The sequence below is a fragment of the Neovison vison genome, chromosome 7 (genome assembly GCF_020171115.1).
Source record: "Neovison vison isolate M4711 chromosome 7, ASM_NN_V1, whole genome shotgun sequence".
Lineage (NCBI taxonomy): Eukaryota > Metazoa > Chordata > Mammalia > Carnivora > Mustelidae > Neogale > Neogale vison.
This window is the reverse complement of record NC_058097.1, coordinates 172,801,615-172,945,793: the sequence shown is the minus strand read 5'-3', so window position 1 is coordinate 172,945,793 and position 144,179 is coordinate 172,801,615. Positions and strand designations below refer to the sequence as shown.

At 38.9% G+C, this 144,179-nt stretch overlaps 1 protein-coding gene and 1 pseudogene across 2 annotated transcripts; both read right to left on the bottom strand.

Moving 5' to 3' along the window:
• Positions 1-69,666: 69,666 nt before the first annotated feature.
• Positions 69,667-129,631, bottom strand: BBOX1 (gamma-butyrobetaine hydroxylase 1). Of its 2 annotated transcripts, none has more exons than XM_044258987.1 (8): positions 129,321-129,631; positions 121,119-121,546; positions 119,759-119,873; positions 103,286-103,484; positions 83,062-83,167; positions 78,782-78,978; positions 71,785-71,951; positions 69,667-70,180 (listed from the first exon to the last, which is right to left on the bottom strand). In XM_044258987.1, the coding sequence occupies exons 2-8, from the start codon at positions 121,335-121,337 to the stop codon at positions 70,020-70,022; spliced, it is 1,164 nt and encodes a 387-aa protein (XP_044114922.1). In that variant the 5' UTR covers positions 121,338-121,546; positions 129,321-129,631; the 3' UTR covers positions 69,667-70,019. The 2 variants fall into 2 exon arrangements, with proteins under 2 accessions (XP_044114922.1, XP_044114921.1); XM_044258986.1 differs by lacking the exon at positions 129,321-129,631 and adding an exon at positions 128,826-129,013.
• On the bottom strand, positions 105,309-105,435 carry LOC122914679 (annotated as a pseudogene).
• Positions 129,632-144,179: the final 14,548 nt, after the last annotated feature.

The following is a 144,179-nucleotide window of genomic DNA, read 5'->3' as shown; positions in this document are numbered from 1 at the left end:
AATGTCTGCCACAAATATCTTCAGTATGTGGGCACATGGTCCAGCTTCCAGTGACAGCAAGCGTACAAATAAGTTATAAAGCTTGAATGGGGAAATCCTTTGCATAGTGCCTGGCACAGGACTGCTTCTCCGTCAGTGTTGCTTCTTTTCTCCCTTCTCCCTCTTTTCTTTCTGTGTTGCCCCCACCTCTGGGTTTGATTACTTCAAGTGCCACAGCACCTCCAGAGTTAAACACCCTACTGAGCAGACAAGTCTGCATTTGGAGCTCCAAGGAAAACCGATGAGGGAGGAATGTAATAGCCCCAGCTGGAACTCTGCCAGGGTACTAGCAACTGCAACACCCTTATTTGCTCCAGGGAGGAGCAGCTTGGAAACTTTTTATGAGATTCCAGAAGCAGCAAGGTCATCAGTTTTATGGCCATTCCGCTCCATTTGTAAATACAGCCTTTGAATGAGAATGTTTGGGCTCCTTGACAAGAACAAGGCTGATGTTAGCTCCTTTGGAAGAGGGGACAATAAAATAAATAGAAGATTTTTTTTTTTCCACGTGACTGCAAGGCATTCTGAGTGACTGTGGACCCCCAGCAAACACCAGCACTGAACTAGCATACACTCAGAGAGCTGGGTTTCCAGGTGGCCTCACAGTAGAGTCCCTGGGTGTGTGTGCGAGACAGGTAATCTGATTTGTCAGGTCATGGGCGAAGCAACATGTGTTTACTATCACACTCATTTTCCAGGCCAGAGGAAAGCTCTAGGTTGGGCCTGTTTGCTGGGATAAAGTCAAAGCCGAGGAAGAAGGCTGTGTCCTAGCCAGCCTCTGTAGGTTCTTGTAAATGGGAACCTGCTCCTCCAGGGACACCTGGGCCTCTTTCTCTAATTGCTCACTGGACTGTGCATTTATTGCGGCTGAATATTTACTAGGCTGGGCCCAGGAAACACTAGGCCCCTATTGTCTGGCCAGCTGCCAGGGCCAGCACTGATTGCAGTTGGCCATGGGGACAGGGTCACCCTATCTTTGGGTTTCTTTTCTTTGGGCTGCAAAGCACAAAGGCAGAGCCAGCCCATGTGTGTGTCTTTTTGTGGGGGTCGAGGGAGAGTATGGCAGAAAGTAGTAGAGAAACAAGGAGACATTTTTCATAAATGGATCCAATTCTCCTTTACAGGCACAACTTCTGGCCACTAACTCACTTTTATTTTATTTATTTATTTTTTGAAGATTTTATTTATTTATTTGAGAGTGAGAGTGAGAGAGAGAGCATGAGCGGGATGGAGGGCAGAGGGAGCCGGATGCAGGACTCAATCCCAGGACTCCAGCATCATAACCTGAGCCAAAGTCAATTCCTTAACGGACTGAGCCACCCTGACATGCTTTTAATGAACATTTGCTGTGCAAAGAAACGAGTGATTTTATTCATTTAACTGATATTTTCTGAATGCCAATTGTTTGCCAGGGACCTAAAATCTGATGACACAATTCAAAATTTAACAGGCAAGATAGGAGTTCTCCTGGAATTGAATTCTGGTGAGGGATAAAGACAGCAATAAATAAATGAGCAAGGTAATTATAGAGAGTGATAAATGCTATATGAAGACTAGAAGGCAGCGAGACAAGGAGGGGCTGGGGTTGGAGAGCTACCTGAGACAGGGGGCTTTCCTTCCCCAGGAGGTGATATCTGAGCTAAGAGCTGATTGCTGAGAGCACACTAGTCATGAAATCATCTGGAAAGGTGCATTCCTGGTGAGGCGGAACATGTGTCTGGAAGGTGGAAGACAGACTGAAGACACAAAAGAAAGGGAACTGTAGTTCAGGCACCTCAGCTGAGGAAGGCGGCTCATCTATCTTCTAGAACCTGGACAAAGATGAGGAAGTAAACAAGAAGTTTAAGGAGAAGGAGTAGGAGGTTGTGTTGGATAACAAGACATTTAATGGCAAGTCTGATTGTATTCAGAATGGGCAGCTCTTCATGCTTACACCAGGATCCTTGGCGGTCCATCCCTAAGGCCAGTAAGTTCAAGTGGTGTTCTCTGAAGACTTTGGGTGGCCCTAGAAAATTGACTTTCCTCTTGATGAATTTAGGGGATCCCTCATCATGACGGTAGGCTCCCTGCTTGATGACCACAGAGGGAAGCCTGCTAGCTGGTCCCAGACTCACTAGGGTATGCAGAGCTCCCAAGGTTGATCACCTTCTTTTAGAATATGGAAGCCAACTAAGCTTCGCTAAACGCATGAACAATGCTTGTAACATATGCACATTAAATAACATTTCTGCTTATTAAATTCCTGGGCTGTGAAGGTTTTGCTTAGGGTTTATCAGAGTTGGGGGGGTGTCCTTGGAAGCTAGGGAGGTCATTTAGCTTTAAGCGACATGGAACCTGGAAGCTTTCAAAGTTGGGTATTTTACACTATCTAGAAATGCCCACATAGGATTGAAAGAGGAAGATGTTCCATATATATCTTTAAACTTACGTTTACTTATGTTAGACTGAACCACAGTAATTGTATACTATGAATTAATAGATGAATCCTAGAATTAATGTTGGAAGAACATAGTGATATCATATATTTTTAAAAGATTTTATTTATTTGACACAGAGAGCAAGAGAGAGAACAGGCAGAGGGAAAAACAGACACCCTGCTGAGCAGGGAACCCAATGTAGGGCTTGATCCCAGAATCCTGAGTCAAAGGCTGAGGCTTAACCAACTGAGCCACCCAGGTGCCCCATGATATCATATTTGATTTAATTTGTATTTTTAATTATTTTTTAACTAACTCTAGGCCAAACATGGGGCTTGAATTCACAACCCTAAGAGCAAGCATCACATGCTCCACTGACTGAGCACTAAAAGCCCAACTTTGTTAAGTATAAATATTTTATGCATAGAATAATTTTTAAAAACTGTTTTGGCATTTCTTTTTTAAAATTGACTATGAGCCTCAAGACATGGAAAGGGCCTGGATACTTAAATCATCTGGATGGGAGTTTGAGTGTTCCCAAAAGCATCATTACACATTTACAGCAGTTGCTTGGAGGATTTGCACATTGACTAGTTCTACTTGCATATGAATTTTATCAGTTTATTACCCAAAAGAAGTCCTTATATCTGAGGTCATGGGAAACCCTCATGTTGGCCAGAGCTAATGATTTGGACATTATCAGCCTACTCAGGAGAGAGCACTGGGCCTCCCTCAGCATTCTCCTGGAGCATGTTCGACATGGTTAGAGCAGTTTTAAGTAATCAAGACATGGAATTAAAATTGCATTCAAGTGTAGAAAATGAGAAGTCTAGGAGGATCAGAGCTGGAAGAATATTGCAGGCCAAGAGAAGCCTTGACTCTTTCCTGAAACTCAGTGCTAGCTTTATGCTATTCAACATAATCTTTATCTTTTGTAAAGATTGCCAAAAGGACTTTGCAGGCTTCCCCATCATTATGCCAGTCAGTTAAAATCCTATCCATTTGGGGGCACCTGGGTGGCTCCGTTAGTTAAATGTCTGCCTTCTGCTCAGGTCAAGACCTCAGGGTCCTGGGATGGAGCCCTTCATGGAGCCTTGCATCAGGCTTCCCACTGAGTGGGGAGCCAGCCTGTTTCTCTCTCTCCCCACCCTCCGCTCATGCTCTCTCTTGCTGTCTCTCTCTCTGTCAAATGAATAAATAAAATCTTTAAAAAAAAAATCCTCTCTATTTGTTAAGGTCCATCTCAATTCTTCATTGAGAGCTGTGAAGCTCTCCTTGAATGTCTGGTTGGGAGTATTACTCCTTTCTCCATATACTCATGTTACACTTAATTCATTCTCTCTCTCTCTCCATCATTTATCTATCATTTATCCATCTATCTATCTAGCATCATCATCATCATTATCTATCCTGTGCTTTGATCTCTCCTGGGCACTAATATTTCTTCAGTGCTTTATGGATCACAAAGTGACATTCATGAGCATTTAGTTCTAATTCTTTGCAACTCTATGATACCAAGAACAGAAACACAGAGGTCAGAGACATGAGGGCATTAGTAGATTAGCTTCATAAATTATGACTGCAAGTCAGAGAAAATCTTGTGAGATCTTCGAAATTCAGTAGCCAAAAAATGCAGCATTCTGTTAAGAGTTAGAAAAAGACATTCACTTAACTTTGGATTCTATTACATTCAAAAGTCCATAACATTCAGTGGAAGAGACATGCAGGGAGGTTAAGAGCCAAAGAAAATGCCTAGTGTAACTCTTGAGTCAGGGTGAGTTGAGTTGGAGACATTTGTGAGGTCTAATCACTGTGTGCATATCATTTAAGTCCCAGGATGTGACCATGCTCCACTTTGAAGTTCCAGAATCATTGACATAACCTTTAAAAATGGAGTTCAGGATGTCACATCAAGGTTACCAAAATCTCTGATCACTAGTAATCCCAGGAATGCTAAGAAGGCAACTCTCCCTACTTCTTGAGATGATTTAATAGTTTTTTTAGTTTTTGTAAAAAGCGCCACCCAGGAAGCCTGAATTTCCAGATCATATTTCCAGCCAAATAGCTCTGTGTAAGGTAATTTCAGTTAGCAGGGATGATTGTCTTTTTTACTGGGTAAGCATCTTTCATTTCCTGGAAGTTTTAGATTACATATATGCACATCTAAAATAATCAAAACCATAATATAAATATTTTTGTATTAAGAAAGAGGCCATATTTCATTTATCTATATGCTCATAATGTTTAAAAAAATTTGGCCTATTTAAATGATACTCATAATTCTAATTTAAAATGCATAACTAACAAATTATTGAGACTCACAACTTTAAGTGGAAATTCATGTCAGTCACATTTAGAAGCAGATTTCATTAGATTAGTGTTTGGGAACGTTTGTTGATCAGACAGTTGATGTGCTTAAAAATGAAAATTGAATTTATAAATGTAATTTAAACTGTTTGAAAAGATTCAGTGACTTATGTTTGCAATCTTAACCAAACATTGGTCAAAGTTTCTTTAGAAGTGACTAAAGAAAGGCAGCTTTTCCTACTCCTAGGCCCTGTGCCTGTGCTTTAATAAAATCACCTTTATGAAAAGACTAAAAAAAGTAGGAGAAAATTTGCTCCACTTCCAAATAGAAAAATTAAATTTGTAAGTGGAATGTAAACCAAGAAGAAGATTTATGAATAACTTTAATGACTTAATTAACTTAAAAATCCGAGATAACTTTCTCAATAGCCTTCTCACTACACAGAACTCACTCACAGGGTCTCAAAATAACTTAGATTTATAGAAGTGACCTGTCTGGGGTCACCGGGCTAATAAATGGCACACTCACAACTTGGACCCAGGTTCTAGATCCTACATATTTTGGTTCAACTCTACTTTCCTTATTGACTCCATTTCAATACCCCTTTATAATACCTGTACTATTTTGCCTTGGATTTGGGATATTTGTCTGTGCCTTAATTTGACTACTTGCCTCTCCCCAGCTGCCAACACAGGAAGGTCAGGGGAAATTCAGTAAGGGTGTCAGATTCAAATGATCGTAGGCCACAAATGGCCTTGGAGAAATGGTGGCTGCCATGGGGAATTCAAATAGAATGTTATCTCTCTGTGACACTTGTTAGCTTTCAGGGCTAGCTCTACAGCCTTGGACTCCAGAGGTCTAAACTGTGATGAAGTGGATACAATTGGTCATATGCTCACTGCCTTATTTTAAGATATAATTCCATGGATATCCTTCAGTGTTTTCCCCCTGCTCAGTATAAGGACCAATCCTATGTATTTGAGAGAGAGAAAACACAGGAGGAGGTAGGGGCAGAGAGAAAAGCAGACTCCCTGTTGACCGGGGCTTGATCCTGAGACTCTGGGGTCATGAACTGAATCAAATGCAGGTGCTTTGCTGACTGAGACCCCCAGGTGTCCTAAGACCAATCCGTTCTATGCTTCATGAGGCCAATATGGTCAACCCCCTGCCCCCTCTCTGGACTCTTGATCCACTTGCTCTGAGTATACAACCAGTTCCCCGAACAAACCAAGGTATTCTACAGATGAAGTTCATTCTCTACCTTGGGCACTCTTAGAACTCTTTGAACCTTTCCTTCACAGCTCTTGCTAGAGGTTGTAATTACAAAGTTTTACTTGTAGTTATTTATTTAATATCATCCTCCTATGGAAGGCCTCTAGCTTTGTGCACTTTGCCTGTTTTTCTCACCATTATCCTTGATGCATAGTAAGGGCTTAACAAATGTAGGCTTTTATGATTATTATTAGCCTTTAATATAGTTCTATTGTTGGGAAAGAATGAATGTGAGAGGATCGAGTTTATGGTGATCTTTTAGACTAGCCTGATCTCCATTCAGCCAGGAAGGATTTGAGATGAAATCTTATCAGACAGATACGGGACATGATGTCTGAGATTCCTTCCAGGCCAGTGAGCCTTTTGCTCCAGGAAGGCTATTTGTCACTTTACTTTAGCCATTGCTTTTATCATTCTCATTGAGAACTCTCTCTCTCTCTCTCTCTCTCTGTGTATGAGACAGACAGAGACAGAGCTAGAGAGACAGAGTGACAGAAAGAGGGAGAGACAGAGACAGTAAGAGATAGAGGGAGAGAGACACAGAGACAGATGGACAGACAGAAAGAGATTGTGCTGGCATGCAAAGTGATGGGAATGATCCAGGGAGGCTCCTGGCAATGACCTTGGACTCTCTTCTTGCCTCACTCAAACAAGTGAGACCTCATTTGGCAGAGAGTAGGCAAGCTGCAAAATGTCAGGCCCCTGAACATCAATGAGTTTTGCATTTCCAAATGATGGGTTTATGATTAAACTCCAATAACTCAAATGCACCATCCGTGAAGAATGCCATTTGCAACTGGTAGTTCTTGTTCTGTTGAATCCCTTCCCCCCGCTTTGTTTTTTTAAACTGTGCCTCAAAATCCCTCAAAGCACAGCCACGGGTTGGAGGTTTGATTAATTTTCTGATGACATGGAGACACTTATTGATGATGGTGAACCCATCCTGAAAATTGTAGGAAAAGACATCAAGGAGCGTGAGGCTGGAAAGGCAGACAGATTCTCTAAACAAGCTGTAGTGTCCTTGCTTTTTTCCTCAGAGAGACTGGAGTAACACTGACCTCTAGCTGAATGGAAGTGAGTGAGTTCAGCTAGTGCCTTCTACTCTATATAGGCTGATCTGAAATTAAAAGAGAATATTTGGAAATCTTCTCTTCCTCCCAAATGTTTCCTGTATCTTTCTTGGCTTCTCTTCCCCTTCTCAAGCAATAATATCAGCCATTTATTTAGTATTCACTACATGCCTGGTATTAGGAATTCCTATATTAGCTCTATATTCCCAAAAGCCCCATGAGGGGTTTTGCACCCATTTTCCTGGCAGGAAAACTGAGGCTCTGAGAGTTTTGTGACTTGCCCAGCACATACAATTGTGAGGTGGCTGAACCAGGATTCTGAATTGGTTTTGTCAACTCCAAAGCCTGTCCTCCTTTCCCTAACTCTGAGTCTGACAGAAACCTTAGGGTAAGTTTGGGTGTCTGGTCCTCTTCCCTCCCTCACAGGGGCCTGCTCTTTGGAAAAGGTCTCTCAATCACTGTGCTTATTTGTTCTGCTTCTACCTTACTAATTCCTGTTTACATTCAGAAGCCAGGCTGAGTCTCCTTCCAGATACGTCAGTTCCTGTAAAGGCAACCAGCTGTCTCCTAAGCCCTTCACTTTCTTGGTGATAACATCTTCATTCTTGCAGACGGAGAGCTCTGTTTTAAGCCATCAGGGTGACTGGTCAGTAGTGAATCAATGCAGCTACCCAATAATGACCTAGAATGGAATTTGAAAACCCACTAGAGGGTTGAAATGTCCAGGAAAGTATAATTGGGTTTTCTGTTTATCTTTCTCTGTGTGTTTTTAGGATGTTCTGGCTGAGATTTTTCAGGGTGATGAATGGGATTCAAGCTAACCCGATTAAGATGGGACTGGCAGGTAGTGGGATGTAGGAAAACTGTTTCATTCCTGCTTTGATGAAGTAGATTGAGATGAGTGTGTGGGCGGTGAAATGGATGCAACAATAAAAGGAGGAGTTGTGGGGGGAAAAGGCAATAAAATTCTTAGTTCTTTTAAATGCATGAGCCTATAGAAAGACTTATTGCTTCTGTGATGGGGGTGTCATTGCTTTCCCCGGTGGGGAGTCTTCTAGCACATATCCATGCTGTCCCACTGACATGGCTAAGACTTTTCCGTGGCTTGCAAGCTGGCAGATGTTATGCTAATGGCCTTTTTCTGTGTTGCTTCATTGGGATGGAAGCTTGCGTGGAGCACTTTGACATGTTCCTATTAAGGTGCAGGGTTTACCTAACGTCACCGTATCTTTATTTTTTCATTTAATATGCTCATAGCTACCGAACTAATTAAAAATAATCCCGTGTTGTTCTTTTAAACATTTTCCGTGGATAAAGTCTATTTCTTTGTTTAAAAAATTTGAGTACAACATGCAGACTACATTTTTTAAATTTCTTAATATAACATTGCCATCGATTCAAAGCTGCAAATGCTTCCTTTCTGTTCACCTTTCGCTGCCCCAACCTCATTGTACATACAGTCTTCCTGATGCTAGATTCGGTTCCATTCCACAGTCTGAGTGAGCCATGGCTCAGTTCATGAATCTCTCATTGCTGGACATTTTGATTTTTCATGACATTTTGATCTTAATGCACATTCCTGTGATAGACTTGCTTGTAGGTATACAGGATGACTCCCGAGAATACAAATTCAGAAGTGGCGTTGCAAGGCCAGGAGTGACAGCTCCACTTCTGAAAATATATGCTTCAATTCCTCTTCTGAAGAGTCATACTAACTTGCATTTCATCCTTGACTGTGCATTTCCCCAAGGCTTCAGCCCATACAGCATGACTTCTCAACCCACTAACAAGTAGTGTGAAGAAAAAAAAACACAAAAAACCTGACAAATTTGGAGATTTCAATTTAGTAAGTCCTCACGGACAATAACATGAGTGAGGCATTCTGCAAGCTGGCAAGAATACAGATACTACGAGACTGGCCATTGTCTCTGGGACCCCACGGTATGGTGGGGGGATTGGCATGAAAGAGCGAAGTGTGCATGGAGAAATGCCGGCAGCCTGGAGTGGCCGCAGCCAAGCATGGAATGGGAGAGGAGACAGGGAAGGGATGAGAGCGGGGCTCTTGAAGTTTCTCTAAGGGGCTGGGCTCTTCTGTTGGCTGTAGGTAGACATTCAGGCTTTTGAGAAAGGGAAAGTTCTGGGTAGAATTGATTTTTTTGAAAGCCATACTGATTCTCTCTCCTCTTCGCTCCTCTGGCCTTGATCAACCTTGTGCCCCTGCTTTCTTTAGGAAGCAAGAAGAGAGAGATGAGATAGTACATGGATGTTTGTGTCTGTATGCATTATTTACTTGTTAAAATTAAAAGCTATAGGTAGAGAGGGACTTTCTTGTTGTGCTGGTGTTCATATAGAAGGGAGCTTGAGGATAAAACAGAGGGCCAGCCAGAAGTGTTGTTGACCTCATCATGCAAACTTAAATGCTAATTCCATCTTTCTTTCTTTCTTTTTTTTTTTTTCCTCCCTGCTCTGGTCCATTAAAAAAAAATGGAGACTGATTCTGGAAAAAAATTTACTCATTTAGATTTTTTAAAATAAAAACACATTTTTCTATTTTCATTTTAAATTCATCAGTTTAAAATATTAAATAATAATATTCTGACTTTGTTTTAGGAAATTAAATATTATGCATTGCATTCTGGTTAAAGATAAATTAACATGTCAGTTGAGTTCTGCAAAGCATGCTATATTTGAAAATCTAACAAGTTAAAGATATGGATATTCATGGAGAAAGGACAAATGAAGGGAAGGAAAGAAGGGGAAGTGGTGATGGGAGAAAGAAGGGAAATCAAAAGCTTGAGTGTGGTTTTTCAAGGCTGTCTCTGAAGCAAAGGCTGCTTTGAGTATTTTCTTCACCTTTCTGCATTAACTGTTAGAAACAAAATGATAATTACAGCAATCCCAGAATTATCTTAAATTCTGGCCTCTGTATCTTTGTATTGCATTCTTTGGCATCATGTAGAAGGCAACTCAAGGAGCCTTAAAACTCTGACCTCCGACATGACATGTGACCAGAGTGGGTCCTCTAAAACCTGGAGTCTTACTCTTTCAGCTCAAAGGCAGGTCTCTGCCTAGACCCTAGAAGGAAGGGAACAGAAAATAACATTTATGGAAGTTTTCTGGAAGGGAAAAAGAAAATTCCTTATAAACACAAACCTTTTAAAAAATTGTTGTTCTATTTTAGATCACTTTACCATAACAAAATGAGACACACACACAAGACCCAGGGTCCTAGTAATCTCTTGTCAGGACAGAAATCTCCCAATGACATATCACATCACTTTCACATTGCCACCAATTCAAAGTGAACCGCAGAGTGGTATGTATCATAGAAGTGTTGCTACACAGTCGACAACTGGTTTTCCTTAAATATCTCTGTTTCCATTCTTCTAGGGCTACAGACTATACTTTTTTTTTTTTGTTTCACATGGGTGCATTCTCTCCCTTAATACTGAAACCGAGTACAACCCTTCTGGTACATACAGTTTTTACTAATTGATCTTATAATGTCTTACACATTGACCAGGAGTTTTGTTGACTTTTTTGTTTAAAAATGAATACTGATAAAAACAAGAGTGTCATAGTCGTTATATTCAAGAATTTCTGAAGTTGTCAGCATTGTGTTTTGTCAGTGACCTCTAATTTGGTAGCATATATCTTTCATTTGAAGGAATAGAAGGACCATTTTTTACATTTTGTGGTTTTATAACCAAATTGTTTACAAAGATTTGCAGTATAGCTTCATTATGGAGCTTAAAGGAATGTCCATATGATCTTTTCCTCCTCTATTAGACATTTGAATCCCTCTACCCTCACTCCTTAAAAATGTTCAGTAAGGACTCCTGAGTCTCCTGAGTGGCTCAGCTGATTAAGTGTCCAACTCTTGATTTTGACTCAGGTCATGATCTCAGGTTGTGAGATTGAGCCCCATATCGGGCTCCACACTCAGTGGGGTCCACTTGAGATTCTCTCTCTTCTTCTCCCTCTGCCCCTCCTGCCAGCACTCTTTCTCTCTCTTGAATAAATAAATAAATAAATAAATAAAGATGTTCAGTAAGTTTTCTCAAAGAGATCTACCTCTCCTCTGCATTTTTATCTCCCATACTGTGATGGTGTTGTTTTTTATGCGCAGCTGGAAACTCCCCAACTTGCTTTAAATTTTGCTGGCTTTGGATAGGCCCATGATGTTCTGTTTCTAGTAATCTAGTAAGTGGAAAAGTGTTAGATTATACAGGGCCATTAGCTCAGCCTCCAGTGGAGTGATCATAGGTCTTGGTTGAGATGAATAGAATTGATGATCCTGTCCTGGCTGGAATTATTGATGGAGGACTTAAGTTGCCCAAGCTGACCCTTTGGCCTTCAAATCTGGTGCAACATAGAAAACCACTCCCAGAGCCATCGTTCTTCATGGCAGTGTCAGGAGCCTTCTGTTTGAACATCTGACTTGTTTGGAGCCCTACAAGAGAGACAAGGCATACTTTGAGAGAGTTGATGTTTACCATGAGCAAGAAAGAAGATTGATGGAAAGTCCCAGCTTATCTAAAACACAGGGGCAAGGCCTTGAGATAACAACAGACCGTTTCAAAAGCATCTATGTCCAGAAAGAGGAATTTGCAAGGCGCCAAAGCATGGCCATTGTGGCACAAATAGGGTCTTCCTAACCACTGCCTAACCCTGGAGTGTCTATTTTAAAAAGTATAAAGATATTGTTGGGAAGCGAAATTATATAGTACTTATGAGCCTAACATCTTAACAACTCATAATAGCAAAGTGATATAGTCTTGGCTTGGGAGAAAATGAGGTAAAATATAAAAAGGGAGATTTACTTATGCATATTCCCCCTCCACACTTGCCAATAATTGCCTTCAGCTTAGGGGTTATGGTTCAAAATGCTTTTATATAGACTTATCAACAGCCATGATTGTATCATCCCCTTTCACAAATAAGGAAACTGAGGGTTGGAAAATTTAAATAACTTTCCTATGACCCAGAGCTGCACATGCAAGCGCTCATACATACACAGATGAAGGTGCTTTTGACCGAGTGGGATTGATAAACAATGTATGTTAACTGAGAATCTCTCTCTCTACTGTTAAGAGCAAGAGGCCAATTAGTAGACTGCTAGGTAAGTAGCATAATTTCCCTCAAAAATGCAATATCACTAATAGCAGGGAGCCAATCCTGCTGATTTTGTGAAAACAGTAAAGATTCATTTCTATAAATTTTTCATCTTCACCCACTCCCCTGAAGGGTAACTGGGGGAGTTATTACTGGTGAAAAACATGCCAATGCTCTCTCAGATTTTCAGTTTACAAAGAACATTACTGTCATTTTGGCCAACTTTGACTTCCAGACAGAGCACCACAGTAGATTCATATTTTCTGGAAGGACTCTCTTTCTTTTTCTTTTTCTTTTCTTTCCTTTCCTTTTCTTTCTTTCTTTCTTTCTTTCTTTCAGATTTTATTTATTTATTTGACAGAGAGACACAGTGAGAGAGGGAACACAAGCAGGGGAAGTGGGAAAGGGAGAAGCAGGCTTCTCGCCGATCAGGGAGCCAGATGCAGGCCTTGGGATCACGACCTGAGCTGAAGGCCGATGCTCAATGACTGAGCCACCCAGGGGCCCCTTGGAAAGATCTTCAACCTAAAATAGAAGAAACACAAAACTGGTTTTTCTTATTCCTCAATTAACCCAGGGCACTCCAGTTCATTAAGTTTTCTCTGTATTGATTTCATACATTTCAAGGAATAGAAAGGACAATGTGGCGGGCAAAGTGAGGTCAGGAGAGGAGTCATGACCAGATCATACTGTGCTTTGTGAGACCTGCAAAGGATCTGGGGTTTTATTACAGTCCAAAGAGATTAGAGCCAGAGAGTGACAAGAACCGATGTATAATTTTAAGGGATAATCCTGGCTGCTTTTTGTAATTAATATTTGTGTAGTTAATGCATTGGGAGGAGACAGAAGAGGCCATGGCATCTTAGACTTGGGTGGGTGACAATGGTGATGGAGAGAAGTGAATAGATTTTAGAAATATTTTAGAAGTAGGACTTATGGGATCTGGCAATGGATTGGATGTGGGATGGTGAGGGAAAAAGAAGAGTCAAGGATGACTCAGGTTTCCTGGCTTGAGCAATTGGATAGATAATGGCGATGTTTGTTGAAATGGAGAAGACTACCACAGTAAAAGCCTGAAGGAGATAATCAAGTGTTTAATATGGATACATTTAGTGGATATCCAAGCACAGGCATGCAATAAACAAGGAATGGATTGGGAGGTCAAAGGAGCTATCTGACATGGAGAGATAAATATGAGAATCGTTGGCAAATGGATGGTCTTTGAAGTCTTGGAAATGAATAAAACCCCTTATTTTTCATTTTTATTTTTTTATATTTTAGTGAGGGAGAGAGTGGGGGTTGCAGAGGGAGAGGGAATCCTAAGCAGGCTCCACACCCAGCACAGAGCCCAAGTCAGGGCTCAATTTGAAGACCCTGAGATAACGACCTGAGCCGAAATCAAGAGTCAGGCACTTACTGACTAAGCCACCCAGGCACCCCAAATAAAAAACCCTTGTGATTAAAATGTCAAATGAGAAGAAAAAAACCTCAACCCTGTGCTTTGTGGACTCCAATACTACCTGTTGGTGAAGGAGTTAGAACCAGTAAAGAAGCTGAAAAACTACCAGAATGGAAACTAAAGGAAGAATATTTCAAAACGGATGGAGTGATCAGTTGTATCAATTGGGATCAAGTAAGATGAGTATTGCATTATGAGGTTAAATATACATTTACCAGGGAAAATCACATGCCATGTGTAATCATAATCTCAAAATTAGAGATTTGTAAAGGTCTCAGGACATATGTTGGGCAAATTATTAAGAGCTTACTGTTAGCCCATAGAGTATAAAAGTTGTTTTATTTTTATTTTTATAAAGATTTTATGTATTTATTTGACACAGAGAGAGAGAGATATCGTAAGTAAGCAGAGGGGCAGGCAGAGAGAGAGGGAAGCCCACTGAGCAGGAAGCCCAATGCAGGGCTCGATCCCAGGACCCTGAGATCATGACCTGAGCCAAAGGCAGAGGCTCCACCCACTGAGCCAAGAGCCCCTAAAAGTTGTTTAAAATTATTTTCAAAATAGCTAGGTTTTTAATAAGGTGGGGGCAGGACTTGAGGAAAAGTCAGAACTTCTTAACCAATTGAAACCTCCTAATGAACAACTTGTATAGCAACATGTGTCATAATTAAGGAAGGGAGTGAATTCAGGGAACGTTCTTTGCAAAACCTAGAGCAATGTCACAGGGCAGAGTATATTTTCTTTATGGTCCTAACAGAATTGTTAGTCACTTTTTTCATCTTCAGTTAATAGGCTCTTTTGAAAGCACATACAACAGGGGGAGTCTTGAGAAAACCAGAAGTTGTATTAAGCTTTAAAGGCCAGATCTTGCTTTTGGGGTCCAGACTAGGGGCTGGGATTCTCTTTAGAACAAGAATAATGTCATCTTCTTATGTGACTGGTACCAAGATTTCCCTTCAGGCAAATTTGAAGATAAGCTGGGCAAAGCTGCTTTGCCCAATTTAGGCTTCCTTTGAGTTTGGAAAAAAAAAAAAAAGGAAAACAAAACCCTGAAGACTAAAATAACAAAGAGATATTTGGCAATCACTGCAGAGAATCAGAGGACACATACGCATAGTTGGAGAGACAGAATCGAGTACAGTTCACAGAGAGAGAGCATATGTAGCAGGGGAGTGGTAGAATGAGACCATATGCTGGAATTCTCCCTGTAGAGTAGCTTTATTTTGGAGAACCAAATAGTTCTCTCATTAGTCCAGACCTTCTCCCAGTATCCTTCAAGTCAAGAAAATATGTATGTGGGAAGGAAAAGAGTTGAGTTAAGAACATGGCTGGTTTTATTTGTAGTGCAGAGCACTGAAGTTTCATTGAATTTCTGGTCAGTTCAGGGGGAAGTTAATATCTCCCTCGGGATAGGAATATAAGTACAAAGCAGAACCCTCCCATTGGATCATAAGAACAATGACAAATGTAGCTTTTATGAGCATCCAAGACAGGTCTGGTTGAATTCTGTTGCCACCACTTACATCAAGATACTGAACAAGATTAAATTAATTCATTTGTTCAACAAGTATTTATTGATCATCTACCATGTGCCATGTACCCTTACGCTGGATTCTAGAGTCACAAGTTAGAGTGAAGCAGTCAGGGCGACCTCATGGTGCTTACATCCTGGAAGAAAACACAAAAAAAGGGAACAAGCAAACAGTAAACAACATAACTTTACTTAGTGATAAGGGATGGGAAGAGAACAAAACAGAATGTTGTGAGGGAGAATGCCTTGTTGGGGGAGGATAACTGTGTGTGGAACGGATGGAATTTTACTGTGTGATCAAGGAAGACCTGAAAAGATGACATTCGTATTGAGATAAGAAGGAGGCAGCAGCTACATACAGATCTGGCGAGGGAACATACCAGGCTCATAAAGCTGCAACTGCAAAGACCTCAATAAGTTTGAAGAAGGAAAAGACAGTCCATGTGGCTGGAGCTTAGTGAGGGGGAGGGGAATGGTAGACAACACATTTGGAGAAAAAGACAGGGGATACATTGATCAGGGACTTGAGGACCAATGATAAGGGTTTTGGATTTTGTTCCAAGTACGATGGGAAGCCCTTGAAGGGTTTGAGCGAGGGAGTATTATGGTTTAGCTTAAAAGAACATAATGAGGAGAATGAGGAAAATGTACTGAGATACACAGAGCGTGGAGATGGAGATCTGTTAGGAAATTATTGCTGCAGAAGTCCAGGCAAGAAAGAAGCTATGGTAGCTTGAACTAGAGAGGAACTCAAGTAGAGCACGTGAGCTGGGGAAGACTTAGAGTCCAGTCTTTTCAACATAGCATGTGTAAAACCATGGGCTTCAGATGGAGGACAGAATGGCTGGTCAGGGCCAGCAGAGGACTGGAAAGGTGGAGGTCCATACCTCTCTGGCCTTCCTTTCAACCAGGGCTTGATCAACGTCTGAGGCATCCTAGATAGACTGATAATGTTGCATTCCTTTAAAGAGAGTATTTTTACATTTTTGTTTTGACCATTTAGAGATGAGAGAGAGCCTTGCCTTTTGGGTGATATAGGAGGTTACAATGTTTAGCTCCTCTGCTGTTATCAAAAGCAATTCACTCTGGCCCCAAACTTACAAAGTGGTTCAGTCAAAGAAAGCTATATCTCACAGGCCCTTTACAGTTTAGGAAATAGTTTGACAACTTTAAACCCTTAATTTAAAGGAAGTACACCTAGTGGTGGGGGAGGGAGATCTCACTCCTATCTCATGCGTTTACCATACTGATTTTTCCAATAAGATGCTATATTGCCAGAAAGCATTCTGGAAAACAGTTTTTGCATCTTGTTACATTTGCAGTGTTCACAATCATCCTTTTAGATTCCCTGTATTCTCCCAAGTGGAACACCCTTTAACTCAATTTTACCTTTAGCCATGGCATCCCCCACTCATCTCTCTTATATATTGCAATCAGGCCCAAGGTTGCATTTCATAAAAAGGTCCAATGCCAAAAATCATTGGGAAACCATTAATCTAATCTAATCTAAACACACTTGACAGCTAAAAAAAATTGAGGCTCAATGACAGAAAGAGACTTCCTCAAGGTTGTAAAGGGAGCAACAGGCTAAGCCAGAGAACCTTCTTTGTCCTAGATATTTTTTCTGCCAATATACAGAAATTTGAATAAGGTCCCTTCAAAGCAAGCAAGGAAACAAACAAATATACCCCTGCTGGAGTACGGCCCAGATTTATTTTGGGACGAGTACAGGAATTTCACAGGTAACCACTTCCTCTTCTGAGGCAATAATTCCAAGCTCCTAGGCGTAATTCTTTATGGTATCCAAGAGCTAAAGGAGGCAAGGCCCAGGGCAGGATTCCATTTAAGGCCCCTCCCTGCAAGTAGAAACACACACATAAAAAACACAAAGCTTGAGAGCTGGGTGCTACTTGCTCAAGAGAAAAATATAATTCTACTTTATTCCCTGAAGGGACTAAGTTTGAACAGAGACTCACAAACTAACTTGGACTTGGGGTTGTCCCAGGGACAGAGATAATCACTGGAGATTTGGTAACCTAGGGCCACAACTGGTTGCAGCACTTTCAGTGTTGTCCTGGTAAATCATTAACACTTGGTGTTGGGTGGGAGGGAGAAGCCTAGAGTTTAATGTTCACCAATTGTATGCTGCAAATTCTCCTACAGTTGTCAATTTCAAGCTGCTGAATTTAATGTCTCTGAATGCAAATGGGGAAAAGTTGTGTTCAGTTGGCTCTTTGAGTCTGTGCTACAAACTCCAGCATGCCACTGAGCATTTTCCTCACTTCCATCTCTGCTTCTGGCTAACTACTAAGAACTGGGCAGCTGGAGCCATTGGTTCAGTTGTCACAGCCTCTTCTTCAGTCATGAGAAGTGTGGAAAGAAACATCTCCCTCCTTACAAATAGGCAGCTGCCTCTACTCGTTCTGGAGTAGGCCTGTGTGACCCCTCCTGGAAACATCTCCAGTGTGTCCTTCCATGCCTGGGGTTCTGCCATTTATAAATAATTTTTTCCCTTTTCTTCCTGGAGTCCTCCAAGAAAGCAGGATTTCTTGGGTTAGGAGTGGTGAGTCTCTAGCACTTTGATATGAGCACATTTGCCAGAATGGAGAGAAGGGCCCTGAACTTGAAGGGTATAGAGAGGAACCAAAGCATTAAAAAGGCCATGGGAAGGGGCACCTGGGTGGCTCAGTGGGTTAAATCCTTCGGCTCAGGTCATGATCCCAGGGTCCTAGGATCGAGTCCTGCGTTGGGCTTTCTACTCAGCAGGGAGCCTGCTTCCTCCCTCTCTCTCTCTGCCTGCCTCTCTGCCTACTTGTGATCTCTGTCTGTCAAATAAATAAAATCTTTAAAAAAAAAAAAAGGGCCATGGGAAGATTGCAGAGATGGTCTCATTCCTCACAGTCTGCTGATTTGGTGAGGCCACCAACTGAGTAGGGAGGGCTTTTATTCTTACCCTGAAGTCCTTAGGTAAAGCCCACAGTGCTTTTCCTAAGGGAAAGCACTTTTGATTGGCCTGAAAAAAAGGAAGTTCTAGGACGTTCTAAAAGATTCCATACTACTTTATATCAGAGCTCAAATAAATTCCAGATGACATTAAATGTATAAAGCAAAATCTTCAAATGTTTGGAAGAAAACATAGGAGAACATCCATATGACCTAGGGGAGAAAAGGATTTATTAAATAAATAAGACTCAAAAAGTACTGTAAGTAATAGACAAGAGGTAAATTCAACCACATTAAAATTAACTTACATTCCTCAGAGACCCCAGTTAAAAAAGACAGACTTCTAAGTGGGAGAAGATATTGGGGATGTAGTAAACTACCAAAGAATTGATATAAAAAATAGCCCCCTGAAAAGTTATATGGCAGATGTGAATAAATAGTTAAGGGAGATATGGGCAAATTACATGAACAGGAAATTCACCGGAGAGGAAACATAAATGGCCAACATCATACTCAGTCTTATTTGTAGTCAATACTGTATGCTATCCATTGTATTCCAACCAGACTGGACAATATTTAAAAAATCTAACCACCAAGTGTTGCATAAGATGTAGAGTAATGATGCACAGAAACTGCTGATTGGTGTAGAGACTGGTACAATTGCTTTAGCAAAGAATATGATATTATCTTGAAAATTTGAAGATGAGTACAGTTATAATTCAGCAATTTCACTCTAAGTATATCCACTAGTACAGGGTTTTTCAACCTCGATACTATTGACATTTGGGACTAGGTAATTCTTTTTTGTGCAGAGCTGTACTATGCATTTTAGGCTATTTATAATCAGTCTTAGTTCCTATCCACTAGGCAGTACCAGCTTTCTGCCACCACTTCCTCCACCCATTCCCCTGGTTATGACAACATAAAATGTATCCAGACATTGCCAAATGTCCTGTGAGAGGCAAACCTGCCCTGATTGAGAATAACTGCTCTAAAGAAATTGTTGTATGCTTGTATCAGGAAACATCCAAAACATGTTCATGATAGAATTATTCTCAACAACAATAACAATGAAAATCTGGAAATTATTCAAGTATTAATCAACAGTAGAATGGGTAAATAAATTGTGGTACATTTATATAATGGAATAATATATAGTAGTGAAAATGAATGGACTACACCTTTGGAAATCCTTAAAATATAATTTGGAGTAAAAATTCAAACTGTAGAATAATGCAAACTGGACAATTCCATTTGCATAGCATTTAAAAACAAGTGAAGCAACAAAAAAAAATTGCAATGTCTAAGAATATATACATACATAGTAAAGCCCTGAAGATAAACTAAGGGAATGAATGGAAAAAAGCGAAGTTGAAGATCATAGATTTCTCTCGACAAGGAGGGAGAGAGGCATCATGAGAGAGGGGCACATAAGTAACCCCTATTTCTTAAATTAAGTGGTAGCTTATGGATGTTTATTATATTTTATGCTTTATTAATTGTATGTGTTAAATATCTTATTTTATAGGTACCAAAATTTTACAAGAAAAAAACTGAGAAAGGAAGAAGAAGTCCTGGGATATTTTTAGAGGAAGAAACCAGGTTTTCTAGGAATAGCTAGATGAGGGAGGAGACCCAACCAGGGCTTTCAGAACACAAAGCATGTGAATATTTCTCTTCCATCCACTCTCCACTCCTGAACTGATCTGACTTACGGTTTTTATGATTTGAAAACTTACTCCTTGTCACTTAGCTGAATGACCTTGGCCATCTTTCTTTCTTTCTCCAGGTGTTAGTCTCCCCAAGTGGAGGAAAAAAAAGTGAGCCCTGGATTGTAAATCAGAGTTGGTGATTACGAGCATATCCTACTCTATTCTGTGCCCATGGCAGATATGAATAATTGATCACAAGTCTCATTTTAAGTCAGGAAGAGACCTCCCAATTGTTTTCAGTATAACTTCAGTCTATTGGTCACATGTAGCAATAGAGAAGAAAACGCTACTTCTAATATTTTATTCTGAGAGTTCCTTCAAGTTTTGTCATTCTTCATGTCTCTTCCTTCCCATTCCATATATTATCCTGGTTAGTTTGGGAGCTTTTTAAAGGATGGGACTATGTCTCATTTTCCTGGTACTTCCCATGCCTTGTGTTTAGTGGACACTAGGGTTTTAGTAAAAACTGGCTGGCTGGACAGCACCCTTCTTCCATCTTTTGCACCATTAGTATCCCAGATCAAGAACGAAGTGAAGCAAATCATTTAGAGCCCATTGAATGGATTCTGACTGTCTTTCAACTAAATCCATTTAACATACTACCCCGTGTATTCAAATGGACCAGGATCTAGTTTCTATTGGAGATTTGGGAAAAAGACAAGAGAAGTTGGAGAAGCCTTGTGCAGGGATAAGGAGCTGAAGGGATAGGCTCAAAACTGAGCTGAGAGGTGTGGTATGAGGTTCTGTTGGGGCTAATATTAAAGGGGGAAAAAGGAAATAGAAATGGCACCAGGCTGATTAAGTAAAGTTTTCTCTCTGTTGACTTTGAGAATTCACATAATCTCTTCGAGCTGCCCTTCATCTGTTAACTCTGTCAAATGAAGGAGGCAATTTCTTTGATTCTCTGATTCCTATTTGATTGAAATTGAAGTTGTGAGCCAGAGAGCTAAAAACCCGGGAGGACATTTTACAAACAAGCCCTGCACGCCCTCCAGTGGTAGAAAACCAGTAACTCAGTGAAAGTGGAGAATGGACGTTTTGCCTAAAATAGATTTTGGGAGTATTCTATAATGCTGTTCTTTTTGCTCTCAACTGGATACTTAGGATTCTTTACAGGTTTTTAAAATGCTACAGTGCTGTGAAGGAATGTGACTGTAATGTTATCAATATTCGGAATGTCAGAGCTGAAATCAATCAAAAAAAGTAATGTATCCAATTTTCATTATACCCAAGAAACGAAGTTCAAGAGGTAAAGGGACAGGTGTGTATTGTGGCCTCTTACGTTCTGGCTCCCAGTTCAGAGCTCCTGTCACTCTCCATCTTGGGTTCCCTATAGCGGTCGTTTTTGAACATTTGCCTTGGTCATGATCCTGTGTTGGGCATTTTTGGGGAAAATGATAACAGTTTTCAATTACCAAGCCTTGCTCTTTGCAGAGCACTATTCTAAGTGCTTCACATCTTTTTCTTATTAATTCTCACAGCACCCTCATGAGATCGCATAATTATCCTTATTTTGTAGATGAAGAAACTGCGGCTCAAAGGATATTAAGGGCGTTACTAAAAGAAGTAAATGATTTGTCTCTGCCCTCAGGTCATTCACAGCCTAGGTGGAAAGACAGGCTTGCTTATCTCGGCTGGAAGGAAAGATACATCTATAATTAACTGTGGCTAATTTGTCCAGGACACAGATTTTGGAGCGAGGGCACTAAGGCCCGAGACAGGAGGTGGGTTTTCTAAGCGGATTTCTTTGTAATGTTGATGGATGGGACTCGAGTCAGCACTTTTAAGCTCCAGGGTGGCCGGTAGGCTTCTCTCACATAATTATTCCTATGGAGTAGCATCTGTATTGAGTGGTCAGACCTAGGCTCAGCAGGAAAATGCGTTTGAACAGTTAGTGATCTTCACTATGGGTAAAGGACGGGGGTGGTTGGTGTGATGACACATAATTGCCATAATTGCTCCAACTGAGCTGAATTCTCCAAAGTGTACGCGCTCGACAGTGCTGTCTGCAGACGAAGAAGCAAGGGCATTCCTCGGGAGCTTCATAGAAATGCAGAAACTCAGGCCCCATTCCAGACCTACGGAAGGAGAATCTTCATCGTAATTAAAGTCTGAAGTGATTTGTGTGCCCTCTAATGTTAGAAGGGTGCTGCTATAAAGCTTATTTACAAATACATTTCCAAATGTGACATTTCAGAGGACAGGGCCTGCATTCTGCTGCATTGATTAGATGATGTGACTTTTTTTTTCCCTTTTCTTTCCTTTTAAACATTTTATTTTCAAATGATACAGTAAAATTAACTTATTTTTGCTGTACAGTTCTATGAATTTTAATGCATGTACAGATTGATGAACCACCATCACAGTCAGGCTTCAATACCATTCAATCATCATGAAAAACTTGCTCCTGCTAGTTCTCTACAAGCCTACTTTGCCCCCATACTGAATCCCTGGTGACCACTGATCTATCATCACCATACAGATTGGTCCCCAACTTACGTGGCTTCGACTTGGGATTCTTTTTGACTTTATGATAGTGGGAAAGCAAGACATTCGTAGAAACTATACTTCCAGTTTTGAATTTGGATCTTTTCCTGGACTAGTGATTCACATGTGGTCTTCTCTTGTGATACTGGCCAGGGCAGGGAGTCTCAGCTTCCAGTCAGCCACGTGATCAAGAGGGTAAACTATCAATGCGCTTAAATCCATCCTGTACTCAGGCAACCATTCTGTTTTCCATTTTCAGTAGGGTATCCAATCAATTACCTGAGATCATTCACACTTTGTTACAAACTGGGCTTAGTATTAGATGACTGCGCTCAACTGTAGGCTAATGTAAGTGTTCTGAGCACATTAAATTTAGGCTAGTCGAAGCTCTGGTGGTGTGGTAGGTTAGGTGCCTTAGGTGAGCATTTTTGACCTATGATATCTTCAACTTACAATGGATTTATTGGGAAGTAACCGCATCCTAAGTTGAGGAAGATGTGTAGTTTTTCTTTTTGAGAATGTTACATAAATGGAACCATACTATCTGTAACCTTTTTAAAAAAAGATTTTGTTTATTTGTTTGAGAGAGAGTAAACGAGCAGGGGGAGGAGCAGAGGGACAAGCAGACTCCATGCTGAGCACAGAGCCTGATGTGGGGCTCGATCTCATGACCCTGAGATCATGACCTGGGTTGAAACCGAGAGTCAGACGATGAACCGACTGAGCCCCCCGGGTTCCCCCATGTGTAACTTTTGAGACTGGTTTCTTGCACTCACCATGCCTTTACTAACTGGGTTTTAGTAGCTTTTTTCTTTCTTTGTTTCCCAGCTATATAGACATTATGAAACTCTGTGACTCCATAGTGAAAGATGATTTCTCATTATAAAGATTAAGATTCTTAATTATTCTAGGAATGTATAAATATATCAATGTATATGCTTTTTCAAGTGTGACATGGTGTGCTGAGTTTACTTCCTAGACCCTTAGCTTGATGGTCTTGAGTTAAATTATCATTTGGTATTTGTTCTACTTCATAAAATGCTTATTCATTTTCCTTTTATTAGGCTAATATTTCCTTTATTTTTCTTCTTAAAATAATATTTTTAAAAGATGGCATTCCTTAACTATCTTTATAAATCATGTTTTGGATGGCGCCCTTAATTTCGTATCTGCTCCATCCCACCAAACATTACAAAGTAGAACAAAATCCAACAATTTCTTAAAAAAAAAAAAGTGTTTTGAAACAAAAAAAATATGTTTTGAAACAAGAAGCTCTAAAGGCTCCTTAAAAGGAGGAAAACACAATAACAACAACAATGAAACTTTTGAAACTCTGGCCTAGAGCAGAATGTTCCACCACCACATTCATGCTTTGTGTTTGCAAACGAGTTTTCCACCCACCTCCTGTTAGAAATCACCGGCCTTGGGAGACGAAGGAGTCAGTCTGGGTGTTGTTATCTTTTTGTGGATGAAGAGGGTAAAGACTGGACAGAGAGAGGAGAAGTTCAAGGGTACACAGCTGGGTGAGCTAGTGCCAGGGCCAGAATGCAAAACTTTGGGTTCTACTATGCACATTAGGCATCTAGGATGGCGGGGTTTTGTTCTATTAGGTACTCACAAGGACTTCTTTAGTTCCAAACAACAGGAACAATCTCTTTTCTTATGAAAATCAAGGTTTTTTTTTTCTGTTTATGTAATCCTTTATAAACTTGATGAAATTATATATATTCATTTAAGCCAGTTAATTTTTTTTAATTAAAATTTTTTTTTGTTTGTTTCTTGTAGAAAATTTATTTTGTCTGTGTGTGGAATCTATTTATTTATTTATTATTTTGCTCAGTTAGCCAGCATATAGCAATAGTACATTATTAGTTTCTGATGTAGTGTTCAACGATTCATTAGTTGCGTATAACACCAAGTACTTGTTTTCCTCCATCTGTTTTTGACTCTAATCACACAGAGCAACCTGGTTTGAGGATGTTATTCATTTGCCACCACAATCACACAAATAGATATTCAGAGAGTAAAGCTATGAAGACTGGGGTCATTTTCTAGTTCAGTTCTCCTGCTTCCCATTTTAGTGTTTTCCAAGGATGGTCTGTTATGAAACAAGACATTTAGAAAATGAGATAACCTTCTTTTCTCCCTTGGAATGGCTATGGGATCTGGTAGTTGCTTCTTTACACTGTTCTAATCAGGTTTATTGGGACATCATACAATCCAGGGAAGATATGTTATTTCAGTGGAAGTAGGACATTTTGTATGGCATTTGATCTGAAATGTGCTGCACATTTATAATGTGGGAGCCAATGTTTTCCAAGTCATGGAAACGGAAGCTGAGGGCCTCTTTGAACTTGATGAGCACATACAGAATGGGAGAAGCCAATGGTTAGCCCTCATGCATAGAACTTGCTTTCCATTTTCTCAGCCCCCTTTTTACCCATCCCCACAACACTGCCCCCAATAACAGTGCCCAAATGCTGTGTGGCATTCCTGCAGAGATAACCTGCCACCATCTCATGCCACAGAAATCTATTTGAGGTGAGCAATAGACTCAGAATTCCTTAATTAATGAAGCTGATGTGAGGTTGTAAACACAGCTGTGGGCTATTGGCTCCACAGACCTGCCTGCAGATAACAAGTGAGGAAATGTTAGGTGGTAACACAGCTTCATTGTCCTGGGCCTCCTTAACTGAACTTGATGGAAGATCCTTGGCAGTGGAGCCAAAGGCAACATGCCAGTCTTTCCAGAGGTGCCCAGGCGCAGGGCTCCTTTTTCCTGGGAGTCTTTATCCTTAGAGTCAATCTAATGATGGGAGAGAGTCTTGGAGAAGAGGGGGAAGGAAACAGCAGCTTATTTGCAAAAGGGTATATTTTCCAGTCTCTAAGCACTTGTGTTTTTGTTGAGTTCCCTAAGGAGACTTAGTATCCAACCTCTTCTTCCCAGCTGTCTTTTTGTGGTGATTACTTACCCTTCATCCCAAACTGGGCTCTGACAACTTTCTCTGTGGGGGAGACACATTCATCACTTCAGTAGACACAGTTGTTTGGCACGTGAGAAAGAGAGCACCTTGTTTTCCAGAGAGCCAGTCTACAAAACATTTCCGTCCTTGGCTTTGCAGAAAAACTCATTTAAGTCTCACCAGTCTCAGCTTACATATGAAAAAACCAAGTTTCGGGGTTGGCTGGGTGGCTCAGTCAGTTAAGCGTCTGAGTTCTACTCAGGTCATGATCTCTGGCTCCTGAGATGGAGCTAGCCCCATATCAGGCTTCCTGCTCAGTGGGGAGTCTGCTTCTCTCTCTCTCTCTCTCTCTTCCTCTGCCTCTCTCCCTGCTCATTCTCTTATTTATAAATAAATAAATAAATAGAATCTTTAAAAGAAAGAAAGAATGAAAGAAAGAAAGAAAGAAAGAAAGAGAAAGGGGAAGAAAAGAGAAGAGAAGAGAGAAAAGGTAAAGAAAGGGAAGGGAAGGGAGGGGAGGGACGAAGAGGGGAGGGACGAGGAGGAGAGGGAAGGGTAGAAAAGATTGAGGTTTGGAGAAGTTAAACAACTTGCACAAGGTTGTGTAAAAAGCTGGGGACCCAGATAAGACTGGATTGGAAACTTCAGTCTCCACACTCTCTGCTCTTTCCCCTGCCCTCAGAGAAGCAGGAACTCATAATGAGATTTGACTGTTGGCCCAAGGGGTCAGAATCCTTCAGCATGCCTGGGGAACCAAGGCCCAGACTTGATGGCTAGCACTGCCTGTGTCAGCGTTCTGACTGACGCACAAAGCTCGCGGACAGCACATTCTGGTAGCAGAAGAGGGAAACACGTGAAGCAGCTTGTTCACAATTAAAAATGAGAAAAAACAGGAAAACAAGTGAATGCACAAGTAGGCCAAAGATGAGTTCCTTCCCGATGAATTCCTTCCTGCTCCTGGCAAAGTGGTTTCCATTCATGCTTCAGAGGACCACAAGATGTCCAATGCCCCTGGAATTTCTAACACTGGGTTCTTTAACAATTCAACCTGATCACCAACATACGTACTGGTCAAGCAGTATACACACACACACACACACACAATTGTTCTTTACAACAACAGCAACAGATGCATTATATATAATATGTATTATTATATTATATATATAGTAATATAAATAAAGGTTCCGATTGTGGGTTTATTGGGATGTTATTGGGCTCCTACATTGCGATGTGTTATTGTGCAGTAGTGGTTTGCAAAGCACAGTGGTAGAGGCTGACTGGTATCAGGAATGACTAAACCAGGCTCCATGCTTTTGAATTGCTTCCAGTCTCGTGGGAAAGACTGAACTGCTGTAAACAATTTTTTGGAATATGAGGCCAAATGAAGTAAGTGCTATAGCCAAATGAAAAATTAAGTGTTGTGTGAGCCAGAGGAGGGAGAACTTTTTCCATCAGGATAATGGAAGACTTCAGGTAGAGGAGGATTTGTGGTTAGCCTTGAAGGATAGTAAGATTTAGACAGAAAAAAGCCAGGAAAGGCATTCTGGGTTCAGGGCAGGAGGAGGATAGGCTGGGATGTCTAAAATGTTCTGTTTCACCAGATGATGGCTATATGGTGAGGGACCTGTGAATGGCTGAGAGCAGAGCAAAGGGGCCAGGCATAAACAACGAAGGTCATGGGGAGCCTAGGTGGCTTAGTGGGTTAAAGTCTCTGCCTTCAGCTTAGGTCATGGTCTCAGGGTCCTGGGATTGAGCCCTGCTCGGCAGGGAGCCTGCTTCCCCTTCTCTCTCTGCCTTCCTTTCTGCCTACTTGTGATCTGTCTGTCAAATAAATAAATAAAATATATATATATATATATATTTTTTTTTTTTAAAAGAAAAGGATGGTCATAGAAGTGTTAGGAATTAAGGTGGGCTTTTTAATAGTTTCATGTCCAGGGAGCTGGAAAAGTTTAGATCTGCTCTACCTGTCACTTCTCCCAATCGATTTTCCAGTGGAGACAGAGTCAAGAAATAACAGTTAAGTAGGAATCTAATTAGTCCTGGGAGTACCCAGTAACTTTCAATGTGGAAGTCTTAGAAGAGTACCGACTTTAGCCTGAAGACTAAGTTTTAGTCTCATAGAGTTGAGTCTGGATCCTTCTGACCAGCTCAATTATATAGAGAGGCAAGGGCCAGCATGCTTGGGCATGCATATGGAGATACAGTTGATCTGCCTGGATCTATGCTTCCAACCACATGGAGGAGGTAATGGGTTTGTACCTTTAACATACAGTAATCTGATCTCAAAAAAACATGTGACATGAAAAAATGATCTAGAATTTTGATCAGATTAGTAACTCTTCCTCTCTTGAAAGGTGAGAGAAGGAGCTAGAACGGGATGGCAGAAGTTTGCATGGCATGAGGAGAGGGACAGAAACATTCCCCCTTTTATAGGCAGAGAGGAGGATGAATCTCCATGACAGGCAGACACAAATTCTGGTTGGCAGAACATAATGGGAAGGAGTCTGGTCCTAGCAAACAGTCGGAACTGGAAGAATGAGCCAGAAAAAGGTGATGGTCAAAGGACCAAGGGAAATAGGAAATGAGGAGCAGGGCAAGACCAATAGGAAGAGGCAAAAATGATACTAACAAGGCAAATGGAAACATTATTGTCCAAATGCCCTTTTCACTCTTTGAGATCAAGTCCCTGGTGAACTCAGGGGATGATGACTGCAAGCAGCCCACTTGGTAGTAATGGAGAAATCTCTGTGTGGCAGGCAGTAGAGACTTCAGCCCTTGTCCCCCTCCAACTCCCAAAAGAGTTGTTCTGCTATACTACACACTCACATGCCTATTTTCCGAAAGGGATATTTCCATGCTTTGCTATGTTGGAAACTATTGTACAGCATAAATATTAGATTGGAATTCAGCAAACAAGGGTTTTAGACCTAATTCTGCTATTTCAGCTACATGGATTTGAGGAACAACAACAACAACAAAAAACAAAACTATAATAAGACCATGATGATCTCTAACGGACAGTGTGTTAAGCTAGTGTTAGGGACTGTATGTAATAAATTCCTGACCATGTTCTACTTCACTGAATCCTCACGGCAATTCTATGAGGTAGGTATATTATTCCCATTTCACAGAGGAGGAAATGAGATGCAAAAAGATAACTTGCTCAAGGAGATACACAGCTGGTAACAGACCCAGGCCTCAAACCCAGGTCTGCCTGATACTCAAGTCTCTGATCTTATAGGACTCCTGCTTGTGTTCTCTATGGTTTTCACTCCCACCTATAAGAGGTAAACAAGGATCCCCATCTACTCCCACAGAATATGATCAAGGATCAAACGAAAGAATCTTGGTGGAAAAAAAAAAAGTTAAAAGTGCTTTGAAAAGAAGTAATTATTACCCCACTCAAAGACTGGTGCCTTTAAATGTTTATTGAATGAATACATCCTTAACTGGGAATGTAATTTCTCTGTATCTTTATCCCACTATTGAAAAATTTTTGGTTCTAATTGTGTCAACATGAGGTATTTCCTAAGCCACAAGAAAATAATCTTTTAGAAAATCTTTTAGTAGAAGAGCTTCCTTTCTCCCAAAATTTGATTGGTTTTGGAGGATCAAAAACCGATTGACCTGAGGGTGCTCTTTCATGAAAGGAATCACAAGAGAGCTCATCTTCTTGAGTGCACTACATGCTAGGTGTACTTGCTATCTCATGGAATCTTCGAATGTGGACACTATTATTTTCATCTTATAGGTGAGGGAACTCAACTTTTAAGAAGTTGAGAGATTCAACCAAATTGATCTAGCTCGAAGTGAGATCATGAAGCCTGAAAACACTGGATGCCTTGGAATAGAAATATGGCCTTGGAGCCATAGCTTTAAAAGGACTTTCACTCCCTACAAAGCCAAAGGAAAAAAAGAAAACAAGAGAAAGAAAATGGGTACAAGTGCCTGTTAGAAAAGCACTTCCCAAAGGTTTGGACGACTATGAATATGGCTTCAGCAGCCCTGTGACCCTGAAGAGGGTGGATTGGTTCCTCCCCGGAGCCCTGGCAAGTGTCTCCAGGTCTTCTCAGTAGCCTTGGCGAACACCCATCTGGCAAGGATCTTGTTTTCCTCCCCAGTATAGCTGGGCTGGAGTGTTTCTGATAGTGTTTAACTTCAGCAAGTCTCTGCCTGTGCCTCTGATCTAGTGTTGGAACAAAGCAACGGTGAGGGAGGCCTCTTTTAGAATGAGTCAGTCTGATGCCCTGTTTCTTGTTAAGCACTATTCCCCCTCCAGGTATGTACTTTTCCCCACCAGTCGAACTCTGTCCACACAAGTCTGGGCTTCCCTCTCCCCACGAAGGCAAACACTGTCAATAACAGGAAAGGAAAAGAAGTCCGTGGCTGGAATTAAAGAACCGTGCTTTTAGGAGGAGGATCAAGAGCCCTTCACCTTGCCAAACATTATTTGAATTTTGTAGAGCAAACACTGGAGTTTAAGTTACATCCTCGAATTCAATATTTGGCGTAGGGTACTAATCACTCCTGATTGTTTCCACTTGGTGTACCAGTTAATTGCTTTGAGATAAAGTGACAGACCCTATCAGAGGATTTTAAGCATTTATTTTCATTGAATCACCTTTTTTTTTAACTAGTGAAAAGAAACTATTTAATTTCTTCATCCAGGACTTCATAGCTACTTGAAGAGTTGGCTCTGTCAAACTGAGGGCACCTTTTCAATTATGTTAGACTTAATTGTTTTTGTTGGTATCAATATCCACTGAAATAAAGCTATTTGTTTTGGACCAGCTTGAAAACACATTCTTAAGAACTGATCTGCTAGTAACTAATAGTGTTTACTATTGCTACATATTCTGATTCCATTTACCAGCACCTCTAATGCTGTGGAAAGTCCTCTGGAGTCGGCTTGGGTTTATATCTGGGTTGTGCCATTTTTAGCTCTATTATTGGAGGAAATTTCACTGATGACTTTGCACCTTAGTTTCCCTCTCCATAAAATAAGGATACTAATCACTCCCACCTAACAGTTTTTGAGACAGTCAGGTGAGACTGCACATACACAGAGGTCAGAACAGTGCCAGGCACATAGTAAAGGCCAAGTAAACATCAGGTGTCGCTATAACATGGGGCTTTAGGAAATTTTAGTTTTGGCTCCATCATTAGCCTCTTACTCTCTGTGCCTCAGTTTCCTTATCTGTGAGGTAAAACCTTTGTAGCTTCACCGTTCAAGATTGAATGAATTGACTTGTGTGCTATGGAAGGGGGGTACTTATTCATTTGCTAATTTATTCCCTGATTAATGAATATTCATCGAGTGCCAACTATGCCGGGCAAAGTGAGCCAAGACAGAGGAGTTCCCTGTTTCCAAGGACTTTTTAGCCTGTGGGGGAGACAGAAAATTATATGAGCCGTGAAAGTAAGGGCGATAATTGCTGGGAGAGTTGCAGTATCAACGCTGGAGACCCCTGTGTAGCAGGGGGTAGTGCAATCGATGGAGGATGGGGGGTGGGGAGGTTAAGGAAGACTTCATGGAAATGATAAACTAAAACCCAGAGGATGAATAGGAGTTAACCAGGAAAAGAGAGAGTGTTCTAGAAAGTAAAAGCAGAACACATGAGAGTCCAGAGAACAGAGAAAGCAACAGAATAAAGTGGTTCCACTGCATCTCATCTACTTTGAGACACCATTGATTTTAAGATGTGCCCTTATTTTATATATCCCCGAGAAAGAGAAAAATACTGCCAATTAACTATGGCATAAAGTATTCTTTTTTTTTTTTTTTTTTAAAGTTCAGGTTAGAAAGGTATTATGGAATTTTTTTTTAAAGATTTTATTCATTTAATTGATAGACAGAGATGACAAGTAGGCAGAGAGGCAGACAGAGAGACAGGCAGAGAGACAGGAGGAAGCAGGCTCTCCACGGAGCAGAGAGCACGATGCGGAGCTTGATCCCAGAACCCTGGGATCATGACCTGAGCCGAAGGCAGAGGCTTTAACCCACTGAGCCACCCAGGCGCCCCTGCATAAAGTATTCTTATAACTTAGGTTTTAAATACTATTTGAAAGAGCATTTTTTTTTTTTTTTAATTTTTAGGACCCTCCTAGTCCACCATCTTTCCAGGCTTCACATTTTTAAAGTTCTTAAGTGGATATACATTTTATCAAATAACATTCTATCAAATATAGCAAAATAATATATATGTAAAATACTTTGCTCTCAGTATTCCTAAAACTTCACTTTTAGAGTCAGATTCTTTTGCAAGGTGTTTTTCTTTTTTTTTTTTTTAAATTTAATTTTATTTTTTCAGTGTTCCAAGGTTCACTGTTTATGTACCACATCCAGGGCTCCATGAATGGTGTTTTGCATTCCAAAGCATTAACTGCAAGCTTTTGCGCACAATATGGTGAAGAGCATTGGTGATAACAGCATTTCTTGAAAGAATTCATAGAAGAACTGAGCCATTGGGGCTGAGCCAGTAAGCTGGGTTTGCATATTTGAAAGTGCCTCCTTTTAATTCCTCCTTGGATAATGTTGCTAAATGTGTCTGATTCATACCTCCCCCACAACCTCCTCATAACAGTTAGTACTTATGTGTTAAAAGTGTGGTCCACTGTTGTTTCTGGGATTTTCTTCCAAGCTAACACCCATTCTGACGGTTTTGAAACTGGTGCTATTCATGCTTGTCCATGCAAAGCCAGAACTATGAACTTTTCCTGCTTTACAATGATTTTCAGATGCGTCCCAACCTCAGGGGTATTATGATGTGAGAAAAAAATGTGCATCTCCAAGGATGATGAAATAGGGCTGAGGCAGTCTCGTGTGTGTGCACGCGCGTGTGCGCATGTGCTTGGGTGCGCGCATGTACGTGTTGCAGGGAGCAGAGTGAGATGAGCAAGTGGTAGCCTGTGGTCAGACCAAGGCATTTTGACTTAGTCTTGAAAGTCATAGTTCATAAGGATGTCAAGCAGAAGAATGATAACCCTTGCTGCCAAGTGTAGAGCACAATGGACAGGAGCAGATCCAGGGAAAAGCCTGGCTATAGAGGACTCCTTTGTAGCTTACTGTAATAAAAAGAGTAAGAATGAACCTCATCCTCTTGGATGAGAGTCTCCAGTTCTCAGAACTGGAGAAAACATCCTCGTGCTTCTGGTGGGGGCTTCAGATTACTAATTTATCATAGCCAGCAAGTCCCCAATTCCCCAGAAAAGGAGGCATCCCAGGGAAAGGATCAAACACAGAAAGACTCTTAGCTTTTGACCTTGAATGAATAGCCCAGATAACAGAAACTTATCTGCTTAAGAAATAAATTCTCTTTTAGATGAGACTCTCTTTCAATTCAATACAAATTTAGGTGCTTTCTTACATGGGGATTATTTAATCTAATCTTTTTAAGCTGAGTGCTATCACTAAGAATATCAATATTCTTTGAACAACAACAAAAAGAATATCAATATTAATAAGTGAATGAAGCAGTGATGCAATGAGTTCTAAAATGCTATTGAGTTGTATAAAGAAATTTGCCCCTGAATTTTTTTTTTTTAAGTGATAATACCTAATACTTAGTCTTCTTGCTATGGTTTTCAAAGGCTATTTGCATCCATGATCTCACTGATCCTCACAATCTTCTGTGTGTCAAGGCAGGTCCTTCTGGGAGCAGAGGGAAAGATGAAATTAGAAGTGTAAAGAATTTACTGAGGGGAATGCCTGCAAACAATGAAGGCGAGAGAGAACAGGGGTAGAGCCTTCAAGTGCAGTGCAGGTCTGACAGCCCTGGAAGGACCAGAGGAGGAAGGAGATAAGTAGGAAGAGGTTCAGACTGTAATGTACCTTTGGGTATGTCTCTACTGGGCTGATGGGGAGCTCTTGAACATAATGCTTGCTAGAGAATCCTGTGACAAAGCAGAAATCGTCTGTTTCTAGCTCTACTGCCATACTCAGTCATTGGCTAGGAAGAGCCAGGGGAGGGTGTGGTCCCAGAATGAATACAATCACAGATGACCAAAATGCAGCATCTGGAAGTTGCTAGCTAACTGTACTCTCCCTGGCCGTTTTTCCTCTTTAATAAGGGAGATCTTCCCAGCAATCATCCATGGCTACCACACCCTGTGAAGTACACAAAGCAGCTGCCAGTAATCCTATTTTGAAGAAATTTCAGATAATTAGAAATGTTCAGTATGAGAGTGACAGATTCCCAGGATTCATGGTGTCTATGGTTGTCTTGTTAAGTAGATTTTTATAAAGTATTTCTGAAAACCCAGTTGTGGTAGATGGTCTTCAAAATAGCCACCATCTGTTACTTTCGTTCCGTAGGTCAGTCCTGCTCCTCACATTCAGAGGTGGACTCCCTTGCCCCTCCCCTCGAACCTCACTGGCTCTCTATCTTGCCTTGACCAATAGAAGCTTTGATGTGGCTCTGCAGGTTTTCAGAGGACAAGCAGTTTCCTCTTTTCCCTCCTTGAAGCCAGACACCATGTAAGTAGTTTGACCACAGCCTCATTCCAGTTACAGAACTGGAGAAAACACCATACAGAACAAAACTGAGAAGTGTTTTTATCAAATAACTGATGAGTACTTGTCAAAAGTGTCAAGACTGGGGCACCTGGGTGGTTCAGTGGGTTAAACCTCCGCCTTCGGCTCAGGTCATGGTCCCAGGGTCCTGGGATCGAGCCCCACATCAGGCTCTCTGCTCAGCAGGAAGCCTGTTTCCTCCCTCTCTCTCTGCCTGCTTCTCTGCCTACTTGTGATCTCTGTGTGTCAAAAAAATAAATAAAATCTTAAAAAAAAAAAGTGTCAAGACCATGAAAGACAAGGCTGATGAAGTGTTACAGATTAGAAGAGAGTAAGGGGAAACAAGTAAATACAATACAGGATCCTGGATAAGATCTTGGGTAGAAAAAGATCATTAGTAGATCACCCAGTAAAGTTTAGTAGTGTCTGTAATTTAGTTAAGAGTATAATACCATGTTAACTTGGCTTTGATGATGTATTAAGGTTATGTAGGAATTAAATATTGGTGGAACCTGGGTAATAAGTATATAGGAATTCTCCATACTGTTTGTGTAGCACAGTTTCAGGATGATTCGCGGTGTATCTGTAGATACCTGGAACATCAGAACAGAGGCAGCAGCTTGGATATTCCCAACAGGATATTCCCAGATATTTCCTGTTGGAAAAAAGGTCTGATCTCAAGACTGAGGAGCTGGCGTCTTTCTCTGTGATGTGATCTGAAGGGGCCAAAGGAGCTTCGGTTTCCAAAAAACCTCTTCCTTCACCTATCTTGAAGCTGAAATTCCCATTCTTCTGGTAATTCATTAATTTAAGGCAAGTACAATAAAAGGTGTCTTGTGTAACAGTGATTCTTAGAGAGCAACCACAAAAGAAGAACATTTGGCTAAATATTTGGGAAATAATTGCACAGTTTATCCACTTCTTGAAGATTATCTATGAACCTTAGTAAATGAAAGACTCAGAAATTATCCAGGAAAGAAATCTGTGTACTTTATTTAACCTAGCATTTATTCTCCACATTTATTCAACCACAGAATCCTAAATGCATGCATGCACAAATTTCCAGCAAAAGACCCTTTAGGGGGGCGCCTGGGTGGCTCAGTGGGTTAAGCTGCTGCCTTCGGCTCGGGTCATGATCTCAGGGTCCTGGGATCGAGTCCCGCATCGGGCTCTCTGCTCAGTGGGGAGCCTGCTTCCCTCTCTCTCTCTCTCTCTCTCTGCCAGCCTCTCTGCTTACCTGTGATCTCTCTCTGTCAAATAAATAAATAAAATATTAAAAAAAAAAAAAGACCCTTTAGGGAATGCCAGATGAAGTCATCATTAACTGCAAAGGATTTTAAGTGGTAAAGATAAATCCCCTTTCCCTAGATGGAAAAAAAAAATGGAGGCTCAATGTCAAAATTACTGTTAAAAGTTCTCTCACATTAGGAGGTAGTTCAAACTCAAGAACCTCTATTCTCTCCCACTTCGAAAGTCTGTCAGGTAGTGGAAGGCTGTGTATTAGCCAAGATTCTTAATGATAAATAACAGAATCCACTTTAGGAAAGGGATTTATTATACGGCATTAATAAGTTTATTAAATTTAAATGAGGACCAGGGAGCTTGTATTGATGCTTCACAGCTAGAAGAACATAGCGAGTGGAAACACCCAGCTACTATAGAAAGTCATCTAGAAGATATTTTATTGCCAGAGATGCCAGAAACTTAATCATAGATACCCAGAAGAGCCAAGTACCCCAGAAGATCCTGTCTTGTGGAGTGTGACCACTATGTTATGTTGTGTCTTGTGTCATCTCATCATCTGTGTCACTTCTGCTTCCCAAGGATTGAGAGAAGCTATTTCTTCATGGACTGTAAATAATGAGTATCCCAGCCACAGAAGATTCTGGGAAATGAAGTTTCCCCTCATTTCCTAGCCCTTATGGTACAGGAAGGCACACAAAAAAAGGTTTTGAACAGGTGATGGGTAAATCAATTTGCAGCATTAACCACAAGGTGCTGCATTTTCTCATTTTTTTCACTTGACATATGAAACCATGAGATTGTTTTAATATCATGATTTACATTTATTCCGTCTCTAACCAGACCATTAAACTATTACTAAAACACTAAACATGGCAGCAATGATAAAATCTACAACTGTAATAATGATTAGATCATCATCGTAAAACCCAGTACTAAAATAATACACGCAATATAGTATTAATGACCAGCCAACTATTATAGTTAAACTAAACTTTAAAACTACAGTAATTAAATTCAATGCTAATAATATTCATTATCAAAGTAAAGTAAAATTCAGTATTATAAAGGCAATAATACTTAATATTCCAAATAGATTAATTAATATGGGTAGAACTTCAGTATTTGAACTTTGTTCTTTTCCTTTTAGTGGTTAAGAAAGTGGTTCTAGAATCAGAGTGTCTGGCTCTACCTTGACTTTCTGACATTAGTTTAGTTGGTTAAATAATTTAATTTTCAGTTTCTCATTATGATTTAGAAGTAATGATGGTATCTCCCTTATAGAGATGATGTGAGAATTAAATGAGAAAAAACAGGACAGTATCCTGCCCAGCAATCTATAAATGTTAGGTTGTAGTCAGGGAGAATGTGGGGAATGTCAGTGAAACTCATTCTCTGCTTTCCCAGAGATAGGAAGCCTGCCTCTGTAATCTAGTCTTCTATGACAGATTCCCTGACATTTCCCTGTTTAGCTATTTCCTGACGAGTTATCCATCACTACCATACTAGTGGGAGGGCCACCCACTTCCAGTTGTGGATTGATCCCTACTTGCAAACATGGAGTTTGGGACCTACATTCTGTCTAGAGCTATGAGGCACTTTCTGTGTCTCTAGCTTTAGGGAGTAGCCTTCCCTAGAGCTCAGGGTTCTGCATATATAAGGGCTTTGGAGCAGGTCATAGTTGGACTCAAATACTATATTCATCTTTTATTAATTGTGCGACCTTAAGCAAATTATTTCACCTCTCTGAACCTTGTGAAAACATGCGAAATGATATTAATAATACTTTCCTCCAAGGTTTGCTATGAAAAACCAATTAAGGGATGGTGCCTGGTATAGTTCTTAGCACATAGCAGGTGCTTTGTAGTAAATATTCCACTCCCTGTGCACTGTATTGTCTGCTCTGTCCCACAGTGCCATTATTCTTTGTTTTAATAATGCGTGTGTGGTGGTAGGGGCTGGATGCTGGACCTTGAATTTGTTATGACCCCAGAAAACACCTAGATGTTGTTGTGATTTTTCTTCTAGTTCAAGAAAAAAATTCAGCTTGTTCCGTTGTGCATTTCTTTCCCCAGAAGTGGAACTCAGCTGAAATTCTGGGAACAGAGAGTTCAGGTTGACTGGGTTCTGCTTGAGAGGTTTTGCTGTGTCTTTCCATTGAGCAGGTTATTCCAGATCTCTTGCTTGGTTGGGCAAGTACTTTCCTTACTTTTTACTTAATAGGTTAATGACTACATTTTCCTTAGGGCCCACAGAGACTTTGTACAACTTCTGAGACTATAGGATGAAGTTTGGTATAATGGTACGATCTTGGTATAATTTCAGTATAATTATTATTACAGTGCTGACATTTACTATTTTGATTGTGAGGCAGAGAACATAGATCGTAGAGTATTAGATCTAGGCTTAAGTCCTAGGCTGTAGGACACAGAGCACATTATAGCCGAGCCTCTTGGTATGCCTTGGAGAAGAGTGCCCCCAGCTTTTGGGTGGCTGGACAGGGCCTATGATGGCCATGTCTCCCAAAGATAATTTCTTATGGTTGACAAAGCCTGCAATGTGCTATACAAATGGTATCCTTTTCTATTTGTGGCTTGACATGAAAAACTTTGAGTTCTTCATTTGTAAAATGGTTTCAATGACACAATCTATCTCAGAGGATGCTATGAGGATTAAAATAATATTTACAAAATGTTTTGAACAGGACCCATGACATAGTAAGTAATATATGTAAATAATTATTATATATGTTATAGATAATGTAACTATTATCTGTAAAAGGGGATTCATAAATATTTATTTTGTACTTCAGATAATGATTAGATACATTTGAGATACAGGCGTATCTCAAACTTATTGAGGGTTTGATTCCAGACCATCACAATAAAGCAAATATTGCAATAAAACAAGTCAAAGGAACCTTTGGTTTCTCAGTGCATGTAAAAGTTATGTTTATGCTATATTGTAGTTTATTAAGTATGTATAGCATTATGTCTTTAAAAACTATGTATATACCTCAATTTAAAAATTTTATTTCTAAAAAATGATAACCATCATCTGAGCTTTTAGGCAATCCTAATCACCAATCACAGATCACCATAACAAATATAATAAAAATGAAAAAACTTGAAATATTGCAAGAATTACCAAAATGTGACCCAGAGACACAAAGTGAGCATTTTGTTGGAAAAATGGCACAGAGGGGCCACATACCTTCAATATGTGAAAAAGACAATATACTGTCAAACACAAAAGTGAAGGGCAGTAAAATGAGGTATGCCTGTACTATGTTACTTTGTTACTCAAATTTTTCTGGCTCCACTGGGAACTTTTTCAAGTTGACTTCTCTTTACCTTTGGTGTGCCTCCATTCTTTTGTTTGAGCCCTTCTTTACTTTTTGGCTTTGCAAGATTCTCCAGACCTAACTTTGTATTTACCCTATACTAGCTCTTGAATTGTCCCTTCCACCAAGGAATGCTAGTTCCTTTTATTGAAGAATGGAATTAGAAACCAACAAACATTCACAATTGCACCCCAAACCATAACATAACAAAGAATAAATCTAACCAAAGAAGCAAAGAATCTGTACTCAGAAAACTATAGAACAATCATAAAAGAAATTGAGGAAGATGCAAAGAAATGGAAAAACTTTCCATGCTCGTGGATTGGAAGAACAAGTACTGTGAAAATGTCTGTGCTACCTAGAACCATCTACACATTTAATGCAATACCTATCAAAGTACCATCAACTTTTTTCAAAGAAATGGAACAAATAATCCTGAAATTTGTATGGAACCAGAAAAGACCCTAAATAGCCAGAGGAATGTTGAAAAAGAAAATCAAAGTTGGTGGCATAATAATTCTGGACTTCACCTATTACAAAAGAATAATCATCAAGACAGTATGGTACTGGCACAAAAACACACAGATCAATGGAACAGAATAGAGAGCCGAGAAATGGACCCTCAACTCTATGGTCAACTAATCTTTGACAAAGCAGGTAAGAAAGAATAAAAGGAAAAAAGACAGTCTCTTCAATGAATGGTGTTGGGAAAAGTGCACAGCCACATGCAGAAGAATGAAATTGGATCATTTCCTTATATCACACACACAAATAGACTCCAAATGGATGAAAGACCTCAATGTGAGAAAGGAATCCATCAAAATCCTTGAGAACACAGGCAGCAACCTCTTCAACCTCAGCCACAGCAACTTCTTCCTAGAAACATTGCCAGAGGCAAGGGAAGCAAGGGCAAAAATGAACTACTGGGACTTCATCAAGATAAAAGCTTTTGCACAACAAAGGAAACAGTCAACAAAACCAAAAGACAACCAACAAAATGGGAGAAGATACTTGCAAATGACATATCAGATAAAGGGCTAGTATCCAAAATCTATAAAGAACTTATTGAAAAAAAAAAAAAAAGAACTTATTGAACTCAACACCCAAAGAAGAAATAATCCAATCAAGAAATGGACAGAAGATATAAACAGACATTTCTGCAAAGAAGACATCCAAATGGTCAACAGACACATGAAAAAGTGCTCGACATCACTTGGCATGAGGGAAATACAAATCAAAACCTCAATGAGATACCACCACACACCAGTCAGAATGGCTAAAATTAACAAGTCAGGAAATGACAGATGTTGGTGAGGATGCAGAGAAAGGGGAACCTTCCTACACTGTCAGTGGGAACGCAAGTTGGTGCAGCCACTCTGGAAAACAGTATAGAGATTTCTCAAAAAGTTGAAAATAGAGCTACCTTATGACTCAGCAATTGTGCTACTGGGTATTTACCCCAAAGGTACAGATGTAGTGATTGGAAGGGGCACATGCACCCCAATGCTTAAGCAGCAATGTCCACAATAGTCAAACTATGGAAAGAGCCTAGATGTCCATCAACAGATGAATGGATAAAGAAGTGTGGCATATACACAATGGAATATTATGCAGCCATCAAAAATTTGAAATCTTGCCATTTGCAACATGAATGGAACTAGAGGGCATTACGCTAAGAGAAATAAGTCAATTAGAGAAAGACAATTATCATATTATCTCACTGATATGAGGAATTTGAGAAACAAGATAGAGGAAGGGAGGAAAAAAATGAAAGAAGATGAAACTAGAGAGGGAGACAAACCATACGAGACAATCTCCGGAAACAAAGTCACACTCTTGTGACTTCTTAGAACTCCTTTACCACCCACTATCCTTCATCTGCTTTCCTGGGTCATGTTTTCTGATACTCCCCTGAGGGGCATAAAGATTTCCTTTAAAAACACCATTTGCTCTCAGTGAGGCTGAAAGAAAACATGTCAAGTGAAAGAAGCTTGTAGAGGGAAAAGACACCAGTGAATAATGGAAATACCAGTGGGAATGAACAATGATGAGGAAGCAGAGTCAGTGGCATGGCGAGATGTGTGGGCGCATGCAAAGAGGGGACTGAAAGACTCTGAAGAGTGCATGTGAGGAAATTTTAAAGAATGGGGAAGACCCTACCAGTGCTAAGAATTGTTATAGGCCTAGTATATATGGAATAATGAACTTAGAGATCAGGGATGGCTTTTGGGGACATCCTTAAACCATCAAAATTGTGGGGGCACCTCGGTGGCTCAGTCATTAAGTGGCTGCCTTCTGCTGGGGTGAACCCAGGGTCCTAGATTAAACCCCGCATCAGGCTTCTTGCTCAGCGGGAAGCCTACTTCTCCCTTTCCCACTCCCCCTACTCATGTTCCCTCTCTTGCTGTGTCTCTCTCTGTCAAATAAATAAAATCTTAAAAAAAAAATTGAGAATAAAAAGAAGTTCCACAGCACTTATCAGAACAACAAAGAGGTATGGGGGCAAAGAAGCTTTAAAGTACCTTGGTAATGATGTCAGAAGCTCATATGGAGAGGTACTTAATCAAAGTCACATGCTGATAAGAGCAGAGGAACTCTGGCCATCTGAGGTTGCTCGTTGAGGGCCAGAAACTAAATATCCTCATTGATAATGTGTCTCATTTTGGTGACACTCTACCTCCCAGTCCCATGAGACGCTATACTTGCAAGTTTATATATTGTTGTTCTCGTTGTGCATTCATTCATTCTCCTGTTGTCTAACTGACTTGTATCCCATTATCTCCAATTTAGCAAATGCCTTTGTCTACTGTATTCCACAACTGGGCTCTTTCTCAGCATACCCGAACCCAACACACATACACTGTACACTACGCAACACACACTCACCCCCTTCTCCCACACAGACAGCTTTGTTCCTTTTGGTCATCAGGAAAAATTTTTTTTCTGTATGCAACTGGATAAACTAGATGTAAGACCTTCATGAGTGGAGAGGACCCAGCAAAATCTAGGGGCTAAGACATCTACAATTCTTGGTGACAAAGGCACGGGGTTCCGTGGGCTCAGAGAAAACCTTGCGGGGCAACAAGAGGAAACGGTTTCTCTATCTTCATGGAGTCCGTGAAAGGAAATTGTGTGTGTGTGTGTGTGTGTGTGTGTTGGCACAGGCAGGTGCGCGCGCACCAACGCACGCACGCACACCCACACCCATAAAATAAAGACTGTGGGGTAATTTCTAGTGCAAACCACTAGATGGAGTTCCTGCCTAAAGAACACACTTGGATTCAGGACTCCAATTTGAGCATTTTCTCCGCTAGATGAAAACATGAATTAGGGGCACCAGGTGTAACCCCAATCTGTCTGAAGGGCTCTGTAATCTTGTTTTGTTGTGGAACACGCTGTCTCTCAAACTGCTTTCTTCATTTCTTCTCAAGAATTGCCCCAAATATGGGTCATTCCGTGCCACATGGCTTATTAAGCTTAGACCACTACTATAGTGTTTACTTTCCCAGTGGTTCTTTCCCTTTGAATGCCTGAACAGCCAGTTTTGTCTTTTTTCCCCTCCATTTCATGAGCCATAAGGGCTGCCTGTCCTGTGAAGAGCTCTTGGTTCCTTGAAAGGAAACCCTGCAAACACAGGTAATTCTCCCAGTATGGCTTTTGCGTGCAAACAGCACAGTAAATAAACTCGGATCTGGGGCTAGCCAGCTTCTTTTTCTGGGGATTGAGTTGAGTTTTTCTGACTGATACCGATTACCCCATAGCTAAGGAACTTGGGACAAACTTTATTTTTATTACAAGGATTACTAGAAGCAAGTATGCATTTATTCTGCAAATAAAACTCCATTAATTTAAATACACGATAGATCGATTTAATGAGCTATGAACTCACAAATATTTGACATTTTTGCCAACAAAAAGCTTCACACCTGAGATTTATGAGTGAACTGACAATTCTCAGGGTTTGCCTGTTTCCCATTTGTGGGTAAGAAAGCAACAACTTCGCACTTGACAAAGAATGATTTGTTTTCTAGCTAAACCAAATGGAGAATTAGGTTACATGATGTTAGCCTTGGGAAATCTTGATACCAAGTAGCCTCTGAATCCCTCTTGGCTAGGCTGACCAAAGTCAAGGTGGCTGAAGGAAATCTGGGGGCTGAAGATGTTTCTCTCCAATGTCTTTGATGCTCAGTTTGCACCTCGCCCTTTACCTCTGCATTTCTTGCAGTCCGTAGCAGGCACCATGTTTATCGCTCTGACTTGCTTCTACCCCTTGGTGAGGACTGGGAAGAGGGCAACATTATCCTACCATTCCAAACGACTTGACCAGGTGATTCCTGCAGGATCTCCCAGGATAGCCTCAAGTACTCTGAGTATTTAAAACAGGAAATTTAATGCGCATAATTGGTTATACAAGTGAAAGCCTGGCTGCAAACACTAAGAGGGCAGGAAGGAAACCCAGTATGAACAACAGCAGAAGTCATTACTGCCTCTGGCTTGAAGGGACAAAGGAAGGAGGTGTGACCTGAACTCAAGGGCTAGGATCACCAGTCAGAGCTTAGAACTGTAGAAGCCCCCCACAGCAGGACTTGGAGCCATGGGGAAGATGCATTCACTACCTAGGATGCCACACTGGCAGAGTAATCGGGGGAAATACTCTGGCTTTCCAGTCTTTCCATAAAGGCTTCCATTGTCTAAACTCACCAGAAGCCAGCTGACAGGGATCTTGGGAAATACTTTCTATGGGGACCAGGCCCCTGGCTATAGAGCAAAGCAGAGGAAGGGCAAATGGTTCCAGGAAAAGTGCAAAAGGCAAACATCCCTTCCAAGTAAGACCGATCCAACATTTTCATCCGGGTGTTACGAGGGGCTATGGAAACTAGTGTTAGTTGCTTTTGAGTATTGTAGCTAGGAGGTCCTACAGGCTGGATTGTGGTCTCCTATTATGTTTATGTTTTTGCTAAAAGGGAGAAAACTGGCATGGGAAGAATAAAGTAGAGAAGGGGAGAGGGCCAAGTGAGGGGGACGTAATAGAAAGGTGTATCTAAGAGGATGAGGTAGAAACAGAGCCGTTGGTGGTCTTAAGGTACCTGGAGATAAAAGTAGGAAGTCAGGGCCTGCCAAAGGACTAAATACTTAAAATAAAAGACAAAGCACAGGAGGAAGTAAGTAATGCTTAGACTATCTCTATTGCAGAGAAGGGTCTTTTTTTTTTTTTTTTAAAGATTTTATTTATTTATTTGACAGAGAGAGATCACAAGTAGGCAGAGAGGCAGGCAGTGAGAGAGGAAGGGAAGCAGGCTCCCCGCTGAGCAGAGAGCCCGATGCGGGACTCGATCCCAGGACCCTGAGATCATGACCTGAGCCGAAGGCAGCGGCTTAACCCACTGAGCCACCCAGGCGCCCGAGAAGGTTCTTTTGATGGGACTTCTAATTTGAATTGGGTATGGTTATATTCTATTCTAAAATGGAGTGAAAACAAGAAGCCTAACAATTTTGTAGTATCTAAATCTGGTGACACATTTCAAAGAATTATACAATTTTTTGATCACTGTTGCCTTCTAATAAAATACTTATTAAATCAAGATATTTTAAATAAGAGCAAAAAGGGAGTATCTTTGGACACATTTGGCTGAATTTTTGTCCATTTAATCCAAAAAATATAGAAAAAAGCTAATATCTTCTATTTAGCAGATTTTTGTTCTGAGTTTTCAGCACCTGTAGAGGCTGTATTTTTTAATTCAATGTATGAGTCTACTGAGAAAAGTCAATTAAAGGTGTCAAGTTATTAACTACAAAATGCAATTGTGAAGTTTCCAGACAATTTTATGGATAAATTAAAGATAGCATTACATAACACAAGGCATTCAGTAGCACTCCAGTAACACAGTATTAGATACAGGTATATGTTCCAAAAATATTCTGCTCATTTTTCTAATATTCATATTGTCAACTTAAGGAAGCTTTAAAAATTACTCAATGTACATAGACATATGTCATCTTGACTTTTTAAAATGAATTAAAAATAGTTTTTAAATGAATCTATTCTATAGATCCAGTAATGCAACAAAAGGAGTTTGTTGATCAGCAAATAAGTATTGAAATAATTAATCAGACCCACTTTTGTCAAGGGGCTGTCAGGCTCAGAGTGCTCTTTGTGGACTCTGAGCTCCCCAGCAGCACCTCTGAGGGGGAGGACAGAGCCTCTCACCCCCCTACTCCCCTTAATACATCCTTAGCGACACTTTATCTTCCTGGTAGGAGGGCTTAAACTCCTATTTCTCATTGAGACTCTATATTGTACTTCATGTTCATTCTTCATCCTGACAGCAGACTGCTGATAGTTCTTTTTAAAGTTTCAGAAATTACCCACAGAACAAATTACTTGGTCCCCGGAAGAGAAAATACTGTATTCTTTCTTGCTTGAATTACAGGTTATTCCTACAGATGATATCCTTATGATTTCCAATTATATGTTAGATTACCAGAACAGATAAAACAAACAAATAAAATAACTCCAGGTAGGGAAAAAAAAAAAAAGAATGTGAAAGCATGAAAATTATAATAAAAACAGCAAGGATCAAACAAACAAATAAAATAAAATAAAATCATGATCAGGCCCTAAAAAGAATGAAGACAAGAGAGCTGTATAAATAATAACAAAAACACAGAGTAGACCAAGGACCATGAAAATATAGTAAAGAGTAAAAATGAAAGGAACAAAAGATTCAAAGGATAAATCAAGCCAAAAAAGAGATGAAAGTAAGTTCAGGTTTTGATTTATAAAAGCTAAATCAGTTGAAGACTGGGTGAGGCATCGGCCGCATTAAGAGTTCTTTGTCTCATCCTGTCACGCGAAAATAATCTTGGCCTTACTGGCTAAACCAGACCTGGAAATTCTAGAGCAAGACTGCAGATAGAATGCTAATGCAGAGGGCCTTCAGTGCTACGGGGCGAATTCCAGAATGCAGCTTAAATCTATAAAGAGAAACCTCTGAAGTTTCGATCAAAAGAGACATAGGGGACCTTTCTTGGCAATACCGTCTGATTAGCAAGCCTGTCCAATTGAAGATCCTACTTTCAGCACCCTTTCAAATAATCCTTGCATCTGAAATTTTTGGAATTGACACAAGTTAGCTTGATATGCCTGATGGTCCACCAGCCTACTTGACATCCATTGCCTGGGCTGACTAGACTAGGGAGCTGAGCTGCATAGCTGAGATGTGTCCAAGACCAGTGGTTTCCCATCAAGGGCCCAGAAAGCCCTGCTGACCTTGGTGAGTCAAGGCTGATGCAGAGGAAGGGGGTAGAGGAGGATAGCCCTGCAGAAGCCTTGGCTGGGTTTGGTGGAGCAGATGGAGAAAGCTTGGAAAAGGGGAAAAGGTTGCAGAGGAGACTGTGATCCTGGGCCAGCCCCAGCTTGACTCAGCCACTCAGATTGCGCCAGGGCTCTCTGCACAGCTGCCTCTGGTTAAGGGGCCCCAAGCACAGACCCGGTGGGGTCAGAACATCTACGGTAAGACCCAGCTCTTACTTGCACCCGTTCTGGAGTGAGGGGCTGTATTCATCCCCTATTACTGCTGCGACGAATCACCACACACTGAGTGGCTTAAGACAACACAAATTTGTGCTCTTACGTTCTGGAGGTCGCAAGTGTGAAATGAATCTTATGGGTCTAAATTCAAGGTGTTGGCAGGGTGAATTCCTTTTGAAGATTCTAGGGGAAAATATGTTTTTTGCCTTTTCTAGCTTCTAGAGACTGGCTGCCTTTCTTGGTTTCTGGCTCTGTTCTCCATCTTCCAGCACGGTCATGTCTTCAAAGCACCCCCCAACGGGTTCCCCTGCTTCTCCTTTTCCATTTCCCATGAGGACTTCCTACTCTAACCCCCCTACTTTGCTCTTATAAGGGCCTTGGTGATTACACTGGGCCAACTTGGACAATCCAGAAGAATCTCCTTAACTCAAAATCCTTAACTTATCAGAGCTAAATCTGGAAAATCCCCTTTGACATGCAAGATAACACATGCACAGAGTCAGGGGTTTAAGATGTAGATGTTTTTAGGGAGTCATTATTCAATCTATCACGACAACCTCTATCCCTCATCATGTCAGGAGATGGCACAGTGTTTTTGCAGAAACGCCCACATTGAAGATGCCTGGTGGTCCGCCCCTGGTCCTCACCACTCTCCTGGTGGGAGCTGAAAGCAGACAGTGCCTCAAGACTTGAGTAAATAGTAAGTGATTGAGCCAGCTGTTTAAGTCCTAGCCTAGGACTCCACTTTCTCTTGCAGTTCTCTGCAGCTTAGGCCTCTGGTTGTTTAGAAGAACAGAGCTAAAGGTTGGCTGCAAAACTTTCTAGTACCAGACACGTTCATTGAGCAACTCTACACTCAGTACTTACTGGGTACTGAACAGTAGGCTGGAGTACAGAACTGGTGAATAAGACTAATTGCTCTCAGATTTTATTGATTTTGCTTATTGTCTCCACACATGCTAGAATCTAAGCTACAACAGGGCACAGATTTTGTATTATTTACTACTAAATGCTGATGCCAACTTTTCAGGGGTTTTGATGGCAAATTCTCAACAAATCTTTGCTGAATTAAGGAAAGATATGATTTTGACCTTAGTGAATGTATAATTCAATATACTGGACAAGAGGTTGGCAAGTTCTGGCCCTTGGGCCAAATCTTTCTTACTACTTCTGTTTGTAAATAAGATTGTATTGAATCACTGCCATACCCATTTATTCAGATATTGTCTTTGACTGTTTTGTGCTACAATGGTGGAGTTGAAAGGCTATAACAGACTGCATAGTTTGCAACTTGGGGCTAAAATATTTACTAACTTGCCCTCTACAAATCAAGTTTGCCATCCCCTGGGCTGACAGGTAAATGGTAACTGTGTTGAGTATAAGATCCATGATGGTAAATATACTATAGGATGCCTTTGGTTATTTTGGAGTGTCTCATGTTCCCAAGATTGTGTCTTTAGAGAGGCCCTTTAGGGTATCAGTCATCTGTCCATGGTGGTTGTCATGAAAAACCCATTGCTTCAGTCTTCATGGTCCCTGCGGGTTTGTGATTTCATTAATCATGAGAATCTTTGTTGAGGTGGGAACCCTAACACTTAGAACCTAGATTCCCTGGATAGGCCATTCTCCCTTCCTGTCCAAGGTCTCTCCACCTTCCTGCTATAAGGTGGGGGAGTAGGGTTTGGATTATTACTGTTCACAGACTTCTCCCTTCCCTGAAATGTCTTACGATTTTTTTGCTATGACCTCATCATTTCTCTCCCCTACCTTCCAGAGAGTCTAACATAATCTAATGTCTTCAAAAGGTTTAGATATTTAGAGAAAACTGAAGCTTCTCATTTTATTTTCTCATCAGAATTCCCAAGGCAAAACATTGCAAAGTTTGGTTACTGGCCTGGAAAAGGTATTAGGTGGATATGGTGATAACAAACAAATACTGCTATTTTGCGGAATTATCCTACCTTATTTGCATTGCTAAGTGGTTGGACTATACCCTGAAGGCAATACATTTTAAAGAGAATCAAAAGAGAATGGTTTTAAGGAAGAGAATGACAGATGAGCAAAGGGAATGATGCTCAATTTTTAACAAGTGGTGTATGTAATAACTATTCCCAAAACTGCTATGGCAAGATGGGTACATAATGGCTGAGGATCAGCTGGATTTGTATGTTGGAAGTTCATTTAGCTGTCAAGGGCAGAATAGATGGGCAGCATCCCTCCAAGATTAGAGGGAGGCTAGGGAGGACTGTATTACAGTAGTGTAGGAAGCAGGTGATGAGGCTTCTACTTGAAGAGTTGCAATGGGAATGGAGGGGGAGTGTACAACATCTAACTTGATTTTAGATGTGGAAGCAAGGGGCTTAGGTGAGATAAATGCTGAGACTGAGGGAGGGGGAAAGGCATGGGTTCCTCATAGGGCTTGGGTGAGGGAATGGGTGATGGAGGGGAATATGTGAACATACCCTATATGTAGGATACAGGGTAGAGAAGCAAGTGTGAATGGAGGGGAAGATGTGAAATTAATTTGCCTGGGGGATCACACCTTCTGACTGACCTCTGGATTCCTTCCTTTAAATGCTTAGTCAATGACTTAGGCATCCCAGGAAAGAGAAGACCCCTTACACAGGAATGGCAGACATCTCTGCATCAAGGGAACCATTTTGTTCTGGGCAAGCCCAGGCCAGGGGGCTGGAAGGAACATAAATGTTTACTAAGTCTTTTTTTTTTTTTTTTTGCCATACTGCCAGAATTTCTGTATATAGAGTTTATTTTATTAAATATGGAGTCCTCCAGTCTGATCTCTTTCTTCTCTATTTTAGGTCCAGATAGTGCTATGTAGCATTTCAGATCACATGAAATCACACACACACACACACACACACACGCACACAACACACACAAACACACACAACCCTTTTTCATTCTGATTCTATTAGGAACTATATTTCCTTTATTTTTTTCCCCCCTTCAAAATAAGTTTTGCAAACCCCATAAAGTATAACACACAATACAAAATGGCTTCATTTACTGTGATTCTACAGAAAGATCTCCTGGCAGGACAATGCAGATAAGGCAGACAACAAAATTGACATTTGGCCTGTATTTTATTCTAAACCTAAACATCATGAATAATCTCTCTCCCATAAGAGAGGATCTGACAATAGTAAAATGGCCGTGTTTAGGCTATCAAAGTATGACCTGCCGTAGAAGCAGAGGGCAAAGTAATAAAAAGGGAATATTTGAAAGTACTTTCTCCTCCCTCAGTTCTCCCACTTCCCCGTTCTGTCCTTCTCCTCCTCCGTCTGTTCCTCCTCCTCCTCCTCTTCCTTCTTCTCATGGGAGTAATTACTGATGACCATACAGTAGCCTAAACACCCTTCTTGGCCTACCGTTCCCAAAATAGAAAATAAGGAGAGGTTAAGGGTTGCATTTATGATGGAAACTATTCAAAAATTTTCCAAGTAAAATTTAGTTTTTCATTCAGTCCAAATTCTTTTTCACTTAAGTGGTTGGATCCAACTTAGGATCTCTTCAGAGAGTAAAGTAAAATACTAAAAAGTAAAATACTTCTGGTGATTTAGCAATACTGGAGCCTGCTGTCTTTGTCTTTCTATTAGATCCATGGCCAGTGGATAGATGTGCTGAACATGTAAATGTGCTTTTATAGACCACTTATTTTCATTTTTTATTTTTTAAATTAATAGCCTAATTTTTTAAAGAGAAGTTTTAGGTTCACAGAAAAATGGAGCTGAAAGTACATAGAATTATTGTCATGTCAGGTACTTAACACGTGAACAACCTCTGAAACCATGAGTGGTACATTTGTTGTAATCCATGAATTGACATGGACTCATCATCCCCCAAAGTCTGTAACAGATTCCAGGAGCATTCACTCCTGGTGTTGTACATTCTGTGGGTCTGACAAATGTATAAGGATGTGTATCCACCACTGGACTATCACACAGAAAATTTTGCTGCCCCGAAAATCTGCTTCCAGAAACACCTTCACAAACTCACCTAGAAATGATATTTTACTAGTTGTCTGGACATCCCGAGCCCAGTCAAGTTGAGAAATAAAATCTATGATCAGGACAATATTTGTTTTAAACATTTATGTGTGTTTTAAAGACATTAAGAAAAGAAGCTTATCTTTTAGTTTACTCTTTTTACAATCTTGGATACTTTTTGCTCATTCTTAAACACCTGTGTTTACCTATGCTACAAAATCCGTTCAGTCTGAAGAACTTTAGTATTCTTTGTATAGATTTGCTGGCAATCTATTCCATCTTTTTTTTTTTTTAAATGTTCAGTTAGCCAACATATAGTAGTACATCATAAGTTTCTGTTGTAGTTTTCAACAATTCATTAGTTGTGTATAACCCCCAGTGCTCATTCCAACACGTGTCTTCCTTAGTACCCATCACCCCTCCCTTCCATAACCCTAAGTTCGTTGCCTGAAGTCCAGAGTCTCTCATGGTTTGACTCCCTCTCTGATTTCTTTCCATTCAGTTTTCCCTCCCTTCCCCTGTGTTACTCCACACTAAGTGAAATAAGTCAGGCAATCTATTCTCTTAGTTTATTTTACATGAAAGCAGCTTTTTTCACTTTCATTCTTGAAGGTAATTTCAGTGGATATAGTGTTCTAGGTTGATGGTTTAAGCAATTGAAAGATGTGATTCTACTGTTTTTTTTTGGTCCCTATAATTCTTGATAGGAAGTTCATGATTATTTGAGTCCTCGTGTCCCTCTATGTAATGTGTTTATCTCTGGTTGCTTTCAGTGTTTTCTCTTCATCTTTGGTTTCTGCAGTTTGATTATAGTATGCCAAGATATTATTATTTTTTTTTCAAGATATTATTTTTATTCATGCTTTTCCTGTTTAGTGTTTGCTGAGGTTCTCCAGCCTGTGGATGCATCTATCTATATCTATCTATCTCTCTATCTATCTATCTCTTCCACTATATTTAGGAATTTTTCAGTATTCTTTCTCCAAATGGATCTTTATTTCCATTTTCTCTTTTTTCCTTTTGGACTTAAATGACCCATATATTATCCATTTCCTTGTTCTTCACATTTGAATGATTTTGGATTGTGAGTTTATGTTTCAGGACTCTGTATACTGTTTTAATGCTCCAAAGAGCATTGATATTTTTGTTCTAGTGGGCAGCTATGTTGGTGAAACTCAAACTGGAAAGTCTGTCTTAGCTGTGGTGGAAGTTTAAATCTCAGACTAATTCTCTTGGTTATAGGTGAGTTGTTTGAATGTGTCCAGCACATAAAGTTCAGCGTTTTTATGCAAAACTTGGGGCCCCTCTTTCTTTAGACTTCTCCCATCTGAGATCTCCTCTTCCCTTTCTGGTGCCTTTGGTTTCTCTAGGCTCCACTACTTAGTTTGTCCAGGGAGCAGGATAGAGGGGTTTCTATGAGTGGGTTAGTCACCCTGCATCATGTTGTGACTGCAGCTGGTCCACAGGCCAAAGAAGCAAAAATGGAAACACTCATCCTCTTCCAATCTCTCCTCCCAGGCTCTGATATCCCTTCAAAATTTGCCTGTCTTTTTCCTTCTGCAGACATCTCTGGTAGGCTTTCTTTCTTTTTTTGATTTTATTTATTTATTTGACAGAGAGAGATCACAGGTAGGCAGAGAGGCAGGTAGAGAGAGAGAGGAGGAAGCAGGCTCCCCGCTGAGCAGAGAGCCCGATGTGGGACTCAATCCCAGGACCCTGAGATCATGACCCAAGTGGAAGGCAGAAGCTGAACCCACTGAGCCACTCAGGCACCCGGTTTTCTTTTTGACTCTTATGTTTTCCCATGTTTATGGTCCTCTGTTAGAGAACTGTTTTATTAGGGGCTTACTCTACCATAGAGAAATGTCTCTTCCCTCCATTTGACTACATTATGTTTTTCATTTCTTCCAGGATTCACTAAATCCTGTAGCAGTTTCTTAGAGCACCAAGAATCAAAAGGCATAGGAATTAAAATGGAGACTTCGGAGTAGAAAGACTAGATTTGTACAGTGCCTTTCCACCTTAGTCACCCAATGACCTTGGGCAAGATATTTACCATCTGTTTCTTAACCACATTTTCCGTTAATAATTTCCATTCCAAATAATTTCCATTAGTAATGGAAAAACAGTGTGGAATGCTAAGCAGTGCTTTTCACATTGGAGGTAAATGCTAGTGTCTCTCAGTTTGTGTAACTCCATCAACTAGAGGAGATTACGTATATCAGATAAATATAACACAAAGTGAAATAACTTTTGATAGAGGGCTGTATAGAAGAGCTATACAGGGGACCATCTCCCATAGCATGAAAAGAAATGGGAGAGCTTTCTGAAGCTAAGTTGTAATTTAAAAACTAATTTGTAACTTTTTATTTTTTCTCTGTAATATCATTTGCTAAATATTTTTACAAATATTTTCTTTCAGTCCATCATTTAACTTTTGTCTTTATTTATGTTGGTGTTTATTGTATAGAGGTTTTACATTTTTGTGAGGTCCAGTCCTCCCCTTATCTTCTAGGCTTTATATCTTGTCTATGAAGTCTTCCCTACTCCTTGATTATAAAACATTCTCTGATAGTTCTTATTTGTAAATTTATAATAACTCCAAAATCTGTTTGAAGGGCTTTTCTCTCTGTGTGTGTGTGTGTGTGTAGTGTGTGTGTGTGTGTGTGCGTGTGTGTAGAGAGTGAGGTCTTATGATAGAGATGGTCTGAATTTAATGCTTTCAAAATGGATGGCCAATAGTTTTCCAGTATTGGAAAGAACATCTTTCTGTACTGACATAAAATATCACTTTTATAATAAATAAAACTGTGGATATGTTTCTGGACTCTACATTATACCATGAAGGAGTCTTCTATTCTTGTGCCAACCTCATGGTTTCTGTTATTACAACATAGTTCTCTTTGACATCTGGTAGGGTAGAAGACCCTTGTTCTTCCTTTACTCTGTTTTTAATGTTCTTTGTTATTCTTACACATTTTATCTTTTATGTGAATTTTAGAATAGCTTGTCAGAGTTCACAAATGATTCAGATGGAGGGGCGCCTGGATGGCTCAGTTGGTCAAGGGTCTGCCTGTGACTCAGTGCCTGTTCCCAGTGTCCTGGGATCAGCCCTGCATGGAGCTCCCTGCTCAGCAGGGAGTCTGCTTTTCCCCTCTCTCCTTCTGTCCCACCCCCCGCTCATGGGTGTGCTCTCTCTCAAATAAATAAATAAAATAAATAAAAATGAATTCTGGAATTATAGCTCTAACTTCATTTTATTATGAATTAATTGGCTGAAACAGAACTGACATATTTACCACATGGAACTTTTATACCAAGGACCATGGTTTATCTCTATACTCTGTAGGTCTTTCAAAGTATGTTTGTAAGGTTAACATTGCTTTTTTTTTGAATCTTTAACATTTGTTGCTAGATTTATTTATTTCTATATGTTCCAGGTTTCCTTTTAAATTGCTTCCTCTAATCAGTATTGCCAATCTTGTTTTGGCAAGATTTATTTGTCTCAGACAAACTGATTTGAGTCATATAAGATTCTGTTGTGTTGAAAAATATGGTAATATTAATTCTAACTAGAAAAAAATGTACTAGATTTACAATCACAAAAAGCGGGATTGTGCCCCACTATTTATTATATATAAATCATTGAACATTTTTATTGTTCTCTGTTCTCATCTATAAAATGGAAGTAATCATTTTAACTTCATACAGGGTGATCATAAGAATCCAATAAGTATCCATTTGGGAACATGCTTTATAATTAATGTAGGTTATCAGTAGAATTCTTACTTTTACTAAAATCCTAAGATAAAAGGTAAGCGTCAACACATTTATGGATTTAAGAAGCTCTGGGAGATTCCTATAACTGAAATATCCCTACATGCTACAATATCCTTGTAAGTTAAAGAGAAATAAAAAATTATCTGGGGAAGCGTCTTTTCACAGCTTTCACTCGTTTCTTTGGGGCTGTTTTACTTGCATTTATCACAGACATTTTCTCCCAGCCTGTGGCTTCTCATCTCAAAGACGACATACAGAATCATAAATAAGAACATGAAAAGATGCTTAGTATTTTTTTCTAAACATTTATTTATTTGAGAGAGAGAATGAGCGAGTCGGGGGAGGGACGGGGCAGAGGGAGAGAGAATCCTAAGCAGACTCCCTGCTGAGTGTAGAGCCTGACAAGGGGCTCAATCTCATGACCCCAAGATCAGGCCTGCGTGGAAATCAAGAGTCAGATACTCCAATCAACTGTGCAGCTGTGCCACCCCGGCGCCCCAGGCGCCCACTCCCAAGGGTCATTAGGGTAAAGCATATCAAATCCACGATGAATAACCACCGAACTCCTAGTGAAATGGCTAAAATTAAAGGCTGACCACATCAGGTGTGGGTGAGTGGGCAGGAGCCGGAGCTCTCACACATAGCTGACGGGAGTGTGAAAATGTACAACCACTCTGGAACACTGTTCATCAGTTTCTAAAAAAGATGAACGTGCACCCAGCATAGGCTCCCACAACCTACTCGGATGCATTTACTCCAGAGAAATGGACAGTCCGTCTCCATACAAAGACTTGGACTTGACTGCTCTGCAGCAGCCCCGAACTAGAAGTAACCCGTGTCCACCAACAGAACAAAGCTCGGCAACAGAAGGGTGAACACGGACACAGGCGAAAACATGGACGAGTCTCAAAAGCCTCTTTATGGGGAAAGAAGCCATTAAAAAAGAAAAAAAAATTATCTGAAAACTTTTTCAAAAAACCCATTAGAACCACTGCAGAGATATATTTTGAGAGCTCTAGGTTGTGAATAGCTCTCCTTTATTGGACACCTTCTATGCTTGAGTTACAGCCCTAAATGCTTTACACATATTATTTAAATCTATAAGGTAGACATTATTACCTCCATTTTAAGATTCTTTCCTTTCTCCTTTAAACTTACTGAAAAGTTGCAAGAATAATAAAAAGGATTTTTATATAATTTTAACTCAGATTCTCTAAAAGTTAAAATTATATATTTATATAAATATTTTATTTATTATATTTGCCTTTTCATTCTTCCCCTCCACATACTTAATCTATAATTGTTATAGTTGTATTATTATTTCTCAAACTTTACAGAAAGAACAAACTGAAGATAAAATGCCTTATCGCTCTTTAGTACTTGAAGAAGGCTCTCCTGAAAAATCACTGGACAGCTATTAGAGGCAAATAATATCGATATAATACCATTTTTCAAACCCAGAGCCCACTTAAATTTTGGCTCATTTTCTCAATAATGCCCTTGTAAACATACCCATTTCTTTTTCTCTAGGATCTAGGATCACCTGTTGCATTAAATTGTCATATCTTTTTAGTCTCCTTAAATCAGGAAGAGTTTTTCATTTTTCCTCTTTGTCATTCATGACCTTGACATTTTTGAGAAGTACAGGAAAGCTGCTTTGTAGAATGTTCTTCAGTTTGGGTTATCTTATGTTTTCTCATGTTTGAATTAATGTTATACACTTTCTTCCTTTGACAAGAACAGCACGATGATACTGTGTTCTTCCTAGTTCTTTCTAAGGAAGCAGATGGTGTCTGTTTGAACCAACCCTTCAGATGCTGCCTTTCATTACTTAGTTAAGATGGTGTCTGCAAGATGTCTCTACATTAAAGTCCACTTACTGTGTTTTGTACTTTTGTACTCGATAATACATAATTATATTAATAAGTAATTAATGTGTTTTATGGGCAGCTACTTTGAGACTATGCAAATATTCTTTTCCTCAACAAATTTTCAGCTACTGGTTTCTTTCTGTTTTTTTTTTTTTTTTTTTTTTAAAGATTTTATTTATTTTTTTGACAGAGAGAAATCACAAGTAGGCAGTGAGGCAGACAGAGACAGAGGAGGAAGCAGGCTCCCTGCTGAGCAGAGAGCCTGATGCAGGGCCCTATCCTAGGACCCTGGGATCATGACCTGAGCCAAAGGCAGAGGCTTTAAACTCCTGAGCCACCCAGGCACCCCTGTCATGGCATTTTAATTCCATTATCTCTTCCACACGATTAATGGGCATTCTATTGAAAGGTGGAGCTTTTCATTCACCTTGATTTATTTATGTTAGTATGGACTCTGGAATGATTCTTTATGCAATCTGTAGCCATAGTCATTTATTTGAGGTTCAAATTGTCCCACATTTGGCCAGTCGAATACCTTCAAGGTAGCTCTCATTTATTTATAGAATGTCAGTTATATTGGGATTATTTTTGCCATCCTATTTTATTTTAAAAAATTTACTATATTGTCTTTTTAGCTTGCTCTAATCTCCCTAATGATGAATTTCCTAATCCATTCTTTGCTGAACTCATCCTGCTATTTGTCTCATATATTTTACTCTTTATTTCAACATTTTTTATATGTTATTTTCCCTAACTTTTTAAATAAATATTAATTGTTGCTTCATATTACTATTGTCTTTTCTTATCTCCTTAACAATATGTTTTCATGTTTATTCTAAGTTATTGGTTCTTTAGTTGTTTCTTTGCTTCTCTTTCACAGTGGTCATATCCTTAGGTGTATTGTTATTTTGTCTTGTGAGATCACATTGCCCTAAAGGTAACAATTACTCTGGAAATGAGTGTTAATTAAGGGCCAAGGCCAGGCCTTCATTTCTGTCTACGTCAGTGAGTTTGAGGAGGAAAGAATTAGGACTTGTACCACTTTTAACTCTTAAGAAAAAATAGCATCATGAAGAGGTGAAGGCTATAGGTTGTAATATTGCCAATCTTGGGGATTTTGGAAGTAGAGGGTAGGATCTGGGCAGTGGTACTCATTTTCAATTATTCTTCACCTTGTTAAGGCTTTTTAGCTGATGCCTTTTGCTCTATTGTTGATTTGGGTGCTGAAGGAACAAGCCATGATTTCCCCAGGGTTAACAAGGCTGAGACAAGAAGAAAATTAAAAAAGATTTTCCCCAATGGATCTCCTCACTGCCTTCCAGACCATTTCCAGTGCATGCTGCATTTACCCATTTCCTACCCAACCCTGCACCAAGATAATCATTTTTCTCTCCAGGGCTTCTTGCGTGTTCTTGATGGTTCTGGGAACCCATATTTTCCCACTTATGTTTATGGTTTCATCAGGATTGACATTTGGCAGGGAGCCAGCAGCAGCCCCTGCTGGTTTGTACTCAGACAAAAAAGTTGCAAAAATTTGTTCCATATAGTCTAATGGCTATAATTTCTATTTTACAACTTCAAATTTTCAATGCAGATTGTACATGCATCTCCTAGGTATATCTTCAGGATTTTATTCTTTAAAAACAAATTGAAGTCATTCATCTCTCTCTAAGTTATTTTTGTGGGTGGTGTAAGATTGGGATGGGGAAATTTCTTTTTCTTTTCTGGGATGGGGAAACTTCTGTTTATTTTTCCAGAAAGATAGCCTGCTATGTCATTCTCAATAAATAACCCATCCTTTTACTTAAGAATTGAACTACAGTATTTGTCAATACAATAAGGTCTTTACATGGTAGGTTTTATTTCTGGATTCCCTATTACATTTTACTGATCAGTTTGGCTATTTCAGTACCAATCAATACCATAACAAATAGATTAAAGAGGATTTGTTATTAAGGTCTTGAACCACTAGTGGCACAACTGTAGTTACTTTCAGGACTCATTCTGTCACAAAAAATGAGACACATATCCAGAGTTACCAATGATGGCTATGGCTCCCTATCTTAATTGGAAATATTTGTTGAATCACTTTTTGTGTGTGCCAAAATAGAGAGGGTAAAATTTGCCAAAAATCAGCATTCAGTGTAGGGGCTGTCTGGTTTGGTTGGTTTTTTAAGTAAATCATATTTTTTCCTATTTTTTTGTAAATACCACACTGTTTTTAAAATTTATTTTAAAAGGCTACATAACTGGTGGTTGCTGCTTAAGGAAAGCAAATGGCGTCTTAGTCTTCCTTACGAGACTTCCACTTGAATCTTGGTTCAGTTTCTTCAGCAGATAATGCCAGGGGGAAACAATTTGGTGGTGATTTCAGATGTAGTCTTCAGACTTGAGATCAGGTCTTCCTTTTGTTCCTGGGAAAGAAGGTACATTATTTCTCACCAGTACTTCCCATTGTGCCCAAGAAAAAATGCAAGACTTTCGGCGGATTGTTAAATGTTAGCTTTCACCAGAGTTTCATTTGAATTTTTGTTGAATTCAGCATTTCAAAGACATTGCTTAAAATTTAAAAGCAAATTGTATAGGGGAAAAATAGAAACCACTAAATGAGATTATTTTAATATGCATAGCTATATTCATTGCTTCTTTTTTTTCCCCCATCTGGTCCTGCCCCACCACTGATCCAAGAATTAGGTCTCTCTCTGCATGACTTAACTCAAAACAACTAGGATTGCAATTTTGCCCCAGTGTATTAGAAAGGAAATGCTGTGATTTATGTCTCACAATAAAACCACATATCTATATGCATTGCATCTTCTTTACCCTGCTTCACCACCACGAGCCGAAGGATTAGGTCTCTCTATGTATGATTTAACCCAGGACAGCTCTGGTGGTAAGATCTGTAATTTTGCATAAATGTATTAAAAGGGAAACCTTGTGATTTATGTCTTTAAATATATAATGGGCACTATGCAGCTGGGTCAGCATTCTGATATTTCTTGGAGAGAAATCATAGCAGTGTTTGGTTTATCAAGCATCGTTGACAGTGATTGTTTCCATATGGCTTCCTGAGAATGTAAAGCTTAGGCAGGGCCACTGCTTACATCATACAAAAATAAGCCAAAAACACCCTTTATGCACTCAGTGTAAGTGTTTTCTCATTATATTCATTTCAGTAATTTGAGAACATTTACCACGAGCATCTTCCTGGGCACATTACAGTATGACCATTGTAAAAGCCACTTTCTCCAAAAATAAAAGGAAGGAAAACATTTCTTCTACCAGATGTAAAATTTGAATTATTTTCAAAAGAAAAAAATATCTATGCCCAAAAGTGATACTTTGCCTCTTTAATCGTCAACTATTCATGGAGTATGTTCTGGCTCCCAAGTGTACTACATATTGTGAATCTAACAATGTCCAGGGCAAAAAAGAGACCCTGGTTAATTAACTATCCAAATAAACCTTTGATTTCAGTTTGTAGGGATGTTCAGTTTGCAGGGAGAGTTGGTGACCCCAAATAATATACAGTAGTGTAAGGAGACCCTCTCTAGGATGTCTCCCTTTGCTACTCCTGTACCAAAAGAAAAGAAGGGATGTCTTGAGCAAGATCAGACAATACATGGCTTAAAGGTTCCAGAGGCTTTTTTGGTCAGGACTGGAATGCTTCTTTGGGATCATGTGATCAGAACACTGTTTCTGAAAGTGTGGTCCGTAGGCCACCTACATCCCTCTCCCTGGGATACCTGTTAAATGTCAAGATTTGTAGACCAAGCCTGCTGGAACCAAAGGGAGCTATATTGGGAGTCTGCATTTTAAACAAGCTTCCAAAGTTCTGCACTCCATGATTCGGTCACTTTTGCACTGATTTAGAGCCTCATGTTTATTAAATCCTCAAATGACCTTTGTCACTTTTGTCTCTGAATCATTTCTGGGATGACTTCAGAGGGTCAGAAATTTAGAAATACCAAATAGACAACCTAATTCCACAGGAAACTGAAATACTCATAGTGTAGAAAAGTGGAAAGAGGACTGAACTGGAAATCCATACTTGTGTTTGAATTGTTCATATAACAATATATGAACAATAACACATGTTGTTATATATATGGTCATGAAAAGTAATTTCTCTTTTCCATTCTGCTTGCTTGTTCATAAAACGATCAGCATTTTCCAAACTTTGGCCAATGTGCTACCACCTTCAAAATAGTACCACTTATAATATTAGAAATATTTTTCTTTTAATAGTTACTTAAGGTTCATTTTCTAAAAAGCTTTATCCTATTGCCACAAATGGAAACCAATCCTCACTTACTATAATTAGAAAATCATAACTATAAAATATAGAACAATTAAAGAATTTTAAAAGTCTATCCCTAAAGCTCTAAAACAATTGTACCTAGTGTTAATGATATTGTCATACTTTGGGAAACAATGAATTAAATACTATTTAAGACTAGTTTCTGCTTTATAAATCTACATGTTTATTAGATGATCATGCAAATGATTATTTCATTACTTCTGGGAGAAAAGAAGTCCAAATTTATAAAGCAACCTCTGAAAAATCAACCATAGGTGACTATCGGACAAAAATTCTATAATAAAAGCTGAGAAAAAATTATCTTTTTTCCTCAAAAGAAATGGCCCTTAATGTTACTCAAATATTTAATTAAATGATTATATCAGGTACATAGTATTTAAGCAAGAATATTACATTTGCTAATTCCATCTGTTTCTTTTTTCAAATCATTAAAACTATAATGGAGTTATAAAAAATATTACACTTTAAGCAGAAATGAAATTTCAAATTTGTTCATGGTATACTTATATCATTTTTTCTCAGTTTTACTGAGATATAATTGACATATAACAGTGTATAAATTTAAGATATTTGATGTTTTGATTTCATGCATTTATATTTTATAATATGATTACTACCGTACTATTAACTAACACTTTTATAATGTCACATAATTACTATTTCTTTTTGTGGTGAGAATATTTAAGATACAATCTTTCAGCAAATTTCATGTATACAGTATAGTATTATTATCTCTAACATACAGTGTTTGTATTTCTTTTCTGACTTATTTCACTTAGCATAATGCCCTCAAGGTCCCTTCATGCTGTTGTAAATGGCAGTATTTCCTTCTTTCTCAAGGCTAAATAATAGTCTGTTGTATATATACAAATAATACAGATATATATATAGCATATATGTAGATATATAGTATATGAATGCAATAGAGTATTATATGTATTATTGTTTTTATACATTACTATATATTATGTATGTGTGTGTATATCTATATATCTATATCTATATCTATATCAAATCATCTTTATCTGTTCATCCATTGATGGACTTATGTTGTTTCCATATCTTGGCTATTATAAATAATGCTGCAATAGACATGGGGGTGGAGATGTATCTTTGATATCCTGCTTTTATTTTCTTTGCATATATAGCCATAAGTGGAATTATTGAACCATATGGTATTTTTATTTTTAATTTTTTGAGGAACCTCCACACTGTTTTCCATAGTGGCTGCACCAGTTTGCATTTCCACCAACAGTGCACAAGGGGTCCCTTTTTTCCATGTCCTTGCAACACTTATCTCTTGTCTTTGGGTGATAGCTATTCTAAGATGTGAGCTTATATCTCATTGTGGTTTGATTGCATTTCCCTGATAATTAATGATGAGCATCTATTCATGGACCTGTCAATCATTTTCATATGTCTTCTCTAGAAAAATGTCTATTTAGTTCCTCTGCCCATTTTTCAAATGGATTGGTGGTAGTGGTGGTTATTGAGTTGTCTGAGTTCTTTATATATTTTGGTTTTGAACCCCTTATATGAATCACAGCACCTAGATACACTAAGCAGATACTAAAAGCTCTGAAACAAGAGGTAGACAATAATATAATAACAGTAGGGGGCTTCAATATCCTACTTCTAGCAGTGCATAGGCCATCTAGATAGAAAATCAAATCAATTATATTCAAGTGATAACTGTCCCACAGTCCTTGGATGTTCTGGTCTATTTTTTTTTTTTCTTTTCAATTTTAGAAATTTCTACTTTCACATCCTCAAGTTCAGATGTTCTTTCCTCATCTGGGTCTACTTCACTTATGAGCCCATCAAAGTTATTCTTCATTTCTGTTGAGTTTTTTTGATCTCTAACATTTCTTTTTGATTATTTCTTAGAATTTCCACCTCCCTGATTATAATACCCATGTGTTATTGTGTGTTATCTGTTTTTCTGTTAAATATCTTAGCATATTAATCACAGTTTTTTTTTTGTTTGTTTGTTTTTGCTTTTTTTAGAATTACTGGTCTGGTAATTCCAACATGCCTACCATATCTGACTCTGGTTCTGAGATTTATTCAGTCTCTTCAAGCTCTGTTTTTTTTTTTTTTTTAATCTTTTAGTAAGCCTTATAATTTTTTGTTGAAAGGTGGACATGATATATGAGGTAAAAGGATTGGTGATAAATAGTCCTTTAATAAGGTAGTGATAAGATGTGATTGGGGAAGGGAAGTACTCTGTAATCCTATGTTTAAGTTTCAGTCTTTTGGTGAGTCTGTGCTTCTGGACCATGAACTTCAATGCTTCTCAATTTGTTCCCCTCTTTAGGTGGCTCAGGATGGCTAAAGAAGTCTAGAATTGTGTATTTTACATCTTTTAGATAGGTTAAGCTCTGATATAGTCTGATAAGTTTTTTCTCTTAGACTTGTCCATATTGAGCCTTTAGCAGTTTACCAATTATAATTCAGGTGTTCCTACCCTAGCACTGGTTCCTACTGAAGTTTCTATTCTGGTATGTTGTGATTCTCTGTTTGCCTTCTGTCTGTGCAATTTTCAGTGCAGTGATTTCCCCTATAACCTCACTTATCTGACAGAGCTAAGAAGAGTTGTTAATTTTTCAGTGTGATCAGCATTTTTACTTGCTGTGAGGATGGAGCAAGGACTGGAAACTGGAAACTATCAGAGTATTTTAAATTGGTGAATGGACTGATTCTGGGAAAGAGTGGGAAAAATTGGGAAAACTTTTGAGGCTAAAATTTGGTGTGTGCATAGATAAAATGTGTTACCCAGTGAAGGCAGGGAAAGAAATGAGGTCCTGCCTGGCACAAAAATTGAGACATTTTTTTGGATGAGATCCTGAGGATGGAACTTGATTTCATTGAGGATGTAAAATAGAGAATTCCAAGAAACAACTACCTTAGTTCCCCTTATTAATGCCACAAACATTTAGGTACTGGAGAGACACAAATGAAAATATCTCTGCCTAAAGAGTTCACAATATATTAGAGACTGTTGGTTGCCTACCTGGCTTCTGGACTTACAGCCTCCCTTTTTTTCTTCAAGGCACCATGCTGCCTTCCATATCAGAGTCCTTACTCAGTCTTGCTCTTGCTGGCATGCTCTCCCTGCCTGCTTCCCATTCCTCTAGACAAGTCTCTCCTATCTAGCACACACACTGGTGATTGCCCACATGCGATCTAACCTTCATGTTCAGCTCAACTTTTTAGTTATTCACTCCTTCTCCACTCAACCTTGTGTATAGAGATAGAAACCAAGGGCAGGTCCTGACTTATTTAAGTTTGTCATGGAAATCCCATTTCCTTCTACCAGTAGTTAGTTTAGGAGAGTGTATTTGACCTAACTCTGATTGAGACGGCATGAAGAGAAGCCTGTCAGAGGGGTTCTGGGTAAGTTTTTTATGCTTCAAAGAGGGAGACATAAGAAAAGTCTGTTTCTTTCTTTCTCTTCCTGCAGTTGTGTCTGAATGTGAGACCTGGACCTTCAGTAGCCCTTTTGACAGCTTTACCAGAGGATGAAGCACACACTTGAAGTAAGATAGAGCCAAGATAGCTACACAGAGGTGGGAATGGAGATATACAGTAAGGGGAAGTTTCCAGACTTCATGTTTTGTGCGGTAAAAATTTCCGTACTGGGGCACCTGTGTGGCTCAAATGGTGAAACATCTGACTCTTGATTTCAGCTCAGGTCAGGACTCAGGGTTGTGAGATTGAGCCTCGTGTTGTGTTCTGAGCTCAGTGGGTAGTCTGCTTGAGATTCTCTCTATCCCTCTGTCCCTTCCCCCACTCGTTCCCTCTCTCTAAATAAATAAATAAAATAAGATCTTTTTAAAAAATTTCCTTATTCTTAGGTTTAGAGTTTCTGCTAATTGAGGCAAAGCATCATCATTGTATATCATTCTTCATCAAACAGCTCAAAAGCTGCTTCCTCAGGGAAGACTTTCCTCAGGCCCACTTTCTTTTTATTAGTCCTATCCTCTTATTCTATGCTCCTGTAGCTTCTTGGGCTTTCCATCCATAGCATTTGCCATCATTCAAAATTATTAATTTCTATGATCATTTGATCCATGCCTGATATTCCCACTAGACCAGTAGCTCTAGAAGAGCTCTTATGTCTGCCTTGCTCACCATGGTATTACCAGTGCACCAAACAGTGCCTGGTACACAGTACATCATGCTCAAGAATATTGCTAGAATGAATGGATAGATATACAAACATGTATGTAAGGCTCAATGGAAGCCAGAGGAGAGGGGTACTTAAGCCATACTAGAAAAATTAGAAAGGGTCTCACAGGGGAGGTGAAACTTAAACTGAAGTTTGAAGGAGGAAGGAGAACTTTCTAGGCTTAAAAATAGTAGGGAAGAGTATCCCAGGCAGCTGTGCAGAGACAGAGAGATATGTTCCAAGTCATTAAGTCCAACCAAATCACATTTTCATTGCAAGAGATTTCAGTTCAAATGTGTCCTCAAAATGATATTTAACATAAAGGGGTACTTTTGTTTATAAAATGTTTCCTATTTCCCAGTTTAAATTCCTGAGCAGTGAAATTACCCTCAGTGACACTTAGTTTCTCCATGGAATTCCTTTTTTTGCATAAATTCCCTGTACCAGTATTCACTTACTCACCTTTTAGTGGTTGGCTAGAGGGAGAAATAGAGACCAGTGAAGATACTCTGTGACATGTCATTCTCGTGACCTGTGGAGTTATTCCTATTCACCAGCCAAGCAGCTAATATTCTCCAAGTCAAATCAGAGCAATGGAACAGACAGTAAGAATCCATGCTGCCAAATATGGGTAAATTCCATTCCAAGTTACCTCAGATCTATTATGAGTTTGGGGGAAAGTCAAATCTTTAGACCATTATATCCAGGAAACCCAATCATCTTTAGTCGACACCAGCTGCCGTAGCCCATAATATGTCATGTCCTATATAACACTTTAGAAATTGTTGAAACTGCATCCAATCTTTCTATCCCTCCTTTCCAGGGTAGAAATAATTCCTGACAGAGAAGGAAACAGCCAGGCCATGGGGTGCTGGCTTGGAATGCTGTCTTCTAACAACAAAATAGAATATGTAAGAGGTCTAGCTGAGTTTGAGTATAAGCCACTGCAGATTCTTTATGTTCAAAGTGTAACTGATTCCACAAACTAGGCCAATATCATTAGCTTATCATCCTACCATGAGGCTTGTGACCTTGGTCACAATCACTAAATGTCTCCAGGAAAACAAGTGATGATTTCATCCACCATCTATATACTTTCCAAATGGAGCACTCCATTCCAGGTGTCTGTCCCGAGCTCTGTGTGTGCCTATACATCCAGCTGCCAAGTGGACTAACTCGGGGACAATTCAAATTCAGTCTGTTCAAAAGTGGATTTGTTTTCCTGCCCACAAGTTTGTTTCTGTTGTTGTGGTTTCTCTCCTTGTACTTGGAATCACTGTTAATGTATCTTTCCCAAGTAGAAACCCAGGAGACATCTTAAACATCTCCCTCCTTCTTTACATAGGTCCTCTAGATTTGGCTTCTAAATATCTCTCCTCTCCATATCTATCTCCCAAGCATTCTCATTCAATCCTTCCTAATTTCTCATCCAACTTCTTGCAGTAAGTAGATTCAGTCTCACAAGTGGACTTATGGCCTCTAGTCTTGCTCATTTATAATTCTGTCCACAACGTAGCCAGATGCATCTTTAAATAATGGATATCTGGTCAAGGCACTTTAATGCTTAAAAACATTTAAATGGCTCCTCATTGCTTTCAAGATAAAAATATTAGCTCTTTAGTGCAACATACATTTCAACATTTCTTCTTTTTTTTTTAAGATTTTATTTATTTATTTATTTATTTGACAGACAGAGATCACAAGTAGGCAGAGAGGGAAGGCAAGAGAGAGAGGAGGAGGCAGGCTCACCGCTGAGCAGAGAGCCCGATGGGGGCTCGATCCCAGGACCCTGGGATCATGACCTGAGCTGAAGGCAGAGGCTTAACCCACTGAGCCACCTAGGTGCCCACATTTCAACATTTCATGACTTGGCCCCATCTCTGTCTCCATCTTCATATATCTCTTTTTATCCTAATCTATCCTCTTCCTCTACAACCTCTGTTATTATAACTAATAATAGTCAACATCCATTGAGTATTTACTTTCACCTAGAAACGATACTAAATGCTTTTACATCAATATTTTTCAGACTTTTCTGATGAGGTATATTACCTGAGATCTTTGATAAAAATACAGTTCCTGGTCCTTATCCTAGACCCACTGAATTATAATCCTTAGGGAATGAGACTAGGAAGTTGTATTAAAACATGCACATTTGGGCATCTGGGTGGCTCAGTGGGTTAAGCCACTGCTTCAGCTTGGGTCATGATCTCAGGGTCCTGGGATTTAGCCCCGCATCGGGCTCTCTGCTCAGCATGGAGGCTGCTTCCCCACTCTCTCTCTATGCTTGCTTCTCTGCCTACTTGTGATTTCTCTCTCTGTCAAATAAATAAATAAATAAAATCTTAAAAAAAAAAAAACAGAACATGCACATTCACAGAACTAGAACAAATTCTTAAATTTGTATGGAATCACAAAAGATCCTGAAGAGCCAAAGCAATCTTGAAAAGCAAAGCAAAGCTGGAGGCATCACAGTTCCAGACTTCACGTATTGTTACAAAGCTGTAGTAATCAAAACAGTATGGTACTGGTATAAAAATAGATACATAGATCAATAGAAAAGCATAGAAAGGCCAGAGAAGAACCTACAAGTATATGGTCAATTAATCTTTGACAAAGCAAGAAAGAATATGCAATGGGAAAAAGTCTCTTCAACAAATGGAGTTGGGAAAACTGGTCAGCAACATGCAAAAAAAAAAAAAAGAAAAAGAAACTGGACCACTTTCTTACACCATACACAAAAATAAATTCATAATAGATTAAAGATCAAAATGTAAGACCTGGAATCATAAAAATCCTAGAAGAGAACACAGGCAGTAATTTTTTTTGACATCAGCCATAGCAACTTCTTTCTAGATATATCTCCTGAGGCAAGAGAAAAGCAAAAACAAATGATTTAGCATTTGAGAAGGAAATAGTCAACAAAACTAAAAGCCAGCCTGTGGAATGGGAGAAGATATTTACAAATGACATACCTGATAAAGAACTAGTACCCAGAATCTATGAAGAACTTCTAAAACTCAACACCCAAAAGCCAAATAATCCAATTAAAAGATGGGCAGAATACATGAATAGACGTTTTTTTCAAAGAAGATATCCAGATGGCCAACAGACACATGAAAAGATGCTCAACATCACTCATTATCAGGGAAATGCAAATCAACACTACAATGAGAGATCTCTTCACACTTGTCAGAATGGCTAAAATTAATAACACAAGAGATAACAGGTGTTGACAAGGATGTGGAGAAAAAGGAGCTTTCATACACTATTGGTGGGAACATAAAGTTGTACAGCCACTGTGAAAAACAGTATGGAGTTTCCTTAAAAAGTTGAAAACAGAATTACCTATGATCCAACAATCACCCTAGTGGGTATTTACCCAAAGAATACAAAAACACTAATTTGAAGGGATACATGCTCCCCTATGTTTATAGCAGCATTATTTACAATAGCCTAGATATGGGATCAGTCCAAGTATACAAAGAAGATGTGATGTGTGTGTGTGTGTGTGTGTGTGTGTATGGAATTTTATTCAGCCATAAAAAGTAAAATCTGGCCATTTACAATGACATAGAAGGAGCTAGAGCATATAATGCTAAGTGAAATAAGTCAGTCAGAGAAAGACAAATACCATATGATTACACTCATATGTGGAATTTAAGAAAACAAATGAGAAAGGTAAAAAGAGAGACAAATCAAGAAACAGACCCTTAATTATAGAGAACAAACTAATGGTATGTTAACTGGAATTAAAATAAAAACTTAAAAAGCCAAAAAAAGATGTGTGTGCATGCACATAAACTTAACTTAAAAAAACTTAAAAACAACACACACACACACATACACACACACATCAACGTCTGACTCATCATTTGAGACGTTTGGGAAAACATTGCTTTATATGAATTTTCATTTAATGCTTATAAAAATTTAATGAGATAAGAATTGTTACTAGTCTCACTTATAGATAGAAAAACTGAGGCCTCAGGGGAGATGATTATATGTCCAAGCACACAGTTAACTGTCATCATTAGAGTTTGAACCTAGGCATCCAGTCCCAGAGTTTACACCACTGCTATTCCATGGTTTTTCACTTTAACACATGCACTCTCAGTTCTCTGTGCTTCATCTGCCCTTCGACTTGGACAGTCACGTTCCCTTCTTTGCCTGAAAAACTACGACTGACACCCATTCAACTGAGACTGAAACTTCGATCAATCTTCCTAGTCTGGCTTCGTTGTGTTCCTGTGAACCAGATCATCATCTATATCCTTATCTGTTCCCCTACCAGACTATAAGCAGGCACATCTCAAGTCCTTCTATGTCCTTAGTCTAGCAGAGTGCATGACATATACCAGCTATAAGATACATATCTGCTGAATGAAGGAAATTATAATAAGTCACTTTAGCCTGACAAGTGCCTAGGGTTTAGATGCTGTAAATGGATAGAGCTAGGTCACTCTGGAAAATTATTTTTAGGTATTGGATGCTGCCTGTTAGAATCAAGCCATGCCTCTATTGAAATCACCTGTTCCATAAGAGTGCCTTATGAGAGATGGGATTGAGAACCCAACCCATTCCTTTCGAAGTTCAAAGACATTAATCATACATGATATATTACCATAACCTTGATCAAGACCAGATGATAGGAAAGGACAATGAAGGCCCAGAAAAAGGCAGTGTTGTCAGGGAAAGTGGAGTCTGAACTGGTGATGTGGACTCAATACCAGAGTTTAGAGAATCAGAGGGGTGTGCTGGCGTGGGCTCATAGCACCTGTGAGCTAGCCTCCCAGTGCCATGGACACCCAGTGGGGTGCGAAGTAGAAGTAACACATGAACAGAAGTAGAGTTTTCAGTTGGTCTTATGGCAACAGGTAGAGCTCTGCAGTGGTCACAGTCATTAACACTTTAAAAATAAGAGGACTTGTTAGGTCCCCACAAGTATTGACTAAAAATCTATGTATTACCAGGATTTCAGCAAATGGTAATTTGCTTCCAGCAGGGGTAGCAAGGGGAGTGGGCTCAACAGGAGCAGGACTTCCATGGCTGACAGTGACATCTGTGTTCCACCATTGGAGATAAGGAGTGGCCATAGAGTAAGGCAAGATCAGCAGGTGAAGCTGTCCCGAGGTTAGTAGTTACTGTGTCTGTGTATGGAGGGTTACATGCACCTTGCTTGTGTGTTTTTAGTTGAAGGAAAGGTTTTTAGTTTTTAGTTGAAGGCAAGGAATGAGAACTGATTCACAGACAGGTATAAGCTATTCTGGCAATCCTTAGAGTGTTTACTTAAAGCAAGAGAAATTTAGGGAGACTAGGTTTTTTTCTTAATTTGACATGTTTGGGTTTGGTGTCATAATTTAGCTGTTAAAGTAAATGTTGAGATCACATGTTGTTGAGTTCTGAAAATTTGGATAATAAATATCTATAATAAAAGTGAATAAAACAGGTCTTTGAAAATACAAAGCCTTTTTCCAATCATGCCAAGGACAGTCACATGCAGTCATGAAAACTGAGACTCTACAGAAAACAGAGCAGAAACATGTTTTATTTGAGACAAGTTTTATTTGAAACACAAGCTTTATTTGAAACAAAATCTTTTTTAAAAAAGGGTTTATTTGAAAAAGTTTTATTTGGTACAACTATTTGTAGGCATTCTGGAGACTCATATATAGGCAAAAGAAATTAGATCCTACATACAATAGAGCAGAAGAAATGCTTTGTATATAGAAAGAACACTGCTAATACATCTAAAAAGTTGGCATTATATATGATTACAAAGAAAAGAAAACCCGTCCAAGAAAGGTGACATGTTCAATGTGAAAGAAATTAATATGGAAATGACATGGATCATGGTCTGTGAAGACAACCTTGTCATGTCTTATAGTTGGAATCTTACTGAAATTATAGACGGGAGATTCAGTTTCTATTCTGGATACTCTGCCTTAAGATACGAAGCCTTGACATGACCACATCCCAGTCGGCATAAGCTCCTTCTAGATGGCGGGATATCTCAGTTCCTGCTTCGTAGCTACGTCGGCCATGAAGTAAACGCCAGTTATCAAAAGTAATCACATCACCTAGACAAAAGATTTTTTTCAACGTGAAAAATCATGAGTTTAAATGATTTATGAAGCTAGAGAATGTAAAACGTAAGATAGCATTGCTACTTTGTTCACATCAAGCAACAGTGTGCACAGACTTGTACTCCAGGGGCTAATAATACAGTATATGTTTATCAAAAAAATTAAAAAAAATTAAAAAAAAAAGAAAAAAGAAACTGTGTTTCTTTGTCTCATTTTTTGGTTTGTTTCAAGTTTTTATCTAAATTCTAGTTCGTTAACATATAGTGTAATATTAGTTGCAGGCGTGGAATCTAGTGTTTCATCACTTACATAGGGCTCACCATAACAATTCCCCCCCCTTAATAACCATCACCCATTTAGCCCAACACCCACCCACCTCTTTCCATCAGCCCCCAGTTTGTCCTCTCTAGTTAAGAGCCTGTTTTATGGTTTGCTTCCTCCCCTCTCTTTCTCCCCTCTATATTCATCTGTTTTGTTTCTTAAATTCCACAGATGAGTCAAATCATATAGTATTTGTCTTTCTCTGACTGAAAACTGTACATTTATTTTTTCACAGAAATCAGACCATTGTATGCAAACTGCTTTAGACCTTTGACTTTTAAAGTATAGGCATCTGTATACATTTTTATAATTTCTACTTAAAATATTATCTTTGTGTAAAACTTTGAATTGTTCTTCCTGGTCATTATTTTGCTCTTACTTAGAAATATTTATTTCTAATTAAGCAGCTTCAGATAATTATAAGGATAGTGACTTGGTTTGTCTTGTATGTTCCTAGTATTTTGTGTACATTATTTCTAAGCCTCATAAAAGTCCTGAAAAGAGTGTTAGCTCTTCTTTTCATGTGAGAAAAGAGAGGCTCCAGGAAGCTGAGGGATTTACCTGAAGCTACACTACCATTACATAGTGGAGTTTAGATTCCAACTTCTATTTTTTGTTATTTTTCTTTCCTGGTATTTCAATTTTAAATGTTACTGCTCTTAAAGTCAGCCTGTGGTGACTGCACAGCAGTGGATTTATAAAGATTTCTAGTATCACTTTATCATGCCAAAGATCAATTCAAAAAATAATCAGAAGTTAAGAATATCTTTCACTTGGCCACATCAGTAGTAGAGAGAAATTCTGCTTTTTTTTTTTTTTTTTTTTTTTCCAATTTATTTATTTTCAGAAAAACAGTATTCATTATTTTTTCACCACACCCAGTGCTCCATGCAAGCTGTGCCCTCTATAATACCCACCACCTGGTACCCCAACCTCCCACCCCCCGCCACTTCAAACCCCTCAGATTGTTTTTCAGAGTCCATAGTCTCTCATGGTTCATCTCCCCTTCCAATTTACCCAAAAGCACATATACCCTACCCTCACATATTTCTTCTTTAGGTTGGAGGTTATTGAATTTCGGTGTGCTTAAAGGTTACCCAGGAGTTTGCTAAGAATGAATATTTTTATGTCTGGAGAGGCAACAGAGCAGGGGCGGGGGCTGCTCAAAAAATTCTGTGTTTCACATGCCGTATTTGAGAGAAACTGCTCGAGATCTTGCTCTACATGGTTAAACTTGAAGAACATCCAGTTGTTTAAGAAAATGTGTTTCCACTGACCTGGATTCATCTTGAAAGTAAACTTGGATTCTTTACAGTTCATGAGGTCAACAAACTCCTTCAGAGCAGCATAGAAAGGCTGAACTCTTTCGACGGGTGCATCAAATACCGTGTCTCTGGTTGCATTATTGAAGTTGATGCGAACCACTTGGCCTTTATCATCTAATCTGTTTTTTTAAAGAGAAAAAAGTTAAAAAGCCATAAGGTACTTATTTACATTTCCGAGGGTCGATTTGCCTTGGAAGATGTGTCTGAAATACAGTATTAAAGAATCCAAAAACATGTACAGAAGGTAAGGCTATCTGTGGTATGATATATTCATTTGTTCTTTATTCATTTAGCAGTTTTTAAAAGGTTTCCAATTCAGTATAGTTAACATACAGTGTTATATTAAGCTTCATGTGTATAATATAGGGATATAGCAATTCTATCCATCATCCAGTGCTCATCAAGAAAAGTGTGCTTTTACTGGGTATGGTGCATAAACAATGAATTCTGGTACATTGAGAAGAAATAAAAAAATTAAAAAAAAAAAAAAGAAAAGTGAGCTTTTAATCCCCTTTACTCTTTCCCCCCATTTCTCCACCCCCTTCCCTTCTGGCAACCATCAGTTTGTTCTCTGTAGCTTAAAGTTTGTTTCTTCGTTTGTCTCTCTCTCTCTCTCTCTTTTTTCTTTGTCTTGTTTCTTAAATTCTACAATTGTGGAGTAATTCTATTTTTAACTTTTTGAGGAATCTCTGTACTGTTTTCCACAGTGACTGCACCAGTTTGCTTTCTCACCAGCAGTGCACAAGGATGCCTTTTTTCCACATCCTCATCAACAATTGTTGTTTCTTGTGTGTTTAATTTTAGCCATTCTGACAGATGTGAGGTGACAGCTCATTGTGGTGTTGCTCATTGTGGTGATAGCTCAATTGTGGTGTTGCTCAATGAGGTGATAGTTCATTGTGGTGGCATTTCCCTGATGATTAATGATGTTGAGTATCTTTTCATGTTTTCCATCCATTTAGCAGGTATTTTTTGAAGACTTACTACATAAGTGCTAGAGTGATTCAAATTAATTTAAAATAACCGTTGTTGAAAGATTCCAGTTAATTTTTTGTTTTTTTTGTATTTCAGGAAATGAATTCATTCTTCACTCTTTAAAATAGTAGCTTTTAAGTATCGAAGTATTTTTAATGTTACAAGTTCATGGGTCAACCCTTTATTAGGGTTTTAAGTATAATTTTTTTTGAAGCATGATTGGGAAGAAAAATCCACTTTCTAAAGTTTGAAATTCACTGTTCTAATTCAATCCCTAGTTTACAGGTAGGGAAACCAATACACAGACAAAAGAAGAATCTAGCCTGAGATATGTTCTTCGTATCTCTCTATCTATACTCTGTATCTCAGTATATAGGCTTTTAGAAGACCAATACTCTATCTCATTTAATGTTGTGTTTTCAGCACTTAACATAGAGCCTGCATGTAATAAGCAGTAAATATTCATTGCATATGTGACTCTCTAAACTTTTTTTTAGTTCCTTGGGAGAATACCAAGGTCTTCCTAGTACTTTTGAGGTAGTATATTGCGATCTCTCTATCCTTCCTTAGAATATGCATCATGATCATGACAATGTAAGGTAATATTATTTTTGATGTAAAAACATACCATTATGTTTTAATTTAATCTATGCTTATTATCATTAGCACAGCACGAGCACTGTCTACACACAAAGCAAAAGGAAGATATATTTTTAAGCTTATTGGGAAGGTAAACTTTGAGCCAGTCCTAAAACATCTACTAACTCCAAAAGAAAGGATAGATAAAAACTGAAGGTGGTGAAGATGGTGGCAACATGTCTAGAGTTGTTCCTGGGCCAGCCCAGGAGGTGTACTATGACCCTACAGCTGTAGGGGACCAGACCTGATGGGTCAAACCAAAGAGACAGTCACATGTACCCAAGGGCTTGGTGACACTGATTTGGGGTCTGGATCACACTTAGCTGACCAAAGACACAGAGTAAAGCATTATCAGCAAGCAGGGTATAGGAGGAGAATGTGATTGCCTGTGGTATATAAACTGTGGCTCTCTGGGTCCCTGTGCTTTGTCACTCAGATTAATATTCAATCCTCAGAGCCAAAGGCAATTGTAATGGTGAACTCTAAGAACTGGTCATTAGCTCTAACTCTTTGCTTTTTGATAGTGATGGAAAACTACCTATTGAACCCACACTGGGGAAAGAAAGTGAAAGAAAGGAACAGGTTTTGAATAGGGTTCTTGGATTCTTAAAATCAGAATTTATATATATATTGATTAAAAAGCAAATATGTCTGAGTAGGCAAGGAGTGCTCTCCCTCCTTCCCCCTTCCCCACCACATAGATAAAGAATGCTCTGTGACCTGTAGGTTGTGGCTTGATGAACAAAGAGTCAAGGAAAAGGTCAGTCAGCAGAAGAGATTGTGGGCCTCTGATTTGAGTGGCACAAGGGCCAGTGTCTGACATTACATTTGCTTTGTTAGCATTTACACTGTGGGTTTCAGACCCTTTCAGTTTGAGGCGATTTTGTCTTCTAATCTTAAGATTCTAGCCTTACTGCTCTTGGTTCACTTTCCCTCCTCTCTTCCTATGCTATTTTCCATACATCTAATGATCACACCCTTTGTGCCATCCTCTGTGTCACTGACAAGGTTGTCATGACTTTGAAACTTCTTGTAGATCTACACAAGCCACGCTGGTGATCTGTTTCTTTTTTCATTAACACTCTAATTCCTTGATGGAAATGGTTATGCTAGTAATGAGCTCTTTCTTTTAGAGTCCATGTGTATATCCTCACATATGAAAGGAATATGGTGAAAGGAATTTTGGGACTCATCTGTTTAAGGAAAATCAGAACTGTGTCCCATGGACCATTGTATTACACTTTCATTTCTAAAGAGTTCAGATATATAGATAATAATAATCAATATTTTCTCTTTCTTTTTCTCACAGTGAAAGAGAGAGAGAGAGATATCAAGAGAGAGAGACATTCTCTGTCTCCTTTTCCTGGTGTTTACTTTCTATTTGAGAAAAAAATAAGATACAAATTCATAATTTAGTATTTTCAGAAGTGATATCGGGGAAATAGAAAAATTTAGTTTTGAGGTCTAGGGAAGACATTCTAAGGATTGAACAGTGTTAGAGGAGAATATTGGTTGGCATCTCAAAGATCAACCTAAAATGCAAAATTGAGTATCTGTAAGCATTCTGTGTGCAGCCAAAGAATGAAAGGGAGGTCCCAATGCAGAGTTACATGCTAAGGAAGGGTAAAATGCCTCCGAAGACAAGGAGTAACTGGTTACATTATAGCAATGCATAAAGGGCAAATGTTTAAACCTAAACGAGCATCCTAATGACTGCAAATCAGCAAAAGCAAAATGTTATCAGTGATGCCAACAAAAGAACCCAGTAAAAGGACTGTAGTAGCCTTTCCTGAAATCAGAGTTGGTGCCATGAATACTCCTTGTTAGTTACACTAGTCTGTCTCATTGAGAGATGTGATATTTGATGGGACCACTTGAATTTGTTGTGGAGATATATGTATCACTGTGGTGTTGCCTATACATCAAATTTTACTGGGATCTGCAGGAGAAATTTATTTCACACTTTAGAAGTGTTTTGAATCTTGCAAATTGATTATGTTCCCTCCTTGCTTTGGTCTGTCGAAGCTCAGAACTGAAAGTGAAGTCTATCACTAGTAGTTGTGTTGGAGTTTATAGAATTAGCAATTTATTCTGCTCTTTCAAAGCCAGGCACTGTGGTAGGGGAGCCTATCTATTGGCTCTATAACTCCCACTTTGGTTGTATGGGTAGGCACTAATATTACTCCGTTTGTACTGGCAAAGAGACAGTAGCTTAGCAAGCCTGAGTTATTAGACCATGATTGCACTGCTAATGAGGCAAGGAGTAGGAACGGTATTCATAGGATTGAACTTGTAACCATGAGGATGCACTGCGATAGCTTAATCTCACCATTATTATTTTTTTTTTTACTTTATCTGTTTGTTTTTCATTTTACTTCATTGTACCCTAACTCTGCCAGCAGATCTTTTTGTGCTAGATAGAACATAAACATCTCAAAGGAGTTAAAAATTTAACCATGAGGAATATTAAATTAACCCAAACACACAGGCGACCCAAATCCCTCAGTTAATTGAAAACCCTATTCATTTCACCCCCCGTTGTTAAAAATACATTTTTGAGTGGATTAACATACCCTTGATATACCCTTGAGTGGTTAACAACCCCTTGATAATCTCTGGGGATATCCCCAAGACTTTAACACTTGACAATAGTCAAATTCTGGAATTCTACTACAAAAAATAACAAACACATATTATGATTCAGATGAGGAGCATTCAATTAATCTCACTCAATAACTCAGGGTTTATTTGCTTTGCCAGGCCATTTGCTAGCCTTGCAGAATCTGCAATTATATTCTGCCACAACAAAATTATGCAATCTGTTGTGAATTTTTAAGTAATTTTTGAACAGTTCAAACTAGGAATCCAAGAGTTTTTTCTTTTCCACCTTGGTGACTGACCTCTCAAGAGAACATTATTCTGAACTAGAATTTATTTCTGATGGCTGTCTTTCTCTCATACCCTTTATCCCATCTGTCAGGAAAATATGCTGTTTCAACCTGCAAAACACATCCTCAAACAATTCTCCACACTGCCCCTGTCACCACGTGAACTACTCATGTTCTGGTTACCCTCACCTCCAGCCCGTCATCCTGCGGTGGCTTCCGGGCTGGTCTTCCTGTTCCTGCCCTTGCCCTTCTTCACTATATTCAGCACAACAGCCAGGGTGACCCACTTAAAATGTAAATAAATTTATGTAAATACAAATGTTTCTCTTCTGCTCAAAATCTCACAGCACCTCCCCATTTCTCTAAGAGTAAAAGGCAATGTGTTTTTAAACAATGCATAACAAGCGTCGCATGATCCTATTCCCATCTGACCTCCTCTCTTAAATGAATAGTGCAAGTTCCATCTCCCCTAAGTCTGTGGTTCTACAGATTCCCCTTATTCTGCCCTACTTCTCCTTTTTTCTTAAATACTTAATTTGAAGTATTTTTTTCTTTTTAAAATTTTTATTATGTTTTATTATATATAATATTTATTTTATTTTTTCTTAAATACTTAATTTTAAGTATTTTAAATACTTAAAATACTTAAACAAAATTAACAGTCAGTGTAATCTACTCATTTGTTTTAAAATCTCTGATTTCTTCCTCCCTCACTAAACTTTAAGGCTCATGAGGGCAGGAATCCTTGTTTTGTCCATGGATGTATCCCAACCACCAAGACGAGTGGCTGCTTTCAATAAAAACTTGTTGAATGAATAAATGAAAGCCATATGATATAAAGAAAGATGAGTTTGCATATTGGAGATTTCATAATTTGTTAAATGAGTTAATTTTCATATCATTTGGCTGTTTCCACTAAAAGAAGAATACAAACTTAACTTTAAAATTAGAAACCCCCTTTTGACCCAGCACGTACACTAATAGGTTTTTACCCAAAGAATAAAAAAATACAAATTTAAAGGGGATAAATGCATTATTATCAACAATAGCCAAACTTTAGAGAGAGCCCAAATGTCCATTGACTAATGAATAGATAAAGAAGGTGTGGTCTATATACATAATGGAGTATTTCTCAACCATCAAAAATAATGAAATCTTGCCATTTGCAGCAACGCTGATAGAGCTAGAGTGTATTATGCTGAGTGAAATAAGTCTGAGAAAGGCAAATACCATATGATCTCACTCATATGTGGAATTTAAGAAAGAAAAAAGATGAACATATGGGAAGGGCTGGGGATAAGGAAAAGAGGGAAATAAACCATAAAATACTCTTAAAGATAGAGAATAAACAGAGGGTGATGGAGGTAGGTCAATGGGGGATGGGCTAGATGGATGATGTGTATTAAGGAGGGCACTTTTTCGGATTAGCACTGGGTATTGTATATAAGTGATGAATTACTGAATTCTACTCTAGAAACCAGTATTATGCTGTATGTTAACTAAGTAAAATAAATAAATAAATAAGATAAATAAAAATGAGAAACACCCCAAAATTCATGAACTGAGGTCTGATTAAATAAATCATGTCCAAGAAAGACAAGGTAAGATAATTCTCAAATAGAAGGATAAATTTGTGGCCTTCGTAGGTACTTCAAAAATGTATGATAAAATAATGTTGAATGAAAAAATAATAAAATGTTCTATGCAGGGAAATATGATTTTTGTTGGCTTCAAGTTAGGCAGACATTCCTGTTTCATTCTCAGTCCATGTGGTTCAAATGAGACTGAGTTTGTTCCAGAGATGAACATGTAATCCAGGATTGGCCAATCGGAATTCGCTGACTTCCTGGCCATGGTGATTGCTTCAAGGATGGACTCAAATACAAATTGGACAGTGAGTCATCTAGTTTTGTTATAACTATTGGGAAATAAGGGTTTTCTGTGTATGTGATTCCTAGCTCTGAGGACACTGCAAATGCAGAGCTTCTGTTGACATCTTAGAAAAGGAAGCCAACACAGAGGATGACAAAGCTAAGAGATGTAGAAAAAAAGAGATCAATATCAGATGACGTTGTTTGTCTATCAGATTTACCTGATTTGAGTTAGAATCTTTCCCCTTCCTGCTGAAAGGATTCTGACTACTACAATCATACTGATTATAATTCTGTAGAATTTGTATGTAAAAAAAAATATCAAGTGTATCTTGTCTTAATTATTTCTCTTATACTAAGTAAGAAGAGAGAGTAGAGAGAGCTCATGGGATTTGATAATGATTTTTTTAATGGTGAAAATATTTCTTTTTCCCTCTAAATTTGGGTTAAACTGTTAATAAAAAGTAAGTTCTGTAGTTAATTGAAGCTTTCTTCTGTTTAAGCTTTAGGTTTAGGGGAATGAAGCTTTTGCAGTCAGCTATTTAATTGCTTGAGAAATGTATAGATGGTACTTACTCTATAATTTTGTGTTTGGATTGCACAGAGAAATCACAGTAATCCACGCCAATGTCTGTAAAGTCCACAAAAGTGGAGGACAAAATCTGGAATGCTCGAGGATTTTTTTCCCTGAGCTTTTGGCATACGTTAAACCCATCTACGATTTCTGAATCACCCCCAGTGACTGTTTGCTTTATGCAGTGCAGAAACTGAACCTGTAAAAAGAAATAGAGAAATCTGTTTTAAAATGGTAAACATTTACATTTTTGACATCGTTAAAGATTCAGAAAGTTATGAATGCACTAAAGTCAACAGACCTCTTAAATCTCTTTTGTGTCAGCAGGGAAAGGGATTGGAGAGAGAAAGTTGCTTTAGACACTATTTCAGTGTGAGACATGAACACAGGATAATGTCTGTTAGTAAACAAAAGGCACAGATCAAAATAGCTGCAGGGAGCGAACACTTCATATTGCAGTATTTACTCACTTCATGTTGACTTTACAGAGGAGGTGGGATTTAAAGCGGGCAAAGGAGGATGGGTAAGATTTTGGATATGCAGAGCAGAATGGAGAGAGCAAATCAAGTGCAGTCATAGTGGATGTGCAAAAATGCACACCTCACTATGTATCAAAAAGTTTGGTCACGATAGAGGTTCATGACTGAAAAGGATAGATCCAGTTGAAAAGGTTATTGAAGCATTTATTATAGAGTCTTGAATGTCAGATGAAGAATATTAGATTTTCTCTTCTGCACAGAGGGGAACTGTTGAAGAGTTTTACATTACAGTTGTAATGTAGTCAAGACTGAGTTGAAGAATATTAGTCCAGTGGTGTTCCGTAGGACATATTTTTTTAAAGGAGGTGAGCCAGTAACTACTCGAGAGTTAAATGAGATAGTTGAGGTATAAGGATAAGAAGGGAATGGAGTTTGGGTGGGGCTATGAGGATGGATAAACCTAAGAAGCACTGGAAATAAGAAACCAAAAGGATAGTTATTTTTACTAAGATTTAGGGGGAAATGTTCAGCATTATTTCATTTTGAAAAGCAAAAAAATGTAAAATCTGTTTATTTCTTTCTTTACTATTTTCTAAAAGCTTTTATTTCTTTATCTGTCAGCGAAAGACAGTGTATGTGTGCGACATAGCACAAGTGTGGGGGAGCAGCAGGCAGAGGGAAAAAGAGGCTCTTCACTGAGCAAGGAGCCCAGTGTAAGACTTGATCCCAGGACTCTGGGATCATGACCCAAACCGAAGGCAGACACTTAACCAACTGAGGCACCCAGGCATCTCCCAAATAGTAGAATTTTAGAAATATATTTTTTGGATGGGGTTTCTGTGACTCCTTTAGTTAGCATGAGTGAGTGATTTTGAATAAGTTTGAATTTGTTGAAAAAGCGTGAATAAGTTTAGACCCAGATTTTCTGCTTAGAGAAATGAACACTACCCAGACGTGAAAACTTTATTCTCAGTTAAACAAAAATAAGAAAGAGAAAAATATCATCAAACATCCAGAATAGGGGGAATATGAGTGGAAAAAATATCCACTTGGTTATTTCCATAAATGGTCTAGAACCGTGCTGTCCATTCGAACTTTCTGCAGTGACAGAAATGTCCTCCTCTGCTGCCCAGTACAGTAGACACTAGTTCCACATGGCTATTGTGAGCTTGAAATGCGGTCAATGTGACCAAAGAACTGCATTTTAAATTTTATTTAAATATAATTAATTTAATTTAAAATTTAAATGATGGTATATGGCTAGTGACTATATATGGGGTAATGCAGATCTAGAACACAAATCCTGCCTTCTTCCTCAAACTGCTCACATTTTCTCAATATTTTAAATCTCACACATACTTGTTCTCAAGTTGTGATTGTACATTTATCACTTTCTTACAACAGTCCTTAGAATGTCAGACTTTCCTCTCCATTTTATGGGGGAAGAACCTAGACCCAGAAGTGAAAAAGTTGGCCAGCTAGTAAGAACTCGGCTACACATGGCAAAACTGTCATTCAAACCTTTGTCTATTTGCCTCGAAATCATCATACAGCAAGTTCTTTTCCTTTTAAAGGGGGGAAATTCTTTTATGGGACTCTTAATAGTTTAGTATCATGAGTTGTGTATATATATATGCTTTGTAAACTTCAATTCCTGTTTCAGGTTGATTATGCCTTATTTTCTGGTGTTAGGAGAGAATTGGTCTACATTATTAATGGTTCCAACCTTAAACGGATGCCAGTTTTTTATGCTCAAAAAAAAAAATGTGCATAAGCTGACCAAGTCGCTGTAGAAAACCATCTCATCACCAGGGCTGTGAAAGGTGAAGCACCATGATTAACAAGAGGATGAAATGGAAACACCAACCTCCAGTCTGCCGGACTCCAAGAAGGCAAAACAATGGCCCAACTCTGTCTTTGAGAGAACCAGTGTTCTTTAAATCCTCTTAGATTTTGCCATAATGAAGTCACAGAATATTTCAAATAAGAATCTTTAAAAAATGTCGGTTGATGTCTTTTACATATATATATGGCAAGGCCAAGTAATAATCTTCTTTTATATATTTATATTTTAATGCAATCTTATGAAAGAAAAAAAGATGATGGTGGCAAACAACACTTCTATCACCTAATTCAAACAGTACATATGCACCTGATGTGTATAAAATCAAATTCTATTTCATGTCATTCATTAAGAACCAAAACTATTTCCTTTCTAGATGTTACTTCATCTACCCATCCCAAGCAGCACGAGACTTTTGGCCCAAAGGCAGTGAGCAAAGGAACATCTGTGCTTCTTTAAAGATGTGTCACCTCATCCCTGCCCCACATGATCCAAATTGTTGAAATTCAACTCTCAACAGGTAACTCATTATTTAGATCATTTCATCTGCATTGAAAAGAAAAGTGTCTTATTCTGTTTGTTATAAAAAAGCTCAAGCTTTGTTACAAAGACCCCTGAACTATTCCAAATGGAAACTTGACCAATAGCAGAAACAGCTGCCTACATTCTAATTATTCTCTTACACCAATCTAGACATTTTAGGAATCACCTGTCACTTAAAAAGCTTCTGTCAGGTCATTTATTTTTGAATGTGTCTTTTGCTGATGGAGACAGGCACAACTTTGTGGTATTTCTTTGCCTTTTTTATATCATATCTGTGACGTCCCTATGACATGAAATGTGCTGAGCTAAGCCTTAGTTTGTAATGTCTGATGATGTCTATGCTCATCGCATTATATAAATCATGGTAATTAGAAAGTCTAACTCAAGGCCAGCACGGTATGGTGAAAAACCTAACTAGACAGAGGCCTGGGCTCCGTTTTAAGTGTCCCATTATTCGGATGTCACTCAGTGAAAGCATTTAACGTTGCTGTGTGTCATTTTGTCATCTTAACATAAAAAGGCATGATCAATCACCTGCCTTACAGGAATGTTAAGAGGGATCAGACAAAGTAATATATATAGCATACTTTGAAAAAGTATAAAATGCTATGAAAATGTCAAGCATCAAGAATATTTACAAAGCCACGTAATCACTTTTCCTTAGGCTTTCAATTTTAACCCAGAAACAAAACCTAACCTCACTTAAAAACAGATAATTAAAATATTAAATTAGAATTTTTAGTTTTCTAGTCTAATTTTTTCAAAAGATTTTATTTTTTTGAGAGAGAGAGAGAGAGAGAGAGAGAGAGCAGAAGTAGGGGGAGCGGCAGAGAGAGAAGCAGGCTTCAGGCTGACCAAGGAACCTAATGCAGAACTTGATCCCAGGACCCGAAGTTCGTGACCCCAGCCAAAGGCAGACCCCACCCAGGCACCCCAGTGGTATTCTTTCAATCCACTAAGTTATGAAGTGGTTTTCATGCAGTGATAGCTAACTGATATGAATGGTAGTCATGTGACTTTATGGGAAAACCCTACATTGTGTTCCCTGGTTTCATTTTCTCTTTTAACTCTTTTGGGAATAGTAAATATGCAAAAGGACCTGAAGATGTAGTACTATCATAAAATTTGTCTAAGCAAAGCAAAAAGTGTCAATAGTTATTTCCAAAAGGAAACAAAGAAAGTTTTTTTTGTTTTTTGTTTTTTGTTTTTTCAAAAATACACAAAAATCTTCTATCCCTTGGAAATCTCGGGCTATTCTGGATTTAGGCACACAGAGATTTCATGTTTGGATTATGCTTGAAGAAGAATCTATGTAGGACAAGTTAACTAGTGAAACATAGAGTCACTTAGACTCAAAATACAGGAGGATACTGGTCCTTGGCCTGTCTTGTGGAAAATAAGTTGAGGCTCACCTTACCCCAGGTGGATGATGGAGGGCTGGATAATCAGTGTGAAAGCTTAGCTTCCCGGTTGTGTAAGCCACATTGTTTGCGTCAATTTTGTCTTGCACTTGCCAAGTATGTCTGTAAAATACAAGAAGCATATGTTTAAACGGTCTGTCAGTAATCCAGAGGAAATGTGTTAGAATGAACTGGATACATGGGGGAAATGGAAACTTTTCATTTTATGAAATAATTACTGTAATGATGTGAGCCAAGAAGAGAGCCTGGCTTTTCCTTGTCCAAAGTTACCATTTGAGAGTATGTACCTCCTCCTTTCTCCTCTCTTCTCCAGAGAAAAGTACATTTACACATTTGTCCATCTCACAGAGCTTATAAAGAGGTATGTGTGGGATTGTAGGTTAGGTTTTTTTAAATAGCTTAGTACATTTAAAATCATTTATTGAGGCAAAATTCACATAACACAAAATGAACAATTTAGTGGACAGTTCGGTGGCCCTTAGGACTTTCACAGTGTTGGTAAGCATCGCCTCTATCTATCTAGGTGCAAAATATTTCCATCACTCCACACGGAACCTCTTACCCATGAAGCATTTTCTTCCCATCCTGCCCTCCTCCCAGTCCCTGGCAAACACCAAGATGCATTCTGTCTCTAGGGATTTACTTCTTGGGGTATTTAATATAAATGGAATCATACAAGGTGTAACTTCCTGTGTCTGGCTTATTCTACTTAACAGAATATTTCTGAGATTCCTCCGTGATGGACCATGTATCATTACTTCATTCCTTTTTATGGTCAAATAATATTCTATTGTATGGATATCCCACAATTCATTTATTGACTCATCAACTGATGGACATTTGCACTATTTCTACTCCTTGGGAGATGTGATTAGTGTTGGTATAACCATGGGTGTGCATGTACTTATTTGAGCACCTGTTTTCAATTCTTTTGGGTAATGCCTAGGAGTGCAAAGATGGAATCATATCCTAGTTCTACCTTTAACTTTTTGAGGAGGTGCCAAGCCATTTTCCATAGGAGTTGGACCACTTTACATTCCCACCAGAATTTTTGAGGCTTCCAATTTTTTCACATCCTCATCAACATTTGTTATTTTCTGGTTTGTTGTTGTTGCTGCTGTTGTTGGTTTTAACCATCCTGGTGGGTATAAGGTGGTATATCATAGTTTCTTTCTTTCTTTTTTTTTTTTTAAGATTTTATTTATTTATTTGAGAGAGAGAGCACGAGAGGAGAGAGGTCAGCAGGAGGAGCAGACTCCCTGCTAAGCAGGGAGCCCAATGTGGGACTTGATCCTGGGACTCCAGGATCACAACCCGAGCCGAAGGCAGTTGCTTAACGAACTGAACGACCCAGGTGCCCCAAAACTTTTTTTTTTAAAGATTTTATTTATTTATTTGACAGACCGAGATCACAAGTAAGCAGAGAGGCAGGCAGAGAGAGAGAGGGGGGAAGCAGGCTCCCTGCCTGATGTGGGGCTTGATCCCAGGACCCTGGGATCATGACCTGAGCTGAAGGCAGAGGCCCAACTCACTGAGCCACCCAGGCACCCCCAAGGTATATCATAGTTTTGATGTGCATTTTCCCAGTGGTTAATGATGTTGAGTATCTTTTTATATGCTTGCTGGCCATCTGTATATTTACTTTGGACATATGTCAATTAAAGTCCTTTGCTCATTTTAAATTGAGTGGTTTGTCCCTTTTTAATTTCTATGAGCACTTTAGATAGCCTGACATGTGATCTGTAACTATTTTTACCCCTTTTGTAGGGCTGTCCTTTCATTTTCTTAGTAATGATATTTGATGGCTAAAAGTTTAAATTTTGATGAAGTTCTATTCATCTATTTTTGTGTTTATTTGTGTGTTTGGTGTTAGACCTAAGGATCCATTGCCTAATCTAAGGTCATGAAGATTTACACCTATTTCTCCAAAGAATCTTACAGTTTTATATATAGATCCTTGATCAATTTGAGCTAATTTTGAATAATATGTGAGGAAGGGGTCCAACTTTATTCTTTTTGCATGTGCATATACAGTTGTCCCAGCACTGTTTGTTGAAGGGACTGTTCTTTCCTCATTGAAAGGTTTCAACACCCTTGTTAAATATCAGTTAGCCATAGATGCATGGGCTTCCTTCTGAACTCTGAGTTCTGTTCCATTAATCTGCATGTTTATCTTGATCCCAGTACCACAGTATTTTGTTTACTATAGATTTGTAATAAGTTTTGAAATCAGGAAGTATGAGTCCTCCAACTTTGTTCTTGTTTGTTATTATTATTTTGGCTCTTCAGAACCCTTTGCAATTTCATATGAATTTGAGCATTGCTTTTCTATTTCTACAAGAAAACCACTGGAATTTTGGTAAGCATTGCATTGAATCTGTGGACTGCTTCAGGTAGTGATCATATCTTAACAATATTCTGTCTTGCAATCCACGAATGCAGGATATCCTTCCATTTATTAGGTCTTTAATTTCCTTCACAATGTTTTATAGTTTTCATTTTATAAGTTTTTCATCTCCTTGGTTAAATTTATTCCCAGGTATTTTATTCTTCTGGATGCTATTGTAAATGGAATTTTTAAAAAAATTTCCTTTTCAGATCATGCATTGCTAGTATGTATAAGCACAACTCATTTCTGTGTATTGCTCTTATATCTTGCAAATTTGCTGAATTCACTTATTAACTATATTAGCTTTTTTGTGTGCATTCTGTGGGGTTTTCTATATATAGGATCATGTTATCTATGAATAGAGATACACTTGCCTCTTCCTTTCTTATTTGGATGCCTTTATTTCTATATCTTGCCCAACTGCCCTGGCCAGAGCTTCTAATACAATGTTGAATTGCAGTGGTGAAAACAAGCATTCTTATCTTGTCCCTGATCTTAGAGGAAACTCAATGCATATTTATTTTATTTTATTTGAACTTAATGAATTTTTAATTACACTCTTATAACTATTACTCAAATCAGAAAATATAACTTTAAGGTTATATGTCCTGTCTCAGCCACAATCTCATCTCTCTCTTCTCCAAAGTAACCATACCATGACTTCTGTATTTATAATTTCTTTGCATTTCTTTATATTTTTACCCTTGAATCTGCATCCCTAGACACTTTGTTTAATATTAGCAACAGTTATGTATTTTAAGTGTCTTCATCTACAGGTTTCCCTTTCAGCCTGTTTTTCCTACAATTTATTATTTGAAGAACACAGGGAATTTGACCTCCAGAGTTCCTCACAGTCTGGACTTTGCTGATGGCATATCGAGGTGTGGTTCAACATGTTTCTCTGTCTTCTGTGTTTCTAGAAAATAGGCAACTAAATGCAGAGGCTTGGACAAACTCTATTTTCTTTCTTTGGCAAAACTATAGATGGCATTGTGCTCTTCTATTAGAAGACACAAAATGTCAAGATGTCTTTGTTTTTGTGATATTTGTACATACTTATGCTCAGTGGCTAGATCCACTAATTCATTGGGAAACCCAAATAGTAAAGTGCCAAATTAATAATTTCTTTTAATTCTTTTTCATTTGTCAGTGTTTTTAAAAATATCTACTTTCCTTCATCTAGTATTTGGTTACCCCATGTAAGAGCTACATAGGGATACTGAGATAAGAACTTGATTCTTTCCCTTTACTTACCATTTTATTATGTAATGGATTAGTTTTCTACCATTCCAAGATGAATAATTAGTTTTCAAAAAATAATAGTTTTGATGAAAATGCATTAAAACTAGATAGCAGTAATGGTTTCACATTGTCAATGTACTAAATAACACAAAAGTGTATGCTTTAAAATTGTTAATTTTATGTTGTCAATTTTACCTCCAGTACCAAAAGAAGTAGCCTGCCTTTATATTTAAAAAAAATTAATAAACGAACTAGGGATTACTTGCAACTCTGTGTCAGGAAAATAAACCAGTATTCAGATTTTGTAAGACTTTTCCCTGAGAAGATTGAGACAATGGGTAATTGGAAGAAAGTTGTGTTTTAAAATAAGGCAAATCTGGTTTGAAAAATGTATCACTATAAATGCATGTCATTTTATTGCTGTCATAATGTCTATTTATTAATTTATATTCATATTCATCAAATCATTTGTCAGTTAATCTATATTGAGCCCCTATTCTATGTCAGGCATTGCTTTAGCACTAGAGATATAGCAGGGAACAAGAGAAACAAATGAACAAGTCATTACCAAATGTAATAACGGAAAAAAGTGCTACAAAGAAAATAAATCAAGGCAAGGAGATAAGGATTGGGGGCTAGGAGAATATCATGGCAGAGATAATGCTTTGAGAAGTGTTCCAGAAGACCTGGAAGAAAAGGAGAAATATGAATTTCTGGGGGTGTATTTTAGGGAGAGGAATCTGAAGTGAGAGAGAGGGTGTCTTCCCCATTCTCTGGGATTGAGGATGAAACTAGCTATTTGGCTCTGTTTTTTGGTCTTGTTTTGTATTGTATTTCATCTAAGTGTAAAATGGAGGGGCTCTAGGGTGGCTCAGTCGATTAAGCATCTGCCTTCAGCTAAGGTCATAATTGCAGTGTCCTGGGATAGAGCCCCACATCAGGCTCTCTGCTCAGTGGGGAGTCTGCTTCTCTCTCTGCCTCTGCCTGCTGCTCCCTCTACTTGTGCTCTCTCTCTCTGTGACAAAAATATAAAAAAAGATAGGGACACCTAGGTGGCTTGGTCATTAAGTGACTGCCTTTGGCTCAGGTCCCGATCTCAGGGTCCTGGGATCAAGAACTGCATCCAGCTCCCTGCTCAGCGGGGAGCCTGCTTTTCCCTCTTTCTCTTCCTGCTGCTCCCTCTGCTTGTGCTCTCTCTCTCTTTCTCAAATAAATAGATAAATAAATCTAAAATAAATAAATAAATAAATAAATAATGGAAAGCCTGGTAAATCTTCCACCAAAGTTTAAGGAACAATCTCTATGTGGCTATAAGCCGGAGAGAGAGCCTGTGAAAGAAAAAGAGTGTATATAGCCTGCCCCAACTAATTTCAAATATGAATCCAACAATCCATTATACTGTAGTGACTGTACCCAGGAAATACATGTTCTCCATGAACCTCATGTCACTCCGTGACCCAAAACTAATGAAGATTCTGCCTGCTGTCACCATCAGGATTTCAACAATCATCAACATGTAGGAAAGGATGTAAGGACAGGAAAAAAGTAATTTCATCAAGTTGTAGAATCTATAGCATCTTCTAAGAAGATGATGCTTTTGACATTGTGAATAGGAAATGATTATATTTAGATTTTTCTTTTCAAGAGTGATGATGGTTTTGCCTTGATTCACCTACCTTCCCTTTCGTCGTGTCTCCTATGATCAGGCGTAAGCTCACTGAATTTTCATGCAGCCAAGAGCTGGCTGAGATTCAAGGTGCAGGTTTTAGCTGGGGAACGGATCTTTCCTTCGCTTGACATTAACTGGCTTCTACAGGGATGGGGCCTGTGACTTGGCATCATCAGAGCAGTTCTCCAGTCCTCTGTGCTAACTGGCAGGGGATGATAAGCATTTTTCAGCCCTAAAGTGTCTCAGGCACGGTGTGGGATACGTAGCCTAAAAGTCTATGCTCGCACATAATGATAAATCCCAGGGAAGGGGTTGCCAATTCCAATCATAAAACATTCTCATAACAGTCATAGTGTAAGTCTGGAAAAATCCTAGAAATGTCATTTGGTCTACCTTTCTACCTCCTTATAGAAATGAATCATGCCAAGAAGGCTGCTGCTGATTGTTTGTGACCCTAAACTTTCATGCATCCTTCTCAAATCCAAAGGAAAACACACCAGAAATAAATGCAAATGTGGAGAAAGTGTTTTTTAAAAGCCCACTGTGGGGCCTTAGTGAGATGAGGGTGTATTTACAGGCATCTTTCATTAGAAACAGATTCTAACGCTCCTCCAAGTAAAGCAACTCAAGCCGACTGTCAGAAAGTATCATAACCAAAGCAGAGGTGCAGGACCTAGGTTCTTCTAAAACTCAAGAGGCAGGCTCAGCATAGCATCTTAACCCACTGGTATAGGCCTGCCTGGTGTTGTGCTGGGACAGGCGATTGGAACTGTGCACATAATCCTGCTTTTGCCAGCGATGCTATTTTAAACAAATCTAGGGATTTCCACTGAGCTACTTGTGTCATTCTCAAAATTGGATAAACCAAAACACAGACTCTTAACTCTAGAGAACAAACTGGTGGTTACCAGCAGGGAGGTGGGTGGGGGGTGGGTGAAACAGGTCAAGGGGATTAAGAGTCCGCTTACCATGATGCACACTGAGTGATGTATAGAATTGTTAAATCACTATACTGTATACCTAAAACTAATACAGCAGTACATGTTAACCCTACTGGAATTAAAATTTTAAAAAGAAATGTCTTTTATATTTTCCACTTAAGGACTTTGTCAAAAGCTCCTGTACATTAAAATCATGATTTTTAGAGACTATTTTGTGGGCTTGGTTTGAATACTTATTCACTAGATCCACCCCAATCTAGATGGCCAATCATAGATACTCATGATATTTCATGAAATTAATAGTGTTTTGTGACAAATTTGAATCCTTTAGTGTTTATGGAGTGTTTAAGCATTGTTTTTTGCTAGATTTGTTCTTATACCCTTGGTGATAGATTTTATAATCTTTTGATCACACCTGGAACATGCTGGATTTATTTTTAATCTTTTTCTTTTTTGAAGTACAACTTATATGAAAAGATGTTCTGCAACTGCAACCTAGATTTCTTATCACCAACAGCTACACTCTCAAATCTCAGCCTACTGCAAGCCGCTCTCATCAGGTAACAGAAGGATGCCTTCTTTTGACTATCGTCACTTGTCCTGTTGGACCTAAAACATAATGCTCATATGTCATTTTTATTTTTTAAGTTTTAACATAGACATTTATCTCCTAGGGGTGCCCAGGTGGCTCAGTTGGTTAAGTGTGACTCTTGATTTTGGCTCAGGTCATGATCTCAGGGTCATGAGATTGAGCCTGCGTTGGGCTCCCTGCTGAGTGGAGACTCAGATTCTTTCTCTCCCTCAACTTCTGTCTTTCCCCTCCCCTGCTCTCACACACACATACATGTGAGCACATGCTCGCTCTCTGTCTCTCAAATAAATAAATCTTTTTTTAAAAAAGACTTCATTTATTTATTTGACAGAGAGAGACACAGAGAGAGAGGGAACACAAGCAAGGAGAGTGGGGGAGGGAGAAGCAGGCTTCCCACTGAGCAGGGAGTCCCATGTGGGCCTCCATCCCAGGACCCTGGGATCATGACCCGAGCCGAAGGCAGCTGCCTAACGACTGAGCCGCCCAGGTGCCCTCAAATAAATAAATCTTTAAAAAAAGAAAATTATCTCTTAGTTAAAATAAACAAAAACATTAATAATCATCCAAAGGAATATTATGCTTATATCATTTGTTTTCTATTTCTTTTTTATTTTATTTATTTATTTGAGGTTGAAAGAGAGAGCAAGAGAAGGGGGAGGGAGAAGCAGGCTCCCCACTAAGCAGGGAACCCGATGCGGGTTTTGATCTAAGGACCCTGGGATCACAACCTGAGCCGAAGGCAGATGCTTAACCAACTGGGCCACCCAGGGGCCCCTATCATTTCTAACCGTACTTGTAACACATCCACTTATAACTTCCCAGATGCAGTCACCCTTCTGAGCTTCAGATATTTAATTTTCCATCATCACTTATTAGACACACAATGGGCCAGGAACTGAGGATACAGACATGAACAGAACTGACGCGGTACTTGCATCTCCTGGAACGTACAGTCTCTGGGGAAGAAAAATCAGTGTGACTTACCTTCAAAGCTAAAGTACAAGACGTTATGAGAATAAGAGAGTAAAGATTAAGTGGAGACCTGAAGACTGAGTAGGATTTACTTAGAAAGGTAAAGGTCACTATGGGCAGAAGGCCCAGTAGAGGGAGAGAACATAGCCTCTCAGGAGAAGAGAGAGAAGTCCAATACGGGCTGCAGTGGGGACTGTTTGCTCTGTGGCTATTCTTGGTTTTGTTTCAAATATCTGTTTCCCTTATTGTACTGTAAAGTCGTACCAAAAAAAATCTCATTACATGAGGGAACTGAGCTGAAACATACTCTTTATCTCATAGCATTTAACCCACTGCCAAAAATATTTGTTGAATGAAGGCATGGACTGTAAAACAGTAAATTGTGTTATGTTCCTGATTGTCTAGCTATTAACTTTAATCCCGGCCAAAGCTATATGTTTTAGATATAGTTAAATTATGAATAATTTGGCCACCAATCATTTCTTTTGTCTGATTCCTAGGGGAAGTGTTACAGTTGTTTGCAAACAATACTTGGCAGAACTGCTAGGCTGTGTTTTTAAAAGCCATTATCTTTTCAGTTCTAACTTATATTATGGGCTCTCACTGACATTGCATTTATTCCTGGAAATGAGAAACTCCATTCCATTTTTGATAAGAATATCCCCACTATCAAGTAGGAAAATGAAAGTAACCTGTCCAATATCTAGCATTGCTCTCACTCCATCCATTAAACTCATATGGAAATCTCCATGAAGCATGAAGATACAAAGCAAGCAAGGAGGGTCCTGGATAATCATGGTGACATAGTTCTTAATCTCTCTGAATCTTCTTCATGGGACATGAAGTGTGCAAACCCCAAAACTCAGGGAAAACATATAAACCAAAATTAGGTGACTGGACATATCCATGAGGCCCAAAATACGAGTGGATATAGAGACAGACTTTCCAAAGTCACAACATGCCATATCAGAAATGGTGCAGAGGAGGAAGCAGAGGGAAGCAACTAGGTATTGGCTGGATCCGAAAAATTCCCAGATCATGAAGGGACAGTGTACTGGCTCCTGGGTGGGTATGTTCACATTTCAACGTAGCTGCCAATGGTAAGGGACTAGATTAGTCTGGGCTCGGGAACTCTAAACACTCAATAGACGAAACTCTCATCCATGATGAGACTCCAAATTGAGCAGTCCAGGAACAGTAAGGACAAAGGAAAAAGAAGTTCCAGATAAAAGTAAAGGAGAAAAAACAGGAGGTCTGGTAACCAGAAGGTTATCACCCATAGTTTTGAAATACAGCTTAAAACTATAACAAAGTTTTGGAGTCATATCTCCTTTTAATAATCAAGAAAAAAGTTCACATGAACATTAGAAATATCACATGGTTAAGGTTTAGTTTTCTAAAGTTATTTTAAGAAAGAGAATGAATAGCAAAATAACATACCTATAGATAATACATGCCAGGGGGATATGCCCCCAAAGATAAAAAATATTCTAGTTTCTCTAACTTCTATTTTTCTGCTTATACCTACTGCTATTGAGTCCAAAAGATATTAATCAAATGACATAATATATGAAAGAATAACTTACATCAGAGATAGAAACCCAGAAATGGAGTGATATACTCAGAAAGGAAAAATTTTAAAAATCATTAAAAATGAAGACTAAGCTAGAAGGGATGCAATATTGAATAAGTACAACAGAGAACACCTTTGGATAATGAGAAGATAAAAAGGAGAAAAACTTAAATATCAAAAAAGACAGATAAGAGGGATTTGAGAGAAAGTAATAAATTTTAATGAATTTTAATTAACAGATGATTTAATATACACATAATAGGAGTCCTCAAAAGAAGAAATCCAGAATAAAAAGAAAAAATATTAAGAACTATAATTTAAAAAAAATTCCTGAAATAAAAAAAAAGCAAAAGATTTGAAACACTGAAAGACCAAACCATATGGTCCCTGAAAAAGTTGCCCCAGAATAACCAACACCAACATAGCCTGTAAAGTTACTGATCTTTAAAAAAAAAAAATCTTCTGGGCATCCAAGTAAAAAATATCAAATTATTTATAAGGGAAGGAAAATTAGATTACCAATAAAACTGTAGAGACATATTAAAGATGTTGTAAGCCAAGAATTTTATATTTAGCCAAATTGATTTTTCAAGTATAAAGATCTTAAATGGCTGTCAACATGCAAGAATTTAGAGAATACTGTTCTCATGGGGCCTTTCTGAGGAATTTACAAGAGAATAAGATTCAGACAATCAAAATGAATAGAGATGATGTTCACAAAGCAATGGTGCTAAGTAGTAAATTTTATTTACTAATAGAATTAGTAATAGGGGAGGAAAAAAGATAAAGAAAACGAAAAAATTGAGAAACCAAACCACCGTTAAGCAATGCACATTTTGGTGCTAATACTCTAAATCAGGAAAACAAGATAGTGAATACCAAAAAATTCAGGAGAGCTGTAACATTTGGGGAGAAAAGAGAGGTTTGTGATTGCTTAGATTATGTGGATGGGTTCCAGAGTAGTCACTGTTCTATTTCTTGACCTGGATGGTGTTTCAAGAGCACGTGTCTTACAAAAATTCATGAAGTTATGTATTTGTCTTTGTGATTCTTCTGTGTCTGGATTGTATTTTACCACAAGAAGTGGCTTTTTAAAATTTATTTTGAAAGATTAATAATACTCCCAACAATAAAAATAAAGATGGGTAGTGATGGAAAGATGGCAACCACCTCTAAAAACACAAAGAAAAAAGTTACAGCAATTTCCTCCAAAGTTCCAAAGTCTTTCATTACAAAAAACTAAGAATAAAGTGCATTGCAAAAAAAAAAAAAAAAAAAAGCTTCGGAGAATTCCAAAGTAAGCATATTTAGTTTTTGGGTGGTGGTAGGTCAAATTTTGCTTGATTTATCTCAACAGAACAGGAGCTAGATGCTGGTTTAGATTTTTGATGTGCAAGGTTAAAATATAAACTTCATTTTCTCTTGTCACAAGTTTTCTGATTCCTTGTCGATCATCACTTTCCCTTTGCATAAACAGTTGGCTATAATTTGAATTTAATAGATGGGATGGGAATGAATATTCTGGTGCTGTTGTTATGACTTAGTTTGAGAAATCTCTCTATAATCCTATTAAGTTGTTCCCTTGCATCTGAGCTATAAATATGAGTGGAAGCCCCATTTGGTAGTTAATAATTCCTACGGCATTAGGAACTATGGGGGGGAGTGCTAGATAAACCACCATTCAAGCACAGTGCCAAGGAAAGACTGCAGACTGTTGAGTCAAGTAAACCTGGGTTTGAAGGCTGATTTTTCTGCCTCGGTTTCTTTATCTCTAAAATGGGAATAATGGCTCTTATTAGAATTGTGAAGATTCAAGATAATCACTGTAAAGCATTGAGTTCAATACTTAGCACGTCAAAGGTGCTTAACAGAAAATTATTTTGTCCCATCCCAATGCTCAGAGGAAAACTGAGGAGTCAGGGCTTGTGGAGAAACAAATGGTTTACTAGGGTCTCAAAAATTTCCTCCAGTGATTTCTAGGAGAGCACGAGACAGAGAAATTATTTTTCCTTTCATTCATGAGATGACCTCATACTCAAGTGGTTTTGCTGGCCACAACTTTAATTACTGCAAAACTGAGTATTACAAAGGGAACAGCAGGGACGGTCTCTTGGCTGATAACATAAGCTGCGGTTCACAATGGCTGAAAGAACACAGCTTGTTACTCTGCCTGGGAACCCCTAAAACAAGAATACACATTTTAAAGGTTCTCTTCCCCCCCACTGAAACACTTGGGTCAGTACTGAATCTAAAACAACTCATTAAGAAATCCCAGTGTGAATTTTTTACAAAGTAGTATGGAATTACAACTAGATTCAGAACTCAGAAAGGTTTTCTTTGTTTTCTTCCCAAGTCTAAATTGCTTTTAGGTTGGTTTTTCATAACTCAGAGCCATTTTTATTCAAGAAGGGCTATTTGGTTTTCTCAAGCAATTTCTTGTCTAGAAACTTCACCAAAATGGATAAACTTGTTTTTTCTTTCCCTGTTAAGTCTCCACTTTTCACAAATGTTTTCTGGTAACCCGTATATCAAACAAGTAGCTCTTTCAAAGTCAGGTTTGGAGGCAGTGCTAATGGTCGGAGCAATTTCTAAAGGGCCAGAAGCCAAGGAATAATAATATTTTTCGCTCATATACCCTCAATCTCTAATACAACCAAATGTGTGAAATGCTGCTGGGCTGGCTTACAGAAATGCTAGCAGAAATCCAGTGAATGCTGGAAAGGATATATTCTTGTACTCCCCAGAGGCCATTTCAATATTGTTAATTCTTAACTGGCCTGGCTGGTGTATTTGACAAACTGCCCACTAGAAACCTTTTTGGTTTGACATTATTTTATTCCTCTGACGAAGCCCGCATGCAAGGCGCTCATGCAGATGCAAAACTGGGCAGCAGTAGTCACCTCTTACATTTTCCAGCAACCTTTCATCTAAAGGTTTCACAGGACATGCCAGGTATTAAAACAGTTCCTGTAGAAAGAGAGAAGCAAGTCCTCAGTAGAGGAGAATCCTAGAGTTCCAGGAAATTACATGAAAAGCTTAGATCCCCTTCTCACCTACAAACAGCCAGTGTGGAGCCGTGATTCAGCCGTGTTTCTCTATTGGTCCTACGGGCAGCTCTGTGGGCAGTAATGAAGTGCAGATGTTCTGGGATACTGGGTTCTCCACTCTCCCCCCAGTTTTTAGGAATGAAGTGTTCCAAAGTATTTATTTAAATTTTCCCACTACAATTTGTAACCTTGTGAGTTTTATTCTGTAATTGTACAGCTTCCATGCTTGTCTCTACAAGATAAAATTTGACTACTATCAAGATCCACCAAGTTCCTTTCATCCCTTTTCCTTGTTGCCACTGCCTATTTTACTCCTCATGTTGGTGTTTCAGAGAAACATATTTTTCATTTTCACCTCATTATTCTTATTAGTCTAGTCCCTGCTACATGTGTTAATGCAACTTGCTTATGCCAGCAAATAAAATATTCTTAGAAAGAAGAAAATCTGAAACTACTCGACTGTGTTCTGGAAAGAAGACAGTCTTGCTAGCTAAGGTTGAAATTTGTATCTTCTTCTGCTTGACCTTCTGATGAAGAAGGGTCCCTCAGAGTTACTCACAAGGTTAATATTCTCACTAAAGAGCTTACCAGTGTCGACAATGCTAAGAGAGAATTCTTGACCAAATGAGGCCTCAATATCTTAGCATGTATGCCCTTTTATTAAAATTCCCTGAGTGCTCACTGTGTGTCAGACTCTGAGCTAGTACTGAAGACATTATCCTGATGAGGCCACCATTTTAGCCTTTAAGGAGATCAATGTGACACCAATGATAGCAATGAGATATGCATGCCTTATCCTGTTACATGCAGAACAGCTAGTTAATACACAATACTGGTGGTTAATACTTTAAAAAATTGACACTGAATCTCTTCTTTCTCTCTGTGTCACACATGTACACACACACACACACACACACACACACACACATACACACCCCTTTGCATGATCTTACGTAAATAACAAAACCCTGACCCAGCCAATTTATTTAGTTGTCTAACCAGTTGGAAAAGGAGTATTTTCAGAGTATGATTTTGTCCTTTTAGGGAAGAACTTCTGATCTTCTCAGTGTTTCCTTATCAGAATTATGGTTTCAAAAGCCCATGACCAGTAAGCTTTACTATCACCCAGCAAATAGACAGTAGGGATATTATACAGCAGGATGGTTGGTTTTCTTCCACACTGCATGCATCTCTGCTAAAAGAAGAATCTTAAAAAAAGAAAGAAAGAAAGAAAGAAAGAAGAAATTGCCTTACTAGATGTTATGAATATGCAGAAGAGGAGAATTTCCTCTTCACTTTTTGAATAGGTAATTCAGAATGCAAAACAGGCTCATTTGGGTGAGGAGTAAAATGCTTATTTTGTTTTATTTATTTGCCTGGGCTTGGAGATGAGGTGCTGTCAGCTCACAGAGCAGAGGCTGGGAGAGAGTTGTCTTTCCTAGAGCTACAGAGACTACCAGATGAAGGGAGGCTGTCACAGAGGTGGTGTTGGGAGGGAGGGGGGAAATGCTAGTACATCAAGTGAGAAGAGCAAGAAAGACCAAAAAGTAGCCAAAAACAGAGGAGGATTTGGGACAGGATATGCTGTCTGTAGGCAGAATAAAAGGCCAGGAGAAGGAAAAGCAAGGGTGATGCATGCAGGAAAGGAGTTGAGTAGGATGGGAGGAACGCAGTCTTGGACAATCAGCTGAGAGAGTGATGGTGCTGTCGTTGTCCCTCACCAGCTCTCTCTGGAGGGATAGCCAGGAAGGAGGAAGAAGAGCCTAAAAAAAAAGGCTTTCACCCGAACTGAATTAGTTTGGGGATGGGAAGAGGGACTGTCCAGCTTTATGAAGTCTTAATTAAATATATATTTGTTCCTGCTACACCTTCTTACACTATGGTAGCCTGTGAACATTTTGAGGAGCCTGGTTCATTTTCTCAAGCAGCCATGTTTGCCCATCTTTACTGTACTTTCGCATGTTGGAGACCATCACCCTTCACTGCCTTTTAACTGCCACTGGCATGTATTGACTGCCACGTTTCCTCATTTGGAATGACAAAAGTCCGGGGTTGCTTTCCAGTCTGTTCCTTGATTTTATGGAATTTTTTTTGGCTCCAATTATTTAGATGAAGTCAACTCAAGTGTTGGTATTTGCCCACTTACAACAGTGACAAAAGATACTTTTCCATAAAGTAGAAACCCAAATCTAGGTCAGAACAAAATGCCCAACACAGTGCCTTGCACAATGTAGCATACAGAAGGGTAAAACAATAATACCGCCAATCAAGACATTCAGTGTGATCTATAGTGATTGTGCTTCCTTTCAGATTTGTTCTGCTGGTTGCATTCTTAAAAACATTCTAACTTGGTATAATCATTGAATATGGCAGTATATAGAAAAAGTATAGTTTATAATGACTCTTTCCTATTGGGCTAGATTGTGTCATAAATTCAGATAATTTCTTCAATTAAGAAATTATTATCAACACTGCAAGGAGATACCATCTCACACCTGTAAGAATGGCTAAAATCAAAAGCATGAGAAATAACAAGTGTTGGTGAAGATGTAGAGAAAAAGGAATTATGCACTCTTGGTGGGAACCCAAGTGGGAACACAAACTGATGGTAGGAACGCAAATAGATGAAGCCACCATGGAAAACAGTATGGAGGTTTCTCAAAAAATTAAAAATAGAACTAACATACAATCCATTAATTCCTCTACTGGGTATTAACCCAAAGAAAACAGAAACATTAATTTGAAAAGATACATGCACCCCTATGTTTATTATAGCATTATTATTTTTTAAAGATTTTATTTATTCATTTGACAGAAATCACAAGTAGATGGAGAGGCAGGCAGAGAGAGAGAGAGAGAGGGAAGCAGGCTCCCTGCTGAGCAGAGAGCCCAATGCGGGACTCTATCCCAGGACCCTGAGATCATGACCTGAGCCGAAGGCAACGGCTTAACCCACTGAGCCACCCAGGCGCCCCAATATAGCATTATTTATAATAGCCAAGCTATGAAAGCAGCCCATGTCCATCCATAGGTGAATGGATAAAGAAGATGTAGTGTATATACTATGCTATAAAAGAATGAGATCTTTCCACTTACAACAGCATGGATGAATCTAGAGGGTAAAATGCTAAGCAAAATAAGTGAGTCAGAGAAAGACACATATCATATCACATGTGAAATTTAAGGAACAAAACAAATGAACAAAAAAAAGGAAGAGACAAGGAAACAGACTCTTAAATACAAAGAATAAATTGGTGGCTGCCAGAGGGAAGTGGATGGGGAGAGCATGAACCAGATTAAGGGGATCAAGAATACACTTATTGTGAGGCGCACTGAGTAACATATAGAATTGCTGAGTATTATATTGCACACCTGGATTGAGTATAAGTCTGTAAATTAATTATACATAAATTTAAAAAAATAAAAATTTAAAAGAGAAATTATTCAGAAAAATATTTTTATTGATTTTGGGGGGAGGAAGTTAAGGGGCATGAGATGAGGCTCTTGACCCTACCCTGTAAAAACTATATATATATATATTTTTTAAGATTTTTAAAAATTTATTTGACAGAGATCACAAGTAGGCAGAGAGGCAAGGAGAGAGAGAGAGGAGGAAGCAGGCTCCCCGCCAAGCAGAGAGCCCGATGTGGGACTCGATCCCAGGACCCTGAGATCATGACCTGAGCTGAAGGCAGAGGCTTAACCCACTGAGCCACCCAGGTGCCCCTGTAAAAACTATATTGATCCAACTTTAAGGTCTAAATCCTTCTGAAAATGTTATCTTGTTCCATAGTGCTGTAATTATCCCTTACCAGCTATCTCTGGTGGGACAAAATGGACAATGAGGGCTTCTTTACCAAGTCTTATTCTTTTCTCCCAGGTAAGCTTTCATCATCAAGCAGTAAGGTTGCTGAGCATTTCACAGAGTTGCATGAAAAAAATATTGTCTAGATGATGCACTGACAAAATAATGATAATCATCTGAGAAAATATAGACATGGAAATGACATCTACTTTTGTCCTCAAAGCTATTACCATTTTGATTTAGTATTTTAATCTAATTTTATGATTATGAAAGGCTCTAATAATTTTTGTATTCACTTGCTGCTTTATAGTTTTTTGAAAACATCTAGGTGTGTATCTATCATTAAACATTTATTCCTTACCTACTGTATGCTAAGACTATGCAAAATGCTAGGATCCACTGTTTTTGTTTATCCAATCAATGCTTTAACAATTGAGATGACAGCCAAGAACCAAAAATAGATATTATAATTCTCACTTTAGATCCATGCATTCAAATTCTCCAAACTAGTAATTCTATTTGAATGGGAAAGTGCTAGGTGGATATTTGTTTCCTAAAGGAGACATGTGTAAAGTAGCACCAAGCTATTTATATTTTTGGGCATCTAAGCAAAAGTAGAAACCAGGCTTCTTGAAAAATCTACATGGGACGCAAAATTAGCCATTAGCCTTCTTCTTCCCACTTTCCTTTCTCCATCCTTCTATCTATGGCAATCCCTCCTCTCCATTATTTATTGCCTTCATTTATTCATTGCATTCTCTCACTCACCTGCCAATTATTTTTGGGCAATAGTAAGGCTCTTTGCCAGTGGAGAAACAAAGCTATGAAAGAAAGGACCACATTGAAGGCAGCTACTGAGTCTCTTATAAAGAAAGTCATGTCCAGGCATTACCACACCACAAAGAAGAGCATGAAAAATGACACTTGGTGTACATAACTGTGAGAGCTGAGAGAGTGTAAAGCACCCAAATTCTACACCGAGACCTGCCTTCTCTTGAAATAATCCTCTTCTCAACTAGAGGTTTGTAACTTTAGCTACACACAAGAATCACCTGCAGGGTTTTTAAAATTCCTGATACTCAGGTCAAATCCAAATCCTGTTTTGAAAAATCCGTGGAGAATGGACACAGATGTCAGCATTTTTAAAATTGGCTATTCTGATGGGTAACCTCAGTGGAGAACTATTGCTCTAAATATCCCTTCTTTTGAATCTTCTGTCATAGAAATTTTAACATCATTTTCCACATTACTGTGGGAGGAGGCAGAAAAGGGGAAATCACTTCAGGAAAATATTCGTTTTTCTCATTCTCTTAAAAAGCACATAAGCAAACAAATAAAAACAAAGCAACCACAGCAAAACTGCCCTCTTCTATAAGTTCTTGAGATAAAGAATTAAAAATTAAAATTGAAAACAAACAAACAAACAAACCTGTAGAGATCTTGGAAATATGTTGTAGAAGTAGCAGTAAGGTTGTCAGAAAGGCCTTTCTTGGCCTGTGGTATGGTTTGAGAGATTCAGGAAAGAAATGTGATCCTCTGCATGGAAGATGAAATTGAGTAGGTTAAACCTATCCAGTTAGATGCAAAGGTCTTGGACAAAGGAAATGCAACCGTAGTAGGAGGTCTGATTTGTTTTTGACAACAAACCTTAAGTATTTATTCCAATAAACTTCACAAGATCAATTAGATCAGTGGCAAAATTATAATAAAACAAAACAAAATTCAAGTCATAAATCAGGACTAAGAAGCTGACCCTAAATGTGACGGGTTAGGGTGAGCATTAGGATACTATAACAAAGAGACCCCCCCCCCAATTTGGCTGCTGTTGTGAAATTGTGACATGTGTTGCATAGATCAAAAATCTCATTGTCAGCCAATAAAACTAAGTAGAAAAATATAGAAGAGATTTACTTTGAATTATTCTGTTTACTTCTGGTGACTAAAAGCATCCTCCCATGTTCCTCCTTAATATCATTGATAGTGAGGTAGATTAGGAAGCCCATGGATAAAGCAGCCCCAGATTCTAACTCTGGTTCCTTTTCTATTACCTGTGAAAACTTGAGTTATAGTTTAATTCTCTGGAATTCAGATTCCTTATCAGTGAACTGGAGGAAATTACCTATTTCAGAAAATTGTGAACGATACATAAAGGCCAAATAATTAGATGGAGACTCTTAATCATTTCAAGTCTATCTCCAGGTCTTTATCGCTTGTTACTGATACAATCTGTAAAACAGCTTAAATTTTTTTAAAAAATTATGTATTTTAGAGAGAGAAAGAGTGCAAGTGCAGTGCACATGAGTGGGGGAAGGGGCAGAGGGATAGAGAGCATCTCAAGCAGACTCCCATGATCCTGAGATCGTCACCTGGGTCAAAATCGAGAGTTGGCTGCTTGACCAACTGAACCACACCAGTGCCCCCAAACAGCTTAAATTCTTGCAGATGTAGGGAAGATATAAATTAGGTAGCTCACAGTGTGCTAGTGGTAGCAGTAAGTTCTTGGGGTGGGGGTGGGGTGGGGTCGTCTAAGTCTACACATGATAGTCTTCTGCCATGAATAAACTTGATCAAATCATTGGGGGCAAGTGATTAGTTATTTTTGATTCCCTGTTTATCTATCTTTATCTATCTAGATTAGGGGTGGCAAACTCAATGGCAGGCAGGTCTGAGTGGGGGTGGGGGGACCACCTACCATTTGTGCAACTGGAGTGTGAGCACAGGCTCTCTTCAAGGGGCAGCCTCCACTTACACCAAACAGGCTCCTGGCATGCGGGGATTGAGTCTCAGTTGTTGCCAGATTTGATTTTTCAAGAAAAGTCTGATCCATATTTAATGTAAAATCTCCCACTTTTTAAGTGTTGACAACTAATTATTTTCTTTCAACATCCAGTGGGCCAACCAAAATATATCTGAATACAGCCTGTGTGCTACCAGTTTTGCAACCTTTGGATTTTAAAGGTTTTTTTCACTCCCAATGCCCTCTGCTCCATGAGCCCAAGAATAATTGTGTACACCCCGCACGAGGGTTCACCCTACAGTTTAGAAATACACTCATACCCCCCATTTCCAAATAAGTGTTTTCTGTTGTTAGAGTTTCATTATTCATAATGAATGTTACCTCCTAGGCAATTCTTATGCAAACAGCTTCTTGTTCCAAAGTTAAAAATCAAATACATTTCCTCTTCCTTGCCGGAAGTGCATAGACCTAATTTTCTGCATATTAGTTTTATCTTTTTTAACACAGCTGGTGGCTGGTTTCAGTTCCCCAGGGCCCTATTTTTTTTTTTTTTTTATTTTGCACCAAGTCTTGGGTAGTAAAACTTCAATGAACTTCGCATTTATAAAAGTCTTGGAGAAACATGGTCTTCCATGCTGTCTGCTCTGAACTGAAGGGCGTTCTCCCCAAAATCAAATGTCGAAGCCCTGACCAACAATGTGACTGGATTTGGAGAGGGAGACTTTAAGAAGGTGATTAGGTTAAATGAAGTCTTAAGGTTGGGGCCCTTCTCCAACAGGACTGCTGTCCTTACAAGAAGAGGAAGAGATACCAGCAGTGCAGGGACAGACAGGAAAGGACATGTGAGAACCCAGTGAGAGAGTGGCCATCTCCATGTCTGGAAGAGAGCTCTCACTGAAATAAAACGTGCAGCCACCTTCCTCTTGGACATCTGGCTTTCAGAAGTCTGAGGAAATGACTTTCTGTTGTTTAAGCCACCAAGTCTATAGTATTCTATTATGGCAGCCCTAGGAAACGAACCCGCCATCTATAACTAGCCTGGCTTTGATGTCTGATGTCTTTTGGATTTTAGGATCCTTTAAAATCCCAGTTATTCTCAGAGAAATCCCACTTTTAGACATGTCTTCTCATCTGACTTCCTGCTCAGGGCATTATGAAAATTTTGTTATCTCCAATCAAAAGAGTCTCTTCCTTCTGGGAAATATACCAGACTTTATACTTAGTGGCAGAATACAAATTCTTTGGTAACTCACCCATAAAATGTGAGATAAAGGAAACCGATCCTTTTCCCAAGTTTTAAAACTTGTCCTCGTTTGTCAGATGCTCCTGTGAGTCGTACTATGCCTATTTTCTTGAGGGTGGAGAGCCACTGGCAGGCATGTTCATCATTTTTTAAAACATCTTCAAAATCCAGTGTGGGTAGCTGGAGCTCGGCGCCCCAGTACTGACATTCTGTGAATAAGAAAAAGAAGAAACCAGATGAGATTACATTGTTTCTATATAAAATGAGAACCTCAGAGGAGGGACAAGCTCATTGAAGTTGAGCTTTCATTTCTCGTGGGATTTACCGAATTTCAGTCATATTCGAATTGCTCAAGCTACTAACTTTTCTTCCCTGGGGCCATGCCAGTTTGCTATATATCTCCTGCCTACCACTGACGACCCATGACAGGCATACATTCACTAAGCCCGCGTGTTGATAGAATGTTTAGCTCATGAATAGCTCTTGAGCTGTACATCCATAGGGCTTCTTTGCCTGGGTTCTGCTTAGAAACGTCTCTACTGAAATACTGTGTATTTTAATGGCCATGTCACGTTATTCAACTCCAAATAGATGACAAAATATGAATGATGGACTGAGAACACTATATGCACATTCCTAGAGGTGGGAGGAGTGTTTGCCTTGGTGGGTACAGCTCTGTCTTCCTCTTACTTCACTTGAGCAGAAGCTTTCTCTGAGGTCAAATCATTCCTTGGCGTAAAAACGAAACAAAACAAAAAACCTATCCATGGGGAAGAAAAGAAAATGGGATGCATAGAAAATGCATTTTGCATAGATCCTTTGATGACAACATGACCGTAGATGAAGTCAAGTGCTTTCATTAGTTTTCTGATTCCTCATGATCAATGCTCATGAGAAAAGTTTACTTGGAGAAACAGAAAGGAAATGAAATGGAAGAAATAATTTGCTTTGCAAACCGGGCTCTCCCCAAAGGAGGCAGAACACAGAGATGTCATTTTGCCAAGGGAAGTAACTCAGATATTAACAACTGCATTCAGGAGAGACCTAGCTCAAGATAATCCCTTTGATTTTTTTTTCAGTTTTAGAAGAAAGAATCTGCCTTAGGAAGGCAAATCTTCCGAACAAGTGACAGAATGAGATCTTATGATCTCAATGTCATCCTAAGCAAGCCTCACTTCTCAAAATGGGGAATATATGTTGTGTTATGGAAAACAGCCCCCAGCTCCCAGTTTAAGAATGAGGAATGGATCAGTGTTCCTGTGTAGCTGTAGACTGGAAATCATTCCCTTCTCTTTGATGTCCAACAGGGATTTCTTAGGAGTCAGATAGTAGCAATAGATAGTGAAAAGATGCCTGCAGGTTCAGGAGGCCACCTCCTGCTCTCCCATCAGCTAGTTAGCCACCAGCAAAACAGCCACATGCAGCTGGTACCATATGAACCAGGATATCAACAAGGTCAAGAACGGAGACAGAGGGGCCTGGATTTGAATCATTGTCCTGCATCTTACCAGATAGTTTCTTGGTGTCCTTTCTGAGCCTCCATCTCTTAATTTGTAAGAGAGCCATAACTCTATTTACTGTGCAGGCCATTTGTTGACCAGACAAAGAGCCTAGTACAGTGCCTGGTACATAGTAGAAAACCACTATTCTGACCACCTATAATAATAGTCATTATTTACTGATTCCTTTCTAGATGTTAGACACAGTGCTAGGTGCTTTCCATATGTTATTTCTTTTAATGTCCACAATAAAAATACCCACTAGATGCTTTCAGCATTCCCAAGTTATAAAGAAGGGAACAGCCATCCAAATCACGCAGAGCTAATGATTTGCAGGGCAACTTAGTCAAATCCAGACAATTGATTCCAAAGTCTATAATTTTAACAACTACGTATAAAATAAAGAAGTGGTGCCTTGAAATACTGTTGTCACATGTATTTTATGCCTTATATGCAGGTCCATCATTTATTCTGTCCCTCACAAAGGAAATCTACTAGATAAGAAAGAAAGCAAAGCAAGTTACACTTAGGACCACTTTGTCTGAACTTGCTCAGGTATGGGTATTTAAAGATAAACCTTGAATATAACACTGTGTGTTAATTATACTGGAATTAAAAAAAAATACTACACTTGATCTGAGCCAAAAAGCCAAGAAATGATGGAATTAAAAATAAGTGCAAAATGAGGCTTGGCTTCTAGACAGGATTTTAGATGCAGAAAAAACACGGTAAGTAGGTTTCATTGTACAATGACATTGCTGTCCACCTTTTGTGTAATGAACCAAGGCTGAAAAATCAGCTACCTTCACTTCTTTAATTTATGCCAGTGTATTTCAGGGCTCCAAGCTGGTTTGGTTTTACTTAAGGCCATTATCACTTTCCAGAGAGTGTCAGTGACTGTGAGTCAGGGAAGTAGAATACACAGATTGAAAAAAACATTTTCCAAAATGGGAACGTTTTTAAAACTTTGAGTTCATATTTTGACTACTTTGTGGATTCAAGGAGGGTCTCCTTAGGACACACACTACATACATCTATAACATTTTTTTTTCTTTCTTTCTTTTTTTTTTTTAAAGATTTTATTTATTTATTTGACAGAGAGAGATGACAAGCAGGCAGAGAGGCAGGCAGAGAGAGAGGAGGAAGCAGGGTCCCCGCTGAGCAGAGAGCCTGATGTGGGGCTCGATCCCAGGACCCTGAGATCATGACCTGAGCTGAAGGCAGCGGCCCAACCCACTGAGCCACCCAGGCACCCCTATAACATTTTTTTTAAGATTGTATTTATTTGAGAGAGACAGTGAGAGAGAGAGAACACAAGCAGGGGGAGTGAGAGAGGGAGAAGCAGGCTTCCCTGCTCGATGCTGGGCTCGATCTCAGGACTCTGGGATCATGACCTGAGCCGAAGGCAGATGCTTAACGACTGAGCCACCCAGGCGCCCCCACTTATAGCATGTTTTAATGAGTTTTTGTTTCTGTATGATTCGTTTTCCCATTATAGAACAACACACACGTGCATGCACATGTGCACACACAGTATTTTTTGATTTAAAAATCACAGAATGACTTAGGTTCTTTCAATAAACATATTACTCTTTCCTTGTATAAAATTAACCGTATTCACACTGAGACTCCAATATAAAGCAAGGCTCTCAGTACGACACACAGCCTAGTCTCTACCGTAAGTAATTTCAGATTTATAGGATTTTACTATCAGAGGGTGGTTACGATGCCTTTTATGTTCTGCAAAAGTTCACCATTTTCCAGCTCTAGCTCTCATTCTGGTATTCCTGGCAAGGACTTTCCAGAAATCAGCAAACAAGGGCCACAGCTCATTATAGAACCTGTGTCCTAATACCAACCACTCCTATGTTCAGTTATGCTAAATGTGATTTTCCAAGATGGTTCTGTGACTACCCAGTTTCTAAACTCAGCTTAGCATCCACAATATAAAATATTTTAATTTGCGGGGAGAAATAAACTATGTTTCAATAAATCCACCAGTAAAATCATTTCATGTACCTGCACAGAAAATTTAACATTGAAAAAGTGATTTGGAAGCACCTCCCCAGTTCTCCCCCAACCACAGAACAGAACTACTGTGGACTCAAGAGAAAACACATTTGACAAGAGTAAATCATTTGTCAGGTGAACACATTAGAAGCAAATTTAAATTTCACACTTGGGTCTGGATACATAAACAGTATGGAAAATGACGGAATATTTAAGGCATGAACCACCCTTTCTAATTTAACTTACGGCCTACTAATAAATACTTCCTTGAACATGTGCTTCACACATCATAAAATTTATGAACACTCTATATGCTGGCTTTCAAGGAACAGTTTGTACAAGGTTTCCTTTTCAGCGTTAGGCATCACATTCCTGGCTCTTGAGTTGTATTTCAAAAAGGGAAAAGACACAAAGACACTCTTTGCTTAAAGATTCCTGAAGGCAGCAGGCTGAGTTGCAATGTGTTATTTTGGATTTAGAACCTTCAGTCTACCTGCACTGAACTGTGCTCTTGACTCTGAAGTAGCAAGTCTAATACGCTGAGGCCAGCCAATCACCTACCATCTCTTCCTGTGAGTACTTTGCAGGGGTCCAGCCAAAACCCAAATCTGACCCTTGAGGAAGGAAACATACCTGGCTGGTAGTAGGGCTTTGGGTCTCTTCCCTGGGCTAAGGGGATCCTGTCTCTTCAAATATTCTTTTACTTCTCGTCTAATGAACTTGGCATATCTCAAGAATCTGATCACTTGTTCTCTTCTAGATTGAGATATTCCAGAAGCTGACCTGAAATGAGGATCTGAATGCAAGCAATGTATAAGGGAGGGATCCCTGGAAGAACTAATAGGAGGTGGGGAACTAAGACAAGAAAGGAAGCTTCTGGAAATCATTTTAATGAATGGTGAATTGAACTGCTGGGCCTTCTGGCAATACTGAAGGCTGTATTTCAGAGTTGTCCCACCCAGGGTCAAGGGAGCTGGGATGCCCAGGCTACCTAAACCAACCCCACTTCTCTGGGCACCTTTGGACACCTTCTCCATGTGCTAGCCAAAGCAGAGAAACCCCTCCAGCCAAGTGGCAGTCTGTGCTAGAAAGCGATGGCATGCACAGGAAGAGTACTGGGTCGGGGTGGGGGGAGCTTTGGGGAGGCACAGCCAGCCTCTGCGATGCCCTCCTTTAGGCTCTGTAAGAATGAATTAGATGGCTGTCTTCTGTGGCCCCCCAGCACTGAAACACAACTCCATTCCAGTGCTTGCCACGTTGTGTTGAAATGATCTTGCACTTATTCCACACATACTTGTAGAAAGTCTTGCGATTCTGGTAACGAACTATAGAAATGATCCCTGAAAGTATAGTCTTGAAAGTCTTGCTATTCCAAAGAGATCATATTAGTGAATAAAATTGATGTGATTGCACATCCATTTTGTGAAGGGAAAAGTGAGTAAGCAAGGAAACAAACAAATAAATACATAAAAACAAACATTGTAGCAAGCACCAAGTTACTGCCAGTGGGTTGGGGAACCTGTTTAGACATGGCAGTTAAGAACTGTCTAGCTGAAGAGATGCCTCTTAAGCCAGAGGCCAGGGTGTGGGAGAGGGCATTCATGCAAAGGGCAGGGACAGGAGTGTCTTGGTGGGAGGGACAGTAGGAAGAGGGGGAATCTCTTATCTTGCTGGGAGAACTCAGCGTCTCTAGGGCTAGAACCCAGGCAAAGAGAAGAGTGGCAGATGAAGTGGATAAATAAACAGGGTCCATCAGGCAGGACTTCATCTCTCTTTCTTGCACTAGACCACAAGTTCTTCTTTGCAGGGGATGGAGAGCATGTCTTGTATATTTAACTCCTCACATCTACTGCTCCCTTCTCCCGCCACCCTCTCGCACAGAGCCTAAGGCTGGGGAACCACACAAATAATTTGATTATAGTTTATTTTTTATTTTTTTTTTAAAGATTTTATTTATTTATTTGACAGAGAGAAATCACAAGTAGTCGGAGAGGCAGGCAGAGAGAGAGAGAGGGAAGCAGGCTCCCTGCTGAGCAGAGAGCCCGATGCGGGACTCGATCCCAGGACCCTGAGATCATGACCTGAGCCAAAGGCAGTGGCTTAACCCACTGAGCCACCCAGGCGCCCCTGATTATAGTTTTTAGAAGAAAGGAAAGCAGTCACTTAAGGTGCCAGGAAGGGAGATGATAATCTCAGACTTCCTTAGAGTTTCAGGGCAAACAGAAAATTCAGTTTTACCTTCTGTTCTTATTGTGAGTGTCCCCTATGACATCCATGTAAAGGTTATGGAACACCCTCTTGGTCACTTTCAATTATGTACACTGCACACATCTTCCTATGGGTGGCCCTTGCTGGTTCCAGAAAGCTCCGGTTGTCACAAGCTTCCTCCTTATGCTAAAATACAATCTACCTCTGTCATCTTTCGTTTAGGCCCTAATTCTGTGTGCCATAATCCCACAGAATATGACAGTCTTGGAGATGTACATAAGGAACTGTGCTCTTTTTCTTTCTGAGTCCAAATAGCCTTTTAATTCCCCATGTTTTTCATGTCTTATGGCTTCCAAGCTCTGCCCTAGGCTCTGCTCTCTGCTCTCCATTTTATGATGCGTTCAAGTCTGCTGACACTCTCCAACAGCACTGATGTCTTGAACCAGACAGAGTACTATAGATGTGGTCTGGCCCATGCCTGCATGGTGGGCTCGCTACCACATTTTCATTTATGCAATCTAAATCTCAATCTTTTTTGGCTGTCTCAACTCTGTTGTCTCAGATTGACTTTTCAGTCAATGAAAATGTGTAAAAATTGTCTGTCACGTCTTCATTTCCGAAGCTAGTTCATTGAGAATGTGTGAAGCATGAGTAGAGATGGGGATACAGGTTTGATAGGAACATTGTGTCAGAGTTAATAACTCGAGGTTTGAAGGTGACTCAAACCTGAATTTTGAAACTTCCCATCTGCAAGAACGTCAGAAAGTGATACAGTCTCTCAGTTCAGTTACAGAAAATGCAGGATGAAAATGACTTTGCAGGGTTGTTACGAAATTTAAATGATATGCTATCTATAAACAACTTAACACAGCATATCTGATTAAATCTGCCCATGAACCAGAGCAGCTGAACCTGACTGAAGGAAAACATACCATGATGACTGGTCTCATTGCATGTCTACTAATGTCTGCCTGATTCTTACCGGCTGACCATTTCTCATGTTCTCTATCCTCAACCCTTCTACCTCCTCCTCCTCCTTACGCTCAGCTGACAGCTTTGCCTCTTATTTCAGTGGAAAAATAGAAGGACTCAGAAGAGAATTTCTATACATTTCCTCCACCACATCCACCAATCTGCCCATGTCTGTCTCTTTCCTTATGGCTCTTGATGTAGACGTTGTAGACGTACTTGTAAATTTATATATTATACATTATACATGGTGTGTGCATATATATGTATTTTTTAAAATTATTAATCTCTTTCTCTAACAGATTGTAAGCTCCCTTAGTCTTTCTCTGTTTTGTTCAATACAGCATCCTTGACACTTAGTATCTGTTCTAGAACATAGAAGACACCTGAATATTTGCTGAATAAATTCAAAGGGCTGAATAAATTCAAATTCAAATGACACCTTTACTAATATTAATTATTTCCATGGATTAGTTATTCCTCAGACTGGGGAAGAGAGTCAAATACACAATGACTCTCCAGTGTAATAATTGCAGTGACACAGAGAGTGAAGCCCACGGAAACTGCAGCAACCAGATGAGAGCCATGGAATGGCGTTTACTAGAACAGATACTCTTCAGTCAAATCTTGGCTTCGCTACATTGTCTTTACTATATTGTCTCTTTGACTTTGGATGACTTAATTTCTACCATGTGTAAAATAGTTATAATATAATGCTCCTATTATGAAGTTGTTGTTAGGATTAAATAGAACAATAAATATTAGGTGTTGAGCTCAGTGCCCAACATAGAGCAATGTTTTTAAAATGTGAGGAAGAAGATCAGCGAGTGAAGCCAGTAGTTCAGACAGAGGTTGGTGGTGGGGGTAGTAAGATGGGGATGGATTCTAGATTAGTTTGCTGATAGGGCTAGTAGATTTTGTTGATACACTGGATGTGTAGTAAAAGAGATAAAGAGGAGTCATGCATGATCCTGCTGCCAGAGAGATGGAGTTGTATCAACTAAGATGGGAAAGAGCAGGGCAGGATCATCTAAAATCATCTGTTCCTCAGGGTGGCTTTCTTTTCTCTGCTTTCCTCATTTTTTAAAAAAATTGTTTTAAGCAAATCACTTTATAAATCCCCTTTTGGTTGTCCATTGTATATTTGGCCTGATGGATTTATTATTTTTTTAATAATCAGATTTTAGGAAGGACACATCTCATCATAAATACACATATTTTAGTCAATGAACTTCCCTATGACCCAGCAATTGCACTACTGGGTATTTACCCTAAAGATACAAACCTAGTGATCCAAAGGGGCACGTGCACCTGAATGTTTATAGCAGCAATGTCCACAGTAGCCAAACTATGGAAAGAACCTAGATGTCCATCAACAGAAAAGAACAGATTTTGATACAGCAAACCAAACTTAGGAAATGAAATTTAGCTAAGTCACCAAAGACTGGTCTAAGTTTTGCTACATCCCATTATTCTTGTATAAATTGGCAGGGGCTAATGTCAGAGAAAGAAATTGTTTTTTCTTTTTTTTTCTTTTTGACGAATTTATTCTGGGCTAGAAACTTCTATTATGCTCTATTAAAGTTAGAGCTTAGAGACTGTGCTTCCTTCTTGCATGAGCACACTGACCATCCCTTTATCTTTGATTATTGAGATTATCTGCTTTTGTACGATCATGAGATTGTAGCTACTTTGGGCCAAGGATTTTTTTCATTGAAGTATTTAGCTCATACATGGAAAATATGTCCGCTGATGGTTGGTATACTCATCTGTAGCAATTCTTAGCTAATAGATAACACAGCCATTTTCCCCAAAGTTTGCTGATCACCCCAGCCTCTGCAAACATTTCTACATCCCTGATGGGAATTACATTCATAGTTGACCAGTCCTTTTATGGACTTCTTTAAATTTATTTAAGGAAGCTCTCTGTCATGTAGGTAAAATTTTGGCCCGGACTTCAAACAAATGTCTGAGCTCTTAATATCCTTTTCATGACAACAATTCACCTCTAAGCCACTCTCGTGTTTTTAGTCAGGAACAGAACATGATTATTCTCCATGTAAGAGAAACTCAACATAAGATGTTGTCATGTCACTGCTGTTTATTTCTTCTTCCATTCTTTCCCAAACACTATTTGCTATACCTCTGCTCCTATGTTTATTTATGTTCATGGTTGTCTAAATTGGAGGCAAAAGGGAGCAAGTACATAGGTTTTATAATTTACTCTTCAAATTCCCAAACTGAGAGGATGGAAAAGTGAGGTACAGGTCGTTTATGAAACAGTCAAGTTCACAGGGCAAAGTCAAAGCCAGCTGTGCTGATTCCAAAGCCTGCTCTCATTCCATAACACAATGCTGTTTCACAGGTGAAGAGTTTTCTTGACATGCCACACTTCGCTTTCTCTCCTAACACATTCTAACAACACTCCTTCTGAAAGATGCGTGTCCTTCCGTTGTTATGTTACAGTCTTGCACTTTAGTATTACCAGCGAAATGAGGTCTGTTTTGGGGGCTTTCTTTCTTATCTTTGTCATTTGGCTTAAGGATAATATAAAAGTAAGGTAGAAGTGTTGGTAAAGTGTTTCACTGGGATGTGACGTGGGCCTTGCAGAATGGATAGGTGAAGTCTGGCCAGACAGAAAGAATGGAATAAGTGATCCAGAAAATAGGCAGAGTTTGAACAAAATCTACATGGTCATGGAGGGGGCACCAGATTCTGGGATGACTGGAAAGCTCCAGTGAAGACTTAAGACTTTATCGTGCTGCAGTGAGATAGCAGAGCAAAGGGGAAGAGAGAGGAAGGTGGGCATCAGGAAGATTGCCCTGCAGCGTTGTACAAGTAGGTGTGAACCGAGGCCATGTTATTTCAGTAATCTAGATATGAGACGATCAAAAGCTCCAACTAGGTTGTTGGCAAGAGGGACAACCCAAGCATTTCTTCCTATAACCTGTGGAATATCAGTCTTCTCTGGACAATGTTCATAGGAACAGGCCATGTCCGTAGAAGCCTGACAGCCAGTGGGAGTAAAGGAGAAAGAATTTCACTAATAGAATTCTGCATTTTTCATTTTAAGTTTAATTTTTTGGTAAACTGATACACTGTTCAAGAGCATGAGGCCCCTCTCAGGACTGTACTCTAGTCTTTTATATTGCTTTTGAGGGAGCGGCGTAAAGATGAAGGGAGTTTGTATGAAAAGTGTGACAGTCCTTTTCACCCAACCTGGCACTACTTAGAGGTAATTAGGTGGTATCTCTATCATACACATGAAGAGTCTGGGGTATAGAAAAGTAAGTTGCTCAAACTTGCAAACCTAACAAGGCCTAGGTTCAAGAGCACTCTGATTTTAGCGCTGTATTGCTCTTTTGATTAAGAGCAAAGCTGCAGATTGAGAAAAATAAAAAAATTTGAGAAAAATAAGAAGTTAGAATAATGAATAATAAATAATAAATAACAACATAAATAATAATAAAGTTAGTTTGAATGGAGTAGAGCTTAATAATTATATTTTTTGATTTACTAAGTTAGAAATTAGACAAATGAACAGAATGTATAAATAGCACATCACTTTTTGAAACTTTTTGTTCCCTTACGGGATAGAAACATTGAAAAAAATTTTTAATTTTTTCCATGGGCACATATGGAAGTTAGAATGTCAAGGAAGAAAGTTAAGTGTAATGAAAGATCTATTATCCCAAAACTGAAGTTGTGTATTTCAGTGGTCTGCCATCTTGAAGAAACAAAGTAGAATCAGAAGTGAGAATTAATGGTTTTTTAACCAGTTGTCCTCTTTTTTTTTTTGACTGGTGAATTTCCTGACGTGTAGGTACTAGCAAAGCTGACAGGTTAAATATATAACTTGTGTAGGTTTGGTAAAAATGAAGCCAGCATATAAAGTAATCCAATTTTACTCCTTGAAATTGCCACCCTTTGGAATTTTCTAAATTTATAAATTAAAAATTTGCTGTCCAGCTGCCTTATGCTATAAAGTCCATTCCTGAGCTATAAGAAAAAGCAAGTTAAGTTTGTGAGAAACTGAAGTTTTTCACTCGTTGAAGAAAGCCCACTCTACTTTTATTCTCTTTGGAAAAGAAAAGAGAAGAAGAGAAAGAAAAAGAAAAGGAAAAGAAAAGGAAAAAGGAAAGGAAAAAAAAGGAAAAAGGAAAGGAAAGGAAGGGGAAGGAAAACAATAAATTTACTTTAGTATAATAATAGAAAATTACTTTTCCAAAAGTAAAATCTTTAGTATATTTTCCTTAATTTTGGATGAGGTAAGTATACTGAGAAGACCTGAAAAAGAAACATCCTGCAATAATTCTTCCTTAACATACATTTGCTTTAGGCTTTCAAATATCCTCAGCACCAGCTCTTCAAAGTCCTGTTTAGCATTAACTTTGGATGATGCAATGATAGTTTGTTTTAGGAAGTTGTTAAGTAATTAAGAAATCATCTTTTGATTTCTTCAAAAGAATGTAATTAATGTTTCTTATTTTAAGAATTCTTAAAAGGAATAAGGATATACAGGCTATTTTTTTTGTTTTGCTTGCATTTCTGTCATGTAATCAGTTGTAAAATAGATTTCTCTTGAATATTTATCTCTGAGAATGTGGTTATGTGTCTTCTTGCTGGAAGTATGGTTGGAGATAAGGGTGAAAGGAAGAGGTTTTACTTAATGTGTAGAAGTGATCCCAAACTAGGCAGAGGGCTGTGGGAACAGCCTCCACGTCCGTGGCGTCTACTGCTTGGAGGGCCCTGCAGGGCTTTTCTCAAGCTGTTAGTCTTCCACCTCGGATTCACTGATGGGACAATCCATGTAGGGGCCTTACAGTCTTTAACCATTATGCCCGTTTGTCAAGCACGATGCAGACATTGAGTGGGCTAATAAATGACAGGTAATTCGGAAAAAAAAAAAAAAGAAAAAAAAGAAACACATTGGAATACATATGGCACAGAAGAATAATGAAGCAAAAATACCCATTTGTAAACTCACAGACATTGAAGATGCCTGTATTCATTTCATCAACACCCCGAAGACATTTCTCTGGAACTCAGTAAGTCCATTTCAGAGAGAACAGGCAAAACAGAACAGAGATTTGCTTCTTAAACACACGAAGGCTCGAAGCTAGTCTCCCACCTGTGCATCAGAGTGTGAGCCTGGATAATGGCAACGTAGGGGATGTTGACTAGGTCTTTCTTGGGATGGGAATACATGTGGGTACATGACATGGTGGCTTGATTGCTCTGATGCAGCAGGTTTTGTTTTGTTTTTAAATATTTATTTATTTATGAGATAGAGAGAGAGAGAGAGAGAGAGAGCATATGTGCCACGGAAGGGGCAGAGGGGAGATTCTCCAGCAGACTCCCCACTAAATGAGAATCCCCCACGTGCTCAATCCCACAACCCCAAGACCATGACCTGAGCCAAAATCAAGAGTTGGACATTCAACTGACTAAGCCATCCAGGCGCCCCCGACGTAGCTGTTTTCACAGAGCTGTTCCAAAGTCGTAAGAACCTGGCAGCCCTGATCCAGTTGGAGCAGGCTGAGGCATCCTGAAAAAAACAAGCTCCCAGCCCTTTTTATAATTACCAAGTAATATGTGAAGCAAATACCCTCCTCTCTCCATTCCTGACTTGCATGGCAAACTCCCACCTCTGGGGTTTCAAGGATGGGTCAAGTGTGGAGCAAGGCTTAGCAACATGGGTGAATTAGCAGTTGGGGTTAGACATACTGTGCTCGTTACTTGCTAATTTAAAAAAATAGTGATTTTTTTTTCCCACAAATTTCTATAAAAATAGTCTCTGCACCAGACCAACTCTGTTCTTTGTGCCATGGGGTGGCTGGGTGATGGACAAAAATAAATAAATTAATTAATTAAATTGAAAAAAAATCTTTATTTTCAAGGAAATGCATAGCAAGAAAGGGGGAGCTCTGCTATTTCCTTACTCCCCCTGCCATGTGAGAGACACAGAGATTTTTAGAGGGCCCTAACAGTTACAGGAGAGTTCTGACTCCCTCTGTGGCACATTCCTCTTGTGAGGCAAACATGATAACCACTACACTACGGAAATGGCACATTCCTCTTGAAACAAAAGAGGGGTTTATAGCTATGGACCGATGGGAGGTAATCCAATTAAATGCAAGGGTTAAGATTTGCTTTGCTATATCAAATTGAGGGGAAATGTTCTTTTCTGACTATATAGTATACTCAATCCCTGGACTGCTGAGAAAAGTGAGTAGACTGTTTCCATGGGAAAAAGATTTTCTTTGAATTATAATCTTTTAAACCTCAAGTTGAAATTACAAGTATTATTAAAGTCAGAAAACAGTACATAAATATTTTAGTACCAACTCAAAAAGATAGGAAAACAAGCATTCATTCTGACACTGAATGTTAGTAAAAAGGACAAATATTTAGGTTCCTATGTATAAGATCATACGATATATGGATTTATCCCACTTTTAGTTCTATCAATTATATTTTGAGAATTTTGCATCTCAAAGTGAAGCACAAAAAGGAGTGTATAATCATTTCAATTTGACATGGAAGCTAAAATACAACTACATTAATAAAATTCTTCATATTTCCAATGTCTTAAGTTTTCAGTTTTCATTCATATGTTTGGAAACATTTACATGCTAGGTTTCAATATTTAGCTTTTAAATTGGTGGAGAATATAGAACAAAGCCAGCAATCTCCTATCCTACTGGTCAATAGATGTTTCTCTTGAATACAAATTCTTCCCCATCATCTCTGCTCCTTCCCTAGCTTAAATTCTCTTGTAGTGCCTCTTGTAAGCTATTTCTAGGCCATGCTATGGTCACCCTGTTCCCTGTCCTGCTCCCCACATCAGCCCATCCAATACAGATGACCATGCCCAAGAAATTGCAACACGGATCTGATTGTTCCACTCTCTTTTGGAAGATAAATACAAACCTAGAACCAAATGGGCCTACTGGGGGAGGGGAGAATGCAACCAGAGAATAGAGGAAGCAAAGAAGATATTCACAAGTATGTAAGCATTTGAGAAATTATAAACATCTGGTCAAAATCAGAACGATATACTGAAGATGAAAAGTGCATTCGAAAGAAAATGAAGCAATCTTCTTAAACTTATAAAGATACTGAGGTCATTTCTCTGGCCCTATAGGAAGAGAATCAGCCTGGAAAATGAATGGAAAGAAATATACCTGAGTTCTATGTTGAGAAAATGTCTTTGCAGGGTTTTGGACTGAACTCCTTAGTAGGGCATGAAGCTGCTTCATGGTTTGGCCCCTTCCTTCTTCTCTGCTGCCTTAACAATTTTAACTTCACCCATATTAAACAAATTGCAGTTTCCAAGCATAATCTCCTATTTTACACATCCATGATTTTCTTCATGCCCTTTTCTCTGCCAAGAATTTCCTTACTATCTTTGCCTGACAAACTGATTCTTCAAAATTCAGCTCATGTGTCACCTGCCTAAGGATTACTTTCTTGTCTCTTCCAATTCCTTCCTCTTTGTTATAATTAACCTTCTCTGCAGGCTTTCATGCACTTAAAATAAAATATTATATATATATCTGTTTTCATGGCTCGGATCCCCCTCTTCGACATGATAAATGCTTGAGGACAGAATCTGTGCCTTTTTTTAACTTGGTATTTCCTTAGAGTTTCCAGCACGAAATAGATGCCCAATATATGTGCAACTTAATAGAAATTTATGAGGGAATGAGTGTTATCCATGTCTTTCCTTCCAGCTGTGGCTGTCCATTGACAAGAGTTTTTTTCTGGCTGATCATCACGGTCTTTTCATTTTTGAGTTCGACAGATAGTGCCAAGGGAAGATCAAGGAAAAGTGGTCTGTATCTCGATGCCAGATTTTGAAAGTCTTTCTTCACTCTAGAGGGGAAAGAGCAGTAGGGGCAACATGGCCTCTGAGTACAAAGAACAAAACCCCTTCACAAACGTTGCTGAGTTTGTTCTCATGTTCTGGAGTATAAATGTTGGAAAATATGCAATGGTAGGACAATAAGGTGTCAAATTCTACAGGCAAAAAGCCATAGAAGCAATATTCCAAAAATGGCCCCCTCTCTTTCTCCTTGACGCCACCAACTGCACAGCTTGAGAATATATTTTAAAAATCTGATCTTGTTTTAAATCATTAAAGTATTTTCCAGTGTCTAAATAGCAGCCAGGTCTCCTTATATTATTCATGACTGCAGCCCGTGACTGGTTTTTTCCACTACTTAACTGAGTGTAGCATCATTTCCATTTTGCTACTGCCTGATACTACGGAGAAAGCTAAGCTACAAAGCTGCATTCATCAAGAAATATTAATGGTGGAGGGTGGCTGTAGCTTTTTACAATGCTTAAGAACTTAAGCTTTAATAATAAAAAGTTGGCTTTTGTTCCCTGAAATAATCAAAAGAAGAACTTGAAGGAAATGAAAGCAAAATCCAACAGGATTACAAAATTAGGGCAGAGTTAAGGAAAAATATTTTGAGTACCAGAAGAAGTCTAAAATAAATAAAAAATAGCAATACATTCGTGAAACAGCTATTTGACCCAGATAATTGCTACTCAGTTATGTAACTGGAGACTCCTTGAAGACTCTAATAATCCCCTCTCTGGGGAAAGGCAGGATAGACGTCTTTCCTGGGGTGCCCATCTGGATTCCACCAGCTAGCTAGATAAAGAAGGTGGATTCCTGGCAGTTTAGACAGAAAACTTGTCCGTTGTCGGAATGATGAGACAAAGCTATAGAGGAACCTAGTTCTTGCCAACACTGGCCTGTGTCTGAACAAGAAGGGGACAATATCATGCCCTGTTGATAACTGTAGGACAAGGCAGAGCTGTGTGGTTCAAGCTAATTAATTAGTAATATCTCCATGCCCAGGAAACTCAAATTTAAAACCACTCACTATACCTATTTGAGAATTTCAGTTCTGAAAGCAATAGGCGAGGTCTCTGTCTTGGTGCATGACCCAGAATCCTCAGAAGGGATGTTATAGAATTCAATAAGGCTGGTCCAATAATCTGGTTAACAATGGAAAAGAAAGTTGAGGGGCATTTGCCTTGTTAGTGTGTTTGTAGAAGTCCAAATTCTGGTAAATACATAAGAATCGTGACATTTATAGAATTGCCTTTGACCTACATAGTCTTATGATACCACTGTTCAAATTACAGAGGGTAAATAATTAACTTTTTATTTGTATTAAGTGTTTTTTTAAAATTCTGTCTCTCAGCTCAAGAATAAAGTCTTTTTCCAGTGAATCTAACTACTGCAGCTTTTTAAAAAAATATATTTTTGTTGTCACAGATTTTCTTGCGACCCATTCATCTCTCCCCGCACAAACCTGCTATGCACACACATGCACATTTGCGCTCACACACACACTCCTGTGCTCACTCAGTGCCGTGTATAGCATTCCATGGGGTTCAGGGATCACATAATTTTCTCTGTGAATAGCAGGTCAGGAACTCTGCTTTGTTGATTTTGTGTTGTTGTGGCTTTAGATAAAATTAAGAAGCCTTCCTCATTCACCCTACTCCTTTGCAGCAGTCCCATAAGGAGTATCTGGTGTTCCAGGGTTCATGGTAGATGACAAGGATACAAGTTTGTTGCACTTTTTTCTCTTCCTTAAGAATGTCTATATTTCCTTTCATCTCTACCCAAACGATTGGTGCTGGTAAATCATTAAACATCCTGCGTAAATTACAATAATGCTTTAACCAAAGCACAAGGGTTTGAATTTGCTTCTGAGCAAATTTCTTACCATACAAGTTTTAAGAGACATTGACGACCACAGCAAGGTTACCTGGCAAAAATAATTCTCTTTGGAGTTTTTCTCTGGCCTGCTGTGAAAAACATCTTTTCTTCAGCCAGTCAGCTTCAAATTCACTGTAATGCTCATTTGGCCATGTGATACAAACCTTGCAACACAGAAAGAAAATATCATATGTATATGTATATGTATATGTATATTACGTATCTGTTTATCATGTTTCTATGTACTTTGGTTTACTATTGCTCTGCTTTTGAAAGTCAATGTAAGATATTCAGGGGACCCAATTAGCTCTTAGTCTTTTATTTTTTATTTTATCTTATTTTCACTTATGTACACATAGGCATAGAATACACTTTTGGAAAACAAGAAAACTGAAAGCCAAGGGGATACATCTGCGGTTTGAATTCCCTTAAATACCACACAAGAAATAAAAACTGGTCTGAAGTTCTTTTTCTTATTCTATGTCCTCTAAACCTGTTGTTACCAAACTTTCTATGATGACTTAAAGTCAGGTATCATTGAATATAATATTCCTTCCAAGAGTATCCAGAACTAGGAATGAGGATGACGAGACAGACTATCATCACCATAAGTAACAATGGCAACAGCATCCTAGGTAATGAGCTCTGTAGACATAAGTCATCTATCCTGCATACAACTCTAGAAAGAAGGTACTGCTAGCATTCACATTTTTCAAGTGAGGGACGTAAGAGTAAGTAACAATGCTAAGGTCATACAGTTCACAAGCAGTGAACGCTGGGAGTAAAGTCCTTGAGTCCAGATGAAGACAAGAGGGAAGAGAGACCCAGCTGTTCACACCTGCTTCTCTGAAAACTATCCTAGTGAATGTGGAAGGCAGAAACACAGGCTGGTGGCCACATCTAGTTTGCAGTTTTGAGAGCTCTGTTTTCGGGAATCCTACAACAAGGCTTGTGTTTACTAAAAACACATCAATCAATAAACATTTCTGAGTGCTCACCAAAGGCCAGATACCATTTTGAACTTTTTTACCCATATTATCTGTTTGCATCCTCATGTCATCTGTACGAACAAGTTGCTAGTATCCCTATTTTGCAGGTGAGTAAACTGAGGCCCAGAAACGTTCTTTTAATTATAGAAATCGTCTGATTGTGTCTTCAAGGCTGTCCATGTACTGAAGGAATAATGAGCAACACTGCAATTTTTCTTCAAAATAGTAGTAATACAAATAGCAATAACAGTAACAGAAGCTCCCACGGACTGAGCGTGCTGATTTTGCACCAAGCACAACACACACGTGGTTCTAGCTGTAGTTATGCATATGATCAAATGAAAAACAATTCATTATTGAGGTTATCGGAGACTAATCCCTTCATTGAACTTGGGAGAGAAAGGAGAGATAATGGATTACCTTTTTCCTGTCAAACGTCAAGCCTTGAATCCCGATGTTCACATCAAGAGCTTCGATGAGGAGCTTCCGCGCTTTTGCAGAATCCAGGTAGCAGTCGGGACACTGGCAATTGTCTCGCAGCCATACAGCTGGGTAGAGAGACTCCGAGCCATCCTGCCAGAAGACCTGCATCAAATGAGCCCCCTCCAGCACGGCTGCGTTTTGGATGGCACAGTGCATGTTGCTGGTCCTTGCAGGGAAATCTCGTCAGCTACCTGCTATGACAGATCCTGGGCAAAAGGAATCTGATGCAGATCAAGCCTGCACTTGACTTCTACGCATGTGAACAAGGCAGGTGGACTCTGGCTCCTGTTCTTGGCTCAGCTGCCCAAGCTTGAGATTTGCCTATCAGCGCTGGGACTTTTGTTCTCGTCAGAGTGTTTCATACGCTGTAAACAGAAACACAGTGACTAAAAGTAAATAAGATAAACATGCGTAATCAAGATCCAGATGAAAAGAATTCTTTGTTTTTTGGGTTTTTTCCCCAGAAATTTTAGATAATGACTTTGGAACCAATGACACAGGCACTTTATAATTATGTTTGCATAAAAGGCTCTGAAAAATTTTTAAGGGAGAAAAATGCTTCACAGCTTGAAAGTGTCCCTAATGATATCTGTGCTATTAAGTGCACCTGTCTTTTGGGGAAAAACACGTTTTTATGACACTAAATTAGTAAACTTGTTCTACGAGGGAAATTTTAATGCTATTTATTTATTTTAAGAGGTGCTATAATCCAGTACATTGTGCTATTTCTATTCCATCATTTACTTTCTTACTTACACAATTCATTTTCTAAATGCAGTTTAAAAGTTCCCAGGCTCAGCAAGGTCCCATTCTCGTCTCGCTTGATTCGTTCTCTGGGATTTTCTGTTTTAATAGAGTGTGCCTCGATAATGCACATCTTTTTACAGAGTATTTTTTACATATTTTTACAGAGTATTTTCATGAAATTTCACCTTACTTGGGAATACATACGTTCCTTTTTTTTTTTTTTTAAGAAACACACCAAATTTTGAGGGCATGAAGTATTTATAGGAAAGGAAATCAAGTGAAAAAAGAAGTACAAGGTATTACAGACTGAACACTTCAGTGTTGATTAGGATTCTATTAATGACTACATAGGGGGCCTTCTGAAATTCTGTCAATGTTCTAAATCTCACTTTCTTCCTATATAACTTGCCAGGACTCTAAACATAGATGGAAAGAAATAGAACTTAGCTGGAAAAGGTAGAATTTATATGGAAGAAATAGAACTTCTTAACCTGTTCCATATAATGATTAGCTCATTAAGAGAAGGTGACATGTGATGATAGAAACAAGACTTCACTGTCTTGGGATGAAGGGGAGGCATGCACACATGGGCATGTACATACACACACATGTACACACATGCACACGCACACACACACAGAGTGACTGTTAACCACATTCCTTCTGTGTATCGGGCAGGGCAGTAGACACTGGAGGGTTCAATGACAAGGAGGACAAAACAGCTCCCGGTCTTTCTTAAACTTACAGAGAGGAAGACTTTATGTACCATGAACATAACTTTAAAAAATATACTACATTAAAATAAAACAACTTTTAGGTGATGATTTTACGTATACTTCCTCAAATCATTAACTTGGATGATTTAGTCAGGCTACGAAGCCGGCCAAGACAAGAAAAGATTGCTTTCTCCAGTTAGCTCAACCACACTGAAGTTACCTAATGATAAAAGAGAAACACAATTCACAGGGCCTCATGCTGATGCCTACTCAGGAACTCTCATCCGTTTTTTTCTTAATAATTTATATAGCAAAAAGGCAACACTACTTAGAAAAATCATCGAAAGTATTATTTAGTTCAAACTCGGGTGTTTACCTCATAGATTTTGAGTAAGAGGACTTCAGAAAGTGCAAACATAAGTTCCTATGTGGAATGGGTAGGATGTTTAATTTCCCTGAGAGGAGAAGGAAAGGCTGGCAAGGCTTTTCTATATGTGGTTTCAGGGACAGTGATGGTTCCAGTAAATATAGTATAATCCAAGCAGATCCTTAAATAACACATGATACATAAGGACAAAAAGGAGAAATGTGGTAACTCTTTAAGTCAGGGTTGACAAATATTTTCTGTAAAAGGGCAGATTTTTTTTTTGGCTTTCCAGGCTATCTATAGTCCCTAGAACATATTCTTGTTTTATTTTTTAAAACTTTTGTAAGACTGTAAAAATTAGTCTTACCTCATAGGTTAGAAAAAGCAGGCTGTAGGCCATACTTGGCCCACAGGCAAGAATTTGTCTGGCCATGGGGCACCTGGGTGGCTCTCCTTGACCGAGTTGTGTAAAGCATGCTTTTATTACAGTGGTAGACAATCATACTTAAATACAGAAAATAGTTCACTTCTCCTTATACATAAGGTTAAACCTATTCGAATAATACTAAGCATCTTTTTTTTTTTTTTTGCCTGAAATGCTGTATCAGAAAGTTCAGATTTCACCATGAAGCTCCAGAGTTCAAGAAAAAAAGTAAGACAATTATTAAAGTAAACAAGGAAATAAGGCTGGAGACAAATAGCACAGAGAGTCGTCTGAGAAGCTCCTGGACACCTGCTTAGAGAGGATGTCTATTTGAGGAAGTCTTAACAGGATGTGATCAATGCTTCTGAATGCATATGAATTCCTTGTTCCCATAGATAGCCATGTGGAGATATGGATATGTTTACCAGAATGAAGCTATAACAAGTCGTCTTAGTACAAGGCTATGGTTTTTCAGTGGGTGGCAAGCTGATGAGAGACAGAAAAAGTTATGGTTTCACAGCAAATAAATATCAACATGGACAATGGTGAGCCCACAGGCAAATAGAAGCAGGAAAAAAATACATGCATATATCCTAATTTGTTTATTTTGTTATTTATTCGTTTTGATACTTAACCTGATCTATTTATAAAGTGATGGATTATCCACTTGCTAAAATTACTTGCCAAGAATCAAAGGCAAAAATACCTCAGAATATCTACACACACAAGATAAACGTATACAGTTTTCAAGTTCACTCTTTTTATATTGAGGACATAGTTACATGTTTGGGGGGAGGGCAGAGGGAGAGGGAAAGGGAGAGAATCTCAAGCAAGTTCCACCCCCAGCACAGAGCCAGATGCAGGGCTCAGGCCCACAATGCTGAGATCATGACCTGAGCCAAAATCAAGAGTCAGGACACTTAAACCACTGAATCACCCAGGCACCCCAACCTAGCTACATTTTAAAATACATTTGACATATTGGCCCTGGTCTGATTTCAAAACGGTATAGGATGTACTTATTCCATGGTAATAGTCCTTCAGATACAGTGAACTGAAATCACATGTCTCCTTCATTCCCTATCTTCTCTAAATCTACTCCATTTTTCAGGCTATTCTTTATAATATATGATCTCTTAATTCTATACCTTTCAGGATGCATGGTTACTTTCCAGTTTTAAATGTCTTTCAAAATGTGGGGCTTCAAATTATACAGTACAGCACAGTTATAACATTTCTAGTATAAGGAAAAGGGGAATTAGTACCTTAATGAGGAAAGAAATGTTTTAACTTTTATTTATTTATTTATTTATTTTTACCTTGGGAGTTTGGAAGAATAGTGGTAACTGTTTATAGGTCTTAAGAAAGAATAACTAGCTTGGTTGTACAATAAGAATACTGGTGTTAATTATATTGATGGTAAGATTACAATACTAGTAATAATAGTAAAAGTTTACATTTGCCAAATGCCTGCTCATGCCAATCATATGCTAAGGGCTTCACATACAAGCTAAGGGCTTCAGATACAATGACCTATTGAATCTTCATCAAAACCCAATGAAAAATACACTGCAATTACCTGAATAAGCAGCAGAAGAAAGAGGCTAGGGAACATCAGCATACAGATGGTAGTAGAATCCATCATAAGTTCTCCAAGGGAGTAAGACAATTAAGAGGAAAGATTCTTTTCATTTATTTTTATCATCACAATTCCATGTATGTCAGTGTATATTTCAGACTCCACTCATTTCCTATTTGTTCATTAGTGGGTTTTTATAAAACTCGAAACTTGACACATATATAGGTAATGAATACATTGTTTTCCCCTATAATATACATTGTCTCTGTACTTAAAGATGGCACTGTGTCCATGTCCCACTTACCATTGAAGTGATCACACCTTAGAGCCATCTGTACCAACCAACACTAATTATATTCCAACCTGCATCAGAAGCTTTCCATTTCTCTCTCTCTTTTTCTTTCTTTCCTTGTTCTAGCTAACATGTTTGAACTGGAAAGGAAAAAGTGTACTTCCAGTTAGAGGGGAACCTGACTCTTTCCCCCAGCCTGCCTGGCCAAATGGAGATCCTTTGGAGGGTATTTCAAGAGAGGAGGTGCCGTCAGGACCAGAGCCTGATGTGAGCTGCCCCAGGCACCAGGGAGAGTGTGGAAGAACTGGAAAGACTTGGGTGTTGCTCAGGTTAAATTGTTTGGGTATCTATCAAGGAGCTTGTCTGGTCATTTCTATTCTTCACAATTCCTTTCTCAGTTTATGATAAATGTGAATAGTAATCCCCCCCCCCAAAAAAAGCAGAGAGAAATGGGAATATGGTTCCTTCTTTAACTTAGCCTTGTTTTACTTAAAGCTCTACTGGACAAATGTGATGAACATTCAAAAAGAAAGAATAATCAAGAATCATCAGTATTTAAAGACAAATTCTTTCTGAAAGTTTATAGGTTTGACATAAGTGTGACTTGTTAAAATCCATTTTTCCATTTAGTCCAAATGACCTGTTAAAATTGAGCCCTGATGAAGCATCATAGACTTGTACCCATCTGATAAACCACTGTGTTTCTTTGAAGAAGAGAAAAAAAAGAAAAAGAAAAAAGTAAGTATTCCTAGGTGTGTGTGTGTGTGTGTGTGTGTGTTTAGAGAGAGAGATATCGCTCTCTCTCTCTCTCTATATATATAATATATATTTTACCAGTGGGTCCTCTTTGCTAAATTAAAGGGACCTATAAAACAAAAATGCTGATTTATTTTAGGACTTAATTATTATTTGGCTTCTCGTTACTCACAGCTATAATTTTGTTTTTAAAATATCAGATTAGTTTGGGTAGGAGGGAGTAGATTTCCTTGTCCTGGAAAACAAATCTTGGGTTAGGGGGATTCTAATCTGATAGGATAGATTTCTTTTAATTTAATCCCATCGTGTGTGTGTGTGTGTGTGTGTGTGTGTGTGTGTGTGTTCCTTCCTAACTGACTCACTGTATTTTTCCCCTTCAGAGTTACAGAAGTTTATCTGGGACTTCTGTTTGGCACAACTAAATTGTCTGTTTTAGAGGTTATCCTACTTCGGCAATGGGTGTGGTTTTGTCTTTTTAAAAATTTTTATAAATTCAACTTCTTTCAGCTGGTTTTCTCTAGCACTGTTTGGAAACTCAAGGAAGTAGTTCTGAAAGTTGTTTCATGCATTGATCTTGGAAATAAAAGAACTTAGAACGAGAACTCTCAGAGCCTGAAAGGAACAACTCATGATATCACTGGGCTCAGTGCCCTCATCAGATATGCAAGGATAATGGAAGCTCAGAGATGCTGGGTGTGATTTGTCCAAGCCCGCAATGCTGGCTAGTAGGAGAGGTTGCTCCAAACCTAGGTTTGCCAGTTCACTGTGCACATATAAAGTAAACATTTCCTAGTTCTAATAAAAGAGAGCACAAAATTTCCTCAAACACTAATTAATTGTACTAATTTTTACCATGGGTTTTGGATGGGATTCTCAAGAAGTTAATGTAGAAGCTCCACAACTACTATATATAAAAATTAAATCGAATGGAAATTAATAATGTACATCCAAGAAGCCTGATTCATCTACTGGATTACTGACCCCTAAAACAAAAGGATATAATTTTTTACCTTTTTTTTTTGTAAGAGAAGGAAAGAATAGAGTAGACTCATGTTATCAAATGTCAGTATCTGTTAATTTCCATCTCCTCTTCCTTAGGTAAGTCATCAGACCTGCTATCAGACCGCAGGATTCTCTTAATATGTCTGTCCTCCTGCTTCTAGGTGGTAGGATCAGAAAATGATCACAAAGCAAAAAACATGCAGAATGTATGGGAATGTGTGTGTGTGTGTGTGTGATGTATATATAAATTCATTTATTTAATGCTTATTATGTTCTGGCCCCTCTGCTAATGATTTTGATTATACTAATTATTTAATCCTCCAGAAACACTGAGTTCAGTGCTGTCACTGCTATTTTACAGGTGATCTTGAACTTGGACAGGTGAAATACCTGACTTGAAAGCAGAGGAAATAGGAGCCTGACCACTACACTGAACTACATCATGGAGAATCTGTGGTTAAGTAATTTCCCAGGCAATAATTTTAATTTACCAAAAAATGTACTATTAAAATAGTAGCCAGATCTCAAGTCTGTTGCTTGTTAGTTGACCTCACCATCCGACCACTGGAAGAACAGGACAGGATGTTTTCCGGACATTCCACCATAAAGGCTTAGAAAGAATTACTATTTTTTTATATATCAACCTTTAAATCATAAAACTCAACTCATTTCCATTTGGTAAGGTAAAGGTTGACCAGGCTGTATTTGAGTGTTTGTGTGTCTGAACTTTAGAATCATTTGAATATACGCATACTCTACTCATTACATCTGCTACCTAAAGGCCTTCAACTTAGAAACTGTTGTTTTTTATTTTTTAAAGCTTGATTTAGTAAGTGGCTGAGCTACTTAATAATTCACGAATATACTCCTGTGGACAATGAATTCTACAAAGCCATTAGAAAAAACTCTCCATTCTCGTGAGTAAGTTTAACATTCTGCCTGCTACCTTGTTTAAAGTATCAAATTTTGTGTAAACACTTCCTTCATAAATTATAAAAAAGAAAACTTTTTATAAAAAGCCTCATTCTGGTAGAATTACCACATTCAGATTGAAGCTCCTATATCAAAGTATTTGTTGACTAGTATAATGAAGCATACTGAGTCTAGATTTTAAGACTTCTAAATCTTTGAACCAGGACATATATTCATTATGGGAAATCCTATGTTTTATAATAAAATCAATTCAAAATACCTGTTATGTCTCTTCTTGAGCTACATGTGGGGAATAAAACAACTGAAAACGCACACCAATGTCAGTCTTACTCGACCAGTATTCTTGAGAAGCATTTTCATTAAGTCTTTGGACTTAACAGAGGGCCAAATATAATACGCAGTCCCTTTCTTTGGTCAGGATTGTGGCTTATTCAGTGAATGTTTCCAATCCAGCCAGAGCCCTCCCTTTCCCACCACCAAGTCTGCTTTGGAGACAGTATCCTTTCTGTCCCCTCTGTAGGCTTTCTGGATCAGCTTAGGGACTGTAAAGTAACTTGACTACTAGACTAAGCCAAACATAATTGGGAAAGGAAAGCTGCCAAGAAGCAATCAGATCCACCGCATTCCAAAATCAAGCCTACTCCAAATGTCTGATGGACGATCCCCTTCACGGCCCACATGGCTGTGAGACACATGTGCCTGGATTTCCAATTAGATGCTCCCCCCACCCCCAATCCACAGACCTGAAGTTCATCCAACAAGGCAAAGTTGAGCTCAGTCCTACCTGTTCTCAGATGTGCTTCAGATACCAAACCATGCAAAACTTACCAAGGACAGAAAATGTCAGCTTTGATCCTCACGTCCTTTGGGGAGGGAGCCTTCTGGTAACCAGCACATCCCAGTTGATCTGCCTGCAGTTTCCCTACATCTGACTTGTGATGTAGCACTATTACTTGGGAGTCTTTCTTTCTGCTCCTGGCAGCTCCACAGAAGCCCTGCCCCCAGACACAGCTGAGGTTTGCAAATGAGGAAGGATGTCCCAATCTGAAGGTGTAGCAACTCCTGAAGGGAGCTTGGAGGTAGAAAGAGAGAGAGAGAGTGAGGTGGTGGGGCGAGGGGGGGGGGGAGAAGGTAGGATAGCAGGAAGGAAGGTAGAGGAAGGGAAAGAAAAAAGAGTTTTTATGGCCTAGAGGAGAAGCAGTTAGAAAGAGAAAACATTTGATTTCCCATTAGTGCCTGAAGCCACAGAACCCCAGGACTCTGTGCAAAGCACTGCCTTAGTTCAGAGTCTTTCCTGGTAGAAGGTAGAGCAGCAGTTCTTACCTGTTTGTTCTCCTGACCCTGAGCCAGTGAAGGAGACTCCTGTCTGATTGGTTCACAGTGACAATCCTTTCAAGGTCAAGCTCACTTGGAGAAAAGACACTGAGATGCACAGTTAACAGGGAGGACCCACCAGCTCCCACCTCAGCAGAGGTGAGGTGATATTAGCTTGCCCATAGAATATTCCATTCGAGCCTCTCTGAAGGATGCTGGACTACTCCTGGGACTGGGAGGAAGGTTGGGATGAGTCCCCTTAAGCCTGATGCCCTCCTTTCTTGGCAGCAATAACTGCAATGAACAGTAGCTGCCCGAGAACACGGGGTTTTTCTGAAGGTACCCGATTGCCCAGTGACTTGACTCACAATTACACAGGCCTGAAGACAACAAAAGGGAAAGGCGGAGGTGGGCGGTGGGCCAGGGACCCAAAGCCTGGCTGCCAGATATTCAGATGGAGAGTGCCCAGTGCAGAGGAGGGCTAGAAGACAAGTCTCAAGTCGTAGTTCCTAACTGAGTGGGAGATTCCACTGAAAGAAAATCTGCAGGTGGCAACTGAGGTCCAGGAGGAGCCACAGGAGCCCTCTGCCCTCCTCGCACAAAACCACCCTACCCACAAGACACTGAAGCAGCCTCAGCCAGCAACTTGTTGCTTCTTGCCTGAAGGACTCTCACAGCTGCGAGACAGGCAGGAACAAAAGAGCTAACCCAGGAGAGAGAAAATTCAGCCCAACTCTCCCATAGCTTCTGCTGTGGGTTCCTGCTCAGGACAGCTGCCCCTCCCGGAACTGCAGGGTCCCCTCCCTCCGTGATGCCCTGTCGGTTCCTGTCACAGTAAAAGTTAAACCGTGTCTCTTCATCTGTGTGGTTCCCTCCTCCATCTTCCTTCTTCCTTTCCCCAAGTCCCCACGTCAAATTACTGATACCCAGCATCCAGTGAAAATGATAGCAGTTTTCTTTTGTTTGTTTGTTTTTATGTTTTTTTTCCCCAAGGACAGGAGGAGGGTAAGTGCAAGTGAAGTGCCCCCATACGTGTTGTCAACGTTTTTAAAACCCACGGTAACTGAGGCTATAGGTGTGCCAGAAGCAGCGGGGTTAATTACGTTCTAAACATTCAGATGACATCATAGAAACACATTGCACTAATTTTTCTTCCACACTTTGTGCTTTCGTAACCATCACTGGAATAAATTAGGTAAACTCAGCTCCAGCTTTAAGAAAGTTGTTGAAAAAACGTGTTGCACGTACATAGCTTCTAATAGAAGAGTAAAACCGAACAAAACAACAAACACACCTGTCAACAGTTCTAGTTTTAAATCCTGCACCTGAAGAATGAATTCCCGCACTGAAAACGAACAAAGAACAAACAAATCGTACTCTTGACTGCGAGAAGCCTCTTTAAGATTAACAAATAGGGGCGCCTGGGTGGCTCAGTGGGTTAAAGCCTCTGCCTTCGGCTCGGGTCGTGATCCCAGGGTCCTGGGATCGAGCCCCACATCGGGCTCTCTGCTTAGCGGGGAGCCTGCTTCCTCCTCCTCTCTCTCTGCCTGCCTCTCTGCCTGCCTGTGATCTCTGCCTGTCGGATAAATAAATAAAATCTTTAAAAAAAAAAAAAAGAGTATGTTGTTTAAAAAAAAAAAAAGATTAATAAATAAATAAATGAGCATTTCTTGAGGGCTCTCTCCTATCCCTCCTTCAGAGTCTTCAGCTTGCTTTCACATATGACTGTTTAGGGTTCTATCTGGGAAGTAGCAAACCATAGCACAAGACTGGATTTTAGATGGAGGAAACGAGACCACAGAGGTTCATGAACCACAAATGGTGACCAAATGTGCAAGAGGTAGCATTGGTTCCAGAACCAGAACTGTTGACACTTTGCCCATCTGTTTCTTTTCTTCTTTCTCTTTTAAGATTTAAGATTATTCTTTTTAAAAATATTTTTTATTTCTTATTAACATATAATGTATTGTTAGCCCCAGGGGTACAGGTCGTGAATCGTCAGGCTTACACACTTCACAGCACACACCATAGCACATACCCTCCCCAATGTCCATAACCCAACCACACTCTGCCTACCCCCCTCCTCTCGGCAACCCTCAGTTTGTTTTGTGAGATTGAGAGTCTAAGATTATTCTTAAAATTAAGTGCATGTCGAGTGCAGTGAGTTGAACTTAAGTACAGCCATTGTGTTACACAGGAGAAACATGGAAATACATGATGAGTGCGCACCAACAAAAGTGGCTCAGGATTTCTTGAAAGCCTTCTTCAGTATTGCCCTTGCAGAAACACTGGATGGGACTGAGCATGATCCCACTCAGAGATCTGAAGGTGGGTGCTGTTTCTAGGGGAGAAAGCCTGGTGACTTCAGCGGCAGCAGACGTACATCATGTTATATTTAACATATGGTGATACTCAGGGAGTTGTCCTGGGCTTAAGAAGCTACTACAGATGGCAGGACTCGTTAGCGTCAGTGAAATCTAGGACCTATGGAAAAATTCTGCAGCTTACACAATTTCCTATTTGGAAGAATGAAAAACAGCAGGATTTATGAAAAATATTTACAGTATAAGCAGTTGATATATAGCATCATTCTTTTTGTTTAAATTTTAGTCATTTTCAAAAGGTTTACAAAGCTCAAAAAGTGTTTTAATGATATGAAAAAGACTGGGGCACCTGGGTGGTTCAGTCAGTTAAGCGTTCGTCTGCAGCTCAGGTTATGATCCCAAGGTCCTAGAATCAAGCCCGACACTGGGTTCCCTGCTCAGTGGGGAGTCTGTTTCTGTTTCTCCCTTTCCTTCTATCCCTGCCCCCTGTCCCTGCTCCTGTTCTCTCTCTTTCTGGCTCTGCACTCTCTCACCAATAAATAAATAAGATGTTTTTTAAAAAAAGACTGTAATGATTTATAATTTTATATAAAGAAGGAAACCAAGGCCCATAATCCAATTGTCCTCACATTATTGAGATAAATATAGAAAAATTAAATGAAAATTAAGTCTGTCTTCTCCTTCTTTTGGATTCCTTTTCCCAAATATAATTACTGGTTTTTTTTTGTTTTTGTTTTTGTTTTTTTTGTATTTGGCCTATACTAAGGTGTTTACTATAAAAAAGGGAAACTGAGCAGTGTGCTGTTAAACAATGAATAACCAGTTCTTGGTGCCCACGTGGTCCTAAACCTCAGATAAATAACAAAAGTGTTTTTATCACCCATGGTGATAGGGCCCATGAGTAAAGAGCAAGCCCAGTCTGGAATTTGCAAAAGGATTCACCCAGGTAGGTTATAAGAACATTTGCCTTGAGTGGGAAGCTGTCCCAAGTCTGTCCCATAACAAATACTGTGATGCTAAATAAATATTAGGAATTATTTTGCTAACTAACATCAATAACTAGAAGATGGCAGAGGAGTAGGAGTCTTGAGTTTCTTTTGGTCTCAGGAATTCAGCTAGATAGCTATCAAGTCCTTCTGAACACCTGGGAACTCGACCAGATTGAAAAAAAGAATAAGTGCAACTCCCCAAATAGAAAAATGACCACTTTCTGCCAGGTAGGAGGTGGGAGAAGTGAATCCAAGGTGATATATGGGAAGACAAACTGTGAGGGGAGGGAGCCTCCACAAGCCGGTTACCAGAAAGCGATAGAGCAGTGGAGCACAAAATCAAAACTTTTAGTTAGAAGTATGCTCCGGTGAGGGACATCCTACCTGAAAGGTGTTCAGGTGGCAAAGCAGGGGCGGAATCATGGGTGGGACAGTGTGGTCTCAGGATCCTTTGGGTCACAGGCAGATCGGGGGTGGCTGTGTACAGCAGAGTTTCCAGGCATCAAAATGGGGAGCTGGCTGCAGAGTGAGCCCAGGAATGGGCTCTCAGCTCGGTCCTCAAACCACAGCACAGTTGGGTGACTGCTCTCTGAGCAGGGCCCAAAAAACACTGAACCAGTGAGACCCCTTCTTCTTCCCCAGGAGGAGCGGCGCTCTTGTTCTCTTGTTCATCTATTCTTCTCTAGACAGGATGACAAGATGGAAAAACTCACTCACAAGACAGAACAAGAGGACATAGTGACTGCCAGGGACCTGAAGAGTATGGACATTAGTAAGATGTCAGAGCTAAAGTTCCAAATGATTTTAAAGATACTAGCTGGTTTCGAAAAAGCATAGAAAACACTAGAGAATCCTTTCTGGAGAAATAAAAAAACTAAAATCTAACCAAGTTGAAATAAAGAAGGCTATTAATGAAAAGCAATAAAAAATGGAGACTCTAACTTCTGAGATAAGTGAGACAGAAGAGAGAATTAGTAACATAGAAGGCCAAATTATAGAAAATAAAGAAGCTGATGAAAAGAGATATAAACAACTACTGGATCATGAGGGGAGGATTTGAGAGATAAGTGATACCATAAAGCAAAACAATATTATAATAATTGGGATCTCAGAAGAAGAGGAAAGAGACACACAGAGAAAGACAAAGACAGAAGATATATTGGAGCAAATTATAGCAGAGAACTTCCCTGATCTGGGGAAGGAAATAGGCTTAAAAGTCCAGAAGGCACAGAGAATTCCCCCCAAAATCAATAAAAATAGATCAACAATCTGGCATATAATATTAAACTTGCAAATCTCAAAGAAAGAGAAAATCCTTAAAGCAGCTCAGGACAAGAGATCTGTAACTCAAGGGTAGAAACGTTAGAATGACAGAAGACTTATCCATAGAGACCTGGCAGGCCAGAAAGGACTGGCATGATATATTCAGGGTGCTAAATGAGAAAAATATGCAGCCAAGAATGCTTTAACCAGCTAGGATGTCATTGAAAATAGAAGGAGAGATAGAAAGCTTCCAGGACAAATAGAAACTAAGGATTTGTGATCACCAAACCAGCCCTACAAGAAATAATAAAAGGGATCCTCTAAGCAAAGAGAGAGTCCAAAGGTAACATAGACCAGAAAGGAACAGAGACAATATACTGAAATGGACACTTTACAGATAATACAACGGCACTAAATCAAAAGACACAGTGTATCAGACTGGGTTAAAAAAGCACAAGATATTCATTTTAGATTCAAAGACATCTCCAGATTTAAAGTGAAGGTGCTAGAAAAACATTTATCATTTTAGTAGACATCAAAAGAAAGTTGGGATGGCGATTCTTATATCAGACAAATTAGATTTTAAACCAAAGACTGTATTAAGAGATGAGGAAGGACACTATATCATACTTAAAGGGTTAGCCAACAAGAAAATCTAACAATTATAAGTATTTATGCCCCTGACATGGAAGCAACAAATTATATAAACCAATTCATAACATAATTAAAGAAACATACTGATAATAATAAAATAATAGTGGGGGACTTTAACACCCATTCACTGCAACGGACAGATCATATAAGCAGAAGATCAACAAGGAAATAAGGACTTTGAATGACACACTGAACCAGAAGGACAGATATATTCCATCCCAGATACATTCCATCCCAGAGCAATAGAATACACATTCTTCTTGAGTGCACATGAATCATTCTCTAGAAGTTCACATCCTGGGTCACAAATCAGGTCTCGACTATTACCAAAAGATTGGGATCATTCCCTGTATATTTTTTGACCACAATGCTTTGAAACTGGAACTCAACCACAAGAGGAAATTTGGAAAGAACTAAAAATCATGGAGGCTAAAGAGCATCCTACTAAAGATTGGAAAGGTCAATCAGGAAATTAAAGAAGAATTTTAAAAAATAATGGAAACAAATGAAAATGAAAACACAATTGTTCAAAACGTTTAGGATACAGCAAAGACAGTCTTAAGAGGGAAGTATATAGCAATTCAATTGTTTCTTAAGAAACAAGAAATGTCTCTCAAATATACGAGCTAACCTAACACCAAAAGGAGCTCAAGAAAGAGCAGCAAATAATGCCTAAACTCAGCAGGAGAAGAGAAATTATAAAGCTTAGATAATTAAAAATATGAAATCATGAATGAAAGAGGAGAGATCACAACCAACACTGAAGAAATACAAACAAGTATTAATTAGAACATATTATGAGCAACTGCCAACAAATCTGACAATCTGGAAGAAATGGATGCACCCCTAGAGATGTATAAACTACCAAAACCGAACCAGGAAGAAATAGAAAACCTGAACAGACTCATAACCAGCAAGGAAATTGAAGCAGTAATCAAAAACCTCCCAAAAAACAGGAGCTCAGGGCCAGATGGCTGGCTGCCTGGGTGAATTTTACCAAATATTTAAGAAGAATTAATACCCATTCTTCTGAAACTATTTCAAAAAATAGAAATGGAAGGAAAACTTCCAAACTCTTTCTATGAGGCCAACAACATTACCTTAATCCCCAAGCAAGACAAAGACCCCACCAGAAAGAAGAATTACAGACCAATATCCCTGATGAACTCAGATGCAAAATTTTTCATTAAAATACTAGTCAATAGGATCCAACAATTATGTTAAGTAATTGAATTTAAATTTAAAAAAATTTTAGAAATCTACATTATAAATAAATAAATAAATAAATAAAATTTTTAAAAATAAAAGCAATAACTAGGCTCTGAGTTTTTAGTCATTCAGTTTCCAAGAATTTGTTAATTTCTGAGTAAATAATAAACTGTCAACAAATGATAAATAATAATTTTTTTTTCACTTGGGCTGAAAAAAAGTGGTGGTAATATAGCCAATTTGATCTTGGAAATACTTTGTTTGAAATACTTAAACTGTTCTATTTCCTCTTAGTGGAACATGAACTCCATGAGGGCTTTGGGACTTCCGTATTTTGTACCATTCTTAGAACAGGCAATAGTGCTCTGTGTTTTAGGGGTTTCTACTTTGCCACTCCTTCATCTGTACCCTGTGTGATCCACCTGTGAGACCAAGGGATCCACTCAGCACCTTCATCATCCCTTCGTCCTAGATAATGCTCTGAAGCCCAGGCCCTTAAATTTTAGACCTGCAAAGACTTGGGTCTTCTTCTAGGCTCTGTGAGTGACTTCTTCTCTTTCTCTAGGCCATGGAGGTTGTACTACTGCCCTGGTATAGACACACTGAGGCCAGTGGGATGAGCCAGGGGTGCTGGTGTATGTGTGTAGGATATATGGATAGATGAAGCGTGGATGTGTCTTCTGGAATAGCCACCCTGTCTCCCTCCCTGTGCAGGGTGAAACTGCGGTAGAATGAAAAGTGGAGGGGTCTGTGGCTCTTGGGCTGCAGGCTGGGAGCTACAGCCTAGAGACTGGCTTTCCCTCCCTTCCCAAATTCTGGTATGGAACAACAAGATATGTGGGAATTCTATTTGTGTGAGTGTGTGTGTGTGTGTGTGTGTGGTCGTTGCTTCAAGTTTTTAGTTAAATTCTAGTTGGCTAGCATATAGTATAATATAGTGTCTGGGAATCCTAAGTTCAAACTTGGACTGCTAGGTATACTTTTCAAGGGTGGAGGATGAAACACTTGATTCAACAGTCAGATTGTTATAAGCAGTGGTCTCCTGGTAAGAGTTTAACAAGATGCTCCCTGAAAACACCACCCATCACCACCCAATTTGTAGCATTTGCCATTTGTTTTGGTGTATAAATGCTCCTGCCATGGCCAATTTCAAGGTACAATGCAACATTACTGAATGTGAATTTAGGAAGAGATAAATATAGTTGTCTCTTCTGAGCTGAGAAAAGCTGGATCCAGCAAATCACTGTTTATAATTTTAAATATATAGACATATGATATAGGGGCTTCAATTTGTACTCTCATCCTTGGCCCTGCAAAAGTTAATGACCCACCTCAGGGCATGGAAAATTGTTGGCATGTAGTAGACCCTTAATAAATACTTCTTGAATAAAATAAGCCCTATTAGTTGGGTGACTTTTCAGATAAGTCGTTTATCTATAAGGTAATCTATACTCCACAGTTCCTGACCAAATTATGCAGTTTATGAGAAAGCATCTGGCATAGTTCTTGGCACCTTATACACGATCAATAAATGTTGTTGAAAGAATGAATAATTGGCATTCAATAAATTTTATTATCTTTTTTATTATCACATTTGGGAAAAATTCAAGGTTTTTAGTTTAAGCTATTCTTAGGTGTTTGTAATTTTCTGCAGTTGTCTCTAGGTCAAGACAAATGCCCATTTCTTTTAGGGTTTTTCTTGGAGAACACTTTGAGATAGACATCTCATTTTTACACGGTTCCCAAGGGAACAGCGCTCACACAATGTTACTCATTTTAGAAAGTTTGGTAAAATTCCATTTGGCTACAAGTCTGTTATCTGAGCCTAGGAGAGAAAGGCTATGTTTTTTATGCTCTGACTTTGTTCTCAGCTGTCTTTTGTATCTTGGGATAGTGGAGAGAAAAAAAAATGGCTTAGAATTAATACTAAAGATTTAGTCATCCCATATGTTACTCTCAGCGAGGAATATATTGAGTTTTCAGGATGAATACATGAGAAATTGGAAGGCTAAAGGGTTCAGCATTGGCATTCTCTCTCACTTGCTCAGTTAATTAACTGATAATTTCTGATAATAATTTCTACTTGAGAATGCTGTCACCCATGAACATATTCCATTGGCTGGTAATTGATATATTTAGTATAAGAATTGTTTCTTTTCAGTAATTCCTAAAGAGCAGGTATTTTATTTCACCTGAGGATGTTTTCTTCCTCCCCAAATATTTCAGTGTTGCTACCGTGTGCTCAATGAGCCATTTTCCCCTCTCCTCAACACATTTTTAGAATTCGATAGACATCTTTTTCCCTTCACAGGGTCACAAGTAGTCTTTTGTTTTACCTACCAATTCCTACCAAAATGTTGCTTAGTTGAGCTCTGTTTCTATGAACTCAAAACTTTGGAAAGAAATCGCTTGTAAACATAGAAAAGATCTTGTCTGGGAATCTTCCCTTACACTATTAAAAAAGGATCTTCAAAAAGGAGTATTCTATGTCAGACCCCAAAAGAATGGAAAAACACATCTGAAATGCAGTTAATGAAAACACAGATTTATCGATTTAACATCAGTTTAAAGGCAGAGCTCAGGAAAATCAGTTAAATGTAGAGCCTAATTTCCCAATTGGAAGAATCTTAGACATCTTCTGATCTAATAAACTTATTTTACAGATGGCAAATCTGAAACATTTCTAAGCTGAAACAAAAACAAAAACAAAAGCAAAAAACCAAGATAATCATCAGGAGATATACTCCAGAAATTTTCACATTTTTATTAGTGAGAATAGGTTAGGTTATCATGCATAAATAAATAACTGCAGAAGCTCGGTAATTTAAGACAATAGAGGGATTGGTATTTCTTACATGTGACATGCCCAACACAGGTGGGTGGTGAGGTGTACTGCATGAGCTCAAGGATCTGGATTGATGAAGTTCTGGAACATCACCAGATGCTATGGTAGAGGGAAAGTAAGAATGGCTAATCATGCCTAAAATTTAAAGGTTCCCACCTGTAAGTGTCACATATCATTTCCACCCATTTCATCAGCTAAGCAAATCAACAGTCATGTATCCCCTCAAGCAGGTAGGGAAGTGCAATCCAGCTATGTTATTGGAAGGAGGAAACTGGAATATTTGTGAACAGCCCTGATGTGTACAAATCATTATTGCTCCTATAGTCATTGATAATTTTCAAATGTGCGGACTCAGTTATGTGTATGAATTCAGTTATTCCATAAACATGGAATATACTAGAGTATAATAAGATCTTTAAAAAGGTATTAGGGAATGCAATTATAGAAAATTTATTCTAGAGAATTACAGTGGAATTTAATGTTTAATTGGCTGAAAGTTTCTTCCATCTCTCACCTAGCTAAATTAGTAAGACAATGAGTTGCAGGAAATTGTTGTAAAGATATCTAAGGAAGGGATCAGTTGAAAGGTGAGGGAACATTAAAAAAACAGAAATTAGAAGAGGAAAACTGACATCATCCCTCCAACACCATCAATGGGTCTGGCAGTACAGATGGGTACATTAGTGTCCGGTAGCACATTCTCGATAACATTTGACATGCACGAATAGTTTTCTTGCTCACCAAGCCATTTTTACATCAAAACTTGATTCTCTTGGATTTTTTTCTTAGAGGGACTTCTCAGGCTAATGTGAATATTTGACATTTTGAACTTAAGAGTTCTTCTTCTTTTTTTCTTTTTTAGATTTTATTTATGTAAGAGAGAGTGTGTAGGCATATGAGTGGAGGGAGGGTCAGAGAGAGAGAGAGAGAGAGAATCTCAAGCAGACTTCACCCTGAGCAGGAGACCCAAGACTGGTTGGATCCCACCACCCTGAGATCACGATGTAAGCCAAAATCAAGAGGATGCTCAAGCGACGGAGCCACCCAGGTGCCCCAAGATTCTTATTCTAATTCAACAAGTTGGCCTCCAGTTTATATGCTTTAGTTTGGATATTGCAAGGCTGCCTCACTGAGTCTTATCAACTCTGGGAGATTGACATTTCTGGATCTACAGGGCTAATAATTGATTGCAGGAAATTCACGCAGGAAACGCTACTGGATACTCCTTTCTACTCACCAGTCAGGTAGTCTGGCAGCATCTGACCTTCTCTCTCAGTCTTCCAAAGACAGTTCTTGCCCTGTCCATTGGCAATGTTCTCTTCAAAGTATGATGTGAAAGATGCTAGCTAATTCGTCTTCTTCATATGATCTTTTTGCCCAAAGAAAGTCCAGTTGTGCTGTGACCAGGTAGTGAATTGTACAACTCCTCTGTCCTTGACTTCTTCAAGGATAGAATCCAGTGATGAGACTTGATAGAGAGTTAAAGAGAGTTAAAACGGTGAAGGTTTTATTTAGCAATGTGAAAATACTCTCCAGGCGTAGGAGCAGCCTGACTGGGAAGGTATGTTAGCAGCCTGTTGAATTCCACATCAGGTTATTTTTATGGGGACCTATTGGGTCTTCTCCGTCCTATCTTGTCACTGTCATGCCACCCTATGGATCTGCCGTGTTTCCTCGCCTCCAACCTTTGATGCAGGCTCATGTACACTCTCTTCCCATGAGCACCTAAGCAAAACCACTGGGGGGTGGGAGGAGGTGGCTAAAACTGCAAAGTATACGATATTATGATATTAACACAGCACTTGGGTTACAAGCACACATGGTTTTCCTTAAGTGTATATGCTCCAAAGTTGGGCCACTCCCTGCGGCCCTATCTCCTACCGACCAAGCTGTGATAAACTGCAAAAGGGGTTGGTCTAAGGGAGACAGGGCAGTCCCTGGGCAGAGATTGGGTAGTCCCAGGCAATCTCCCATCTGCCATCTGGCTTTCTTCCCTCCTGCTCAGGTCTAACTGCCTACTCTAACAGTGGGTGGTGTCCTACTGTCGGCAGAAAGATTGTTAAGATTGAGTCTCTTCCTGATCTTTTCAAATATGCATGTCCTTTGAGAGAAATCCAACGTTGTCACTAATGTTTATTGAGCAATTCTTACAGAGCAGAAACTTTGGTATGTGTTTGTGCTTTATTTTGTTTAATTTTCATAAAACTCAGTGAAGTACATGCTATTATTCCCACTTTACAGATGAGTAAAGTGAAGCTTAAAGAAACTTGGTTAAGTGGTCCAATTACTAAGCTGATAATTAGCAAGGGTAGGATTCGAATGTAGTTATGAGTTCAAAACCTCAGTTTCTTGGGGTGCCTGGGTGACTCAGTCGTTAAGTATCTGCCTTCCACTCAGGATATGATCTCAGGGTCCCGGGATGGAGCCCCGCATCGGGCTCCCTGCTCAGCAGGAAGCCTGCTTCTCCCTCTCTCACTCCCCCTGCTTGTGTTTCTTCTCTCACTGTGTCTCTCTCTGTCAAATAAATAAATAAAGTCTTAAAAACCAAAACAAAACTGAGCTTTTCATTAATATGTAGCAATGGAGAGACTAAAAGCAACTGCAATAATCATTTACCCATTTATTTAACAAGCATGTTTAAGAGCCCACTATGAACTCTTCAAGATGCTCCTTAAGGAGCTGTTATTCCATTGAGGAACACATGCAATAGCAAATAAGTTAATGAGATGATTTCAGTTAGTGGTAAGTGGTATAAAAATACTAAACAGGGTAATCGGATGGAGAGAAATTTGAGTGAAAGGATATTAGTGTGCTGGTCCAGGGAAGCTTTTTTTTTTTTTTTTTTTTTTTTAAGTTTTATGGAGAAAATGCTTAAGCTGAGACCTGAGTAATGAAACAGAGTCAGCTTTTGGGAAAGGGTGAAAAACCTTCCAGGCAGAAAGAACAGAAGGATAGGAGACAGTGTGAGAACATTCCAGGCAGGGGGAAGGGCAATGTGCAAATGTTTGAGATAGAGGGGAAAATGGTGCACTTGAGGAACAGACAGACCCTTGCAGATGCACAGATAAAGGGAAAGTAGAAATAATCAAAGTTAGACAGTTGGGTAGGAGAAGAGGGGAACAACATCCACTCTTGGATGTAACTAAAAGGCTCAAGAGGGAAAAGGTGAAGAGTCTTGGAAGGCAGAAGTTTTTATATATACATGTATTTCTTTCCAGGGGCTAGCCCTGCAGCTAGGAATGCTTAACTTTTATCCCCCAAGGCCCAGACATATATAACACAGTTTTGGCTTTAGACATGCAAACCATTGTATTCCTTCAAACACCTGTTGAACACAAGACAGGAGATTATGTTTAGTACTGACAATAGTTGGGTCCAGCAAACATTTTTTTTTAAATTTATTTTTTAGAAGATTTTACTTACTTATTTGAGAGAGAAAGAGAGAGAGAGCGTGAGCATGTGCATGAGAATGGGGAAAGGGCAGTCTTCGCGCTGAAAAGGGAGCTTTACGTGACCTGAGCAGAAGGCAGGTGGTTAACTGAGCCACCCAGGGGCTCCTCCAGCAAACATTGTTACAAACATCTGGACCTCAGCCAACTCCTCCTCTCTGGAAGTTAGTGCTTAGAATTTTTACATTTAGAAGGATGTGTAACACACTGATGGTGGCTGAGGTTAACTCAAAAAGCTGGAAATAAGACTAAATGAATGTTACCTGTGGATTTGAGCATAGTAGCTGATACACTGTTGCCTTCCCAAGGTTATCAAATGGCTCTCAAACCAATATCGTAACTTTGGTAATACTGGCCTGGATCCTATTGGCCTACCTTGAAATTAATGGATTGCTTTTAAGTCTTTGTACAAAGTTTCAAGTGATCTTAATGATGGATCACGCTTTTATTCTTTAGCTAAATTTTAGGAGTGCCAGTGGGACCCAAGGAAACTTTCCATGCTGTTTTCCTGTAAGTGTATCTCCTGCTTGAACCTTTTCTGGAAACCAGGAATCAAATTACTTCAACAAAGTAAAAAATAATTTTGTTTGCTGAGTTGTTGTTTAGCAAATGAAGTACTCTCCAGGGTATTTGAATATCTCAACAAAACACTTCAACATATGCCTGGGAAAATGGATTTAGGATTTGATAATATGTTGTGGAAGATGAATTTAGAATGTGACTGGGGAAAAAATGCTACATTGAAATCTCTTCAAGAACATTGTCCAAATGTGTGTAATTCATGGGCAAACTAGCATTCGGGAAAGCATATTAATGTCTTTTGCACACTTGAAACTAGATCCCAAATCTTATATTCTTAGCCAGATGTATTTACAATATGTTTTATTTGTTCTTACAATATGTTTTATTTGTTCTTAACTTTATAGGGTTCTTTGTTTTTCTTTCATGATCATTTTTCCAATTAGCTCACAAGGCTCTGATTGCATTTTTGGCTTATAAAAGTGTAACTCCTTACTCACTGAATGACTGAAACAACGGGAGAAGAGGATACACTGTTTACATAAAACATTTGAGAAACAATGATTTGTATGTTCATTATTTGTCTAGCCAAATATCAATTTCTCAAAATATTTTATTTTTTTCCTACTTCAGAGAATATGTCATCTTGAGTATCAAAAGCCACTAAAAAATGTTTCATCCAGACATGTGTACTTGATTTGCAAATATATGAGTAAATTTCAATTTTGAGATGCTTTTAGGTAGATAAATTAGAGTTATAAAAACATCTCAAAGGAGAAATTATTTTAACTAGAGGATTAAGTTGGTCCATTAACAGCTTCAGAAAAAAAAAAAAAAAAAAGTATAAACACAGAGCTCTGAGACTGAAAACCTCCTGAAATACAAGTGGAAATCTGGACTCATTTTAAAAAGATTTTATTTATTTATTTATTTGAGAGAGAGAGAGAGAGAGAGAGAGAGTGAGCACATGATTGGGGATAGTGACAGAGGGAGAGTGAGACACAGGCTTCCTGCTAAGCAGGGAGCCCAACTCAGAGCTGGATCCCAGGACCCCAGGATCATGACCTGAGCTGAAGGCAAATGCTTAACTGACTGAACCACCCAGGCATCCCTGGACTTATTTGTTTTAGAGTATGTTAGCACTACTTTGTTACTCCATGTGCCTAGTTTAGTGATATATTTATCACTAATTAATTAATTAATTAATTAAAATTGATTAAAAATTGAAATTAAAAAATTTTAAATTTTCTTAAAAACTAAAAAAACAATCGCTAATTAATTAATATCAATAACTAATCACTAAATAATTTATCACTAATCACTTGATTTAAAAAAATCAAGATTTTAAAAATTTTGTCCCTCTGTAATTAGTAAGAGGATTATTACTACTGACTGCCTTATCAATAAATAATTTTACATATAATAAAAATATTATTTAAAATAAAAAATTAAAATAACTAAATTTAAATTTAAATAAATAAATTCAATTAAATAAATAATGTAATTAAAATTTAAAATAAAAAATTTTTAACTTACTATATTTGATATATTACTAAGTTGAATAATATTAATGTAAATGTCAAGCATACAAGAATTGTGACAAATCACATAACTCA

Coding starts and splice junctions, on each gene's coding strand:
- BBOX1 (XM_044258987.1), bottom strand. CDS start 121,337: ATGCACTGTGCCATCCAAAACGCAGCCGTGCTGGAGGGGGCTCATTTG. Junction 78,979..83,061: donor CCCTCCATCATCCACCTGGG/GTAAGGTGAGCC, acceptor TTCTTTTTACAG/GTTCAGTTTCTGCACTGCAT. Junction 71,952..78,781: donor TCCAAACACAAAATTATAGA/GTAAGTACCATC, acceptor TTAAAAAAACAG/ATTAGATGATAAAGGCCAAG.